Source organism: Carassius carassius, chromosome 5 (assembly GCF_963082965.1).
Source record: "Carassius carassius chromosome 5, fCarCar2.1, whole genome shotgun sequence".
Classification (NCBI taxonomy): Eukaryota; Metazoa; Chordata; class Actinopteri; order Cypriniformes; family Cyprinidae; genus Carassius; species Carassius carassius.
Genome location: NC_081759.1, coordinates 6198790 through 6318805, shown reverse-complemented (window position 1 = coordinate 6318805; position 120016 = coordinate 6198790). Strand labels below are relative to the sequence as shown.

Here is a 120016-nt window from a genome sequence, read left to right as displayed (position 1 = left end):
ACTTCAGCCTCTAGGCCCGGCCAGTGGAACCGGTCACGGAGGCGCTGGACGGTGTTCTGTACTCCTAGGTGTCCTGCCATGGGGTATGCGTGGGCTATCTCCATCCCCGTTCCTGTCTTGCTGCATGGGACAACCAGCAGCGTCTTTTCCTCCCCCCCTCCGCTGTGCAACACAGTACAGCAGGCCATTTTGCACTATAAACTGAGGATTGGGGTGGGGCGCCGGTTGGACTGGCCGCCTGAGCTCGGGCCGGCTGTCGTGGATCGAAGGCCCACTTGTTGAAGAGCTGAGCGGCGCTGATCGTTGAGAGCCCCATCCGGCTCAGGATTTCCAAGACTCGTTGAGCTCTGGGGGAAGTGTGAAATAAGCCCGTTGGGCCTCTCCCGTCAGCAGCGGGGCGATGATCCGAGCCCACTCCGCCTTGGGCCACACCTCCCGGGTGGCCACGGTCTCAAACATCTGGAGGTACGTGGTAACGTTATCGTGGGATGTCATCCTCGGCAGCAGCTGCGTGGCCTGGACACGAGGGTCAGGCAGCGGAGTACGTGCGCCGGCAGCCATACGGAGCGCAGTGAGCTCCCGTTCGGTTTCCCCTTGCCGGGAGGCCATGTGCTCCATAATTTGTTGCTGGCGGATGCTCACCTCGGTGAGGTGGGAGGAGCTCCACCTGGGGAAATCAGAGAAGACACGTGAGCCAACAGGGCGTGTGGCAAAAGAAAAACCCAAAAAAAAACAATCAAACCAGTCCAGCTGGGGAGACACCGCGTGGGAAAGGGTCTTCACTGTCCTGCCCGCATTCTCCACCAGTGTGGCGGGGTGAAGAAGGACACAACGATTGAGTACAGGTGAGTTCCCCAAAGGGTGGATTTTTATTAATAAATAAGGTGGCAGAAGGCGGTGAGGTGGTCCGGTGCGGGGTGCTCGGCTTCCTCTGTAATCTGTGTGCTGTGGCGGTGTGGGTCCGTTGTGCTCTCCCGTGTGGTGTGGCTGGCGGTCACACACTGTTCTCTGAAAGCAAGACAGATAGTTAGGATTAGCCGACTCTCGTGGAGACATCTCTCACCTCTGTGTTCGTTTGCTGTGCTTAAATAGGCAGCTTTTGATAATCCGCAGGTGTGGCCGCTCAGCCCGTGACGAGCAGTAGCAGGTGTGACTGCTCGGTTTCCAGGGCGACGCTGATGAGAGCTCGGGACACGTGTCACAATATATATATATATATATATATATATATATATACACACAGTCGTGGCCAAAAGTTTTCAGAATTACATAAATATTAGTTTTCAAAAAGTTTGCTGCTAAACTGCTTTTAGATCTTTGTTTCAGTTGTTTCTGTGATGTACTGAAATATAAATACAAGCACTTCATACGTTTCAAAGGCTTTTATCGACAATTACATGACATTTATGCAAAGAGTCAGTATTTGCAATGTTGGCCCTTCTTTTTCAGGAACTCTGCAATTCGACTGGGCATGCTCTCAATCAACTTCTGGGCCAAATCCTGACTGATAGCAACCCATTCTTTCATAATCACTTCTTGGAGTTTGTCAGAATTAGTGAGTTTTTGTTTGTCCACCTGCCTCTTGAGGATTGACCACAAGTTCTCAATGGGATTAAGATCTGGGGAGTTTCCAGGCCATGGACCCAAAATTTCAACATTCTGGTCCCCGAGCCACTTAGTTATTACTTTTGCCTTATGGCACGGTGCTCCATCGTGCTGGAAAATGCTTTGTTCTTCACCAAACTGTTGTTGGATTGTTGGAAGAAGTTGCTGTTGGAGGGTGTTTTGGTACCATTCTTTATTCATGGCTGTGTTTTTGGGCAGAATTGTGAGTGAGCCCACTCCCTTGGATGAGAAGCAACCCCACACATGAATGGTGTCAGGATGCTTTACTGTTGGCATGACACAGGACTGATGGTAGCGCTCACATTTTTTCTTTGTACAAGCCTTTTTCCAGATGCCCCAAACAATCGGAAAGGGGCTTCATCGAAGAATATGACTTTGCCCCAGTCCTCAGCAGTCCATTCACTATAATTTCTGCAGAAGATTAATCTGTCCCTGATGTTTTTTTTGGAGAGAAGTGGCTTCTTTGCTGCCCTTCTTGACACCAGGCCATCTTCCAAAAGTCTTCGCCTCACTGTGCGTACAGATGCGCTCACACCTGCCTGCTGCCATTCCTGAGCAAGCTCTGCACTGGTGGCACTCCGATCCCGCAGCTGAATCCTCTTTAGGAGACGATCCTGGTGCTTGCTGGACTTTCTTGGACGCCCTGAAGCCTTCTTAACAAGAATTGAACCTCTTTCCTTGAAGTCCTTGATGATCCTATAAATTGTTGATTTAGGTGCAATCTCAGTAGCCACAATATCCTTGCCTGTGAAGCCATTTTTATGCAACACAATGACGGCTGCATGTGTTTCTTTGCAGGTCACCATGGTTAACAATGGAAGAACAATGATTTCAAGCATCACCCTCCTTTTAACATGTCAAGTCTGCCATTCTAACCCAATCAGCCTGAGCCTGACATAATGATCTCCAGCCTTGTGCTCGTCAACATTCTCACCTGAGTTAACAAGACGATTACTGAAATGATCTCAGCAGGTCCTTTAATGACAGCAATGAAATGCAGTGGAAAGGTTTTTTTGGGATTAAGTTAATTTTCATGGCAAAGAAGGACTATGCAATTCATCTGATCACTCTTCATAACATTCTGGAGTATATGCAAATTGCTATTATAAAAACTTAAGCAGCAACTTTTCCAATTTCCAATATTTATGTAATTCTCAAAACGTTTGGCCACGACTGTATATATATATATATATATATATATATATATATATATATATATATATATATATATAAAATATATATATATATATGTAAGTAAAATGATCATAATAATAATTAATAATAATCATTATTACAATTACATTTGTTTATTCCTTCATTTTAATCGGTATTTTAAATGTATTAAAATATTTCGTACAACAGTCAGGGCTTTTATTTAAAAAAAAAAACACGAACAACCCGGAAGTTAACATCCAAGTGGCTGCATCACATACCGGTGTGTTTTCTCGATTGCTGGTTTAAAAAGTCTAATTTTAGTTTTAGTTATTAACTTTAAGATAAGATATATACTTTTGTTATTTCAGTGTCAGGTCCCGTTGATGTTTTTGAGACATAAATAAAGCCGGAAGCGATGAGGACTGTGTTTATGGTGGCTGAGAAGCCCTCTCTGGCTCAGTCAATCGCCAAAATCCTCTCTAAAGGTGAGTCTGTATGATTTTTATACAAATTAAATATACTGTATATAATTTCAGGTGCCCTAATTTATAATAACACCCTTGATGTCTTGTTTGGTCCTGTTTGGTCCTGTTTGACATTCATTCGTTAATATTCTGTTGATATATCCCTGCAGCAGATGGACAGTTGTCATCGTCAAATGAGATCCTAGAATAAAAATATGTCGAATAGCACGTTTCTAATTATTTTCTAATTGTTTTTCTTTTTTTGGCTACATACTAAATTATAGAGTATATTGAATATTTTTTAATAGTCCCACTGCAAGAAAAACGTTACTGGGTGTTTCATTTTGTTGAGTATTTTAAAAGAAATGAGTCTTACATTTTGAAACATTTGTTTCCAAAATGAGATCAAACGTTTTTGTTACAAAACTAGTTTATTTAATCACATTTACAAGCATTTGCTTTGCAACTCAAGGCATCTATATTGCAGCGTGTACATTGTGTTGTTGTTTGTTAAGGATGATAAGCAACATCTATTCAGTAGATTTCTTTGTGGTTGACATTAGATTTAATAATTAAAATTGAATCCAGTGCATTAATTTGTTAGACCCAGTGCTAATTCTGTCTGGATGTAGCACATATACAGGCGATGTTGACATCCTTGAATTCCAGTGCATAAGTTGGGCATCTTGGGTTTTTTCTAAGAAATGGCATTTTGATTGCAATGGGTATGCTCTCCAGACTGAAAGAGCTGTCGACCCCCTTACAGGAATGACTGTTCAGGCAGTTTGCTTCATAGACGATCTGTGGCACACGGTCCAGGTCGAAGTTCTGCCTGTTATTGGTGCAGAAAAAATATTTCTATATTCAGAAATTCTGAAATTAACAGAAGTGTCTTTCAGATTAGACTGTTTGCATTTTGATGCCAGTTAGGTCAGTTAATTACAGCTCGTCAAAAATTCTGAATTGTTACAAACTATTATAAGAAAAGGATTGCATGTATCCTGTATAACATGCACCTGCAGTATACTTGACCTTTAGCTTTAAAAAGGTTTACAAATCTGCTGTACTCACTCGTAGCTCCATGCAGCGACGCTGCGCTCGTTGATCCTGCTGGGCAGGTTGAGGAGCTGTGCGTGGTACTCTTTCAGCGTGGAGGAGCAGTCGGTGTGCTCCACACACTGTTCCATGATCGGACTGCACTGGCTAGGGTTCAAGACCAGCAGAAAAATGCTCAGGAGTCCTAGAATCTGAGCGGGAAAGTGAGAAGTAGGCAACAAACCATCAGCATTTATTAGTTGGCACCTGTCACCAGTGGACACCTTCATAGATTGTGATGAACAATAAATAAATATAGTTTACTAAAACAGATAAATACTAAAATAAATACTAAAAATGGATTTCATCCTAAACTATTGGATGCTCCGTTTTAGTTTAGTGATATATGATATGATGTATATCTGCCAGGGCACTTTTGGCACATTTTATTTTTATAATTTCAAAATCTTTGAGAGAGAATTTTTTTAATGTTAGGTAAATCTAAATAATAATTTGATTTCAGCAATTTTGTTTACCTATAATTTTCCATGTATTATACAGTATATATGTGTATATGTATATATGTGTGTGTGTATATGTAATTTTACATTGCGTACTACCTTTCAAAAGTTTTAGGTCATTTTATATAAATTAACACTTTTAGAAAGGTTTCTTAAGACTGATCAAATGTGACATTAAAGACATTAATCATTTTACAAAAATATACATTTCTATATTTTAGATAGATTCTGTACTTTTGAACATTGTATACATAAAACAAATCATGAGAAAAAAAATGTATGATGGTTTCCATAAAACTACTAGGCAGCACAACTGTTTTCAAAATTGATAAAAGAACGAAATGTTTCTTGAGCAGCAAATCATCATATTAGAATGATTTCTGAAGGATCATGTGACACTAAAAACTAGAGTAATGATGCTGAAAATTCAGCTTTTTAAATAATATATTCCAATATAAAATAATTTCACAATATTACTTTTAGCAATGCATTTTTGAGCAAATAAATGCTGCTAGGATGAGCAAAAGAGGCTTCTTTCCAAAAACATAACATTTATTACTAACCCCAAACTTTTTAATTGAAGTGTAACTAATTTAATATTAAAATGTAATAATTTAAATCTAGAAAGTCCAAGTAAGTGCAGTTTCCTAGTTCTGGGTCCTAGATGATCTTGTGAGGCAAGTCTTGTGAGAATGGCGTTGGACTCTTACCTGTAGCTGGTGCATGATGGAGAAACGGAGGTGAGGAGTGCAGCGAAACGCTGGAGGCTTGCCGTGTCTGTTGGAGGTAAAGCTTCTAGTGCAAGTGTGTCCCCCCTCTTCTTTTGGGCCTATATTTATGTACCACCATCTCAATGGAAACCTCCAAAAATCTGTAGCGGAAGAGTGGAGGTCATCATCAGGCTCAGTCACAATGGACTCCATCAGCCTTGGGATCAGCATCTCGTTACCTGATGGTGACCGTCGACGTCATTCAGGTTTAACTCTGGTAGGGCAAAATAGAAAAGAATGAATGAAAGGAATGATGCATAATCAGCTCATCTCTCTCTCATTTCACATGATGGATCGCTCAATGCCAGCACCAATTGGACTGCTTTTAGGCTGCTGATTCATCAGTGTACTCCACCATCAATGTTTCTTAAGGAACTCTTATGCAGTAGTCAAGCTTACATCATCATGTTAGTTACTTTTGCTGACATTGAAGTGGTTCTAGGCGGATGAATTATAAACGGTGCATTCGAAGCGAAAGACTTGTCTGATTGCAATTATTGTGTTGTCAGTGAAAGCTTATGTTTGCATGAATTTCATGTTAAAATACTTCCGTTTTTAATTTTGTTCTAGCTAATGGGATAGTTTACCCAAAAAATGAAAATTCTGTCACCCTCATGTCATTCCAAACCTGTATGATTTTCCTTCTTCTGTTGAACACAAATGAAGATTTTTTTTAACTAAAAAGATTTGGGGTCACAATGAATTCCATAGTATTTTTTGTTCATACTATGGAAGTCAATTTGACCCGAAACCAGAGAAAGAAATGTAAACAAGTTTTGAAGGACATGAAGTTATAAGAAATGAATGAGGTCTTTAAACATTTCTTTTCATTGCCTTTCACTTACAGGTAGCTGTTCATCCCGTAAAGGCCTGAATGGAGCATGTTCAGTCCATGAGTACACGGGAAGCTTCATGGGCCAGAATGTGAGGTTCAAGATGACGTCAGTGTGTGGACATGTCATGAGTCTGGACTTCATCGGCAAGTATTTTGTCTTCAGCAGGACTGCTTTTAAAATACAAGCAAAATCTCTAACTGTATGCTACCAGTCAAACGTTTCTGAAGCAGTGTTTTTTAAAGAATTCTCTATTGCTCACCAAGCCTGCGTTTATTTGATCCTAACTAAAAACTTGACCTTTTTTAGGAAAGTATAACAACTGGGATAAAGTTGATCCAGCTGAGTTGTTCAGTAAAGCTCCGACTGAGAAGAAAGAAGCCAACCCCAAACTAAATATGGTCAAATTCCTTCAGGTGACTTTATACTTCACTACCTGACTGATTGTGTTGTATCTGTTGTCTAAAATAATAAAACATTTAGACAAGCTGTATTTAAAGACAACATGTAAGCCTGTCAAAGATTTTATCATTTCTATTATATAATATAATTATATTAACAATAACAATATTTTAACAATTAAGTTTTAACATATTTAAAAACCCTTCCATAAACCTTTAAATAACAAAGTTGCTGTTTATTGACAGGTTGAAGCAAAAGGTTGTGACTATGTTGTCCTGTGGTTGGATTGTGATAAAGAAGGAGAGAACATTTGTTTTGAGGTGAGTCTGAATCTACTGAAAGTAAATACAGCGTAAGATTGTCCGAATAACTGGGCCTTTTTTTAATTTGTTTGTGTTGTACCATCTAAGGTGTTGGATGCCATTCAGCCGCTGATGAATAAGTCTTACGGTAATGATCGTACCGTGTATCGAGCAAAGTTCAGCTCCATCACAGACACGGATATCTATAACGCCATGAACCGACTCGGTGAACCCAACAAGAACGAGGCTCTGTCCGTAGATGCTCGTCAGGAGCTGGACCTCAGGATTGGCTGTGCTTTCACACGGTATGAAAGAGGTCTTCTGGGTCGAACAGACCTGCTTTGAGTTCTTTTAATACCATTAAAATGCAAGTGCAATATACATTACTGTTGAAATAACTGCGGTTGGTAAGATTTAAAAAAAATGTTTTTGACAAACATTTCTTATGCTTATCAAAGCTGCATATATTTGATAAAAATAAAAAATAAAAACAGCAATATTTTAAAATATTGTTACAAATTAAATATAACTGTTTTCTATTGTAATATATTGTAAAATTATTATTTTTTCCAGTGATTGCCAACTAAATTTTTCAGCGTCACATGATCTTTCAAAGCTCATTTTAATATGGTAATTTGCTGCTCAAGAGACATTTCTTATTAACATGTTATGTTGATTAATATTTATGTGGAAACTGGGATAATTTTTTTCAGGATGCTTTGTTGAATACAAAGATCAAAAGAACAGCATTCATTTGAAATATGAATATTTTGTAGCTTTATAAATGTATTCACTGTCACTTTTCCTTAAAATAATGCATCTTTACTGAATAAAAGTTTGAATTTCTTTTTTTTTTTACTGACTACAAACTTTTTTAACAGCAGTGCATTTGTCAAAGAATTGTTATTAAAGATAATAGTAAGTTGTTCATTCATCACACATAATCATTATTTTTAGTTTCCAGACTAAATACTTCCAAGGGAAATATGGGAATCTGGACTCCTCCTTGATCTCGTTTGGTCCCTGTCAGACTCCCACACTGGGATTCTGTGTGGAACGGCATGACAAGATCCAGTCCTTCAAACCTGAAGCATACTGGGTCATACAGGCAAAGGTCAGTTCTGGCCTTTTCTGCTCAAAATACAAAACCCAGTTTTCAAAATCAAATTATTTTACAGAACTGCTATATCATTTTGGTTCGCATTCTTTTCTATATTTTCCTTTTTTTTGTGTGTGTGTGCACACAGGTTTTTAAAGGCAAGGACAGTCCACTCACCTTGGACTGGGACCGTGTGCGAGTTTTTGACCGAGATGTTGGTCAAATGTTTGTTAACATGGCAAAGACTGCTAAGGAGGCTAAAGTATGTATTTGTGTCTCAGCTGTAATTTCATATTTTAGTGATGTGTAACTGCATGAGTTGCGATGTATCTTTTCTTGCAGGTTGAATCCGTGTCTAAGAAAGAAAAAGCCAAGCAGAGACCCCTGGCATTGAATACAGTGGAGATGTTAAGAGTGGGCAGCTCTGCTTTGGGTGGGCAGCTTTCCTTGTGATTATTAAATGTGAATTCACAAATCAAAAGCATAAGAAATAGGTTTTAATGAGGAAAGACAGAAAGAGAAATAAGGGAGACAATAAAACCAAGTACTTGTGAAATGTAATGCCATAGAACTTTTAGAACTTAATTTTCTCTAATAACATCACTTTTTTCCTATAATTTTGTAGTATTAAAGGATTATTTACTGAAAATAGTTAACTCACTCTACCATTAAAAAGAAGTCTCCTGTGCTTACTAAGGCTGCATTTATTTCATAAAAAATGTGGTAAAACTGTAATAATGTGAAATGTTATCGCAACTTAAAATAACTGTTTTCCGTTGTATTATATTGTCAAATGTAATTTATTCCTGTGATGCAAAGCTTAATTTTTAGCATCATTACTCCAATCTTCAATCTCATATGATCCTTCAGAAATCATTCTAATATGCTGACAGAGGAAAATCTTACTGACCTCAACCTTTTAAACTGCAGCGTATATGTAATTTTATCTGTGTATTTCTAAGGAATGGGTCCCCAGCATACTATGCAGATAGCAGAGCGTCTCTACACACAGGGTTATATCAGCTACCCTCGCACAGAGACCACACATTACCCTGAAAACTTTGACCTGAAGGGCACCCTCAAACAACAAGCCAACAGCTCCTTCTGGGGGGAAGCGGTAAGCAATAGCCCTTTCCTCCACCCCCCGAAGAGATCACTTAAGATGCTCAATATTGAATTAATATGCTCTTTAATGATAGGCCTGTCAAACCATTAATCGCATCCAAAATAAAAGTTTTTGTTTACATTATATGTCTGTGTATTATGTCTATTTAATATTTATATATAAATACACGCACATGCATGTATATATTTAAGAAAAATATGTTATGTTTATATATTAAATATGTTTAAAATATAAATTATATGAATATAAATATAAACCTGTAAATACATGCAAGTTTTCAAAATATATGCTGTATGTGCGAGTATTTATTTATTCATAATAAATATGCACAGTTCACACACATATTATGTAAACAAAAACTTTTAGGATTTTTGGATGCGATTAATCGTTTGACAGCTCTGATATTTTATAATATATTAAGTCAAATATTTTTTGTTGCCGTTATTATATTTTTGTAAGAAGGTTAATTGCATTTATTTTATTTTGTATAATATTTAGTATTATAATATAGATAGTCTATATATTTAATCTTGATATGCCACAAAAATAATGTAAAGTGTTTAATATTGTTTGTGTTTGTCTATACAGGTAAAAGCCCTGCTCTCTGAGGGCATTAACAGGCCAAGAAAGGGAGTGGACGCCGGAGACCATCCGCCAATCACACCCATGAGAGCCGCCTCTGAGAGCGAGCTGGGTACGACTCTCAGACTGCGTATTTACATGTTTGATACTGAAATGCTGTGTGCAGAGATATTCTAGAAAACACTCATGGATCATACTATGATCCAAATCTGACATTTCAGGACAAGATGCTTGAACCTGTTAATCATTTTAAATGTGAGCTTAAAGGGATAGTTTAAGCTCACCCAAAAAGGAAAATTCTGTCATTCATTACTCATCCTCATGTCGTTCCAAACCCGTAAGCCCTTTACGTTCATCTTCGGAACACAAATTAGGATATTTTTGATGAAATCCGAGAGCTCTCTGACTCTCTGATAATCCATGTGACATCAGGTGTTCAGCATTTATTTTACGAAACTACAAGAATACTTTTTTGTGCACAAAGAAAACATATTTATTCAACAATTTCTCTCCTCCACGTCAACCTATAGCACCATTTTCGAGAGTTACAAATGCAACATATGTACGTGGATATGCTGTGTACATTCAGATCAAAGTATAAACAGAGTATCTGCGTACATACGTTGCATAATTTGTTTACGTATGTGATATTCTCCAATATGGTGCTAGGGTAACGTGGAGGAGACAAATTGTTGAGTAAATTCGATAAATAAAGGAATGCATCAAAAATATCTTAATTTGTTTTCTAAAGATTCATTTTTTGGGTGAACCATTTTTTTTTATTAAATAGTGAAGCATGTAGCATGTATACACTTCCATTCAAACGTTTGGGTCTTCAGAAAGGTGAATAAAATAAATACTATTCAGCAAGGATGCATTCAATTGATCAAAAGTGATATTTGTAATGTTACAGAAGATTTCCCTTTTTAAAATAAATGCTGTTGTTTTGAATTAACTATTCATTATTAAGCATAAATAAACATTAAGCAGCACTATTTTAAACATTGGTAATAATTAGAAAAGTTTCTTTAGCAGCAAATCAGCATATTAGAATGTTTTCTAAACGATTATGTGACGCTGTAGACTGGAGAAATTATGCTGAAAATTCAGCTTTGCATCACAGGAATAAATTGCATTTTTAAAATATATTCAAATATAAAAAATTTTTTTTTTAAATGTAATAATAATCTTAGTGTTCTTACTATATATATATATATATATATATATATATATATATATATATATATATATATATATATGCAGGTGAGTTGAGTATAAAAGACATCAAAATAAATTTTGAACGGTACAGTCAACAAGGCTATATTGCAGGAACATCCTAACTCTAGAATCTAATCTTAACTGATCTGAAGTCAGATTTAAGACGACAGAGCTATAAAATGGCAAATATTCTTTTGTTTCTGCAGGCAGCGATGGTTGGCGTCTGTATGATTACATCACACGGCACTTCATCGCAACAGTCAGCCCCGACTGCAAATACCTGCAGACCACGATTTCCTTCAGCATCGCCACAGAGAGCTTCACATGCAGCGGGAAGACGCTCATCTCTGCTGGTACATGCATTCTACAGATCAGCTTTATTAATGTTTTTTGTTACTTTATCCATTTTTGAATTATATTCTAGTGGAGCGATGATGCTTATTAATATTGCTTGCAAATAGGTTACACTGATGTGATGCCCTGGCAGGGTATTGCACAGGAAGAGGCCTTGCCGGTGTGTGAGAGAGGAGACACATTTACAGTGGATGAGATCAAACTACTGGAGAAACAGACCAATCCACCAGACTACCTGACTGAGGCCGAGCTCATCACACTCATGGAGAAACACGGCGTCGGTATGATCAGTTTTATTAGTCCTGACAACCTTCACAGCAGTCCACAGAGGAGAGTAAATGTAAATATATCTCTGATGTGCACTCACAATGTTAGTGTTTGGTCACAGTGTTTGTTCACCATTGTTGTAACTTTTTGGATGCAGAGTGTTTAAAATACTAAGTCTCAAAATCATGCAGAATTCACAGCACAATGATTTATGAAAAGTAATTCATACGTCATTATTCATTATATGCTATTATTTATATGCTATTGTATATGAGGAGTATTTTAGCATTTGTGACTCTGGAGTACAAAACCAGTCTTAAGTTGCTGGGGAGTATTTTTAGCAATAGCCAAAAAACATTGTATGGGTCAAAATTATCGGATATCATTAGGATATTAAGTAAAGATCATGTTCAATGAAGATATTTTTAAAATGTCCTACCCTAAATATATAAAAACCTAATTTTTGATTAGTAATATGCATTGCAAAGAACTTTATTTGGACAACTTTGAAAGCGATTTTCTCAATATTTAGATTTTTTTAGCACCCTCAGATTCCAGATTTTCAAATAGTTGTATCTCGGCCAAATATTGTCTTATCATAGCAAACTATACAACAATGGGAAGATTATTTATACAGCTTTCAGATAATGTATAAATCTTAATATTTTGAGAAATTGACACTTATGACTGGTTTTGTGGTCTAGGGTCACATTTCATATTTTATTTGTATTAATATTTGAAATGTTTCTACAAGATTTAGTGCATTAACGTATTAATACATACGCCATTTACAGATTTTGAAATAAGTTTCTTATGCTCATCGAGGATGCATATATTTAATCAAAAATACAGTAAAACTAGTATATAGTGAAATATTCGTTTATTTAAAGTATACATTTTAAAACAGTCCCAGTGTCACATGATCCTTCAGAATTTGCTACTTTAAGAAATATTTCTTATTATCAGTGTTAAAATAAGTTTTCCTGCTAAATATTTTATTCATAATTAATTATTTTCAGGATTCAGGATAAGAACAGCTTTTATTTGATATATAAATATTTTATAATAAGCATTTACAGTTTTTTTATTTTATCAGTCTAATGCATCCTTGCCATTTTATACAAATTACAGTTTGAACGTTAAGTTACAATTTTTGCTCAAATTTAACTGGTAGGAATTGGGAGTAACTGGGAGTAAAGTGAAATTACTATGTGGGCTAAAATAAAAAATGATTGTGTCACTAGGTACGGATGCCAGCATCCCTGTCCACATTAACAACATCTGCCAGAGGAACTATGTGACGGTTGAAAGTGGCCGCAAACTCAAACCCACCAACCTGGGGATTGTTCTGGTTCATGGTTACTATAAGATTGGTAAGGAAACAATGTTAACATCAGGTATTTAGCTAGTGTGTGCATGACTCATTTTTTAAACTTACATTTTTCCTTGTACATCTGAATGTGTGTGTTAGATGCAGATTTGGTGCTGCCCACAATCCGCAGTGCTGTGGAAAAACAGCTAAATCTGATAGCTTTAGGAAAGGCAGACTTCCACCAGGTCTTACAGCACACTCTGGACATCTTCAAGAGGAAGTTTCACTACTTTGTGGACTCCATTGCAGGTAATGTCCCAAAATGAATCTATGCATAGAATTAGTTCATTGCTCTATTTCTGTACCAGACTAAAAATCAATTTCAGAATGTTCTCAGAGAAACCCCATGTTTTTATGATTGCTGACTATACGGAAGTATGCGGTTGTAATTGCTGTTTAAATACACTGAACATATCAGATGCGCTTCTATGCCACCTTTGCAGTGTAAATTTGGCATTAGAGATGTTGCTTTAACACTACTAATCACTTATCACTGTGTATTACTTTGTTATTGCTAATTATTGACTCCTAAATCATGCTGGGAATGTTTTTAACAGGAATGGATGAGCTGATGGAAGTGTCCTTTTCTCCCATCGCCGCTACTGGGAAACCTCTCTCACGCTGTGGCAAATGCCATCGCTTCATGAAGTACATCCAGGTCTGTAACGACTCGTATTGACTTCTTACTCATACTGCATTCTTGCTTTATTTTTATGATACTATTAACATTTCACAGTAATACTCTTTTTACTGTATTGTTGATCATATAATTGCTGCCTCAATGAATGTGTTTAGGACTAGGGTTGCAAAAAGATGGAAAAGTTCCAGGAAATTTTTGAAACATTCCAGGAATGTTAGAAAATTGACATATTTTTTCAAATCTTTTTGGAAACTTTCTGGAAATTTTCCACCCCTCTGCTAGTGCGTCTATGTGTAGGCTAGGGCGTAGGTCTGACGCAGAATCAGTCTTTAGTGTCACAATCCTTCAGAAATGTTTTAATAAACGAACAGTATTTATATGAAACCGTAAAATAATAAATGTCTTTCACTTTTGATCAATTGAATGTATTCTTTCTGAATAAAAGTATTAATTTCTTTAAAGAAATCTTACTGACCACAAACTTTTGAACAGTACTATATACAGTGTATATAGTGCGCATATACCCACAATGCTTTGTACATCAAAAACATGATGATGTTGATTATTCGCAGTGAGTAATGCAGCTGAAGTTTTTAATGGCTCATTTGATATGGATGGGATCCCAGAGCATCCACATATGGACACTAACTTTGATCCTAATTACCATCCGAATGGTCATGTTGCTGTAAATCACGTGGTTTATTTCTTTTCTGCTCTGATGCACTTTGGGCTTTTAGGCAGCCTCTCATCTCTCTAGCACCTGAAAGTGACCTTCAACAAGGAAGCATTTTACCTAAATGTTGTCTTGTGTCCATATTAATGTGGAATAACTCTCAAATGATTCATCAGTGTCCCTCATCATTCAAATGAGACTCTAGGCTGGTGGTCTTATGTCCCTGTTAAATGGGCTTCAGTATCCGCTTGTGTAAGGGAAATTAATACTGATTTTCTCAAGTGAAGTCCAGCCACAGTATAGAGGTCTTTACTGTTACTTCTTCATTTTGGATGGTAAAATATGTGGAAAGTTATAAACTGAAATACATTAGTAATTCAGTAAATGCTGGTATTTGACTTGTGTTTTCCCAGATGGCTTTCTACAGCTTTATCATGATGTCTTTTTGAATCCCCCCAGGCCAAACCCAGTCGCCTGCACTGCTCTCACTGTGACGAAACCTACAGTTTGCCTCAGAACGGAGCCATTAAGCTGTACAAGGAGCTCAAGTGTCCTCTGGATGAGTTTGAGCTGGTGCTGTGGACCTCGGGGTCTCGTGGCAAAAGCTACCCTGTGTGTCCATACTGCTTCAGCAACCCTCCCTTCAGAGACATGAAGAAAGGTAAGAGAAACCAGAAAGCTTTGATTCTCAAATCAACTGGTTTTAAAGGGATTCTTCAGTTAGGTTTCTTTCAACCTGTGTTTTATGTACTTAACATCAGAGATCTGATCATGCCCTTGATCAACCTTTGGATTTAATTTCTGTTGTTGTTGTTGAAATGGTTGGATAAACCATCTTTCTAATTTATGGAAATGAAAAGAAATGTTTAGTTTCCAAATAAAATCAAATGTATAAAATGTAGTCATTGAATATTATTAAATACTAAATAAATATTAAATAATTAAACATGAATTAATTATTATTAAATATTAAGTAAAAAATTATTTATTTTATATTAGGGCTAAACTTAAATTTATGAAAAAATAATGCAATTAAAATATTTTAACGCCGTTAACCCTCTGGCCCCGCCCCCTGACCTATAAGTCATAATATTGTTGACAAATATGATCCAGGGCAACAACTCCATAAATGCAGGTATGCCTTAAAATTCAAGATAGGAGTTTTTATGTCTTGTATCTAACTTATAGGACTATCATACCATAAGCACTATCACACGAGTGCTCATTTTGTCCCGAATATTACATGTTATTTTATACAGCAGTTCAGTAAATCAGATGTTGATATTGTGTTATATTTTAAACACAATATTATGTTTTTGCTCAATTTTGCTGAGAACATATTAACTTTAAAGCCACAGCAGAAATATTGTGTGTCTCTGAGCAACAATACTAGTAGTGTTTAGTTTCTGAATGAATCCATCTTGAAGGAATCGCGTGAATCAATGATTCAAAATTTCATTCATATAGTGAGCAGTTTACTTCATTCCTTAAAGGGATAGTTCACCAACAAAGCAGTTTGTGATATCCGGTTCGCGAACGAATCATTCGATGTAACTGGATCTTCTTGAACCAGTTCACCAAATCGAACCGAATCGTTTTAAATGGTTCGCGTCTCCAATAAGCATTAATCCACAAATGACTTAAGCTGTTAACTTTTTTAATGTGGCTGACACTCCCTCTGAGTTAAAACAAACTAATATCCCGGAGTAATTAATTTACTCAAACAGTACACTAACTCAACTGCTGTGAAGAGAGAACTGAAGATGAACACCGAGCCGAGCCAGATAATGAACGAAAAATTGACTCGTTCACGTTAACAGCTTAAATCATTTGTGGATTAATGCTTATTGGAGACGAGAACCATTTCAAACGATTCAGTTCGATTTGGTGAACTGGTTCAAGAAGATCCGGTTACATCGAATGATTCGTTCGCGAACCGGATATCACAAAGTGCTTTGTTTTGAACTCTCTCACAACAGACACGGAAGAGAAGACAATGCTGAATAGTCGTAATTTTTGCTATTTTTGTAGCAAAATGTAGTTTCGATGCTTCAAAAAATTCTAACTGACCCTCTGATGACACATGGACTACTTTGATTATGTTTTTCTTACCTTTCTGGACAGGGACAGTATGCCGTTCACACAGCTTCAATGGAGGGACTGAGAGCTCTCGGACTAAATCTAAATTACTTAAGCTGTGTTCCGAAGATAAACGGAGGTCTCACGGGTTTGGAACGACATGAGGGTGAATTATTAATGGCATAATTTAGATTTTTTGGTGAACTATCCCTTTAATCAATCAGCTGTTTGAGTCGAATCGAATGAAGACATTTACCGCCACCTGCTGGCAGATTTAGTTTTTTATTTAGAGAATCATTTCATAAAAATACTACTACTACTACTACTAATAATAACAATAAAGGGATAGGTATAGTTCACCCCCCCCCCCCCCCCCAAAAAAAAAATTTCTGTCATAATTGACTCACCTTCATGTCGTTTCAAACACTTCTTCAGCGGAACATAAAGAAGGTCATTTGAAGACTGTTGGTAACAAAGCTGTTTTGGTAAATTATTTTAATTGTATAGACAATAAAGAGTTGTTTCTCAAATGATCTTCTTTTATATTCCATAGTTAGGACATTATAGCTTAAATGTTTATTTGTAATATATTTAGTTGAATCAAATAACATTTTTCTTGCAAAAGCTAAAATTTGTAATGTCAACTTATCTTTTAATACAAAATAGCTTTAAATAATCTTTGTGGATATTTTCACATTTTAGATTTAATTAATCGTCACATCATGTAATTAATTCGATTAAAAATGTTAATCGACTGACAGCCCTATTTTATATTCCATAATACAAAATATATTGATTTTATATTGTTATTAAATTACACAGTTGTTTTTACAAGTCTGTATCTGATTGATGATATTAAAATGTATTCATTTATTTATTTATTTTAAATATTAAATGCATTTTATATAATTAAAAATATTATATATTTCATATAACAGTACCAGACGTTTGGAGTCAGTAAAATTTGTTTGCTAAAGAATAAATGATAAATTGATCAAAAGTGATAGTAAAGAATTCAACATGGATTATAATCAGAAATGTTTCTTGAGCAGCAAATCAGCATATTAGGATGATTTCTCAAGGATCATGTGACACTGAAGACTGGAGTAATGATGCTGAAAATTCAGCTTTGCATCACAGGAATAAATTATATTTTAAAATACATTCAAATAGAATATAAAACCCTTCTTTTAAAAAGTAGTATCTTGCAGTATTACAGTTTACTTTTTTTTTTTAAACTGTAAATGCAGTCTCGGTGAGCTTCTTTGAAAAACATTAAAACATCTTAATGTCCCCAAACTTTTGAACAGTAATCTGTTTAAAATAAATATATAAAATACAAAATATACCTAGAAAAATGTATACACTTATCATAGAGGTGCAGTTAAAAAGACTGGGTGGGGAATTGTGACATTCTAGTGTTCCTGTAAAAGTTTTCATACTTGAAGAATATCCCTTATTATGTCATTTCTCTTTCTATTTCGGTCAGGGATGGGCTGTAATGAGTGCACCCACCCTTCCTGTCAGCACTCCCTCAACTCTCTTGGCATCGGCCAGTGTGTTGAATGTGAGACGGGCGTCCTGGTCTTCGATCCCACCTCGGGTCCAAAGTGGCGCATGGCTTGCAACAAATGCAACGTTGTGGTGCATTTCTTCGAGCACGCCCATAAAGTGCAGGTGTCCCAGGACAGCTGTGATTCCTGCGAAGCCTCACTGGTCATAGTGGACTTCAACAAGACACGCTCGCCGTTGCCTGATGGTGAAACGCAGCACACTGGCTGTGTGTTTTGCGATCCCGTGTTCCAGGATCTGGTGGAGCTGAAACATGCGACCATGCGGCATCCCATGCACCGGGCCGGAGGAGCCCGCAGAGGGAGAGGGAAAGGAAGAGGAAGGAGGCCTATGGGGAGAGGGAATCCTAAAAAGCCTAAAGATAAAATGGCAGCCCTGGCAGCATATTTTGTATAGAATGCTAATTTTTCTTGCAGCGGAAGATCAAAGCCAGCTTAATAAGTCTTAAAGTGCAAACTCAAAATATGAAAATGGCAATAAACTGTTAGTTTAATACAGTCTTTGCTGTATCTTGTCTGTCTAGTTTATTTTTGGGGTGGGGTGGGGGGGGTTATGTCTATATATTCAATGCACCATTTGAAAAAAAACCAAATGTGTTTAGTGTTTTTGAAAAAAGTCTCTAATACTCACAATTATTTTTATACAAAAAAAAAACAGTAATGTTGTGAAATATAATTTAAAAGAACTGTTTTCCATTTGAATCATTTAATTGAAGACTCGAGTAACGGCTGCTACTAAATTACATCTTAAAATATCTTTAAATAGAAAAGTCACACATCTATATGAAACAGTATGCTAAAAAATAAATAAATGAAATGGTAAAATTATACAAAGTTAGTAACAAAGAAATGAAAATAAAACAAACAGGGTATGGTTATTAATATGGTACCACAACAATAGCACGTTCAAATTTTCAGTTGCACATTCTACCAAGTTGCTCTATATTTTAGATTTAAATTTCTGTATAGTCTTTATTTATATATTTGCTGGATTTACTTACCTTATGATTACATGTATTTTTAACAGAAATGCATATAATCATAAGAAACAACATTAAGAAAAATTTTCATTGAGAGTATATAATCAACAACATTTTACGATGTTTAACTGAAAAAATTATGCAAACAATATTGAGAAAAAAAACATAAAAATATAAAAATAAGAAGTTTCGGTTTAAAAAGAGAAAGAAAAATGCGCCATATCTATCAGTATCCTGTTGTTATATGTAATTATAAGAATAATATGTTTGAATAACGTTTTTGACTGAATCTTTGCATTTATAATGGAAAAAAAAATAATGAAAAATGTTTCCTTGTCACTATTACAAAAATCGCAACCTCATTTCTTTCCATATAAAGAAGTGGAACCTTGGCTTATGAATATTAATTACCTTACGTGAATCCCTGGGCGCTCTTTGGTTAGCACGTTTGAAGGAATGTATTAATATTCATAAGATTGGTCTGTCACCGCCCACACGATCTGACAACCAAACGGATAGTCTCCATCCCGTTCTAGCAAATCTATTCCGTGCATCACACGTTCATCCTTATCGCTTCTATTTCGCTGTGTTTGTACTTCCTGTCTGTCACAGCGACTTCCGCAGATGGATTGGCTTTTGTTGTGCAGTGACTGAAAGGGCGTGCGTTCATGCACGAGCACTTCAAACCGCACTCGTGAGGAAAAAAAGGGAGTGTCGGCGCATAAAGCAACGCCAACCATCCACAAAGGTATATACTGCACGTTTACGCACGACTATGTTCTCTTTTATGTTGTTAAATAAACTAATCAGTTGCTGCTTGTAGTTCAAGGCCCGGCTGTGCTCCTTTCAAATGGCGACAGTGTGTGCACTTTCTGATTTGGTGTCATGCATAAGTTACACCATGAATCCTTGTAACGTTAGACATGCATCAAACCAAAGTTTCCTTTATGCAATACACTGCGGTTAGACAGAAGGTCAGTTCTGCTGGGTTTTGCGAAATTTGCGAAGACGTCTGTTGGTTTAGTGTACTATGGTGTAGTTTGCCATCTGAAAATCGGAAGAGTATATGACTAAAATGTGGTATCACAATACATACGCTTACTTTTGTAACATGTAAATAATCATAAAGCGTAATCTTAACAAAAAAAAAAAAAAACTTCTTGTTTTTTATAGTTCGGATGAAGTTAGCCCCACCCCAAGCGCACGTCATTGGTTACTGTTGACAGCGGGCCTCCTACGTGTGTTCTGATTGGCCAACGCTTTAACATTCTATTTTGCGTGGATTATTAACCTAAACACAAAGCCTAGGAAAGTTTATCTATTTTTTATATATTTATGTCTAAATATTATAAATTCTACTCTGTTCCATACTGTTACTTTAGCAACATATTTGCTTTAAAATGATGAGGAATTTTTTTTTTTTTTGTAGATTCATACCTGAAGTTTGCATCAAAGGTTGCTTTGGACAAAAGGTTGCAAATCCACATTCAGAATGAGTTGCATGGAGCAAGGCGACGCTGGGAAGTTTCTGGAGAGGTTTCTTGAGGAGTTTGTAAACCCACTTGGCCCAGAGGACCCTCTTCCCGTCGCTCCACTCAGCCGCAAAGTCACCATGCAGGAGGTGAAGGGAGAGAGTCTGGAGCTGGGCCTGCGACTGCTCTCAGCCAGGTCTGTTGTGTTCACATCATGTAGTTCAGGGGTTTTCAATCGCTCAGGTGCCATGGACCCCCATATATGATCATCCTCGAGTAAACACTCATTCTATAATTTAAAAGACAGCTATGTGCTTTAATATATAAAGACGTAATTTATATTGAAAAAAATTAATATTATGTGTATAAAATATTATTTTTTGGAGAGAAATTCTATTCACTACTGTACTGTTATGTATTAAATTAACAATAAATTAAATTTATGCATTTAGCAGACGCTTTTATTCAAAGTAGTGCTCTACCAATTGAGCTACAGGAACACTATTATTAGATTATTATTATATTATATTAATATTATATTATTTATATTATATTATTATTGTATTATTTGTTATTATACTATTATATATTCTTATTATATTGGTATTATTATTTAATAATATATTGTTATTTTAACCATTTTTTATTTATTAAAAATATATTTTATGCATTTTTAGTTAGATCTTTTATTATTTATTTATTTTTACACTTTCTTTACCAATCTTTTCAACCGACCCTCTAACACTCTCTTCCTGGTCTCTGGGGGTTCTTTTATTATTATTCTTAAATTATTTTATTTATTTGAATTATTATAATTATTATTTAATTATTATAATTATTTATTGATTTATTTCCTTATGTTCTATTGTTTATTTATTTTAATATATAATATGTTTTTCTCTAAGCTTTTCCATGGATACCCCCTTGTAAATTCCTGGAGGTTTTTTATTTACATTTTTCTTTCTTTATTGAAATATTGATATATTAAATATATTTTTAAGTACTTTAATCCATTAATTTATTGAGTTAGTTTGGTCTTATGTTTTATTATTTATTTATTGTTGTACACTTTTTCTCGAAGCTTTTCCATTGAGTCCCTTATTGGGGTTCACTGGTTTCCAGTTTGGAAACCCCTGATCACTATTTTCATGGAAGAGAGGATGATTTGTGTTTGTTTCCTGTTGGATGACATTCTTAGCTCTTAGCTATAAATCAGCTTTATATTTGTGCTTGCATGCCCATTTACTTCGTATATTTTTAAAAAAGGCCCAGAAGTGGGCCTGAAATGTTGCGACACACCTGTCCTCTCCAACCAGAGGAGGAGCGTTCTCTCATTCCTGTCATTCCTGTCTCTCTCTCTCTCATTTGCTTTCTCTCGCTCTCTGTCTGCCAGGATCTGTTTTCCTGACAGTATTTGCATCAGGTCAGCACGTTTCACTATGCGTGAGCTGATTAAGAGATTTGGTGTTTTTTTCCCAGCGTACTATCAGTGGCAATCCAAGCGTTAAGTGAAAGCGATGGTGCAGAGGTTTTAAAGTTGAAATTTACAATGGAGTTTTTGTTTTATCTCTTTCTGCATCCTTTTCTCTCTCTCCTCTGACGCATTTCTCAGGGCAGACTTCCTGTCTGTGGAATCACTATTGTTATACCCACTTCCTGACATTTAGACTTCATTTCCTCTTTGTTGGAAGCTGTGGCGCATTCAGAGTCTGCACAGTGCAGATTTGTCAGGTTTAACCCTTTTCATGTCTTGATGTAGGTCAGATGTGCATGTCGTTACCGCAGCTCTTGACAAGTAGGACAAAAGGGAGTCATTTTATGATATGTTATGTCATTAGATAAGATCTCACGGAGCCAAATGGTTCTTTTAAATAGATGTGTTGTTATGAGTGGGTGCTCGGGCCATTTGCCACTTGTTGCTCCAGCAGGCAAAGTGCTAAATCTAATCTAAAAACAGAGCAAATCACTAGTGCAAGATTTTTTCTTTTTAAAGAAACACTTTCTTTTTTTTTTTTTTTTTTTTTTTTTTTAGCAAGGATGGATTAAATTGATAAAGTGACAGTAAATTATTTATAATATTACAAAAGAATTGTATTTTAAATAAGACATGTTTTGAGCAGTAAAACAGGATATCAGAAAGATTTCTGAAGGATCATGTGACACTGAAGACTGGAGTAATGATGCTGAAAATTCAGCTGCGCATCACAGGAATAAATGAATCCAATTAGAAAACAGTTATTTTAAATTATAATAATATTTCACCATATTATTACTGTTGTACTGTATCTTTGATCAAATAAATACAGCCTTGGTGAGCATACACATTTTCCTTCCACAACATTACAAAATCTAACGACCCCAAATTTTGGCTGATAGTGTAAGTTCACTTGAGCACACTGTTGATATATGTGAGATCATGTGTATTTATTTTAGAAATGCCCCGTCCTGGCTGGGTGCAGCGATGTGCAATGCTGCCGTCACTGAATTACTTAAAGATGACCTTTCACCTCACTACTGCCCCAAAGATCCTGAACAGCAACCAGAGGATGAAAAGGAAGTTGTTTGTGAGTGATTCACTTGATTTGGTTCTCGTTCTTTTCTGTTTGTGATATTTAGGGTTACTGTCACATTTAAATTGATCTCTTTTTAATACAGTAAGTTGGGAAAATAATTATAAGTCTGATTATAAAGAGAACAGCAATACAATATTGAGAAACTGATATATATATATATATATATATATATATATATAATGTAAAAAAAAAAATCTTAATGTCTGAAAACTGAATTACAAATTCTGCAGATGCCTTGCGTTATTTTTCCATCTTTTTTTCTCTTGTGGTCTTGATATAAAGTTGTTGTTGTTAGAAAATAAATAAAAAAAATCCACCAAAAATGACTATATTTAAATATGTGACTAACAGGCTGACAATACTCATCAAAGTTAATGAATAAATATAATCAATCGAACATGACAATGTAATGCTGAGCTGCTTCGCTGCCCTCTAGAGTTCGAATAAAAGTACTACATGAAGATTTTAAAGATTTGACATTACCTTTGACAACTTATCTCTTCTGAGAAAAAGTTTCCGTTCATGCTTGTTTTATTGATAGTTTACGTGATTTCAGTCTATATGTGTGATTTCAATTAACCTCTGTTTAAACACTGTAGCATCATGATGAGTGTGTGTGTGTGTGTGTGACTCTGCAGTGTTACAGTCTGAGCCATTGCAACGCCTCTTTATCAATAACTTGAGAGAGGTGTGTTTGGCCTGGCAGAAACAGCTGCCCAGTCCCGAGTCGTCCTCATCAGAGACGCACAGCTGCTCCGTTCACGCCATTCGTAACACTCGCAGGAAGATGGAGGACCGTCACATCATCCTGAGAGAGTTTAACCAGCTTCTAGGACTGCAGGTAAGACCACCACAGCTTGCATTGTAGTAGATATTTAACCAACCCCATTCCCGAATATGCATATTGCCCTATTATATAATATGCAAAAAATGTTGTATGTTAGATTTTTATTTGATTTGTTTGTTGACCTTTCTGCATGGAAAAATTGTCTCTGAGGAATGAATGTGATTTTCTGTCTGTTTTCCACAGGATGGTGTAGATCGAGAGTATTACGCTGTGTTTGATGGACACGGAGGGGTGGATGCTGCCACATATGCTGCCACTCACCTGCATATCATACTGAGCCAGCAGGAGGAGCTTAAAAGTGATGCTGCCACAGCCTTCAAAAGCACCTTCACACAAACAGATGACATGTTCAGAATCAAAGCTAAGAGAGAGGTAAGAACAACCAAAGTCTGAGACCACTAGTAAAAAAAAAATTCATCACAAACTGTACCATCATCACCATATAGGGTTGAATCCTGAAATTAATTGTAAAATTGTTTAGGTGGCATTAACATGCTCAATAGCACAGATTTGCTTAAATACCTTAAATATATCTTAGATATTTCCTCTCATTTCAAATCATAATGTTTTCATATTTTTAAGATTTTCTATAACCTTTTATTTCTTGTTTCAAATAATTTACAAAGAAAAAGCTGGTTTTCAGTGTGATCCCAGATTTTTGTATGTGCATCACATAAATGAAACAACAAATCTACTTTTAAACATGCACTAGCAAAAATAAGCATCAAATACAGCAAGCTGACATTTACGATGGCTTTCTTCAAAGCGAACACTTGTTTTCCCTTAAACAGGTTTTTTGTTTTATCAGTGCATCTGCTTCTGAAACACCGTGCACAATCAGTTTCAGGAGTTATATTATATTTCCCCTTATTTGTCAAGCTGGTGCATTTTGTGGAAATTCACGATGGAAAGAAATCTTTTCACACCTCTCCCACTTCTTAAAATGCAACCGTTATGTGGATTGAATGTTCCTACACTGTTATAAATACAGATAAATATAGTCCATGTTTCCCCCCTGTGGTTGAATACATGGTAAAAAAAAAAAACATTGCAGGTTTGCTGCAAGACTCGATCTGCCTCCACAGGTACGGATATGAGTAAGCACTTTCTGTTTCACTGGCACGTAAACAAGAATTCATTTTACTGACAATAATTGACATGCACCTGAGAGTTTGTATGGACCAGTTGATACCACCCAATAAAACAACTAATTATTTTTTTATTTTATTTTTTTTACTTTTCGAAAGACTTCAATTATACTGAACTAAGTTAGTTGAATAAAGTATTGTTTTTTGGTAAAATGAAATGGGGCAGTATTTTAAAAATAAATGGGTAAATACACATTTTAAACAAATTAGATTAGATTATTATTTTTTTGTATTGTGAAATTATTGACGTAACAGATAACAATTAAGCACCACTTATCAAAATATTTAGTTAAAATGTGAATTATTTATTATTTTTCTATTTTGTGATATAAAAATATTAAATTCTGTTAAAATTATTTTATTAAAATCTATTTTATCGATTGGTACCATTAATTTTAAACATAATAGCACAATAATTAAAAATTTATTATTTGACTATGTACTTGACATTTATTATTTTATGAATTAAGCTTTACTTAAACTTTAATGGAAATATATTATTTAATTATATTTTTATGGAGATATATTGTAATTTGTTTAGTGCAGTTAATCTGAACATATTAGTATAAAAGTTTTAAAATATTTAAATATAAACATGTAAATACATTTTTTACACCTTTATTTATTTATTTTTTAAATCATATTACTCGTTGCAAAAATATATTGATAGAATTTATTTTCAATATTTATTTTTATAATATTAAAATGTTTTAAATGATTAAATTAATTATTTAATTTAATGCATAATTGTGATTTGAATTATTTGACTAATTGTTATTAGATTTAAATGAATCCACTGACAGCCCTGGTTTTTGTAAATGGTGGTAGTATTGGTTTCACTGACTTTAGTTCATGCTGATTTGAAAATACAGTACTGTTTTAATATAAAATAGTATAATAATTGCTGTGTTACAGTAATGAGAATCATAATTATTAAACACTCATAGTGACCAGTGGATGGCAAACTAAAGACTCATTTGTTTTGGTCTTGTGCAGCGTCTGCGCAGCGGCAGCACTGGTGTGGCGGTCTTACTGACCTCTGATCACCTGACCGTCTCCTGGCTGGGCGACTCGCAAGCTGTGCTGGTTCGACAGGGAGAACCAGTGACCCTAATGGACCCACACAAACCTGAGAGAGAGGTACGACACTCTACAAACCACTGCTGACCAATAGAGACCGAACCACAAGAGCGTATCAGATGCTCGTCTGTTGTCTGTGAGCAGCTGAAATGTGAGACAGAGGAAGAGACTGCTGACCACATGCTGAATTAATATTAGCTGTGTTGCTACAGCCACTGAATGCCAAAAGTATCAGAACGGTCCTTATAGAGGCACCGACTGACTTAAGAGCAACGTTTCTGCACACAATTTGCGAAATCAATACTTAAGTAATAGAGTAATAACGATGCAATGCATGCAAACAAAGCATATTATTCTCATATTATTCTTTGAATTTAGCTAAATATAGGGGTTTGCTGTTGTGAAAGCTCCAGGTTGTATCTTGAATGTTTGTGCTTGTGTTTCTGTGCAGGATGAGAAGAAAAGAATCGAGGATCTGGGTGGATGCATTGCATTCATGGGTTGTTGGCGGGTAAATGGGACCTACGCTGTTTCCAGAGCAATAGGTGACTGTCTTTCAACCAAATCAAAAAACAACATTTTTGAGTATTTGTAATGTTGGTGGGTGATATACTGAATATTCAGCAACGTGAATATTTCACTGAATTGAATGCGCTTTTTGTTTGTTCATTGATAAGATTAATAATGGCACAAACTTCAGTAGCAAAGATTGTCAATTTAATTTTGGTTCATGAATCAGTTCAGTTTCATAGATAGATGGGTAGACTAAATTTATAATTTTGCAATTATAAGAGTGCAAGCTAGTAAAATACATTTTATATAATTTCGTATTCTTACCCTCAATAGGTGATTTTGACCAGAAGCCGTACGTCTCTAACGAAGCTGACTGCTCCTCGATCCAGCTGAACGGAAGTGAAGATTACATTCTGCTGGCTTGTGACGGCTTCTTTGACGTGGTTCGGCTGGGGGACGTCCCGGGGCTGGTCCTGGAGGCCCTGAGGGAGACCGGAGGCTCGGGGGACGATGTGGCCCAGACTCTGGTGGCCCATGCTAAAGCTGCCGGATCCAGTGATAACATCACGGTTCTCTTGGTGTTCCTCAAGGATCCTCTGCAGCTTCTGACCTACGAGACGAGTTCCAGAGCAGAGCCTGGAGGAGCTACGGCTGCAGCCACAGAGATCTGAAAGGGGTTAATAGGAAGAAATTGTCCATGATAGAAGCAAATCAGAGGACCAATAGCAACTGATGGTCTTTTTACCATCTGGAATGATGTTTTTAAAGTTGTTGCATTTGAAATGAATATGCGATTGTTGAGGTCATCCGAAACGAGTCGAGTCATGCATTCAGAAAGAAAGCATCGAATGCAGGTGAAAGGCATTTCCTCATTTTTTCAAGAATGTCTGATATCTGGTCATTTATTAACTCTGTTTGTTGCTACGTTTGAACTTGCCTTCACTTTTAAACATGTTTCCAACTATTTGCCTTGTTTTTACCAGCTTATATTTACATTTACTGGTGCTTAAAGAAATAGTTCACCTAAAAATAACAATTCTGTCATCAATCAATTAGTCATTCCAAACCTGTATTACTTTCTTTCTTTTTCTGTGGACCTTAAAAGAAGATATTTGGTTGGTAGAAGAGTGTACAATGCGTTTCCCATTGATGTCCATTGTATGCAGTAGAAGTCAATGGGAACCAAATCTGTTTAGTTAACAACAAACTTCAAAATATCTTCTGTTGTGTTCAATAGAAAACAAGAAATACATACAGCTTGGAAACAACATGAGGGTGAGGAATTAATGACAGGATGTACATTTTTTGGTGGACTATTTCTTTAATATCTCATAATATACCTTGCAGACATGCGTAAAGCGTTTCTTTTTTTCGGAGTGTATTTTGTTGGTCGCGCTTCCTATTTGATACGACTGTTACAGTGGAGTGAAAACCGATGTGAATAGTCTTAACACATACAGTATTGCGTCGCATTTCTGACCACACTGGCTTCGATAATGAAATAACCGACCATAAGGCCTTCAGCTCTGTCAGCAGATGTACTAATCCAGTGTTGTAGGTGGTTAGTATTTGTAAGACTTATTTATTTGACAAAAAAGTATTTATGGCTGTACTGTTCTGTGTAAACACGCTCTTTCATGTGCCAAAACTGTATTTACGAGTCTGACTTTGCCAAGATCGTCTCTCTATTGCTGCAGCTTTTCACAAAGCAGTTTTTCTAAATGTACAGTAAACCTTTATTTATGCATAATTCATATTCGTTTTGTTACAGTGCCTTTTCCCCCAAATATCAGTGTTAATGCTGGCGTGTGCGTGGTGGTGTTATATTATCATAGCCAGACTTTGCAAACAGCATGTCCTGCGTGCTGCAAGTCGTCTCACGTTACGGCCGCTCAATATTTTGAAAGCCTCGTGACGGGTAGCCGATATAGCAGCACAGTCACTATAATGTGATAAGGCCAAGAATATCGCCAACCTAATGGATACCGAATGAGGAAGGTGAAGACAAGAGCGATTTGGTGTTTTAATATGGGGAAAATGTCTCATTTGGTTCAGTATAATGCATTCTATATTTGAATAAAAGAGTGCAAATGTCCAGATTTGTATCTTTCCACAAATACAGTGGCATCTTAAAGTCTGAGGCTATTGAAAATCTGGGATTAAATTCAAAAAATCTTTCCAACTCCAAATGATGTTTTTAAAACAAGTCTCTTATGCTCACCACAGCTGCGTTTATTTGATCAAAATACAGTATAAACTGTTATATTGTTAACTATTACAATTTCAATATTTAATATAATTTAAAATGTAAATGTCTGTCTCAGACTTTTGGATCCCAATGTATAAAATAAATGCAATGTTATTTCCCCCAGATTGACAAATATTGCATATTCTCATCAATTTTGGATATGGGATATTAATTTTGCATTGAGTAATTTTTACAATTGCCAGTGACTCTAAAAGTCAAAAATCTATGCACATCATCAGCGATGATCTCACATAATTTATGATGAAATGGGATGTGCCAATGATGGGAATTTTGTTACATCACAGTTGTTAATTATAGTCTTTCCCCATTTTAAAAGTGCAATGCCTTATTTTTTTCTCATGGTGTGAATGCTGTTATCATTTACTCACCTTCATGTTACTCGAAACCAGTATGACTTTCTTCTATGAAACACAAAAGAAGATCATTTGAAAAATGTTTTTCGGACCCCACTGACTTTTATAGCATGGACAAAAAACTGAATTCTTCAGAATATCTATCAGTAATTGACAACAGAAATTTCATTTTTGGGTGAACTATTCGTTGATGTTCACATTTGTGCCAAAAGACATTGTTCATTCAGAATGTGTTTTTGTACTTAGTATTAAAATGATTTTCAAAGGGTTCCAGCACTGAACTACTTCTGTGTTTTTGTCCAGTAGAAAGGAAAGATCATGAACGTATGCATCACTAGATTTTATGCTGGTGTGCAGTTTTATACACTTTTTGCCTGCAGTATTTTTTATTAGTATTTTTTCTCACAGGACATTTTGTAATTGTTGCTGTTTGTACTAAAAAGTGAACATAAATCATGGGAACACATGAGTGTAACAGCTCTCAATAGTACATGATAAAGTGCCTTATCTTTATGTACTTTTCAGAATCATCTTTGTACAGGCAACTTAACTGATAAACCTAAGTGAGCTGACTCTTTTCAGACCTAATTTTGCATATCATTTACCTCTACTGCTGATCTTGTGTGCAAGTAAGGCTTTATACTGGATCATTTAAGACTTCTTCCACACTGTGTACAATACTACAGTGAATCTTCTTCCTAATGTTCTTGCATGTAGTAATGTTTATGTCAACATCTGATGGAACAGCTAAATGTGATTGCTGTCCTGTGGTATTTTCCTGCTATTTTAGAAAGCGTTTTTTTAATGCAACTTTTTGTGGATTTATAACACAAGCATTGGGCTTTTAATCTGATATAATGTGAATAAAGTACTTTTCACATCAGTTTGGTGTCTGGATTTGTTGCAGGACAGCTGACAGTGTCAGCACACAACTTTGCACTTTAGTTTACCATGGTCTCCTTTCACACTTACACTCTCCTACGAGAAGATCTGTCCGACTGATTTCCGACGTGTTTCACACACAAAGCAAATATATTCTGCACAAAGTATAAAATGGTACACACATGATTATACAGGTGCAACAGAATGGCTGCAGAGCAAATCTGAACTCTTACAGGCCAAAAATATACACATTTATTTGATTATAATGAATCATTTCTATAATTTGTGAACAATACCTATATCATGAAATTATCCATGAATTCAAATTATGTAAGTAGATACTTAAGAGTTTTATATCTTGATATTAAGAGAGTCGTACACCAAGCTGTCACTGAGGTGGTAGTCTAGGTTACAAAAGCTAATATACTGGCCCACATCTTTGTACTTTATTTACCCTTAAACGGTATATTATAGTACCTTAAAGCAAAGGGTCATATAAGAACTTAGTAGTACCTAAAGTGTACATTTGACTACCTTTTGAAAGACCCACTGACACCTATATGAGTCTAGCCATACTTGAATCTTTTAAAATGTAATTAAATGTGCATAACAGATATTAAATAGGTTTCGATAACCCAAACAACCCTTGGATACACAAATATCGATATTGTATATACAAATAATCAAAAGAACCTGCTGATTCACATGACTCCAGTTCTGCTACATTACACCCGTGTAGCTCATTTATAGGCCTAATTGTTTAAACTGTTACAAATAGTTTCCCAAACATGATAAATCTGTTTTAAAATGTCCTAGATTCACAATATCATCTGCAACCATTGTAAAACCGAGAGGACATACCCATCAAAATCCCGATTTATCAACAGTCTCTCCTCGCCTGACTTCGTAAATTAAAGCATCAAGTTAAACCTCTGGAGAAATTAAGTGTAACTTCTATCTCTATGGTAACCACTCTCCGCTCCCTGCCCACGTGATCTGCTCCGTCTTCCTGCGGCGACGCTGAACGCGCTCGCTCTCGCTCTCTCTGCCGCCTGCATTCAGTCAGTCTCACCACAGAACACGGCGCGCGCAGATAGCTATCACTATACATACATATGCCAGTCAACTCAACAACACTTCAGCCGCTCCTTTCCTTTCACTCCGACGCGAAGACTTCGGTTTAGTTTAACCACGTCGCTTATCCTGCCTCGTTTTTTTCTCTCTAAATAAGAGCTTCATAAGCTGCTTTGGGTAAGAAAAGTGCTTTTGTTGTGCGTGTGAAGGCAGCTCAGTTTCACAGCAATGGCGACAGCTGCGGTATCTGCTCCTGCTGGCGGCGGCCCGAACCCCGGCTCCGGTGCCGAGATGGTCCGCGGTCAGGCTTTCGACGTCGGGCCGCGCTACAGCAACCTCTCGTACATCGGAGAAGGCGCATACGGCATGGTTTGGTAAGATGCTTTTGCACTTCTAAACACGTTAAGCTTTGTTTTATTTTTTTTTATTTTTATTTTTTTATATATCATTTTAATTATGTTTCCTTTAGTCGCTTGCTTGGATTTGTTCATTCAATCACAGCGCAGTGCACCAGACCCCCACTTCTCTCGTTATCGTGCTCCTTCTGCTTGAAACCAGTTGCGTGCACTTTTTCTTTTTTTATGCTTCGTTTTAGATGTGCATTAACATATAGAGACAAGTTCACACTGAGTCTGACATCTGTCAAAGCTCTTCTTATCATGAGTTGGTGATTCATTAGTTATTCATTTTGCGGTGCAGATTTAGTTTACGATATTTATTTTTCTTTCTCTCAAGAATTGTTTGTTGTATTCGTTTTTTTATGTTGTATTATCTCGATGGCATTGCATAAATAGATTGAGTTCTATTTATTATATAACGGTGCTACTACTATAATGATTTTTAGATAATGTTAAATTGATTTAATACAGATTTGCAGAAATCTTTCTTTATGCACTTGTGCATAATCTGTGGGGCAGATCCAGTCTGTAAATCCTTAGATATCTTCGGACTGTTTTAGCTAAAGACTAGACATCAGGCATGGATCAAACTTAATAGAGATATAGATGTGAAATTACCACAGTGCTTTTCCAGGAATGTCAAGGTGGCAGGGCTCTCCAGGGCAGTGTGGGCGCGGGCTCCCCCAGGTTGTGCAAAACTAGTAGGAACAAGAGGCACTTGGATGAGCTTTGCTGTTTGGATCTGCCCACGAAAAAGTTGAAGTTGATAGTGCTTGAGTTGGACATACAGTCCTAACTTTAAACGTTGGTTAGATATACTAGTGGATGAGCATCATTTTCCAAATATAAATGTTTCACCAGCTTCCCAAGACTTGGCAGATGTTCTCCAATTTGTAAATCAGATCTGTTTACAGCCAGATTTATACACTGGTTTTAAAATTGCATGACAAATGAGAATTGTTGTGGTGAAGTTTCAAGCTTGCTTTGTTACCATTGAGAGACTGCTGGCTCAAATCTGCAGTCTGATGGCCCATCTGTTCTGGTATGAAGAGTCCATTGGCTAAATGAATGAGCTCATCGCTGGCAGGCCTAGTTTTGCTCCTCTCGCACGGATGAATGAATGGTTCACACCCACTCCAACAGCTACAGAGTAGAACAAGCAACCCTGGGTTGACCGTCATATGGATGTGTAGGCCTATAACACGTTGTACTGAACAGACTGTAACAGTACTGAAGCCTTTGTGCTGCTTTGCTCTTGACTGACAACAGCCCTTGCGAAAGAGTTGGAGTAAAGAAGAATCTTAATTGATAATTATCAACAGAGCAGAATACCAAAACACTGTTATTCTTTAGACAAGCGTAACCATAGGCATCTTAAATGAGGCACCCTTGCATTTAGTTATATTGTGTGTATGTGTTTGTGTGTGTGTATGTGTGTGTGTATTCTTTGATAAATAGAACATTCAAAGGAATCAAGTTAATGCATCCTTGGCTGAATAAAAGTATTAATTTCCCTCAAATTAATTTACGTTTTTATGATGGTTTGAAAATGTTTTATTGACAAATAATTTTGAATCAAAGATATTCAAAGAAAATACTAATAAATTACCATTATTCACATTCGTATTATATTTATTGTGTCTCTTGTAGCACTTTACTGTTGCTGGTCATATGTCTGCATAATATTACATAATATTTACATGACAAATATGTTGCTCAGTATTTGAGATCTATTTGCTTATGTGCAAATAAAATATAGCAGCAAGCCATTAGGTTTAGAAAGAAGTTACATTTGGGTATTATTAAAAAGCAAATCTTGGCATCAAATACATTTTATTGTTCATATTTTCATCCGTGTGCTCAATTAAATCACACGACCTGTCATTTGAGGTGTTGCACAAACTAGTTTTGCTGAAATCTATTTTGAAATATCCTTATGATCTGCTGATGTCATCAGCTACTCAAGTATCCTCTAATATGCTTTGAATCCCACTGAGAGTGAGTTTTGCCTAATAGTTCCTTTAATTCAGTTTCTTGATAGCGGTGATGCCATTTCTGGAGTATTATAGTGTAGAAAGATCCTAGAGGTGCTTCTGATATAAAAGCTGCACTGCCGATTGGGAGAACTTTCTGGATGTTCTAATGGATTTTGCATCCTGCTTTACACCCCTCTGTCCATGAGGAAGCATGTCGGGTGGCCGTCATCCTGTCCTGTATTATGCAAAAAGAAAGACGTGCTGTTACCATTGGCAGTGGTTTTCGGAAACCAGTAATGCAAGTCACGAACAATGGGCTGTTTGATCACAGTCAGATGCTGATTTCCTTGAATCCTAGAATACTTCTCTTGTACACCCGTTCAGCGTTGCGAGATCATCTACAGATAATCTAAACTGATGACGTCCATGATCCAGGATCTGTTTTCTGTATTTGTAAACACCAAAACCGTTCCAGTAACTGCAGCTGTGGGTCAGTTTCTTCCAATGGCATCCACGGGCCTGAGAGGCCCCCTGTGATGTAATAGCTGGGGAATGTGGAGTTTAGCTGTGTTACTAAGGGAGGTTGGGAACGGGCTGGGTTTCAGTTTTAAACCAGAGAGTGAGTGAATGAGCGAAGAAAGGGCAGGAAATGGAAGGGAAGGGGCGGGTAAGTGGATTTAGGAATGGAGAAGTGTAGAGAAAGGCTGCAGTCCATTTTGTTGTTCTGCTGCACTGAAGCAGTGATTCCCGTAACCGTATGTGTGCGCATACAAGCGCTTGCTCCCATTGTATAACAGTGTCTAATTACTGGAGGTGACGTCCGCTGTAGATTCACATGGCAAGTGTAATTATAAGCTGTATTCTAGAGGCTTAAATACAGCTTTTAGTGTTTTAGGAAAAAAATGAACGAGATGTTAAATATATTCTGGATATTAAACGCATGTTGTCACACATGCAGATTGAGAATATGGGTTCCAATTACAAAATGAAATCGGCATAATGTTTGCATGCATAAATAGTGTCCCGTAGATGCTGTGAGGTTTATAATGGAATATTACACGTCTCCGAGCATCACCAAAGCATTTGATCAAGCTTGTGCTAGACCATATATTCATAACTATTAGATATTTAAAGCAATTATTGTAAAATAAAAATAAAAGGTAACACTTGACAATCTCATTTGGTAACATTAGTTAATCCATTAGCTGACATGAACCTAACAATGAGTTATATATTTGTGACAGCATTTATCAATGTCTTAAACTTCTAGAGCTACAATATTAGTAACTGTGGAAATGTGTCTTTACAAGTCTGTTAAAAGGGTCCATGTTTTAATAAATGTTGGTATAACTTTAACTAAGATTAATAAATGCTTTAAAAGTGCTGTTTATTGTTAGTATATTTAACTATTAAGTAATATTTAAAAATGAAACCTAATGGTATCAGTAATCTCATGAACATTTCTGTTCAAAGTGCTCTTTAGGGGAAAAAAAAAATCAATCATGTATTTCATACACAGTTATTGCAGTTTGTTTTTGCCTTAGGCTCAAGTTTAGTAGGATTTGTTGAATGTCTAATAAACAAATATTTGCATTCATTGCCTACATCAATCTGAAATCAGTATGAATTGTAAAAGTGCCCCATTCAGATGGAAAAGGGATTTACTGATATATTTTATGTTTTATGCTCTTGTCTGCAGTTAGCAGAGAAATGAAAAGTCACTGTAATTTTACAAATGAATGTCTTTTTTATTGCTTTTCAGCTTGACCCAAATCAGATGCATTTATTAGTGGGTGTTCAGTTGATTCGTAATATTTGTCAGCAGTTTTTTTCTTTTTTGTGGATGTAACTTGATTTTTACATCAATGATTCTGAAATCTGCAGAGATTGTGTGTGTTCCTTTGACTACAACGAGTTAATTCTCCAAAGTTTCGCAACACTGATGTGGTGTGTTGTTGCAGAAGTGGCTCTGTGTGGGTAGTGTCTCTAAACCAAGAGGAGGAATGCTGCAGGACTGACTACCAGTCACTGTTCCTCTTAGTGTTCACTCTGGAGGGCACGACCCTGCCTCTGTACTTCAGAAAGTTTCTAGTTTCAATTTCAGTCTGGACTTTAAATTCACTGTGCTTTTTCTACAAACTGCTTTCACTAATGTCATAAAAGCATCCATCTGCTTATCGGGCGGCTTCTGCTTTAATTTAACTGGTAAAATTGCTCCATTTAGAATTTTGTGGTAAGCGCTGTAAGAATAAGAGCTTTGAATATTTTCTTTGAAATTCTTCTTCTTTAGTCTACCAAAAATGGAAAAACTGTTTTCCTTACACATCTGGTAATTAACACTTTACAGTAAGATTTCATTTGTTGACATTAGTTCATGCATCGTCTAACCAACATGAACTAACAATGAGCAATATATCATTGTACAGTATTTATTTGTCTTTGTTAATGGTAGTTAATAAAAAAATGTTTGTTAATGTTATGTCACACCACATTAAAGGAATAGTTCACCAAAAATATTTACTCACCCCTAGTAGGTTTGCGGTGATAGACGGTGTTGACAGTGATACCGGTTTTAAGACATGACACCGGTTGCATCACTTTCCCACCGTGACACTGTCCCCACCGTCGTTTTGTTTTTTTTAAGTATTTGTTTTTTCTTAAAATATTTATTTGAATTAAGTAAAAATAATAATTATAAATAATTTCGTTTTAAAGAAAGCATACAGTATAATTAAAAACTGAACACCGCTACAATGCTTCGTGCCAAGAGACTGTCACTTCACAGATCAGCATCACCGCGTCATCTCTTCTCCCAGTGAGTGCTGCGACTCATTAAAGACGACACGTTGGCCACATCGGATGAGGACGGACAACTGACAGCCAACCTGAAAGCCGGAATCGTATTTATTTTAAGGAAGTCGCACACCGGACGAGAAGTGCAGCACCACGTCTTTAAAATTCGAACACATTATTCTCTACGAGTGTATGCACACCAGCGGCGACATTCGGCATCTGTCATTTATTTAGGCCAATTTTATTTTCTTATTCGTTTTAAAAATGTTCTAATATTGGCTAAGCAGTAGGACCTTCTATGGTTCTTATTTGTTTGGGATTTTTTCAGCCTATACATGTTGGTATTTTTATTCGTTATTTTAATAAAAGGTCTGTATTTAATATCAGTGAGTTTTTAGTTTTTTTTGTCCATTCAAGCAATTGACGCTGGATTGCCAATTGCCGCTAATTCGAAAGTGAATGTTTAGCGCGCACGCATTTATAAGCTATTTAAAAGCGAGGAAAAGAGGACACACCCTCCCATCCCCCACCCCACGGTGATACCGGTATTACCGGCGTCGTCATACGTCGATTAACTGCTGGGAAATTTTCCTCACCGCAGCAAACCTAACCCCTAGGCCATTCAAGAGTTTGTTTCTTCATCAGAACAGATTTGGAGAAATGTAACATTACATCATTTGTTCACCAGTAGATCCTCTGCAGTGAATGGGTGCCGTCAGAATGAGTGCAAACAGCTGATAAAAACATCACAATAATCCACAAGTAATCCATGTCACTCCAGTGAAGTGAAAAGCTACATATTTTTAAGAAACAAATCCATCATTGAGGCATTTTAACTTTTTAAACATTGCCTCTGGTCCATAATAACACTTCCTTCAGTGAAAAAGTCCAATACATCTGTTTAGAAATGTTTTGAACTGATTTCACTTGTAAACAGTGATTGATCTCTGCATATTTCTCTCCTGATTCAGACGAGATGTCTTTTCCACTGCAGAAAGCAATATTATTAATAGAAGAATTTTTAGCTGGAAACAATTGTTTGGAGTGAAAACATCTTAATAATGGATTTGTTTCTTATAATCACACAACTTTTCACTTCAAAAGATGTTAATTGATGGACTGGATTCATGTGGATTACTATAATATTTTTATCAGCTGTTTGGACTCTAATTCTGACGGCACCCATTCACTGCAGAGGATCCCTTTAGTGAGCAAGTGATGTAATGCTATATGTCCCAGTGAAGAAACAAACTCATCAACATCTTGGCTGGTATTTTTGGGTGAACTATTCATTTAACATTTAAAATTTTCATCTTAAAGTTATTGCTGTTTTTTTAAAACTGCTGTCACATTCTGTAAAACAGTTGCGTTGCTTAAAGATCGGGTCTTTTAATGTGCTACATTAAATATGGAGCTCTTACTCAAGATTCCTTTCAAAAGTGATACAAAAGATGATCATAACTGATGCCCATCACATCTTAAAGTTTTTTTTCCCCTCTTCTTTTAAATAACATTCTGATCATAAAACGGCAACAATAAAAACAACTAGCTAGGTTAGCTGATTACCATGAAAGTCCATAGATATTGCCATTAACACTTTCTCAGACAAGCGGATGCGATGGGTTCTGTTTTTCAGTTTGGTCAGGTGATGTTCACCATAAACCCCATATGAATTGTAAAAGCAAGGAGTGCCCCATTCAGAGGTCCAGATTATTCACTGATATCTGTTTGATGTTATTCTCTGTGGTTACCAGAGAAATACTAATGCCACAATTTTAAAACCATGAATGTTGAACATGCGTAATTGAACTTTTATGCTGTTCCAAAATGTTACTGATAATTTTGCTTTTAGTAATATAACCCTAGTTCTTCTGCCTATTAGATAATTATACTAATTTTCCTACATTGTTTGAGTTTCCAGTAGTGCGACCATTAAATGCGTCACACGGGTCTGGTGTGAAGGCTTATCTCTCTATGGCTGTTTGCTTTAGCAGGTCGACTCACTCATTCAGACACATGTATCTATAACTGGAGTAAATTTGAGATCTTGTGTGCCCTCGTTGCAAATAGCACCTCTTCAATATTGTGCAAATTACATGAATAATTAAGATAATATCTGTTTGTCCACTTGAGCTTGAATTTAGTAAATGGAGTCAGTTTGGGCTAGTATGTTTCTGGTTTTCATAGCGAAGAAATTTATAGACTTTTTATTATTTTGTTTATAATAATGACTTTAAAAATATTGGATTTCTGAAGCACTTGATTCTTGATCTGACATCATTATATTATATTATATTATATTATATTATATTATATTATATTATATTATATTATATTATATTATATTATATTATATTATATTATATTATATACATGTGTATATATATATATATATATATATATATATATATATATATATATATATGTGTATGTATGTGTATATATGTTTATATATATGTATGTGTATATATGTTTATATATAATATAAATTTTATTTATTTTTATTTTTTTTCGTTACCATATTAACCCGGGCATATCAACAACATTATGGTAAAAACGATTATTTACTTTCATAACACCCGATTCTGTTCACTGGTAAATATGCCATTGGTTTATTGCATTTATCATAGATATTCATGAAATCAATACTAATTATTAATGTTCCCCCATTCAGATGTACAAAATATTTCCTGATATCTCCAGTGTTTCATATTATTGTCTGTGGTTACCAGAGAAATAAGTAATGAACATGTCAATACAAGGCATTTTTGTAGCATTGTGGAAAATCTTGAAGTCTACCCAGATTTGCACGAGTTTTGATAGACGTACATGCAGTGAGGGATCTAGTCAAATAAAATAACACTTTCTTTTATGCACCCTCAGGTTCTTGTGTGTGCACAAATCCACATACAAATATATTAGTCAGTGCGTGTACACGCTCACACATGCCTGCGCTTACACACACACACACACACACACACACACACACACACATGCTGTTTGAGCACAGACTGTGTGTGGCTATACTGCCTGGTCCATAGCTCCATGCCAAATTCTGCCACGGTACCAGTCTCCATAGTAACCCTTCTGCCAAGGACATCAATCCGCCGTCACGTGAACCAGCCTGACTGGGAGGAGTGTCAGAAGGAGCAGCAACTGAGGGAGAGAAGGAAAGCAGAGGAAAGCCAGAGTGCTTGATCATTTTTATTTGCATGGTTGGTAGTTTTTGCAAGGAACTGTTTTAAAGTCATTGCAATTCACAGTGGTTAATTTAATGTTTTCGTAACCCCTTAGCGATGGCTTATTAACACTTTGGCAACCTGTTGTGTTGATGACTTTTACACTCCTCACATTTCTGAACCGCTAGTTTTGTGAAGTAAGTCTTGTGTGTTTCACTTGTTCAGAATGGTGAAACAGTTCAACATCGTTAATGTTCTTAAGAATTTGAAAATCTTCTTACTGGCACAGCTGTAAATGTGCGGGCGTTCTGGGTTAGGAACAGAAAGGAAAGGATTATCCAACCTTGTGGTGTCCCGGCCCCATTTCCACGAGTCTTAGAAATGCCTTCACTCTCAGAAGGTGCATTGAAATAGAAACAGCTCTGTTTTCTTTAAGCATGAGAAGCCTGCTAAAAGGGATCTTGTGAATGCACAAATAGACATGTCAAACACAAATAATGCTATACTGCATAACAGATCTAAATGGGTACCTTACATATTCAAGAACATGCCTGGGTTATGATTCACTCCAAAGTCAAATTATTATTATTATTGTTTATTTTATTTATTTTTTTGCATTGCGATATCGTTCTTATGACAATTAAGTACAATCATATCATTTCTGTAGCATGACAAAAATGTGTTGTGCTGCTTGATGACCATGTTGCTGTGCAAGGAAAGAGGTGTAGGAGCTTAATGCAAGTTATCTCTTTCTCATTACTGTAACGTGTTATGAGGTTTTTACGCTTTTTAATATTTGCCTTTTTAATGCATGATGATTTTAATAAAATACGGTCAAAAATAACTTGTGGACCTGTTATTGGAAAGAGAAATTCAGGCGAAGAAATGTGCTTAGATCATTAAAATAATTTTCATTATGACAATTTCATGACTATTATGTATATATTTAATTATTAAATTTTTTTTTTATTGATGTTAATTATTTGATCGCTTTGTCTCAGTACTTTAATGCAAATAATCTCTATCATTACTCTTAAAAAAACAAACAAACATTACATTATGTAGTATTTATGTATTTGAATGTTTGTTGTTCTGCTTTTTAAATATGTGCTGATTTAATTTTGATAAAATATGGATAAAAAACTTCCGAACCTGTTGTTATAATAATGAGAATTTGGGGCGAAGACATATACTTAATAGTCATGAAATATCACAATGCAATTAATAATAATGGTGTGTATGTTATTTTAATTATTAGATTTATCATTAATGTTTTTAAGCATGTTCTGACCCAGCTCTAATTACTGTAATGCAAATAATCTCGCACATATTTCAATGTGAAAAAAATAGTGAAATATTTATGCATTATAAAACTTGTTGTATAACCTTTATTATTTGCACATTTTATTTCATAAGTAATGTTTTTTTTTTATGTTAATGAGAATTTGGAGTGAAGAATTTTCCTAATAATTAAGTCATGATGCCAAAACTTTTAATAGTCTAATGGTAAACTAAATGTTATTTAGTTTTTTTTATTTATTTTAATTTGAATTAGTTTTGGACCTAAATATGTTGATCTTGATAGGATTCATGGTCTTCATAAGTTTAAACAGCTGGGCTGAAGCCTTGTTTGAGTGGTTTCCTTTGCTCTCTTATCTGATTGTGTTTCAGCTACATGCTGATGCCACACTGAGGGTTTACACACAAGCAACAATAAAATAGGGAGTTTTTTTTGGTGTTTTATATCCATGCTTGTTACTGTGCTGATTTTCAGTCTTCAGGATGTCACATGCAGCATTCATTCACTTCAGTATTCATGCAGCCCCAGCTTTATTTATAGACATCTTTATTATTTGGTGACATGATGTTTTCTTCCTCCGTCTTCTGCACTGAGGGTATCTGGCATTGTCAGAGCATTGTGTAAATTCACTACCAACATTCAGCCTGTCTCCGCCCCCCCTCCTTCACATTACCATGGCAACAGCCTGTTGCATAACTCCTAACGCAAAGTCTCGCCTGTCCGTCTCCATGGAAACCATGTCTCTCTCTCTCCTTTTCCCTTTTTCCCTGCTGTTTTGCTGTGTCCCTCGATCTCTGCTTCTCTCTCTCCTTTCGATTTCATGGTCTTTCTTCACCTCTGCGTAATTTGAGTGTTTCGTGCAAGATGCCAGCCAGATGATTGGTCTGTGAAGTTTGTACTTGTCAAATTGCACAAATTGAAATTTGGCATCAACAAAAAAACTTGTCATAAATTGTGACCTGCTTGATGACCGCGTTTCTGCTGTGCAAGAGAAAATGATGCAGATGCTGCATTATTGGTGCACCTGACACAGATTTGGCATTATAAGTGTGTCAGCAGTGCAGAGAGTTCAGCTCATGGTTAAACTAGTGCTGTCAATCGTATATCGTAGATAGTATATTTTTAACATTTGTTTAATGCCATTTTTATTTTTTTTGTGACTGAAGGCGAGTATCACTGATACCAATACTACTGATGTCTCTATGAAATTGTTCTCCCCCCCCCTAATATTTAGCATTACCATAAAGATATCAAACACTAAATTCTAAATTGAATAGAGATAAATCCTTTAAGCTAAAAAAAATAATTGATTTCCTCTTGTTCTCTTTTCCTTTTTTTATTAACATGCATCACAGCAGCTGGTTATTTGGCTGCTATAACTTTAAGAGCTACCACTGTTGAATGTAACGCAGATCTGACATGCTTGAGTGTAATTTGCGCCTTAATATACAGGCTACAGCATGCACTGACATATTTGCGCATACAATTAAAGAGCATGCACCACGGATGGAAATTAGCACCTGCCACCAGCCAAATGCGGGTGATTTTGTGTTGTGGCGGGTAAACTCACTTCACCTACCGGCCACCGTGGCGGGTAAATAAAAATAGCATACTGTTTCACCCGGCCGGTGGACAAAAAAATTCATTTCCATCCCTGGTAAAATAAAGTGTAATATCATCCGAAGCAGCTCCGTGGAGAAAAGGCGGTGTAAACCGGGCTCGAAACCGCAGCGTTGTTCCCAGTACAGTGTTTGCAGCCGAAGTTGAAGTGAAGCTGCTGGTGGAGTGATATTTGTTGGTTATTTACAGTACGTTTTATAGCATGCGCTCATGATATACAAGATCGTGTGAAGAGTTGAATTTATCGCGCACAAATTTCCGCACTGTCGGGTCTCTTTCAAAACCCCGGGAAGTTCATTCTCCTGCAGCATTCTGCAACATTTTTGATTATATGGACCTTTTGTGTTTATCTTATTGTTTTTAACGGCATAATAACCAAACTAACAAACAGTGTTATCGGTCGCGTGTCTAATAACTGCTGTCCGGGGGCATTTTATTTCCAGTCTTCAAGTACTTTTTCAGAAGTTAGCTCTGTGACTGGTATGTTGTTATGCTGTTAATTTTTGTTTGTAGAAACAACATTGTATTGCTACACGTTTGACAGCTCTGGCTAACGTTATTAGAAAAAGCTGTGCGTTCGTTTGTCGACGGCGTAAAGGTTTGCGAGCTGAGATTTCTTTCAGTGATAGTGTTGAACAGGGGACTTTTCCCCACATGTTCCCTCAACCACCAAAAAAATTAATAAATAAATACACCCAAAAAAAAATGTTATACCAGTGAATCCTTTCTTTTGGAATTAAATACAACATTATTAAATGCGTACAAAAACTGTTTAGAATATCGCAAAAATGTTTCTGTGCATTAAAAAAGTTGAGTGCAGTGTATCATCCGGTTGGGCTACGGAGAGAGTGCTACTTCAGCAAGAGTCGGCTGTTTCAAACCTAGTAAGCTGCCTAGATAGGCTGCATTTTTGAGCATCACTGAAAGAGAAAATGTCAGTATTTCATTGAGACTTGAGATTAAATAAACTGCTTAAGTATTGTAGATCTTGTAGTATTAATTTTCACATGCAGTTACACATTGTTGGTTAAAAACAAGAAAGTGGCTGCTAAAAACATTGAGTGGCTGGTAGATTTTGAAATCCACCAGCCACAGTGGCCGTTGGAAAAAAAAGTGAATTTCTATCCCTGTCATGCACTACGAGAGCAGTATAATGCCTGACGGAACAGGAAATTTGTTTTTACTGACATCTCATCTGAGCGCACATCACGGTTGTTCTACTGAAGCTCCTTGTCACCTGTATGTTTCTGTGAGCTTTTGACTAGTGCTAGCGCTGAAGTGAAGTTTAACGCCGTTAAACTGGAAAAATGAATCGCATACGTTAATGCACTAATTTTGACAGCACTAATGTAAACACATTTGTATATGCTTACATAGGTGTATGTACCTATTCCCCTCATTCACAAGCATATATCTTGCTCTTCCCTCTGTTTTGACTTATACGCTTATAGACAGTCCATTTTCACCAGTGCCTTTCAAAAGATACTCCTTGTAATCTCATCTTGAATGTCAGTCTTTCCATATTGTATATTTCTATGTGAGAAGTGTCTTAAAGCCGCTTTTCTAAAGGTCCACAGAAAAGTGCCCATAATTGAAAGGCCCAACTGCATTTACATTGTATTAAACTTCTTATATTGTGTACTTTATATCTTTGTGTCACTTGGAATACATACACTATTGTTTGTGTGGGTTTCTTTTATATTTAGAATAATGAATATTAATGACTAAACTACATGACAGTGTTTTGTAACCCAGAAAAAAGATGCTTCATCTGATTGTTGTTGTGTTTTTTAATTTTTTTTTATTTTGCATCTCTTTGTTACAGCTCGGCATATAATCGTGATAATAAAGCACGTGTGGCGATAAAGAAAATCAGTCCGTTTGAGCATCAGACATACTGTCAGCGCACACTCCGTGAGATTAAAATCCTGCTACGCTTCAAGCATGAGAACATCATCAGCATCAACGACATCATCCGCACCCCCACCATCGACCAGATGAAAGACGTGTATCCTTTTTAGTTGAATTTTAGCCTGAAAATAAATATAGGATTTTGAGACAAAGGAAAGACATTTGTAATTTTGGTGACATTGATCATGTGGCTCCTTTGTAGGTTCTTCCACTGAAGTTAATGTTTTTTTTTTTTTTTTTTCATGCTGGAGAACATGGTCAGGTTTTATGTTCGTCATTTTGTGTCCTGCCATCATTAAAGCAAAAAGAGAGACAAACAGAAAATTACATTTTTAAATTGGAATTCATTACATTTTTCAGTTAAGCAACCTAAATGTTCATGTTCAGGCTGAAAACGCAGCCTCTGGTACAAACAATGCTCTTTTCCAACGGTGTAGGCTGAGACAATGCAAAAACCTCTAGTAAAGTTAATTTTAGGACCAAAATCAATAGTCAGTAGGCGTGTGGATAGAGAGAGTAGTTTTGTATGATCTAATCATTCTTTTGTCAGTTCTTACACTATTTCTGTTTTCTTAAAGAGAAACTCCACCCCAATATAAAAAAATTGTCATTAATCACTTACCCCTGTGTAGTTTCAAGCCTGTTAAAGCTTCAGTCTTCTTCGGAATATAGTTTAAGATAGTTTGTATGTAAAACCGAGAGGCTTGTGACTGTCAAGTAAAATACACTGTATTCAGAAAAGTATGAAAAGCATCATCGGAATAGTTCATCTGCCATCAGTGTTTTAACCGTAACCGTAAAGATAATGACTTAATTCAACAATTCCTCTCCTCTGTGTCTGTCCACATCATCGTAGTGTCATTTTGGAGAATATGAGCTGAGCACTGGCAGTTTACGCACTTATGTGTCAGCCGTGCCACAAGGATGGGCTGTTTTTTTTTTTCAAATCAAAGTGTAAATGCATGTAGAAAATGTATCCGTGTGGTGTGGCTGACACAGAAGAGCGTACGTAGTTTGCATTCAGCTCATATTCTCCAAAATGGCACTACGGTGATGTGGAGAAACACAGAGGAGACAAATTGTTGAACAAAGTCATTATTTTTGTTTTATTCGCATACAGAAACTATTCTCGTCGCTTCATAGCGTTACAGTTGAATCACTGATGGCAGATGAACTATTCTGATGATGCTTTTCATACTTTCCTGGATCTTGACAGTGTAATTTACTTTTTTACTTTTCTTTGGGACAGTCACAAGCCTCCTGGTTTTCATCCAAAATATCTTAAATTGTATTCTGAAGAGGAACAAAGTTTTTACAAGTTTGGAACGACATGGGGTAAGTGTATAAATGACAAAATTTTAATTTTAGGGTGAAGTATCCCTTTAACCACATGCTTTGTGTTTGACCTTGACGTTGACGAACTATAGCTACATTGTACAGGATCTGATGGAGACGGACTTGTACAAGCTGTTAAAGACACAGCACTTGAGCAATGACCACATCTGTTACTTCCTGTACCAGATCTTGCGCGGCCTGAAGTACATCCACTCGGCAAATGTTCTCCACAGAGACCTGAAGCCATCTAACCTGTTGCTCAACACTACTTGCGACCTCAAGGTGAAGTACACTGCGTCATGCCATTTTTAACACGTTTAAGGTAAAGTGTGTTCTTTCTGTGCCAAAGGAATTGAAAAACTGTTTTTCATAGCAAATAACTTAATAATAAGTTTAACAGAATACAGGTGCATCTCAATAAATTAGAATGTTGTGGAAAACTCAACTCAAATTGTGAAAAATTCTTTTAATTGTGATGATTTTGGCTTACATATAACAAAAACCCACCAATTCACTATCTAAAAAAAAATTAGAATACTTCATAAGACAAATAAATATATATAAAAAAATGTAGTGAATTGTAGCCCTCCTGGAAAGTATGTTTATTTACTGTACACGTATTCAATACTTGGTAAGGGCTCCTTTTGCTTTAATTACTGCCTCAATTCGGCGTGGCATGGAGGTGATCAGTTTGTGGCACTGCTGAGGGGGTATGGATTTTTTTGGTCTCTTGTTTCTCATTTTCCTCTTGACAATAGCCCATAGATTCTCTCTGGGGTTCAGGTCTGGTGAGTTTGCTGGCCAGTCAAGCACACCAACACCATGGTCATTTAACCAACTTTTGGTGCTTTTGGCAGTGTGGGCAGGTGCCAAATCATGCTGGAAAATGAAATCAGCATCTTCAAAAAGCTGGTCAGCAGAAGGAAGCATGAAGTGCTCCAAAATTTATTGGTAAAGAAAGTGACTTTGGTTTTCAAAAAACACATGACATTGCACCCCAAATCATCACAGACTGTGGAAACTTAACACTGGACTTCGAGCAACTTGGGCTATGAGCTTCTCCACCCTTCCTCCAGACTTGGACCTTGGTTTCCAAATGCAAAACTTGCTCTCATCTGAAAAGAGGACTTTGGACCACTGGGCAACCGTCCAGTTCTTCTCCTTAGCCTAGGTAAGATGCCTCTGACGTTGTCTGTAAAACAGGAGTGGCTTAACAAGAGGAATTCGAAAACTGTAGCCATATGTATTCCTTGACACGTCTGTGTGTGGTGGCTCTTGATGCCTTGACCCCAGCCTCAGTGCATTCCTTGTGAAGTTCACTCAAATTCTTGAATTGATTTTGCTTGACAAACCTCAAAAAGCTGCAGTTCTCTCGGTTGGTTGTGCCTCTTTTTCTTCCACACCTTTTCATTCCACTCAACTTTCTGTTAACATGCTTGGATACAGCACTCTGTGAACAGCCAGCTTCTTTGGCAATGAATGTTTGTGGCTTACCCTCCTTGTGAAGGGTGTTAATGATTGTCTTCTGGACAGCTGTCAGATCAGCAGTCTTCCCCATGATTGTGTAGCCTAGTGAACCAAACTGAGAGACCATTTTGAAGGCTCAGGAAACCTTTGCAGGTTTTTTGAGTTGATTAGCTGATTTTCATGTCACCATATTCTAATTTGTCGAGAGTGAATTGGTGGGTTTTTGTTAAATGTGAGCCAAAATAACAATTAAAATAACCAAAGACTTAAACTACTTCAGTCTGTGTGCACTGAATTTATTTAATACACAAGTTTCACAATTTGAGTTGAATTACTGAAATTAACTTATCCAGCTAATCATCCAAACAGAGTCCAGTGAATAAGAGTGCAATTATTTTTAAATAAATAGTTTTTTTCATTTTATTAATTTTGTTGTTTTTAAATGTATAGTTAATTTTATTTTAAATCTATTTTAGTTTTCTCAACACACACATAATGCCACAAAATAGCTACTATAAGGATAATGTATAGTAAATTTTATTAAATTGTATTTTCTTACTTTAGTACATCAACGTAAACTAAAGTTAAACTGGTGTACATAAAGTTTTAAATGAAATTAAAATTCAATATGTATTTTGTGTAAGAATTTATGTATTTGATTAAGGCTACATTTACACTACAATGTAGTCAAAACCGAAAAGTTTTTCCCCTGCATTTAAAAAGAAGTTTCACATACATTTCAAAACTATACGCATTTACACACATCTGCGAAAATAACAAAAACACTGTATTACGTATGCTAGGCCTGTAGTTGGAGCTGTCACCTTTTTAGTAAACAGTCCCTGTAGGGAAGTGACGATTATATGTTGTATAAGATATGTGTCTGCTGTTGGTTGTAATATTGATGAAGTAAATCCACACTTTGCTGAAGAAGCATTAGCAAACTCTTGAGCAGCGACAACAGTACCGTGTACTCCGCCATTGTTGTGTATGTTTGTTAGCACTTGCCTTTAAAATCGACACATACTGCGCATGTCTACATACCTAACACGTACTACGTTTGACGTCACCGTTTTCAAAGATTCCCGTATTAGGTGTTTACACAGAAACGAAAACGGTTCCATTTTCAAATACTTGCACTTTGAAACCAGTTTTCAAAAATATGCATTTTCAGTCCCCAAAACGCTGTTGTTGTATAAATGAACAGACAAAACGTGTAAAAAATTTCCCATTTTTGGCTGCAAATGTTGTTGTTTAAACAGACCCTAAGTATTTGATAAAATACGTTTATTTTTACTTTAAATTACTTTTTTTTTCTTGCAATTTTTTAAGTGTTGAATTGTTTTAAAACGGCTCTGCTGTTGCAGATATATATATATATATATATATTTTTTTATAACCATCACCTTTTAACTTCATTGCCACCACACCATGCCATGTTTTATTACAGTAAAGTAATGGCAGACTCATCTTGGACATTGCTGGATACTCCCAAATCTCTGTAACTTCTGTTTTTTTTGTTCCTACCACAGATCTGTGATTTTGGGCTCGCCCGGGTGGCCGATCCAGATCATGACCACACCGGCTTCCTGACGGAGTATGTAGCTACACGTTGGTACCGCGCACCAGAGATTATGCTCAATTCTAAGGTGAGGAAGATTTCAGAGTTTGTTGGCCTGATCATTCAAACACAGATTAAGTCTAATCCTGGAGTTATTTCATTATTGTCTCAAATGTGTGTTTGGTTGCTCTATGCAATCTTTATTTTGTACTTTTAAGATAACCATGGTATTACTATGATATGCACCACCCAGAAAATTCCAATTCCAAAAAAAAAACGTTTGTGCGTAAATGTTAATGCCTATATCAATGAACAATCTCTTCATGTATCTCTATCTCTCAGGGTTACACTAAATCCATTGATATATGGTCGGTTGGTTGTATTCTGGCTGAGATGCTTTCGAATAGACCCATCTTCCCTGGGAAACACTATCTGGACCAGCTTAACCACATCTTAGGTAAACAACCCTTAGGACTTTCTATATTTCCCCTGCCTGCAGCCTTTGACGTCACAGGTTACAGCCACTGGTGAAGGGTTTTAGTTTATGTTCTTGTGTTGCCAACAGACAGACATCCTTGTCATGATGTCATTGTCTGTAATTATAGTGTGATTAGTCATTTGACATTTACAGCCCAGGTAAAAAAGCTCAGTGGTTTAAAGAAAGACTGTAGATTTCAGGACGCATACTGAGTAATGAATTTAGATGATTGAGATTAACAGGCATACTAACAGATTACAGTATTTGGTATAGCTTTTTAGTATTTCACCAGATTTGTAATTTGAAGCATTTATAAACCTGTTGCTAACAAAGTAGATACTTTGTTGAGCTTCCTGGATTTTCAGCAAAATAAAAGCTTGAGGGTTTGAATATGAAGAAATATTCATTTTGTAATTTTACAGTTGTACTGTAAAATAGTTTTTTATTATTATTATTGTTGTTTTTTTTATTTAATTTAGTAATAAATAATTGTAAGTTTTTGCTTAAAAGGGACAACTTTTCTCTTTAAATTATGTGGATATTTCTGAGCCCATTGGCAGATATTTGTTATTGTTTTAATCGTAAAGTCACTGCATTTAAAAATAGAAAATACATTTTTTTCATATTTTTTTCCCCTTGTCAAGTAAATGTATCTTGATTTGAAAATCTTTTTAAAGAATTACTTAGAAATGGTTGCATTCATTCATTAAACATGATATACAACCCGAATTCCGGAAAAGTTGGGATGTTTTTTAAATTTGAATAAAATGAAAACTAAAGGAATTTCAAATCACATGAGCCAATATTTTATTCACAATAGAATATAGATAACGTAGCAAATGTTTAAACTGAGAAATTTTACACTTTTATCCACTTAATTAGCTCATTTAAAATTTAATGCCTGCTACAGGTCTCAAAAAAGTTGGCACGGGGGCAACAAATGGCTAAAAAAGCAAGCAGTTTTGAAAAGATTCAGCTGGGAGAACATCTAGTGATTAATTAAGTTAATTGATATCAGGTCTGTAACATGATTAGCTATAAAAGCTTTGTCTTAGAGAAGCAGAATCTCTCAGAAGTAAAGATGGGCAGAGGCTCTCCAATCTGTGAAAGACTGCATAAAAAAATTGTGGAAAACAATGTTCCTCAACGTCAAATTGCAAAGGCTTTGCAAATCTCATCATCTACAGTGCATGACATCATCAAAAGATTCAAAGAAACTGGAGAAATCTCTGTGCGTAAGGGACAAGGCCGGAGACCTTTATTGGATGCCCGTGGTCTTCGGGCTCTCAGACGACACTGCATCACTCATCGGCATGATTGTGTCAATGACATTACTAAATGGGCCCAGGAATACTTTCAGAAACCACTGTTGGTAAACACAATCCGCCGTGCCATCAGCAGATGCCAACTAAAGCTCTATCATGCAAAAAGGAAGCCATATGTGAACATGGTCCAGAAGCGCCGTCGTGTCCTGTGGGCCAAGGCTCATTTAAAATGAACTATTTCAAAGTGGAATAGTGTTTTATGGTCAGACGAGTCCAAATTTGACATTCTTGTTGGAAATCATGGACGCCGTGTCCTCCGGGCTAAAGAGGAGGGAGACCTTCCAGCATGTTATCAGCGTTCAGTTCAAAAGCCAGCATCTCTGATGGTATGGGGGTGCATAAGTGCATACGGTATGGGCAGCTTGCATGTTTTGGAAGGCTCTGTGAATGCTGAAAGGTATATAAAGGTTTTAGAGCAACATATGCTTCCCTCCAAACAACGTCTATTTCAGGGAAGGCCTTGTTTATTTCAGCAGGACAATGCAAAACCACATACTGCAGCTATAACAACAGCATGGCTTCGTCGTAGAAGAGTCCGGGTGCTAACCTGGCCTGCCTGCAGTCCAGATCTTTCACCTATAGAGAACATTTGGTGCATCATTAAACGAAAAATACGTCAAAGAGGACCACGAACTCTTCAGCAGCTGGAAATCTATATAAGGCAAGAATGGGACCAAATTCCAACAGCAAAACTCCAGCAACTCATAGCCTCAATGCCCAGACGTCTTCAAACTGTTTTGAAAAGAAAAGGAGATGCTACACCATGGTAAACATGCTCCGTCCCAACTATTTTGAGACCTGTAGCAGAAATCAAAATTGAAATGAGCTCATTTTGTGCATAAAATTGTAAACTTTCTCAGTTTAAACATTTGCTATGTTATCTATGTTCTATTGTGAATAAAATATTGGCTCATGTGATTTGAAAGTCTTTTAGTTTTCATTTTATTAAAAGTTAAAAAACGTCCCAACTTTTCCGGAATTCGGGTTGTACATAAGGGTCTTAAAGTCATAAACTTAACTTAAAACCTGCGGAAACCATGGCTAATTCTGATAGATCTGAACTTTTTCATGTTGATTATTGATGTTGGGGTGAATTTAAATCACATGGGACACCAGGAAGACTAACATCACATTGTCTACACTGACATCAAGCTCTTTTTTTTTATAATGAAACACGAGATTTTTTTTGTGCAATTTTCATAAAGCTGTGCATCTGTAATTAAAAACATGCTTACTCAGTCAGCTGAATAATTAATGTACACTGAACGCTCTTCTAAAGCTCTGTATAGGCCATCCATCTCTGGACTGAAACATGATACACTGTGGTCAGTTTTGCATTGTAAGACTGAGATAAGTGTTTGATGGTTATCGCCAAAAAGGCTGATTCATAATTTCCCTTGCAAGCCGAAGCACATCAGATGTCATCGCTTCCCTTCTTTATTTTTCCTTTCTCCATCTGTTGCATCAGTTAAAAACTCAGTGTTTCCTGTCAGAGATGCTGTTGATTTTGACCCTGCAATGAGCTGATAACGTTGTCCAAGCTTCTGCGTGTGTTTGAAGGTGTGTGTTTTCCCACCAAACCCATAGCGATGGCTCTTAGAGAGAAAGTTAAACTTTCTTCCATTAGCATGCATGTCTTTGAACCCATCTGGCCTGTGCGAGCAGATGTTTCCCTGTTGATAAGTTGACTTACTTCCTCAATTAGATTGTGTCTGCACATCATTAGCCTGGTGCCATCTCTCTCATTCTCTGAACAAGCACTTATTCAATTCTGTGTCCACAGAAAAAAAAAAATGCTATTGTCTAATTAGGTTATTAAATGTGCAGTTGTTGTTTTGTATTAAATATAATGTATTAAAATTATATAGGGTGTTTTTCCTACTATACTTCACGCTGGCATTTATCACAGTTACTGAATAATTGAATACTGAATGTAAACATGAGCGGAAAAGTATGGTAAAAAGACAGAAAAAGTTGTGAAATTTGGCACACATGTAGAGGAGAGTCTCAACATTATCCACAACAAAGTTGGAGTCTCTATTTAAAACCTTCTAGGAAAAAAGAAAAAAAAAAATCACTGTTTCCATAAAATATAAAGCCTCACAGCTGTTGTCAGCATTGATCATGAGAGATGTTTTCTGGTGCAGCAAATCAGCATATTAGAATGGAGTAATAATCCTGAAAATACAGCTTTGCATCACAGGAATAAATTACATTTAAAAATATATTCATATATTGGGTGACACTTTAGTATAGGGGCCAGTTATGTCCTATTATTAACATATGGTATGTTTATTAATGCTTATAAAGCACATCATTTTGGATGGACATATTCTACATCCCTAATTCCTAAACAACTATCTATTAATAAGCCACAAACTAGGAGTTTTTGGAGGTGAAAGTAATTGTTATTTGTTTGTTAATAGCGAGAATTGAACCTTGAAAAAAAGCATTACCATACATTGTAATAAATTGTTTTGATGAAATAAAGAGAGATATGTGACTTCTTTGTATATCGTTATACTATATTTAAAATTTTATAAAAAAAAGGAAATAATGATATTTGCTTTTCCTTTTTTTTCGTGTTCTCCTAGTAATTTTTTTCATAATTTAATATCGAATTCTTTTTATTTGTCTCCCTTCTTTGCCCTGTAGGTATTTTGGGCTCCCCCACTCAGGAGGATCTTAACTGCATTATCAACATTAAGGCGAGAAATTATCTGCTGTCACTTCCTCTCCGCTGCAAAGTGCCCTGGAACCGCCTGTTTCCTAACGCCGACCCTAAAGGTCAGAGGTCATCTCCACACCCACACACCGCACGCAAAGAAACTAGTCCTTGTACCTTGAGACCAAGCCACCTTAAAGGTCCCGTTCTTCGTGATCCCATGTTTTAAACTTTAGTTAGTGTGTAATGTTGTTGTTAGAGTAAAAATAATATCTGTAAAAGTTCTGAAGCTCGAAGTTCAATGCCAAGCGAGATATTTTATTTAACAGAATTCGCCTACAAAAAACGACCCGTTTGGACTACATCCCTCTAGTACCTGCAGTAATGACGTCACTAAAACAGTTTTTTGACTAACCTCCGCCCACATGAATACACAAAAAGGGGGCGTGGTCTTGTTGCACTCCGACGGAGAAGAGGAAGAGCTGCGTTTGTGTTTGTCGCCATGTCGTCGAAAAGCTGTTATTTTCATCTCTGAGTCCAATCATCTTTGTTTGGGCTTCCCAGGGACACTGTACTTGGAGATTAATAGTTACAATTTATGTTTAACTTGGTTCCCAAAAATTATAATCCACATGTAAAACTATGTGCAGCACATTTTTCTGAGGACAGGTTGCTGAGGACAGCTTCCTCAATCTCAATCAGTTTAATGCCGGATTTGCACAAAGATTATTCCTGAAAGATGGAGCAGTTCCCTCTTTTGTCTGGAGAAGGCGTTGTTTATGGACCACAACCGGTAAGTGTATTTTATTATTTAAGTTAGTGCGTTTAACAGTTTCTGTAACTTATTAGACAAAGGACAACGCTGTTTAGCTTTGTTAACTAGATGTTAGGGCTGTGCAAAAAAACGAATGCGATTTTCATGTGCATCTCGTCAGTAAAAACGCTCCTGTGATTGTAAGCACATCTCCAGCACATGCTCCTGCCCACTTGCTTCTCAAAACTAGTCCAATCGCGTTTCCAGGAGGGCAGCCTGCGCTCAGCTGCTGTCTAATCACAACACAGGAACCGCTGGCACAATCAGAACGCGTTACGTATTTCTGAAGGAGGGACTTTATAGAACAAGGAAGTCATCAGCCCTTTTTATGACAGTGAAAACAGCGGTATACAGATAGGTGAATTGTGTGAAAAATACTGTTTTTTTTACACGCGAAACATGAACACATGTTATATTGCACACTGTAAACACAATCAAAGCTTCAAAAAAGCACGAAAAACGGGACCTTTAAACACTCAGTCAGGACTCATTTGAACAACATATATTTAAATTTGGGGTTATAACAATTAAAAGCTGCATCCACTAGAGGTTTGTTTTTAATGAACTGGTGTGATTATTTGTATATATGTGTCTGTTCTCTTGTAGCGCTGGACCTGTTGGATAAGATGTTGACCTTTAACCCTCATAGGAGGATTGAGGTGGAGGAGGCGCTGGCTCACCCGTACTTGGAGCAGTACTATGACCCCACAGATGAGGTCAGTTCACTACTAGTTGTTTTTTTTTTTTTTTTAGTAAGGAATAGCCTTAATAAATCGTATAAGGGAAAAATATTCCCCTAAAATAACAATGCACTATTAAAAAATAACAAGACAAACATTGCTATTATTATTATTGTTGTTTTTGTTATTATTAATGGTTATCTTCCATTTACATGCTTAATAATTTAATAATTACTAATAATTATTAATATAACTATTTTTATACATTAAAAGCAACAAGACAAATAATAATAAAAATAATATAAAATGTACATGCTTAATAATAATAATAATAATCATTAAACATTTAATTAAGTAAAAGATAAATATTCTTATATTCTGTTGTCAAGAACATAAGCTTGGTCATATTCTCTGCTGTTGTCTATCTTAGAGTTTATGGTGGTCAAAGGTTGAGAGTGTTTCAAACATGAGCACTATGAAGTGCACTCTAATAGCCACATGGCCACAGTAACCTTTGACTGTCTGTGGAGTGTCTGGTAAAATGCAATGTGAGTTTAAAGATTTCTCATGCCGATTAGCACATTTTCCCTTTTTTGCCTTCTTTCACAACAGCAGTTTTGATGTTCATTGTGTCTATGACTGTTTTTTTTTTCCTAAAATTACAAATTGTATGAACACTGAAGACTGTACTCGATAAATGTAGGACTACTTCTACCAACACTGAAAAGCGGTTGTATTAAAAGCAAAGGTACTGTTGTTAAAGCATTTTATCTCACAGTAACTATGCTTTATTTGTCCTTTATAGCCCGTTGCTGAGGCTCCGTTTAAGTTCGATATGGAGCTCGATGACTTGCCCAAAGAGACTTTGAAAGAGCTGATCTTTGAAGAAACCGCACGCTTCCAGCCAGGCTACAGACCATAGCCTATCGCACAGGTAAACTGCAGACTGAAGCCAGATGCACGCATCAAATAAACAACAAAATCAATCACATAAGTCAAAGAAAGAAGAAAAACCACAGATGAGTCAATTTTCTTTGTAACTGTAAGCGAGTGGTGAAGAATCCAGTCATTTTGAGCTCTTTAAGAGGAATTTCCATTCTGTTCATTTCTTAAAATGATTCATAGTTTCTCAGTTCTCCAGTTTTGAGTGTCACATAATTCTTCAGAAATTATTCTAATGACATTTTCTGCTCAAGAAATGTTTATTACTGTCAATTTTGGTCAGGTTTAATGCATCATTCTACAACCCGAATTCCGGAAAAGTTGGGACGTTGTTTAAATTTTAATAAAATGAAAACTAAAGGAATTTCAAATCACATGAGCCAATATTTTATTCACAATAGAACATAGATAACGTAGCAAATGTTTAAACTGAGAAATTTTACACTTTTATCCACTTAATTAGCTCATTGAAAATTTAATGCCTGCTACAGGTCTCAAAAAAGTTGGCACGGGGGCAACAAATGGCTAAAAAAGCAAGCAGTTTTGAAAAGATTCAGCTGGGAGAACATCTAGTGATTAATTAAGTTAATTGATATCAGGTCTGTAACATGATTAGCTATAAAAGCTTTGTCCTAGAGAAGCAGAGTCTCTCAGAAGTAAAGATGGGCAGAGGCTCTCCAATCTGTGAAAGACTGCGTAAAAAAATTGTGGAAAACTTTAAAAACAATGTTCCTCAACGTCAAATTGCAAAGGCTTTGCAAATCTCATCATCTACATTGCATAACATCATCAAAAGATTCAGAGAAACTGGAGAAATCTCTGTGCGTAAGGGACAAGGCCGGAGACCTTTATTGGATGCCCGTGGTCTTCGGGCTCTAAGACGACACTGCATCACTCATCGGCATGATTGTGTCAATGACATTACTAAATGGGCCCAGGAATACTTTCAGAAACCACTGTCGGTAAACACAATCCGCCGTGCCATCAGCAGATGCCAACTAAAGCTCTATCATGCAAAAAGGAAGCCATATGTGAACATGGTCCAGAAGCGCCGTCGTGTCCTGTGGGCCAAGGCTCATTTAAAATGGACTATTTCAAAGTGGAATAGTGTTTTATGGTCAGACGAGTCCAAATTTGACATTCTTGTTGGAAATCACGGACGCCGTGTCCTCCGGGCTAAAGAGGAGGGAGACCTTCCAGCATGTTATCAGCGTTCAGTTCAAAAGTCAGCATCTCTGATGGTATGGGGGTGCATAAGTGCATACGGTATGGGCAGCTTGCATGTTTTGGAAGGCTCTGTGAATGCTGAAAGGTATATAAAGGTTTTAGAGCAACATATGCTTCCCTCCAAACAACGTCTATTTCAGGGAAGGCCTTGTTTATTTCAGCAGGACAATGCAAAACCACATACTGCAGCTATAACAACAGCATGGCTTCGTCGTAGAAGAGTCCGGGTGCTAACCTGGCCTGCCTGCAGTCCAGATCTTTCACCTATAGAGAACATTTGGCGCATCATTAAACGAAAAATACGTCAAAGACGACCACGAACTCTTCAGCAGCTGGAAATCTATATAAGGCAAGAATGGGACCAAATTCCAACAGCAAAACTCCAGCAACTCATAGCCTCAATGCCCAGACGTCTTCAAACTGTTTTGAAAAGAAAAGGAGATGCTACACCATGGTAAACATGCCCCGTCCCAACTATTTTGAGACCTGTAGCAGAAATCAAAATTGAAATGAGCTCATTTTGTGCATAAAATTGTAAACTTTCTCAGTTTAAACATTTGCTATGTTATCTATGTTCTATTGTGAATAAAATATTGGCTCATGTGATTTGAAAGTCTTTTAGTTTTCATTTTATTAAAATTTAAAAAACGTCCCAACTTTTCCGGAATTCGGGTTGTAGAATAAAAGCATTAATTTCTTTAAAAAATGTTTTACTAACCCCAAACTTTTGAACAGTGGTGTTAATGTGATGAACATACATAAATGAATGGGTTTGTCAGTAGTGTAAAGACGTGCAGTGTTTGGTGTGTGTAATCCGGCTGGTTTTCTTGAGGGAGCAGCTGTTCCGTGGTTGGTCCTTTTACACTTCCTGGATTACATAACAGTGCCAAGAACATGAATATTAATAAAAAGCTTAAATTACTGGGCCCGTATTCTTAAAGATTCTAAGGATCCTCTCAGAGAGCTCCTAATTTATCTTAAAAATGTCTAGGAGTCTTATCTTAAAAGCGACTCTGAGCGAGGAAAAGACAGAAACTTTTATCTTAGTGAGGAGGCAGGGCTGACCCCATTGCTAGCTATAACAACGTGTTTTGAAGACTGTGATTGGTTGGTCATCCAAGAAGGAAATAAAAGAGCGCTTTTAAGAGTATAGTCTATTATAAGCACTTTTATAATACTCACTCTCTCTCTCTCTTTCTCACTCACACACATTGTATATATATTCATTATTTTTTTTATTTACCATGCTGTCATACTTAACGTATTTTATAGGAAATAAATAGCGACACAATGAGGTTCTGAAAGTGCTGTAATTGTTTATCACTTTTCTTCTAGAAGGTTGTGACAGACCCAAATCATCACTGCTGCTTAGTTGCATTTTTCCAGTTGCCAAATATGTTAATGTAGTGATTACTATGGCACTATGGCATTTCTGCGCGCTGGTGTTGGAGATGTTAGCATGTCTCTAATAAGATCGGTCCCAAACCTAATCCCTGCAGCGTCTTATTAACTCACTGTCATGCATTGTGCCACACATTTAGGGCATTTTCTCCACTGCTAAGAAAAAACACTTAAGCCTCTTAGTCTCGTCCATACTCCTAACAATTTTAGACCTTAAGATGCTTTCTGAATTACATTTTTCTTAACTAGGATCTTTTCTTTAATTTTAAGAGGAATTTTTATAGAATTTTGTTACTGGGAGCAACTCTTAGCGCTAAGATTTTTCATGAATACGGGCCCTGGAGTCTTGGATGGTTATTTACACAATTTTATTAGCAGGACTGTTTCCTTCTACTTCCATAATAAATGGAAGTGTAGATAGATTGGAGTCAGCAACAACCATTGACTCAACAACTTTGTTCCATAAATGTGACCCTGGAGCACAAAACCAGTCTTAAGTCGCTGGGGTTTATTTGTAGCAATAGCCAAAATTATAGATTTTTCTTTTATGCCAAAAATAATTAGGTTATGAAGTAAAGATCATGTTCCATTAATGGAAAGCTTATTTATTCAGCTCATTTTTGAAAATGTATTACTGGTTTTGTGGTCCAGGGTCACAAAAATCTTTAAACAATCACTGGGTCATGATACTAAATTTAAACTTTTAGAAAGACAGCACAGATAATTGTCACATGCAGCATCTTATTCAACCTAGTGTTGAGAATATTTCATGTTTTTGAAGTCTCTTAGTGTCAGCAAGGATGCATTTGTTTAATTAAAAACAGTAATAATGAAAATATTGTGAAATGTTATTGCATTGTAAAAGACTTTTGTTGTTATTTATTCCTTTGATGCAAAGCTGGATTTTCAGCATCATTACAGTACTTCAGTCTTCAGTGTCACATGATCCTTCAGAAAGCATTCTTATATGTCAACATTTCATATGATTATCAATGTTGAAAGCAGCTGTGCAGCTTAATATTAAGTATTAATTTCTTACTGACTCCAAACATATGAATGCTAGTGTGTTTTAATTACTCACCCAAGCCAATTTTTACAATAATTTGGTGCTTTGCAATCCTCAAATTCACACTCTGCTTGGAATATAGTTGTATTTGAGTTGTTTCAACCATAACTATTCCTGTTTTTTGCTCTGTCTGTAGGTGTTTTAGTCTGGATTCGATCATCCTGATGCTTCTGTCTCCACTTCTTTGTGTGCTGTAGTCCTCTCTTCGTCCTCATCGTCATCATCACCATCGATATCTCCACCTCTTCCTAAACTACAGGCAGCCCTCACAGTTCATCTGACCCCAGCTGAGAACATGCACCTCTGCTCTCTTAATCTGCTTCACTCCATCCGTCTCATCACAATGAAAGCGCAGCGCCTCTCTCACACTCGCACTCTCTCTTCCTGCCCGTCTGTGTGAAAGCTTGTGTTTGTGGACAACACCTCGTCAAGGTTTCTGATTCCGATGAACCCTTTTTCTCTCAGTCTCCTGATACACTTCAGTAAAAACAGTCTATGATTGTGTTCTTGCTGTGCTTCTTTCTAGCCTCCAGTTAATATTTCCAACAAGCTGCTTTTTTTAAAGTGTCTGTAAGCCATTCTGAAGTCCCACAGAGGCCAAACTGGGAGCGAACTCTTCAGATCTCTTCTATTCTTAAATCTATATATATGCAGTAGACTCGCATTTATCCACATTGTGCATTGCCAATTTCCTCAAAGTGCACAGAGCGTGAAATTTGCCACGGTGCCATTTTTAGGCTTTTAATGTGTTTTCATAAATGCAAAAATGTATTTACTATTGACCCCAAAAAACTAATTAATTTATCTGATTATTTTATAACCCCCATATAGTGACTTGACTAATATACATGCATATACATATGTGTGTGATTTAAAAAACCTGTAATTATTTATATGCATTAAAACCTGTAGGTTATTACATTAATATATATAAAAATAATTATTTGTAAATCGATTCCCAATCACTTCTAGAAATCTTAGAAAAGAGACAAATCTATTACATTTACTTAAGCACCAAAGAAAAGACCACTCTAAAGATTTTAGGCCACCTTGGAAAATGTGTACTTGTGTACAAAATTTGACCTAAGCCCTCAAATGACCTGCCAAAAAAGGCAAGTGCCATGCAGGTTTACATATATCCTGAAATCCAGGTGTTTCTTTTTTAATCTAAAGAGGCACACTAGATTTGATCATTTAGATAGGTGTAGAGAAACTTCTGTCATGGGAAGAAGAACAATCCTGAGTTTTTCAGTCACAATGGGTACATTTTGAATCAATGTCTATTATAAACGTACAGTGCCTGCTCATTTGTATTCATTCTTTCCTTTTTGAATATTTCTTTGTCTTTTTTGCTTTCCATGCACCCCCCAGCCGCCTTGTATCAATAAGACTGTGCCCTTGCATGACTGTTAAAAAGCTTTCTATACAAAGAAAATGGAAGTGCCACCTTGCTGGGGATTCCAATTTTGGACTCTCAGGTTTTTGTTATATCCTACCTTTTGTGGTCTCATATTTCCTATATAGAGTGTAATCGGTGCAAAAAGAAGACAGCTCTTTATTTTGCTTGTTCATTTCAGTTGCACTTCTTTCAAAATCCTTTCGGTGTTTGGAGAAAAAAATATTAATAATCGAGATTAGCTTTTTAGATGAACTAGCTCAACCAGAACGCCAGGTTTAATTCCTCGTGGAAATTAGGAGCCTCCAGCCATGGAAATGCTCCTTTTATTAATCCATTTCAATCATAAGATACTGTCTGCTGGTGTATTAATAACGATCCAGGGGAACTGAAAGTCTACCTGGAACTGCATACTCTTTTAAAATTACACAGCACTTGAACATTTGCGAAAATGGACGTCTAAGACATTAAGTTATTACTGATACTGTTATGCTCATATTTGCATGGCTTCAGCAAGTGTTTCTTGCCCACACTGGCCCTCGTTGGTTTACTAATCCTACATTACTTTTGTCTATATGCATCTGGCAAGACGCCACCTAGTGGTGATCTCAGGTGCTGGTTGATCAAGAAGAGAATGGGTGATTCTCTTGAATGAATAATAATAAAAAAAATTTACTTTGTAAGATAGCTTCTGCCGAATCAGTGTGCAGCCTGTCTGTTTCTGTGTGCCTTTATGTGTCATGAATAACAATTATTGTGCAGCTTTGTTTTGTTGGGGATCAGTTGTGACTTTTTTTGCCGTATGCTCTGAAATATATAAAAAGTGAAAACCGAGAAGAAAAAAAAACTACTCTTTATGTAATTTTAAGCCCTATTTGTCAGAGCTTTTGTGATTAATTTGAGGAAGTAAAGAAAATTTAATACGCCTTTTTTCTACCCTACCTGGTTTGATCCTGTTGCATTTTGCCTTCAGTTCTTGAAAGTTTTGTGCAGAACTGCTTTTATTGTAAAAATGAATGTCTAGTGATTTATTATTATTAATCTTGTAAAAAGGTCTCTGTGTATTAATCTACTTTTTGCTAGCAGTGGCAAACTTTTTGTTGTGATTTTCACTTGATGAGCTTTGAAACACCCAAATTTTTGATTTTTGTGATTACAAATATTTCAAAATTATATTAAAATCTATTGAAAACAGTGGCATTATGTCTGAAAGGCTTGTTTTTAATGCTCAAAAAGACAGCCAATGTTTATCACCGATATTGATCTCTGCATCTGCCTAATCATGTAACCTAGAAACTGCAGAATAAAACCAATTGTATTATATTTCTGCCTTGATTTCGGTCTCCTTCTTTGATGAGTGCTAGTGTTACACGTGCCACCTCACTAATCAGAACAAATGAGTCTGTCTGTTTGAGATCAGCTGTACAGTAAGCTGGAGTTGAGTTGTGTTCAGTCTGGATGCACGGCAGTGAACGACGTGACATTATGAGTCCATTGTGTTGTCTTGGTTGGCACAGCAACAGAAGTGCTCCTCTTTGCACTATTGATTGAGAGAATAAGAAAAGGTGCAGTGCAGTGATGTCATAAACGAGCATGAGCCTGATTTGGTTCCTGTTAGAGCAACTGATGGCAGCATCTGCAGCTTGATGAGAACTATTTAGACCTTTAGTAAAAAAAAATTAATAAAAAAAATAGTTACATGAGAAACAGTTAATAATGCTGTGGCTGATTTTAGCTACAAGCACAATGCATTATAAATGTTCTCCTGTGAGAATGTGACATTCATTATTATAGCTATAATAATTCTGAATAAATGTCTGTATTCTTATTTAACATTAATGCATGATGACAACGATCTTAATGTAAACACCCAACTATCTGAAAGCATTTATTGCATTTAAGCATTTAAATGGTTGACTACAAAAAAAACAAACAAAAAAAAAAGTGTTAAATCTATTGCCCAGGGAAAATATTCACTGAAAATACTTTGTCACAGTGTTGTTATGTTACATGGGGTAAGTAGTCACAAGTTAAATTGTCTTATATTTTCATATTTTGTAGAAACAGAAATGCTTAAAATCATTTTCAGATTTACTTTTTGGCTTTAGTACAATCAAAAACTAAAAGCAAATAACATTCTGGATACAATCTAGGAAAGAATGTCATACTTTTTTTCTCACACATTTTAATTGAATTTTTTTTAGGGGAGAAAAAAATATATAAAATAAAAAATATAGATATTTATTCTTTTTAGTTGTTGTACTAAAGCGTAAGGGGCTTTATCATTAAAAATATATATTTGAAAATGTCTGAAAATCACTATTAAAAAGATCCCTACCTTTAATAATAATAATAATAATAATAATGTTGTTGTTATAACGCAATCTTTTTATTCGGCATGGACGTTTTTAATAGCAGTGATTATTGTTATTATTAGATAGTCTCTGAGCTGCAAGTTTACCGCAGACTCTGGACAGTTTCTGGATCTATATCATTATGAAAATGCCTGTTGCGTTTGGAGTGATTACAGTGTTGACACAGTAGATGGAGACAGAGTTTAACTACATTTATGACGAGCAAATACTTTCATTCTCCTAAAATTATACATATTATTGGCTGCGGTTTCTAAACAACTCCCGCTAATGGAGAATGTGAGTAATTTTGGTTAAGACCGTTTGCTTATTTTCACACATTGCCATCATTCGAGGCAGTTCTCAAGATATCTACTGGCATTTGGCAAAACAGGTTTATTTACTAATAATCAATATATCATATTTATCGCTTCAACTAATACTTGAAATATAACTGATGATATTGTTGTTGTCTGAGGTAAAAGATAAAAATAGCACCAACATCCGGGCCTTTGCGCTGTTTACCTGAACAACGTGTTATGCTTTAAGGACTGCTGCGCGCTGCCGTGCGATTTGGCACGTGTCGTTGCAGTGAACGCGCATTATCGAAAACAAGCGAGATGCTGTGTGCGCGGGCTCGTGTTTGTCTGGAGCGCGGAGCCTGCGGTGATTGGCTCTGTGAGCGATCTTTCTCGGCAGCTGATTGGTTTGAAACAAATTATCCTTAACCCAATTGGTTTTCATGTCTGCGGAGGAGAATGTCGTCATAATAAACCTATATTCTTATATATGTTCGATAGAAACAATATTATCGATTTCTACATATTGTAGTCTATATTCAATATATTTCAATACTATATGTTGGAAATTATTATTGACATTTTCACTGGCTGTAATATGACTGCCATTTTAATAATAAAAAAGGTTCGATAGAAACAAACCGATGGTATTAAAAGCAACCAGAATCATGAGGTATCTTTTAGACTATAAAATATATCCATCGAGGCAGTAGGAGTATAAATCTATATAATAGTAATTAAAGACATATATACATTTAATAATGAGAGCATTTAGTGTTCAAGACATATTTACTGCTGTGCCTTTAAAGGGTATCTTAATAAAAAATATTTTATTGAATTAATCGTATTATAGACTAATTGTGTCTTATTTCAAATGTAAATGTAATAGCGACTTGAACTTCAAAGTCTTACTGCTTGCAAGTAGATATAATTACTCTAGGAATAAAAAATCCATCAAGATAACAAATATTTGTGAACCTAAAGTATTCATTATTATTGGTGTTTTTGAAACCTTTTTTTTTTTCTCTCTTTTTCCTGGATTTTTTTTTAAGATGATTACCTAGGTTTTGTTGCCTTAAAAATCCTTAAAACTGTAACTGCATAATTGCAATCTGTAAAATTCCCCACTCAGCTTTCTCGCAGTATAATTAATTAACTCTTTTTTGTGGTTGCTTTTTAAAAAGTAAGAAATCGTGAAAGCGTGAGAAATATTTGTGAATGAAGACAGGACAGACGTGAATGTTGTTGAGCGTGGAGCGCAGACTAATAGCGATCTACGCCTCGTACGTGACCGCATCACAGTATCATTCAGAAAAGAAGGGAAAAAAAGAAAGAAAGAAATCCGCAGAGAAGAGAGTGTCACAGCAGAAGAACTATGAACAGTAGACTCTGAACAACAACAACAACAACAAAAAGAGCATCATCGTGGACCGTCGTGACACACGCGGACGCAGCAGCGCTCCTAGATGAGAAACCCTGCAGTGGGGAGAACAACTGATCCACTTCCACCAAAAAGGTATTGCATTCTGCATCGTGCAACATTTCTCATGTTTTATTTTCAGATTAGATGCTATTTTCCGATGCAGAACACCTAGTGTGTGAGTTGCTTTAAGAGCACTGCATCCTAAGCGAAGGTCACATTGGTGTGCTGTGTTTTTAAAAGATACGGCAAGCAGCAAGTTTAAACGCGACGCTGTCAAGCACAACGGTCTTTGGTTTTATTTAATTATGTGATCTGGGTAATAATCGCCTTGTGTCCGTGTGAAAAGCTTTACTGTGGATCACCATGGTGCGGAGTTATAAAACGGGACGCAGAATGAAAACATATGACATCATCAGGACAGTGGTGGCGACGCGACAGGCTTCCTGATTATGGAGAAGAAGACTTCACGAATTAACGCCCTCCTGTTCGCTTTTGAAACTATTGATCAATATTGATTATCGTCGGAACACTGCGTCTGTCTGTCTGTGTCAATAGGTAATTATTAGTTAGGCTGTTTATCTTTGAACTTTCAACGAATATGATGACATATGATGTACATAACAGGAAGTTTTAACGTTACGCATTGCATCTAGCGTTATAGTTGCACACAGATACTAAAAATCTGGGTTGTATTTTATTTTTATTTTTAACCATCATTTATTTTAGGCAGTCTCTTCACTTATTATTTATAAGGCGTAGCAGATGCTCTCTGACGCATAAAGATGGGGCCATTTCTTTAGTGCTGTCAGGCTGTGAAACCCATCCCTCCATGAACCCCTATTTTAGAGCAGTATTGCTCAAAAATGACTCTGTCTTGGTATGTTGGCATGATTTGCATGTGGTATTTCTTGATGTACAATAAATAAGGAATCAGTGACATTATATGGCTGAAAGTAGCTATAGGATTCTAATAACTACAGATCATAATGCAAGACATTCATCTATTTAACGAATACTAAATTGTATATTTTTACTACCAAATCATTGTTAAAATCTAAAAGAAAATTGTCCACTTCACCTCGTTGGTTTATTATTCCTTATGCAAGTAGCTCTTGTAAGGAACATAATGCAAAACACGGATCCGATTAAGTCATCATCTTAACCTATGTAATCGATAAATTGCATTGTATTTATTTACACATCCGGGATTATTTTCGCTTGGCTGGTAGCTCCGCCCCCCATGGCCATCTATTGGATGCTTCACACGCCTGTAATGCGACGCCCCGCCCACTCACAAAGCAGCAAGACTATCACAAACACAAAGAGTGCAACAAAGACTAGAGAAATGTACAGCCTAACCGACAAACAAAACTGTCAGATAGTCTCAGTTTGAGGTCTAAGACGGAATTTGCACCGAGACGAGACAACCGAAACCAAATAAATAAAAATATCACAAAGTATACTCTGGTGAAAAAAAATATATATATATATCAGCTTCCCTAAAGAAAATCTATGCCAAACTTCGCACTGAGATCCAGTTCAGGTGGTAAGTTGAGACTTTATGTTCATTTCTATCTTAGAGATAGTCTACGTGAAACATGATTATTGTTGTAGAACGCTTGTTAGTTCATACAACACAGGCTCAAAACCATTCATTTCTAAATATCTGGTCTGTCAGTGGAAAAATGTGGAGCTGGATTCATGCACGCGATTTATAAGTTAATTAAAACTCAAATATGGTATATTGATTGCATGAATCATACAATTTACCTTTGGCATTAGTGTTTGCAGATATCAAGTCTCAAATTCTGTCTCCGTGTCACTCAGCGCTTCCTGGTTTTGTCACAAAGCACGAGTCTTTGTTTTGTTTCCACGTTGGTCGCACAATACGCACAGTTTCTTTGTTGTTTTCTCTAAAGATCCCGCTGACAACAATCACTTTGCACCTTTTGTAACTGGTGGGCTATTGTTGGCTCGCTGAATTGCTTTTAGTTGTTTGTCACTTTGTAAGTAAAACAAATTAATGCTTACGCCGAATAAATGCTACGAAATAATCGACTCGCTTGTTATTCTAGAAGTGATTAGGATCTTAACGTGGCCACTCGAGCTCTTAAATGGCTAGGTTTGTTATAGATATTACTGTTTTTCTTAAGCCATAATGTTCATGACTACTGACTAGCCTTATCCTCTCAGGTTAACGCGCTCGTGAACCTCCTTTGTCTGCTGTTGATCTTTCTTCAGAATAACCGTCCTCGGGGCTTCTTTTAGGATATTAACGCTTCTTTTGTTCACATTAATTAAATTAGCTGTTTAACCGATTAAACAATTATAAACATTTTCATTATTTTCACATTGTTTGTGGTTACAAAATCAACTTCTCTTTGTGAAAGCACGCTTGACATGGCATTTGCGCGAGCGTCTAATGTGATTATTTTTGTGTACAATATAATTCTTCCTACAAACATTGAATGTGGGTAATAATCTCGACCTTTTATGTTTGGACGGTCTGCATAGATCTGCAAAAAAACAAAAAACATACATATTGAATATCCACAGATATGATGTTTACAGGTAAACAAGTTCTACTTTACACCGAGACGCGTGCCACATAGCGCGCGGCGCGAGCTCTAGTTGCCTTCGTGAACGCGCGACCGTGTTGCCATCTCCGCTTTTTACACGCGACGTGGAGCTTTGTGTTTACGTAAAGTCGCTTATAATTATGGTCAGTTTTGAGAGCTTATTAATAACAATTATATTAATACAGTCTTATATTTGATTGCCAAGACCTTGGTCTTTACAGCTCAATGAATTATGATCTACTAATAGCAGATGTCAAATATTCCCATCTGTTATGCGCACCGCAGTATTATGTAATTATTAAAATTAGTAGCCCAATTCAACTTTCATTTCCCGTTTCTGCTTTTCTCAGAATGCCATTTCACGTGTGTGGATGAGATATTAACTGGTCAGTTATAATATGTAAACCGTCTAAATTATTTGTGGAGGAGGATATACATACTTTTTTAGCATCAGGATTCATTTTACATCGTTTATGACTGTTTAACGCAAATGAAAAGCAACATGGGGTTGGTGCTTCATGCTTGATTTGATCAGGTAAGGTAAATCAGAGCATGTTTCTTGTTTTAGCAAGATCTGGCAACACTTGGCGCCACAGGAGCAGAGCTCGCGCGTTTTGTTGGTCTGCATGGCTGGAGCTTCCTGTGCTATTGCGGAAGTGTGTCTGTATTTTTCTATTGCATAAAGTGTTGTTGCCCCATTAGCGCATTATACATGGTTTCCTGTTATTTTCTGATTGTCTGTGTGAACGTTATGTGAACTATGAAAAAATACGAATGCCAAAAAGGGATGGCAGTTAGCATAGTACATATTGAAATCTACCAGTGCCTCAAGCAGCACTCATCTTTGTTAAAATAACTTATAATTATCTTCCTGAAAAAGAATTACGGACCAGTGGTATCACATCATAATATGTTACTGTGGGATAATCAAAGGCTGGCCAATTGCTAAAATCTAATGAAATAAGTTCAGCCGTAATTTACTGCATTAGTAATATTTTGACTCTGTAATGAATGGGCAGTCTGGCCTGGTTAAGCAAGTTGATTTGAATGTCATCCTCTAATAGACGCTGGATTTCCCACAGTGGCAATAAATCTTAGCTTGGTCCTCTTGGTGCACATGGAAACTAGCTGCAGCTTTTGACATGCTTAAACAATCCTTATTGGCTAAAAGTGAATCTTTAATATGTGGTATTCACTGGAGAAAAATCATTGTTATTCACACTTCATCAGACACACAATGCCTCCACTGACTGCTCAGGCTTAAGCTGTCATGGGTGAAGAGGAAATGATTGTTTTCATTCGCTTTTATCTGATTTCAGCTGCTCATTTGCTAAGTATTCTTGCAATTCTAGGACTAATTTTTCATGCTAAAGTATTGGTTAACACAAGTTGAGCATGGCGCTAGCAACACCAATGTCATAGGTTAGATTCCCAGAAAATACACTTGAGTTAAAAGTGTATAGACCTTGAATGCAGCGTAAGTCTCTTTAGATAAAAGTACCTGCTAAATTTATAAATGCAAATGCAGGTTCAACATAAAATATGAAAAATATTGTCAGCATTCAATGGTTAATTTTTCCATGCAATTTCTATGAGAAATTTTATCATACTTCTATGTCTTTTTTTTAAGTTTGAATGCTCTTGTCCGTGTTTATTGTATTTGCATGGAAAAGTGACCGGTGCAATTTCTTCTTTTGTGTTTCATGTAAAAAAAAAAAAAATTCCAAGAAAGAAGATTAAAGTTATGTAAGACTTTTAATTTTTGGGTGAACTTTTTTTTTTTAATCAGTTCTGCCTGTCTGTCTTTTATAGTTTGGTAGGATAGAGTATGTTTATTCCAAAAAGTAATGGCCTTCCCCATCTTCCTTTCCCTTTATTTCCAGGTCGTATTTTCTCCTGCGGTGTCTGTGTGGAGCGTGCCACACATCCACTCCACAACAACGACGGCTTTTGCTTGCATCTTCCAGTGCTTCTTATGTCAGCAAGTTCAGCAGAGCTGCAACTCATCTAGAGCCAGCCCAGAGGAACCTAGTGAGGAGCACCACGACTGTGAGATGGTAAAGATGACAAAGTCCAAGACCTTCCAGGCTTACCTGCCCAACTGTCACCGAACCTACAGCTGCATCCACTGCCGGGCACATCTCGCCAATCATGATGAGCTCATCTCAAAGGTTAGTGGAGACTCTAATGGACTCATAGACAGTGTTGGAGAGTAACTAATTAAAAGTAGCCATACTACCAAATTAACTACAGTATTCATTACTGTTACCATACTTTAGCTGCTTTCAAAGTTTTTATTTTATTTTTAATTTAAAATATATATTATATATGTAACTATTATTATTACTTTATTATTCTATTACATACATGTGTGTGTGTGTGTGTATGTGTATGTATGTGTGTGTGTGTATATATATATATATATATATATATATATATATATATATATATATATATATATATAAGATATAACACATTACTATATGTAAGTAAAACTACATATTTTTTTTTCTGTTACCTTGCAACATGCTATAAGTCATGTCTCTGCGATTTTTACTGTATATCCTGATGGCACCCATAATACTAGGTTTATCAGCTTAACTACAGTACCATTTTGTCTATGGTGTACTGTGATACCACAGTAGACACTTTGAATCTTGTTTGTTGGATATAACAGGATATGTTCGCACAGGAGGCACGTGCCGCTCTCCCAGATGGCTAAGCTGTTAACGCTACTGCAAGAGATGATCCATTTCCCAGTATGCACAGCACCTGTCAGGATCAGTCGAACCCTCTTGTAGTTCAGACAAGATGGTTTGGTTAACCTGTTTGAATGCTGGTTGTTAATTTCTTGTTTTCCAGGAAAATGTAATTTGAAAATTAGTCTTCAAGGGTCAGATTCACGAAACATTCTGAAGAAAAAAATTCTTGGTAATTTCATATTTCCAAAAACTTAGAATTGGTTTTATTTTATTTTTTAAGATTTACAAAACATTTCTTAAGAATGTTCTTATCTTAAGATTGTTCTTAAGAAAGGACTTTGAATTAGAATCTGAATACTTGAAAAGGAAATCCTTAAAAATCTCTTCAGGCTATCTCAGGGTTAGGGTTGACCCTAACCCTAATCCCAACCCTAACAACGGACGTTGACCTTTAACTACCATCACCAGATTGCAGTATGTTACTTCTCAGATATTCCAAAAAATTAAAAAATATTTAATTTCTAAAAGTTCAATGGCGTAAGCAATCAAGCAATGGCCAATGCCAACACAAGCCAACCATTGTAACACAATGATCCAATCCCCCTTCCCCCCAACGATCAGGCCTGTTAGCATTGTTCATTGTTTGCTGGAACCGTGTGTATTGACCTTTAAAATTTGGATAAACTTCAACCTGTCTTAAAAATTGGGGATAATCTCCCCAAAGGTAAGACGCTTAATGATTTTATTGGTCCCTTACATTTATTAGAACATGACACTAGTTACATATATATCAAAAGTATTCAAAAGTGACACCAGTGATCCATTATGTAAACAATGATGAGTTGTGATTGTGTGTGATGACTGTAGAATTCCAAATTCTGTCAAACAGGGACTTTATTTTTAATTTCTCAATTACAACAACAGTATTTTAATGATTATTACGGTAATCTGCAAGCCAGTACAAAAAGACAGGCTTTTTAGTTGATCAGCAAATCTTCAGCAAGAGCAGCCATGAAATCAAATTTAGTTTATGTTCCAAAGTGAAATTCTGGAAAAATTCTTAAGTTCTAAAATATTTTCTTTAGAAGATTTTTATGAATCCAGTCTCATTTTTATAGTGAAGGAACATGCATCTAATTAAAGTTCTTCTCACCTACAATAAGAAGCCACGTCACATGCTGCTTTATGGGTCATAAATTTGAAGCTGTTTAACATGTCCTCCTGGTGATCCAGAATCGTTTTATGGATTATGTTGACCTGAGAAATGGAATGTTGATCAACTTGTATTTCCATTACGTGTTTCGAGACTTTTGTTGTTCTTATTTTAAGGTCATAGATTAAGTATATAAGCAGTGGTGCAGTTCTTTATATTAGGGCTGAAACGATTCCTCGAGTAACTCAAGTAACTCGATTACAAAAAATTATCGAGGCCTCGAAGCCTCTTTTAATTTATTTAAAATCTCACGTCAGGTTCTTTCGCAATGATATTTTTTTAATGTGACACAACGCGTTTACGTCATCCACAAAGCGGAAGGAGACACAAGCCCTGCGTCCGAAATCGCATACTGCAAGGAGTCAGCAGTGTTTTGATTTGAGGACGCGGGCAAACGTAAAGAGAACGTCGTGGCGTGTGTCCATTGCAAGATAGAGCTGGCATACCACAACTAGGGCCCTATGATTTCCGCAATGCAGAAAACGCGGAGGGAATCGCGGAATCCAGTCATAAAAACGGAATTTACAGTTTAACGCGGAATGGCACGGAATTTGCCAAATTTTGAATGAATTAATAAAAAATAGGTCATTGCACTTACATCAAATCATGATATGGACTAATATCTGTAAATATTAAGCCAGAATAGTCTGTTTAAATATGAATCCTGCATGTTCTGCATGTCTCTGTTAATGAATGGAGCAGACGCGCGACTTCCTTTATTACAGACACTGAAGCGCGCGTCGTGACGTGCCGCCATCTGCTTTCTCACTAAATAAGACGTGAACACATGAATAACTTCTCCAGAACTGCTCTGACAGTCACTTCATGAACATTTGACCGTTTGATTTGAGTAAAACTAGCGTCACATCACATACACAGAACTGTAAAGGTAAGTCAACTCGTCAAAATAAAAGTCCGGTTAAAGACTATTGTTCAGCAGAATGTACTGTACATAGCCTACTACTAAAAAAAAAATCAAACTTTTTTTTTAAGGTTTAATCACACAACATTTGTTCCATGTTTTATTTTTTATAGTAAATCCCCTTTGTTTACCAAAAAGTAAATTTTCAATAATTAAAAGATAAATTAAATTATTGTTTAATGTGTTTAATGTTAAATGTGCATCTCAGAAAATGCTTTATTTAAAACCCCAACTGAATGGCACTTAAATGCACTTAATTCATCTGTCAACTTTATTGTCATTGTTCACAGTACAAGTACAGACAGATAAATGTTTATTTTTGATGTATGCATTGCATTCTATGCATTTAAAAAATACAAATATTTTTTTTCTAAAAAAGGAAACTTAGTTGTTCATTTTAAGAGACCCAGGAGTCTTATTTTCTCTTGCATAATTAACATTGCACTTTAATTAAGCAAAAACACATTTTATCCGATTACTCGATTAATCGATGGAATTTTTGGTAGAACACTCGATTAATAAAATATTCAATAGCTACAGCCCTACTTTATAGTGGTATTGTATAAAGATGACAGTGGCCTCAAACAGGTCAAGGCTAAATGTACTCCACCCAAACAAACAAATATGTATCTGTGTGTGTGTGCGCATGTATATACATTTATTATATATTACTGAAATTAATTATTGTTTAAACTTTTTTTTTTTTTTTTTTTACTTCTGAAAATACATTATATATTTATCTTTTATATCAAAATACAAATATAATGTTATCATATGTATATTGCTGTATATATTATTCACACTTTTTTAATTGTATATTTCATTTTTTTGTACTCAAAAATGACTTCAATTCTATTATAAACAGAAAACATATACTATACACTGACATGGCTATAGATTTTGAGGCTGAATAATGCACTGCTGTTCATTGAATACTCTGTCACTTGTATTAATTGATATATTTTCGTATCTCTAAAATCTGTAAAAATGTACAAATCTCATTACGGCCAAGTTATGGCTTGTTGACATGTAATGAGGATGCAGTGCCATTTGTATCTAAATACACATAGGATCTAAAATAAGATCTGTGGAGAGCAGCAGTAATATCATGCCCTCTTTAGACTCTATTAATTGCCTGTATGAATCCTTGCCAGTTAAACTTTCTGGACATGAAGGTAGACCAGGGACAAACTTCATGACAAAGAATGTAATTTCACAGGGAGTAAAACAAAATTTATTTGAATGGGCTTCAGCTCAGGCTCCAGCGCGTTTATCCTCCACAATCTTTCAGATAGTCTCTTTACATTCAGCCATGGCACACTCGGACAGGATTGTTTGTGTGTTCAAATAGAAGCATTAATGCTCTTAGCACTTATAAAAAACACCACATGCTCTAGGGAGGTGTGTCGCTCTTGAGTGAAAAGCGCTTTTGCTGTATGGGCTCTCCTGCAACTTCCTTTCTACATCTCATCTCTTCAGTGCCAAGAATTACCTCTAAGCTGATTATTTCATTGGGTCCAGTGCCTTTCCCCTGTAGCTACTGCAAATCTAAGGGCTCTTTTCATGGTGCGCATCTTCATTTCATTAACAAATGGCCCTGCTCGATGGCAGATCGTATATTATGAAGGGTACATTGTTTCTGCGATGTTATCTGCGAGGAGATTTTAAGGGCGAAAATAGACATTTAAACCATGAAAAGCTTAACAGATGTTCCTTACATATCCTGATATTTAGACGGTGCCTTAAAGATGACCCACTTTTTTTTCAGAATGGAGGCCTTTGTTAGCGGTCAAAAGTGGAAAATGTTTGTGGCTTTTTTGTTTTAACTGGTAAAGCAGGTTAATTTGATTATGACATACTTTCATTCTTCCAGCATGGCCACAGAAGCCAGGACTTGCCATGCCAGATATCATTCTTCTTGTTGATATCTTTCATAATGCGATCATTCTTGATACATATTAATTGTGGTGAAACCTTTATTGAAAGGAAGCATATATATATATATATATATATATATACAGTACAGACCAAAAGTTTGGACACACCTTCTCATTCAAAGAGTTTTCTTTATTTTCATGACTATGAAAATTGTAGATTCACACTGAAGGCTCAAAACTATGAATTAACACATGTGGAATTATATATGGAATTATATACATAAAAAAGTGTGAAACAACTGAAAATATGTCATATTGTAGGTTCTTCAAAGTAGCCACCTTTTGCTTTGATTACTGCTTTGCACACTCTTGGCATTCTCTTGATGAGCTTCAAGAGGTAGTCACCTGAAATGGTCTTCCAACAGTCTTGAAGGAGTTCCCCGAGAGATGCTTAGCACTTTTTGGCCCTTTTGCCTTCCGTCTGCGGTCCAGCTCACCCCTAAACCATCTCGATTGGGTTCAGGTCCGGTGACTGTGGAGGCCAGGTCATCTGGCGCAGCACCCCATCGATCTCCTTCTTGGTCAAATAGCCCTTGATACCTTCAGTGTGACTCTACAATTTTCATAGTCATGAAAATAAAGAAAACTCTCTGAATGAGAAGGTGTGTCCAAACTTTTGGTCTGTACTGTATATATATGTGTATATATATATATATATATATATATATATATTAGTGCTGGGCAATGATTAATGTGATTAATCACATCTCACATCCACAAAAAAAGGTCTTGTTTATATAATATATGTGTGTGTACTGCATATACAATGCACAGATACTATTTAACTGAACAGAGATGACATAACTGAATCCAATGATGAACTGCCTTTAACTATCATTTTGCATTATTGACACTGTTTTCCTAATGAATGTTGTTCAGTTGCTTTGACGCAATGTATTTTGTTTAAAGCGCTATATAAATAAAGGTGACATTGACATTGACACAGCACTAATATATATACGTATTTACGTATTGCATAATTTTGTCCAAATTTATTTATACTTTTACCTGTTTTTCTTTGCAAAATGTATTCTCTCATAATGCATAATAATCTCTCATAATACATGATACATAGCTGTAATAATGAATCAATAATGCATAAATATGTATTAATTAATTTATACATCTTACATTAATTGATGCATCTTGCATAAATATTTACTTATTGCTAATGTGTGAGTTTTTATTTAATAATATTTTTACACATTTTATAAATTTACTCAAAAAATTTTGAAAACAGAACACTTTATATATATATATATATATATATATATATATATATATATATATATATATATATATATAAATTTGTTTTTATTTTTTACAAAAAAAATGTATACTTACTACTTTTAGTATCTAATTTAAAGTTGACTATTTTAGTTTGCTGAGTATTTTCATGCTTATCCATGTTAGATTGGAGACATGCTAAGCTATCAGTACAACTGGTTGTGTAGGTTTATGAATTTTATGAAGTCTAGCCTTTATCTGCATCTGTTTGTTGATGGTCCCTTTTCTGTAAAACTCCCTATTACTCCTCCTCAGTAGTTAAAGTGGGTTACCAAGCCTCTTAACTGCTCCCCACAATCAGGTAATGATTGATAAGAATTAGAACAAGCCCGGCCTTTACTGCAGTTTGTCTCAGAGCCAGGTGCCGTTGATAGGAACAGTAACTGAGTCTGACCCACTTGTTCTGTTTTAACAACAGTAATCTCAGGTTACTTTAGCAGAAGTGTTAAGACCAGTGAGAGGGAGGAAAGTCAGCCAGTCAGTGCTGAGTATGTCTTTAGCCAATAGATAAATAAAGACAGGCGAAAGAGGCAGGGAAGAATGGATGGTTTTGTTTTTAAGCCAGGTGGAAAGTTTTAGGCTTGCGTTTAAAATCAGTCTGTGTTGGCTGCAGAAAGAATCTCAGACATTTTGCATAAAGACATGAGTGACGTCTGTTCTTTGATGTTTTTGTTATGGACTGAATATCCTTTGAAGTGTGTGGATGATACTGGTCAAAGTTTATGACATGATCATGAATCAGTGAATTGATGCCGTAAATCTTCTGACTGGCATATGAGATGATAAAGCAATGCAACAGGCCACCAACAACAGGCCAACAAGAATGCTATTCCAGGTTTGTAGGAAATAGTATTCACCCTTTAGTTTGCACGCAGCATTTACTGTATGCATTAGTCCACACAGTCCAAACTGCCAATTTAAATAATTGATCTACACTTCATTGCATCTTCAGGTTAACCTAAATAGCCTTGGCCCTTGTCATGCGGAAAACCGGTGTTCATTAATCTTTTTAAAAGAGAAACGTATCTTTTGGCAAATATGAGTGAGTTGCTGAATCCCAGGGATCCCTTCTGTGTGGCCTGCTGTTATGGTTACAGTAGTTGAAAACCAAGCAACACTTACCAAGATATGCTCAAGTCATGTCAAAAACCTTAAAGTAAGCAGTCACTTGGAACAATGTGAGGGAATTTCTGCTGCAAATAATTAACTTGTATTTAGTACCTTTATTATAAATGTCCAGTTGAATCTAAAGCCTGCATAAATTTTTTTTTTCTGTCACTAATGTATCTTTTTGCTTATTTGCACTGAATGTTTCCCAGGACTGTCATCCATGGCTTTTGTAATTATAACATAATAATGGAGGTAGATCTGTAATTAAATCTTATTGATCTGGCTTAAATGCATTCGCTTCCTCCTAAATGCACTGCTTTCACACCTTCTCTCATTCCTGTGTGCATTATACCTACATTGTAGCTAGAGCCAGATTTACATGTCCCACAATGTAAAACGACACAGTTGGGGGCCTTTCATTGTGTCAATGTCCCTATGAAATTACCCGTTTGCCTTTAGCTCTAGCTGGTTAGACACTCCTCTTAGAAGAGCGCAGACAGCCGCCGTGGGCTTTAACAGTCTTTATTAGGCTTGTTGCTATACTGGGGTCATCGGCAGTGGAAAAGTAAAGCCGATTCACCCCGTCCCAGCTCTTGCGACCGAGGATGACAGCTGGTTACCAGGAGCACACTGGCCTAAATCCAGCCACTTACACCAACAACAAGCAAGCATTGCATTTGTAAAAAAATACTAGATGTGCATAGTTGGAATATTAATTTATAATTAACTGCATTGATGAGATTGTGTTTAAGTTTTCACAGAAAGCTGTCCTAATCTGAAAAGCACTGCACATGTTCTTGGTAATCCATATTTTTAGCTGGTGATTCAGATCATTCAGTGCTCCATCCATGAATATGTTTGCCTAACCTTTCCACACATCCTACTACTATAATGTCCTTTACTAAAAACAGACCAACTTTGTATGACTAAGTTCTCTTGTGTACAGTCTCCTCAGAGTATTCTCACCATGACTGAGTGTCATTATTAGTGTTATTTGCTAAGGCAAGCGTCACTTTAACCATTGCTCATTCGCTAAAAACCATAAATGTTTTGAAGTGTTGTTAAAGGGACAGTTCACCCAAAAATGAAACGGTGATGTTTATCTGCTTACCCCCAGGTCATCCAAGATGTAGGTGACTTTGTTTCTTCAGTAGAACACAAACAAAGATTTTTAACACAAACCGTTGCAGTCTGTCAGACTTATAATGGAAGTGGATGGGAATCACGGCTAAAACATACAAAAAAAACAATATACACAAACAAAACCAAACGTCGTCGTCTTCTTCTTGCTTTATGGCAGATCGCAGACTTATAAGTGCATTATCGCCACCTATCTCTCAAATGGACCATTGACTATCTACAATCTCAATTAGGAGCATCAGTGGTCAATTTGAGAAATAGTTGGTGATAATGCACTTATAAGTCTGCGATCTGCCATAAAGCAAGAAGAAGAATTTATTTGTTTGTTTATTTTTGGTGAACTATCCCTTTAATGTTTTTTATTTTTATTATTATTATTATTTAATAAACAAAATGATACTCTAAAGAAGAAACTAAAACTAACAGCAGGTGGCGGAAAATGTCTCAAAAGACTGATTCATTCAGGAATTCAGTAAACGGCTCTCTCTGTGGGCTACTGAATCATCGGTTCATACGATTAGTTCAAAACGCTGATTCATTCAGAAACTAAACACCACTGCGTTGCTCAGAGATACACAACAGTTCTGCTGTGGCTTTATAGGTAATATTTTTGTTGGCAAAATTGAACAAAAACACAGAATATTGTGTTTAAAATATAGCATAATAACTTCTTATTTACTGAAATGTTGTATAAAATCACATTTACACTCATGTTCTTCGTGACAAAAACAGTACTCGTGTGATATTGCTCTCGCTATGTGTAATAGGGCTGGACGATTAATCGAAAAGTAATCAAAACCGAAATTCATAACCTCTAACCGACGTAATTTTCCCATGTCGGTTATTTCGGTTTTTTAATCCTGTTAACACTTCCCCCTTAAAAGCATACTAGCGCGTGTGTAGCCACATGACTCTGCCAGTCAGTGGCATAAAAGCAAAACACGGAGGTGAACGCCGGTTCAACACTGATGGCGCGTGAGCGGTGAGCCTTGCGTCTTCACTAAACTTTGTCAGTTGTATTTGTTTTATGGTTTGGAGATTCAAGCGATTAGATGATCGGATGTGTATTATAATATCGAGCTACCATGTTCGCACAGCTGCATTGTGGCACAAACACTCATATAAACAGTAGCTATGAAGATCGCGCGCACAGAGGAACACAGAAACTAGTTGTCAGTGCTGTCCTGTGATTTATCAATAAAGTAGCTTAGAATCTCAAAACTTATTATAGCATGTTTGTGTGCAGCGCACATGAAGCACAAGCGCGTGCACAGAGAGCAGCGGTCGGCGGTCGGGCTGCGGGTTCCCGGTTTGTGTCCGTTCTCGGACTGTTCTGTGCATTTTAACTGTAGAAAAGGTTGTTCAGAGTCGAAACTACGATACAGAAAACTACATCAGTATATCATCATAAACGCAGCCGTTTTTGTCTTACGTGAACATAAACCGATGAGAAAGAAAACACACATGTGCAGTATTTTTGCTTAAAGAGACAACAGCCTAATAAACGCACTGCCTGTCATTAATGTTAATTAAAGAACAAAAGAAAGCCATTCAGTGATCTTGACTGAATGTATTTAATAACTTTACTTGATTAATCTTTATTTTATTTATAAAAAGAAATCAATGCAGTGTTTTTAAACTTTTAATTACAGTTACTGTACCTGAATTTTGTTTTTTGTTTTATTTATGATATTGCTAATTGATTTGTTTGTTCCTATCTTATTATTGACTGTTTACTTGTCTTAAACACTTTAATATTAGAAATTTATGTTAATCTAGTTGTTTTTGCTAAGGTATTTTTTTTAATCACAGGCAAAATTCCTCTTGCAGTGTTTTGTAGGCTGCCGATTTTTGCTCATGTTATTCAACTGTAACAGAATGCTTTGTAAAAAAGTTTGACATCTAAATGTTTGACTTTTTATCTTATTGGAATCGAAACTAGGAATCGATAAGCAGAATCGGAATCGATAAAATTCAAACGATACCCAACCCTAGTAAGAAATGTTACGAACATAGATAAAATAACTGCTGATAGTCAATCATATTTACAGTACAAACCTTTTCAGTGAACTATGAGGGCAAAAAAACAAAACAGAAACAAAATAATCATTCATTAATCGTAATCGAGGTAAAATGTTCAATTAATCGAGGTTTTGATTTTAGGCCATAATCGTCCAGCCCTACTGTGTTGATATTGCTTATTATATGATACAAACATTATTATTATTAACTCATACAGGGACATTTTTTCATAACTATAATTAATTAACGTATTAAACTGACAGTCCTTACATATATACACACACACACATATATAGAAAGCAAACAGTACAGGTTTGGACCAACATGAGTAAATGATAACAGTTTTCATTTTGGGAAAACAATCCCGTTAAACACTGAATGGAAACCCTGCAGAAGTGCCTCCTGTCAGCATTCAGCTTTATCTCCATTTTTATGACGAGGAATAAAAGCACCTCTGTTCCTTCACTCTCCACTAGTCAGCTCAATGTGTGGAGCTTATTATGTATAGTCTCATAAACCCACATACACACATTTTCTAAAGAGAAACACTGTTTCATACTTGCACACACATACGCAGAGACTCATTTATGAAATCCACATGTTGGCCTGTGACCAGAGCTTGGCTGTTAGAACACAGTGTGTTTCAGACAGACCTTCTACATACTCACACGCACATAGACAAACATACAGAGAGAGGACCACAACACCCACACACACTCTTTCATGGAAAACCATGTGTGGGTCTGATGTATCTGTGTGTGTGTGTGTGGGAGAACTTTGATTGTAAAGTTATCATTCATATATAACATTATATTTCTATTTTTGTCTCTCTAGTCATTCCAAGGCAGCCAGGGACGAGCCTACCTCTTCAATTCAGTGTAAGTATATATCTCATCCACCTCAATAATTTATAGTTTAATAATTTATCATTTAATTTATGTATAATAAATGCACCCTTGGTGAGCAGAAGAGACTTAAAAATCTTACCGTCCAGAAAACTTTTGAATGGTATTTTTATAAAAAGGGTTATGTACCTGGTCGTTTATGCAAAATAAACCCAGACTGATTCCAAGGCTGATGGGTCATATATCACCCTGAAGGAGTTTATTTTGTCATAATGACCGGGCGACTGCACATTATCCCTAATATCTCTATCAGAGGCTCATAGAGGAAATGGAATAGCTGTTTTGCATATTATAAGAGCTGTAGGCCTAAACATAGCACTGCTATCTAATGATGCGAGTTGATGATTCATCATATTTAAGCATAGCGCTGCCAGTGTGTTTAAGCTAGCGCTCCAGTGTGTGCGAGATATTACGATGATGAAGTCTAGGTTAAATGTGTTAGCGAACTGTGATATTCCTCAGGCAATGCACAGTAGTGCATGAGCATTAAACATTGCCATTGTAAAGATATAAAAACATAAACACAAAAAGGATTCTTTAATTAAGAGTTAAGTTTCTCTTGAAATATTATACAGTTTTGACCTATACAGACTTTATGAAAGTATGTGTTAATGGAAAATTAGTTAAATTAGGTCACTTCACACTACCACTGGATAGCCTGCTGATGCACGTCACATCTTTAACAAATATCATATGCTAGCATTCGAAATTAATACTTTTATTCCACAAGGATGCATTTAATTTATCAAAAGTGACATATACTGTATAATCGTTATAATATAATGATTTTAATTTTAGAATAAATGCTGATATTTTGAACTTTACATTCATCAAAGAATCTAGAAAAATATCATTATTTGCACAAAAATATTAAGCGGCGCAACGGTTTTCAACTCTGAAAATAACTTGAGCACAAATCAGAATCTGAAGGATAATGTGACACTGAAGACTCTAGGAATAGATGCTAAAAATGCAGCTTTGCATCACAGGAATAAATTACATTTTAAAATATATTGCAATAGAAAACTTATTTTAATTGTTAATAATATATCAAATAACTGCAGCCTTTGTAAGCATATAAGAGTCAAAAATCTTACCAACCTCAAACTTCGGAATGATAGTGTGTGTAAATTGTGAGATAAAGATTTTTATTCAGTGTGTATTTCAGTCATTTTGACCATTATATCAAAGCCAGCTCATTATGCAGTGCATCTGGTCCCCATCAGCTAATTTAAATAACATTTTGCTTTGCTACTAATTTGTAGGATTACTACCATTTGAGCCTCATTAAAGATAAGCAGAACAAATTTGTGTAAATCATTTGTAAAACCATTCTTACGTAAATTGCACTGAACTGAATGCTGCAGTTTGTGTATATGATTTTGCCAACGGCATCTAAAATGGCTTATGCATAGTCTGTTTTTATGTCAGTTGATTTCTGTTGAAAATTTAATGTAATTTTAGAGCTATTCTAGTCGTAGCTGGGATGCTACCTGGTTTCCATTGATAGCAATCATATCTGCTGTAGTACTGCTTCTGACCACCTAAGTGGTCAACCAGTAAAGGTTACCCACAATGACTTTCAGAAAACCCATCGGTCACATGAATAATCATTTTGACCATTGATTAACCTCTTTCCCCTCAGTGTGAATGTGGGTTGTGGTCCAGCAGAGGAGAGGGTTCTCCTAACAGGGTTACACGCTGTGGCGGATATCTACTGTGAAAACTGTAAAACCACCCTGGGCTGGAAATACGTAAGTTAACTCTCCTTCCATTCCATGCAAATTATAGACTATTATTTGAAACACTTTTCCTTGCAACACAAGACAAGCTGCGTTTTGTTTCGAGGTGTCTCACTTTGCTGATACGTGCTTGTCAGAGTGCTTGTTCTGCAGTTGCAGTAACAGCAGTTGGCTAATCTGAGCTGTGTGGGTTTCTTTATTTTTGTCTACTGATATCCTGTTACTTTGCTGGTCTCTAGTGACCAGAATTAACATCCTCTGACCTCTCCCTGCAGTCCAGCACACATTTAGATCTATATATGTCTTTATTCACCGCTCAATTAGGACCCACTTCAATGCTGTAAGAGTTCATGCTGTTGTGTTTTCATACGCAGACACTGAATAATAGATCAGTTTTGACAGGATTTTATAATAACTTTCATTAATAAGTCATTAAAACAAGCGCACATCTCATAATATGATGCGTAACAGATCTGTTATGTGAATTTAACATTTGAAATTACATTTTATTAATATTTGAATACATTTCATCAAACATGAAAATATGGAAATAGACAATAAATAAATATTTTAAAAATAAATTAATACTTTTATTCAGCAAGCATGCATTGTATTAATTAAAAGTGACAGGAAAGACATTTATAATTTTGCAAAAGATTTGTGTATCAGTTATGTGAAACTGGTTTATAAGTATGGATTATGGGACACTGAAGCCTGGAATAATGTCTGCTGAAAATTCAGATCTGCCATCACAAAAATAAATTAGATTTTAAAATGTATTTTCTGTGTTTTTGTAGATGGCAGGTATTGAGGTATTGTGTGGTTGTTACTCTTCCTGATTAAACCGGAGCTCTTATGGTGTCTGAGGATTGGTTAAGAGGGATCTTACACTCATGACTCAATCTTGTTAGTCTTCAGGTCTCCGCATGCTTGATTACAAAGCCTTTAGATTCAAGCAACTCTGAAACACTGATCACAGACCAGTTTCTTGAAGCTCTTTTCACCATCATCTGATGAGAAACTCTCAGGAGCAGCTCTTATTTCAAGCCATCTGAGTCAAAGCTGGCAGCGTAGGGTTTAGAACCAGAGGCAGGATGACACACCACTGCTCTAGTGGGCAGATTTAAGTCAGATGAGTAATGGACAGGTGTGAGAGGAGATTCAGACAGACTAAAGCAGTCAAAAAGACTTTAGTTAAGCTGACCATACTAAAGCAATAGCTAGTTTTATATAATTTCAGCATGTTATATCATGTAACAGGGAGTCTTTTCTGTCCAGAATACATTAAAAGGCTCCTGTTCTGCATTTTATAGCATTTGATTTCCCCTTTCTTGGACCAAACCTGTTCTTCTCTCTTTCTGACCTTTTTAAACAGGCTGTTTTGGCTACTGTGCGATAAAGGCCTCTGTTATGATTGGCTAAGATCTCTGTATCAATGTAGATCCAGCAACAGTATTGCAGCAGTATTGTTTATTATTTTAAAGACACATTTTATAGTCATCAGTTCAGAAAAATTGCTATTCTGTTTTTCCCCCCAAAATTGTGCAGCCATCCTAGAAAAAGGAGATGGCTGCCAAGCAAAAGCCATATGTACTGTATATGTGGCATATGTCATTTGTATATTTTTGTAGTTTAACTTCAATACATGGTCTGGATGCACTGGAAAGCATATCAATATCATAATCTTTTAAGAGAAAGGCAAATCCTGTTTTTCATTATTGTTAAAGGGACTGTTCACCCAAACAAAATAAAAATGTAGTCATCATTTACTCACCTTCATGTCTTTCCAAGCCCATGAGACTTAGGTTAAGCTTTGAAACACAATTAAGATATTTTTTTTATTAAACCTGAGTGGTTTTGTCCCTTCATTGAAAGTCCAGGAAAGCAAAATTGAAAAGGTCATAAAGGCATCATTAAAAAATCCATATGAATTGAGAGTTTTAATCCAAATCTTGTGAAGAGATTCAATCACCTTATATAATCAACAGATTTAATTTATGCTTTTATGTGCATCTAAACAATTTTTATTGCCATTTTATGGCAATTTTGGATCTTCTGATCTTTTTTGGAGTTTTTGTTACCTGAACTTTCTGTGGAGGCGTAGAAAACTCTCTGCTTTCATTAAAAATGTAATCTGTATTTTGAAGATTAACCAACGTATTATGGGTTTGGGTGAGTAAATGATAACAGGATTTTCATTTCTGGGTGAACAATCCCTTCAAGTAGGCAGAAATATTGTTTGATTTATTTCAATAGTCAAAACTGCACATTTCTCGGTCCTGACGTTTCGTCGGTTTTTGTCTCTGTTACAGGAGCATGCGTTTGAGAGCAGTCAGAAATACAAAGAAGGCAAGTTCATCATCGAGCTGGCTCACATGATCAAAGATAATGGCTGGGAGTGACCTTCACCTACTTCCTCTCCGCTCAGTGACCTTTGGGCTGCTCTGCCGTGGACTTTGCCGAGTGACACCACCACACGCACACGTACACAAACAAAAAACGCACAGACACGCGCGCGCACACACGCCACCGTCGACCATGACACATCCCGACATCTCTACTGGGTCATCACAAAACTCAAAGGCAGAGTGACGGAAAGCGAACTGAAGACGGTCTATGGTCACTGAAAGACTCTCTAGGACCTTTTTCCGAGATGTACATGTCAACACTTTGGGATCTGAACCTTCTCCCTTCCTGTTTGACTGCCCCGTTAAATTGTTTCGGTGTCTTAGTGTGCGTTCTGTTTGGACAGGAATCTTAAGTCCTTCCTGGTGGACTGATGTTACTGGTTAGCATTTTTCTCCTTCTCTGCATCAAGCCCATTCTGATTGTTTTTCCTTTCACTCTGGGGTAGCGACAATTGACATACGTTATAAGAGTTGGGGTTGGTTTCAGGGTTAGGCTATGTAGCAGTATATTACAGATGGGGGTGGGTGTTCAGCATTGCAGTGGCATGGCAGTTCCCCTGCGTTTTACCCGTTTTATTTCCGAAATTGGATGACTTCACTGTGCAATTGGTGGGACTCTCTGCGTCTGAACCCTACAGGAGCTTTAGTTGTCTCTGGTGCTTTTGGTGAATTACACAAACACGCGTCTTTGAGTTGTCATTCGTGGCAGGTTCCATTTTTGCAACCGTATTATTGGTGAGAGAAAAAAAATTAAACTAAACAAGACAAGTGACAGCCGTTTGGATACACTGGACATTGGGGAAAACTGAAACTAGTGTCCTCGGAACATTGTTTGCGTTACATTTTCATCCCCCTTCACGCCAAATGATGAAAAGATTTTACTAAACTATTGTTGTTGATATTACAATCACATGTATGTTCATTGCTATGTGTAATTTATGTGTTAAACCACATGTTTGGACATGCACATGCATGTTAGCTCAGTGTGTTTTACACATTATGTTTATGGCATACTTGAATGCAGTTACTTTGTTTGCACTTTGCAGAGGCCTTGTTCATGGGTTTAGAGGCAAAAGTCTGTCCATTTTATGGCCTTTTTTTCATGGAAAATAATGGAATGATTGTATTAGATGCTTTGAATGATTTTCAGGGTTGGGTGGTTGCTGGCTTAATCATCTCCCTCTACTTTCAAACACACTGCTTTTGCTTTCTTCTGCAGACCTGTTCGCTATGCTCGTAATTCGTCCAATTGGATTCACCCATCAGAAGCAGGTCTCAAATTTTACAATTGGACACCATTCAATGTGGCGTTACGTGATTCTTTTGCTGCTAATAGAGATAAATGCAATCCGGAACTTTCACTTTAAACCTTCTGCACTTTACCCGGACTGTCTGAGAGCATGCGAGCGGATGTGTTCCTTTTTTAGCTTTCCTCCACATCTTTGCCTCTAAGCAGCATGAATCTTGTGCCTCTTCAAAAGATAAAATAGAAAATAAAATAAAAAAATCTCCCTCTCTTGTGTTGTGCGGCGCATGACTCCGAGAACCCAGCACGTCTATTAGAAGCTCTGCTGGAGCTTTGTATCAACTCGAAAATGACGCGAACTTGGAAACGAACCTCACAGAACCTCTATCCACTTGAAAGTTGAATATAATCCAGTATTTTTTTTATAGTTCTGTGTCAAAGTTAGAGATGTTATGAAACAGTGGTTGTATTTTGCAAAGTATATAAAAGGGGCGGGGCTGTTAGAATGGAAGGGGGCGGAGCTTGCTTCCTGTAGAGATAAAGAGGGGCATTTAATGTAGATTTTTATCAAATAGAATTAAATATATATCGAATCGTACAGATGAATATCGAGGTTTCGTCATGCTTAAGGGTGGGTGGGAAGGTGGGCAATAGTAGAAAGAGTGGCGAATCCTCTGTTACCGTTCGCCGCCGATAAGGTCAGTCCGGTCACGTGACCTTCGAATCAGTCAAATACAATGCAAACAAAATAGTTGTAGAAATATCTTACTTGAAAGATGATACAGAGTTACAGACAATACATTGTCCCTCTCACACAGTTTTGTACATAAAGTAACATATTTAAGGTTTTATACATATTTCTACTGGGTTAGTTTCTCTACTTCCCCGACTTGAAGCACTTTTGTTCACTGTACCTCTGGCTTTATATATGTGGGTGAATGACGAGAGAGACAGAGTGTGTGTGTGTGTGTGTTGTATGCGTGTATGCGTGTTCCCTTACTTCCCTTCCTTTATTTGTAGCCGTTTTTGCTGTTGTTCATTAGTTCTTCTGTGCTGTTTCCTTTATGACACTTCTTTTGCTGTCTCACAGCGTGTTCTGATGTGTGCTCTCTTAGCTTGATGATAATGAGCTTTTGTATTTTTTGTTTTTTCTTTAATATTAAAGTTGATTTTTGATAATTTCCTGTCAAGAGCATTATAGGAGAATGTCTGCTGGTCGTGTTTTAGCATCATGGTCAGCGGTGAGCTGGATTCACCTGCCAAAAGTCCACAATAGAAACACCGACCCAGACCATTTTACACACACACACACACACACACACACACACACACACACACACAAAACAGCTTTCCCTAAGATTTACAGAAACAGAACTCGATCCAGGCCAGTGTCACTGTCAGTGTGCACACAAAAAATAAGAAATCGCTCAATCAGACCATTTTTACTGTTAACCACTTGTTTAAACCAAAAATCGAGTTTGTGAATACCAAGTGGGAAATTACTTTGTTAGCTTTTTTGGACTGTGATTTGACTTTTACAGTGACATATTAAGGTGTTTCTGATATTGGCAGTAGAAAAGATTGTTTATTGCTGTTTCTTTTAGTGACATTGGTTTCAAACCTTTCTGGAGCTGTTAATCTTTGAGATTTGTCATTCAAACAACATCTAGTTTAAGGCAACAGTGGTATGCAAAGGAAACGATTGTATACGTTTGCGGAGTTATTTTCTTAGGACTGTTAAAATATAAGGTCTAAAGCATGTTGTATTTATATTGGCTATATTAAGTCGTGCCTGGTTTTCATTCTTTCTTATTTTTCTTCTTCAATGCAAAAAAGCATTTTTCTTCTTTTTACTTGATTACATTGCTTTGCATTCTGTCCTAGTAAAGAAAAAACTTATTTGTCTGTTTTCACTGTATTGTAAACTATTCAGATATCACAATAAAGTTTAAATGGTATTGCAGTTTTGTTGGACATTTCTTTAAAATAAAAAAATCAAGAACCACTCCTAGCTGTCCTTCATAAAACTGTATCCATATCTGTTGTGGGGCTTTATTCTCCTGTTGATCAAACATCTTTACACTACTGTTTTTGGTCTTTTGACACTCTCCCACTGTGCGCACTGGCTTAAAATTCAAAAGTCGCATCATAGCCATGTGTTGTCAGAAACGTTACTAAATGTTTTTAGCACTTCTGAATTTTTAGCACTTGCTGAACCCTTTTAATATTCCTTTCAAGTCAAGGTATCTATCAGATATTGAATATGTTCTAAAAATTGAATGTAAAAGAAGGAGAATAGAGTATTTGTAGTTTAGTCAGACCAGTAAATTGGAGTTTTATTCCTCTTCTTCAGCAAAGTTCACTGACCAGATTCATTGACCTGAAACAGCAGTCAGTCAGTGTAGACTATACAGTCTGTATATAAGTATGATTAAGTTTGAAATGTACAATCACTGAAGTGACATTTTATCCTGAATCACCCCCATCACTAAAACTCTTGTTCTAATGTATATGCAAACTTGAGTCCCTCGAGTCACTGTATCTTTGCATATACTTGCTTAAGTAATTTTTTTTCTTTTGCAACAGAAAAACATCAGCAGATCACCTCCTAAGCACGTGCATTCACAATGGAAAATTTTTAACAGATTCAGACCTGTGGCGAGAGCAAATCATGCAAAACCACCCAGCTATGGCCCAGTATCGGTATAAAACATGCACTTAACATTTCAAAGCCAATGTGTTTTGAAGCATGGTTAATATCAACATATATCTTATCATATGAGAACAGAACTTCTCTCTTACTGTATGCATGTTTTTTTAACCTCCTATCTTCAAGAAACGTTTGCTCTGAAAGTTCAAGGTTGACTAAACATCACATTTTAATGTTCAGCACAATGTCTGCTAACTTGTATGTCAAGACAAAACATGGCAAGAGTCCAGTCATTTGACAATGGATCTGTTATGTAATCATATAACTGATTCTATCAACTTAGGCTGTGTTAATAGCGTAAAAAATTGGCCCTGTCTGACATATTCAGTTAACAGCCGAACACAGCGTCTGTCAAGTGCGTATATATGGCTAAATGACACATTAATGAAGAGCACAGGCATAAGAGGTCTGGAGGTTGCCTTTGTCTTATCAACGGTTGACTTGACTCCAGATTGGGGAACAAAGAACAGCGATGGCCATTGGATAAGGTGTCTGGTTAAACCAGATAAGATGTGATTTTCTCTCTCTCTCAACACTGAGGACATTCACTCACTCCCTTTTTCGTGCTTAGAATATTCTGTGGTTTCCTAGCGACCGGTGCTTCATTGCCATGTGGCTTAGTGGCCGGTAAAGTGTTTTTAGTTACTGACTAACAGTTTTGCCATTCTTTAAATAAAGACAGGTGAAGAGTTGCGTGGTTAACTTGATCAAAACAATGGCTTAATGTAGTTTGTGCACCCGTTTTGCGAGTTAACGGTAAGTATTCGTATGTATTCTAAACCTCTCTTAATACATGAGTGTGCTGCATGTTCACATTGAAATTAAATTAGGCCCTGTTTTTTGTGCGTGTGAGAGACTTTTGTGTCATTATGTACCAGGTGTGACGTGATCTCCCTGTTTCCAATTTCAGCGTTGAATGATTTATTGTAAGGACCTTGTGGGAACACACACGCACGCATTAACATGCACTCTGATGCATAATTATTACGTGACTAAAAGATAGATGCTTTTCCTGCTACCAACAAACAGAGTAAACCGAGCTTAGTGCGGTGAGGGTGAGAAGGTGGATTTAAAATAATAATAATAATAAAAAAATGAATATAGCAGCTCTATATAACATCGTCAGAGATCATGATTTGATTAGTTCTAGTCTACCGGCTGCATTAGCTACACTGGCTTATCATCATGAAAAAGCAACCATTAGGTTGTGTTTCCTTGCTTCAAAGTGTGCTGTTTCCATGGTAACCTCCCAAAACCAAAACAATGCCCCAAAAATTTTAGGTAATCCAATAGGGACTGCAATTTTAGAGCTTCGGGGGGAAAAAAGTTCATAAATGTGAGGAACTTGGCTGTCTCCTTCACTTGTTTGAGAACAGTAATTGTAAGTTACAGCACCCGACTCCATCAATTACCAGAGAAATTTAGTCTCAGAAATGTTGTTTATTATAATGCACATCCTAATGCATTTAGATTATTTAAATTCGACGTGTGGAGCTTATATTTTGTAATGGCACTTGAAAAATGTTTATTATTTGACCGCAAACTTATCTAAAGAGAATAATTCGACATTTTGAATTGGGACTACTTCTAAGGAAAGGCAGGGCTAACATAATTCCAAGTCTTGAGCACATTAAAGTTCCATATCACTTAACCAAATGATTTCAGTTATTTCAATGGTCTTTACCTGGTGGCCCAGCAGGGCACAACACATAGGACTAACTTCATTGTGTTGCACTAATTCTCACGGTGTTGTGCTAATCTTGTTGTGCTGTTAATTTTGTTGTGTTGCAACTTGTTTCCATTGCATTGCAGCTTGTTTCTATTGTGTTGTGCACAACTGGGTCAACGTACCTTACAGCCTAAAACACCAAAAGATCCAAAACCCATAAATACACTGATCATAAAAAATACAACAATTGATAGGATAGAAATTACAAACTATTTCCACGTTTTCCCCAGTAAATTACGTTCTATGGATTGATGGAAAACAAGCTTTATTTTTCCCACTCTCTCTCCTATACAAATATGTGCAAACACACACACAGTACAGACGGACACCGTACACAGATGTTTATCAGCGCAGCCCCACAGCTATATCAAGATAGTTTTGCAGCTGAAAAGCTACATGACATTTCTTTGCAGCGAAGTGGTAATATTGCTGTTCTTAAAGCAGTTAAACTTACAGTTAACGTGAAGAAAACACTGCTGCCGCACACTGCTGAGAAACGTACAGACCCAGGTAATTCACACACACATCTCTCTCTCTCTCTGTACCAAGCCTCCCTTACTAGCTGTAAATTGACCTTGTGGAATTTGCAATGGAGGCTTGAGATAAAGTGTGTAGGAAATTTTTGTTCAGCACAGTGCCTTACCCAAGGGGTTAACAAACTATTTTGTCAGTAGAACCAATTAGTGTTCTATACACACACTATATAATATAAAAAATAAATAAAATAAATGTAAATGCTTGAATAAAATACAAACTTCACTTTATTGCAAACTGAGGGACAAGTTGAAACTACTTTCCCAGAAAACTGACAGAATGTCTCAAAACCTGTAGCTTAAGTGACGTTAAATCCAGAAAATAATAACAGCACCAGAAAGTCTACATGTGGTTTCTAAACAGCAATTGTGCGTATTTTGATGACACACTTGAGTTAAAATATCCTGTTGGACATGCTGTGATTAGACACCAGTGTCACATTATTTGTTGCTCTGACGTCATAACTGTTTTTCTGCTTTTCTCTCGCTTCCCTTTCTCACAGTGAACATATAATTGTAAAGCAGGCTCACTGAGAACAAAGAGAGTTTTGCTTTTAGTTTTGCTTTTATATCACTGCCTGTATTTGTTGGTTATGTTTTTAAGAGACAGAAGATAAAAATGTTATCATCACATGCTCTATTCTTCCTCATTTTCCCCCTTTGTCCTAGCGTCACTAAATTGGAGAGGAATTTTTTTTTTTGGCACAAGCTCAACCCATTGTGATTATTCTTCTTGTAGTGTGTTACATCACCAACCTTGTTGGGTAACAAGACAGAGAACATACGACTAGTTCCTTGTTGTTTGCGTTTCCATAGGAAAAAGTTACATGGAGATGAATTTTGTCCACATCTTCTGAAGTGATCTGATTGCGTTCTGTGACAAACAAACCAAAGGAAGCAAGTCATTCAGGTCTTGAACAACACAAGGGTGAGTAAATAATGACAGAATGGTTTGTATATAGTTATTGTATGCCATGTATGTTGGTTTTGTTCTACAAATAATAAACCAAGATTCAGATTTACCAAGGTACCAAAGTCTGCAATCAAAAGTAAATATGAACTCAATTATTTATCAACAAATTCTTCTAAGAACAATTGTTAGCAGACAGAGCTGAAGGTCACCGCAAAAACAATCAATGAAACATTGTCCGCCCATCAATACAGCATTGACATACTGAATACACTAATTCCACACAACGTCACATGAACACCACACCATTGTGTCAAATGTCAAGTTACTGTAAACCAGTACTTCCCAAACCTGTCCTGGAGGACCCCATGTCCTGTGCATTTTGTATGTCTCCTTAATCAGTCACACCCAATTTAATTCTTGCAGTCTCTGTTAACGAGCTGATGAGTGGAATCAGGTGTGTTAGATAAGGGAGACATACAAAAGGTGCAGGACAGGGGGTCCTCCAGGACAGGTTTGGGAAGCACTGCTGTAAACAATACAGCTGCTTCTTGAAAACTTATAGATTGTAGGTACTGCTGAAACATGAGCATGCTCTGTTCCATGTTTTGTGTGTGTTCCTGTCCAAATTGTGTTCTTTCCAGGTGTTCTCCATTTGCATTGATTTGATCCCAGATGTGTCTAGTCTGTTATCCCATTTGTCTGTGTATAAATAGTGTTTCCAGTGTTGAGTTCTTCATTGACTGTTAAATGTCTTCTTGAGGGTTCACATTGTGGTTATATTAAAATTCCATGTTGAAGAAAGGAAAATGAACGAGCAATGTTCCTCATAGTGGCTCAGGTGAGCCACTACCCGATCAGTTATTCAAGGGCATTTGTGCCACTCACCCTCGCCAGTTCCCACGAGGTGGAAACCCTGGTGATGCTGTTCTGGATTGGGATGACTTGCCATTGCCCTGGGGAGCTCCCAGACACCACCAACCTTGGCTGGATCGAGGAAGTCATCCAGAGTATGGAGAGTATCTGATCCTGATCCGGGATCCCTCAGCTGGCTGTCCTCAAGTCAAGTCCGTGGCTAACCCAAGCTTGCCGTCGGTTCATATGGCAAGCCAAAAGGATGTTAATGTGGCAAGTCCAATGGATATTAATATGGCAAGCCCAACGAACATGAATGCGGCAAGCCTGCCAGCCCCAAAGCTCACTCCAGTGCCTCCTCCTTGTAAGCTCCTTCCAGTGCCCAATTTCTCCGGTCAAGCCCAGGGAGGGCTGCTGATCCCACCGTCAAGCCCAGGGAGGGCTTCAGGCCCTGAGTACAGCCCCGTAAACTTGCCCAAGTATTTTCTGGGGTGGAGGTAGTAAGGCTCCAGCTGTAGAGGCTGAGGCTGTGGCCTCGGAGGCTCCAGTCATTAGTTGCGTTTCCACTGTCAGGCTTAAACCGGGCATGCTAGTGCGTCCTAGGGCCAGTCGCGTTTCCACTGTTACTTCTCGACCTCCTCGGGGCCAACGGCCAGGGTTTTTTGGCCCGACGAAAACCTTGGGCCAAAGCGGGCCAGCTGGGGCTAGAGGAGGGGTTATGAACAAAGGCGGAGTTTCTCCGTGTCTGGAGAGCTCAGCGCTGCGGATCATTTCAGAAAGATAACAGCTATAACACCAGCATTAAGACTTATTAAAATAAGTTGAGCTCAAAACTCACTCTTAGTCAGCAGGAGTCTTTGCAATAACTTGATCTGATGTTAATTATAATCACCATACAAGGCCGCAATATTTATAAACGATGCAAAAGACTGCGCACGTTAAACATTAACGTTACCATAGTAAACATGGTAAATATGACCGCTTGGAGAAATCAGAATCAGCTTTTTATTCTCTATCACAATCGTGTAATTATTTAGTAACTTATATTATCTGTCATAAGTCTCGTCTCGAGAGTTTAGCTCTACGTAGCCTATGATAAAAATATAATAATGTTTTATGTTCGGGAGCTTTTATAAAAATAGATATTATCATTCATTCTAAATGTGACTACAAATAAACAGAAACCGACTCGACTGAATAAGCAGACTATTTTCATAAGCGTTAAAAATAAATAAATAAAATATAAATACATTTATTTCTGTGTGATTAATTTTGCGTCCTGATAAATTAATTTATTATGATCAATGTATCTCATATTCTATAGTAAAACATCGATGCTTTTGAATTTAAATCTTTAACAAAGCATGCAAACAAACAGCCACTTTTATCATGTTCGTTTTGTGATCGCGCTTGTTCCAGTGACTTATTTTTTAGTTTTCTGATAACTTCTCTTTGTTGGTGAAATGATGGGGTTGCGTGATGTTGTTCTGAGAGGCGTGTAAAGGGCGTGTTTTAATGATGCGCAGCGGAGCTTCAGGCCATGACTGTGGAAATGCTGCGCTATTCTGGCCTCTGTGCTACTGGCCCGAGGCTATTAGCCCTGCCCGGCCCGCTTTAAGCCCTGACTCGCACTGGCCTGACAGTGGAAATGCGGCTATAGAGGTGGGGGCTGGGGCCACGGCCTCCCTGCTCCGTCATGACGCCTTGAACAGGTTCCGCTCTGGAGACCTCCACCCCTCCTCCCCTTTGGATATTATGTGGTGTGAGGTCACACCTTCTGGAGGGGGGTGTTATGTCAAACTCTGTTCCATGTTTTGTGTGTTCATGTCCCAATTGCAATTGTTTTTTGAAATGCCTGCAGGTAAAAAAAATAATACCTTGCTAACTCAATGTGGTATGGATTTGACATATGGCATCATAGTTTTCCTCTTTTTTTTTGTTTTTGTTTTGTTTTTGCTATTAAGACAAAACAATAACAAATTGCACTGTAAAAATTATGAGAGCAGCCTTTAAAGCAACCAACAATTTATTTATTTTTTTTTTCATTTTTTTTGTTCTCTCTGTGACTTTCTTCCTGGGGTCACTCTTTAGACACATTATCATGCTCCTCAGTTGTGATCTTAAACATTTAAAAAAAAATTCCCCTACATCTGGATTTCTGTGGCATCTTTTATAAGTTAAATAGATGTTTTTGTTTAGGGAAAAACTTAAGAAAAAAATAGGAATGCTGCCTTATTGCAATTCTGTACTTTTTTCCCAGACTGGGGCATCGATTAAAAGTTATTTATTTGAAAATGTGTATAGTAATATGATGTCATGTTGATATCATGTATTTATGAATTTATCATGATGGAGTGTTAAGAAGTATGATATAATATTGTACAATTTTGTTTTGTTTCAACAGGTACTGTAACTATGTAAATATACTGACATTAATATGGAGTTGGTTTCTGAGGAATGTTTATCCATTCATCCAGTAGAGCATTTTGTGAGGTCAGGCAATCCAGTTCATCTCAAAGGGGTTCAGTGGGGTTTAGGGTTCAGGTTCTTCCACACCAAACTCAACCAACCATTGGCCTTCCCCAAACTGTTTCCAAAAAGTTATAAGCAAAGCATTGTCCAATATATCTTGGTATGCTGAAGCATTAAGATTTATTGTAGTACAACAAAAAATGCCATTTGTTAAAAATATTCCATGGTTAGACCAATGTGTACCATAGAGGGTTAACAGCTCAACTAGTACATGCGTCACAGGCTGTAACTCATTTACCAAAGCCATGATCATCCTTTTTATAAAAGTGGATTTTTGACATCCATTGATAAATGACAATTTACCCAGAATCCCAGACAATGACATGAAGCCCATTTTCTCACCCGAAGACATTATGAATGACGAAAACGGCATATAGCCCACTCCAGAGTCACTGGTACTAAAATGCTTTTCTCTTAAATCATTAAATGTCACCTTCCATTAATGTAAAAGAAAATGGTTTCTTCTAGACCCAGGGGATGACATGCTTGCATATTTGCTTTTCTCCTATTTGAACGTTTTTTCCTTGCAGTAGCTTTGTGCACTTTCTCGAATGCCTTGTGTATGTGTGTTGTCCTCATGAAACTTGCCCTCCACATCCTCTCAGATTAAGATCTTAATTAGTGGCATGTATGCCTAAATCTGAGTGTGTGCCTCTATGGAAGGGACTGTCATTAAAGGACACGTACTGAGAGCTTGTGTGCGTGCAATGGTTTCAATAGATGTTAATGCACACAGTTGTTCCAAATGTGTTTGAAAGTCAAAAAAGATGAATGACTTAATATAAAGATATTAAAAGCTAGATTTTTTACATTATCTGAAGAAACTGTGAGTGGTGCTTTCCAATGAATAACTCATTTCAGTAATGCTACAATACTGCTTAAAACTTAAAACAAAACCCAACCCTGAGTAAGAGCTACAGTGTAAGAAATCAGCTTAAAAATGGCTTACTTGCATTTATCTTGTTATATTAAGCTGTAGTAGGAGAAAGTATTTGAACTCATCTACTCTGATTGAGGTCCATAATAACAGCGATGCATGCCACTTAAAACAACAGTTAAAGCTGTAGATTAAGGATGTGCATGAGCATTAGAGACAGAGATAAGGTTAGAGAGTGACAAGAAAGCACAGAGATTACCATTAGAAAGTTCTTCATTCACAGATCCAGTCAACCGTGCCACCCTGACCCACTTCTTTACTCTGCAACAGCAGCAGTGCATCTCCACAGGAATAAACAACAGTGGCATGTTGAATGGAAAAAAGACTCATTCCTAAATGAGTGAAATGCTCTGATCTGTTACAAGCATCTTAAAGGTGCGTTCATATTGACAGAAGTTTGCAGTGACAAAGCTTTAGAATTAAATTTGATTTCAATGAGACTTGATTTCCTGTGATGTCATTTTCATTGTGTGGGTTCACATAATGGGCCTTTCCTGCAATTTTGAAAAAGATCAGGAAAGTTTATGCAAATGATATGTGACAACTTAATGTTATTGTGAGCATTTTTCTGTTCTTTGTGATTTATAACACTTCAAAAGTTGGGGGTCATTAAGATTTTTTTTTCAAGAAAATATTTTTATTGCACAAGAATGGATCAGTAACAGTAAACACATTAATAATGTTACAAAAGATTTCTAATAAAAAACAGTTCATTTGAACTTTTAATTGATCAAAGAATCAAAAAAATAAAAATAAATGTATGACGGGTTGCAAAAAAAATCAAAAACTGTTGTCAACATTGATAATAATTATATCTTGAAGTCAAACCAGCGTATTAGAATGATTTCAAAATTATCATGTGACACTGAAGAGTGAAGTAATAATGATGAAAGTTTAAGCTTTGCATCACATGAATAAATTACATTTTAAACTATATTATAATGGAAAACAGTTTGACAATATTACTGTTTTCATTGTATTTTTGATTAAATAAATCCAGCCCTGGTGAGCATTACAAAATCTCTGCCTGCATACGTACAATGATAAAAAAAGAAGAAAAAAAAAAAAGTAATGTGTAGAAAAAGAGAAGTTGATTTATGCACTTAATTCATGTTACGATGCATAATGCACCACTGTTGTTTGTATCCAAACATCTTCCCCTCTAGGACAGTCATTTGTAGTCATCATCATTTTATTTATTTATTTATTTTTATTTTCGCCAAAAATAAATGGCATTTTCATAAGATTTCCAAAAGTTAATGCCAGTTCTGTTACATTAGTGCAACCTGAGTAGTTTTAGTACAGCAACCTCTCTGTAAGTGTGAACGAGGTCAGACAGACATGCACAGACTAGTACATACTGAGCACAGAAGATGATGCCCTCACCTAGATTGGATGGGTCCTGATGACATAATGACTTCCTCCACCATAGCAATAGTCTGGACGTTCTGTCCCTGCAGAACAACTGTGCCAGAGCATCAGGAAACCAATTATGCTAAACAGAGGGCTTTTAGTTTACTATAACAAAAAACAAGAATTGCAATACAGTTTTGAGAACAATCTTTTGTTTAATTGGGATTTGTTGATTAATAGAAATACAAAACAAAATGTTTGCCATTTAACTAGTCTTAGTCTTACAATGCACACACATGGACTGACTGACGCATACATTATTGAACAAAAAAATGACAAAATGACCAGCTCTAATCTGATTAGCTGGCATTACGCAGTTTCCTGGAGTCAGTGAGTGCAGGTTTTTATCTTCTGGGAAACAAGTTTGTGTTTACAAGCTCCCAGTCTGCTGTGCAGTTTCCAAAAAGACCTAGTTGATGGATTTGGATGTAAAGTTTTACTTTAGGTCTTTCTGATTTAGTTTCAGGCACTCAATAGTATGGAAGCATATTTTTGCTTCAAAGTAGGTGTTTTTTTTTGTGAATAATTATGGCTTTATATCTCACAATTTGACTTTACATTTTATACATCTCCTAATTGTGACTTCATACTTCAATGTGAATTTATGTCACAATATATTAACCTATATATCTTATAAACTTACTATTAGCTCCCGCTTCAATACAAGCAAGTACAGGTTTAGGAAAATCTAAAAAGTGTGACATCATATAATTTAACAACTTCTGAATTTGAATCATGTCATGGTATGTATTACCTTTATGGCTGATAAAATCATCACGATTCCATATGTTTAATAGAAAGAGTCTTTGCAGTGTGATCATTAAGTTTACTATATATTAGAGAAACAGATAGCCGAACAGAGGATGGTGTGATCCAAACCCATATAGGATGAGAGGAAATGGCCTTGAGAGCAGAGCTTAGCTAAAAAAGTCAAAATATGATGATGCTGGTAAGCAAAACTTAGTTCTTAATTCTTGAAGCGAGCAGAGTCTTTGGTTATCATACAAGTCACCGCAAGTGTTTATGCCCAATGTAGACCAAGTGTAGTGTTACAAAATTTGAAAGGTGATCCCATTAGACGTTCCACCCTTTTCCAGATCCTAATAGAATTGGCCACAACTTGGCCAAATTTATATTTATTACTTTTATTTCCTGTGCCAGCAAATAAAATATCTTGGAGCCTATGTGGTTTAGCCTTGTCAGCTTCAGATTACTCTCCATGAAACTTTAGATTGAGGATCAACTCAAATATGAAGAGCCTTAAGTTGAAATGACAAATAATATAATAAAAATTTGGAACAGGCAATCCTCCTGAAGGTATAGGACGCTGCAATGTGACAAGTTTTATTCTGGGTCGTTTACCATTCCAGATAAACTGGGAAAGTATGGAATTGATCTCCTTAAGGTAAAAATATAAATACATTTTGATACATTTTTTACAGGAATCTTTCATAAATATGAAGTTCAAAAGAACAGCATTCATTTGAAATTGAAATTGAAATTCCATGTCACCTTCAATCAACTTAATGAATCCTTGCGGTCCAAAAAAAGTCCTGATCTCAAACTTTTGAATGGCAGTATACACCTAAATCTCCCATAAAAATGGGTTGGTCATTTGGCGATCAAACAATCTAAATGTACGGTTCTTGGCTACAGTGAGCTGTATCTTGAGCAGATTTTATGATGGAAATCTAGATCTTATCTCATTCATTCTTCCAATAAGAGGGATTTTCCAAATGCTGTTCCTGTTTTCTCTGAGTCTCTTGAGTTTTTATTGGATGTTGTTCTACTGTTTAACTGTGTATAGCTCTACCCTGCTCTCTCACTCTCTCTGTGATTTCATTCTCACTCTTCCTCTCTGGAGTGTTTGAACAGATGAAGTGTCCAGAGTGCTTGGCTCCCACTAGCTTTTAGTACCATGGCTATTCTGGGCTGTTGATGACATCATAGGGAGGCCCCAGCAACAAGCTTCACGATGCCATGACTCATAACCTGACACACAGATACACTCACACTTTAAAACAATTAACATGACTTCATTGCCCAAACCACTGCCCTGGCAACTCAACGGAATACAGACAGAAATTATTCTTTAAAGAGCACCTATAATTCAAAATTCACTTTTACATGTTGTTTCAACATAAACATGTGTTGGCAGTGTGTGTACACAACCACACTATAATGATAAAAAAAACCACCCATTCTTTTTTTATCCCCATAAATCATAAGAAGTGTCTCAGAACAAGCCGTTAACAGAATCCGTAAAATGTGATGTCACATTTTACAAGCCCCGCCCATGACTCTTTACGGACACGGCCCTGATTGATCCGCCATGTTTATCTTCACGCTAGAGCATTTAAAAGCCACATTCAAGTGAGGAATGTCTTTTTAGAGCTACATAAATTCAAAAACAGTGAGTGATTTTCCGTTTCTATTTTATTGTTTGAGTCATATTATCAGCATAGACCACAGAATAGGTACTATATATTAGACTGCTGTCACTTAATACGTAGATCTAATATAAAAATCTGGTTCCCTCTCGAGGCGGGAACTCAACATTACGTCAGCTAAGACGTATATGGGAACTCCTCCCTTCTCCCACTTTTGCTGAAATCTTATTGGCTAACGCCAGCTGGGGGCAGCTGGCCAATTGACGCGAAGCATGCAAATACTGACAGGTTCGCGGGCAGTATAAATTGCATGGGCGCGAAAATTACGTCAGAATCTCTTTCTTCACGCTAGAAGTCACGCACCCACTCTGCTACGCAGGCCATGTTCACGCACGTGGACGGGGCGGAAACCCTCCCCCCGTCGAGGAGACTGTGCACCTGTGCCCGTCTCCCTCTGCATTTGGTTTGGACCACAGCCTGCCTTCCAAGCCGTGCGGTTCACGGCCCTTGTCTCTCGCCCTGTCTCATAGCAGCGCTGAGCCACAACCCATGATTATAATGGCCTCGCGAGGGAGCGAGAGTGCCAACACCACAAAAAACACGGTGTCACCCGCCATGTTCAGATGCATTATGTCCCCCATGTTCCTTCGGGCGACGATTGCTATGTCTGTTTAAATGCTGTTTGTGTGACTTCCACGATAAAAGCATGTATACAATCAACAAAAGAGCTTTACTTCCTCTTACACTCATAACTGTGTCACTCGCCCTGTCTCAGAACAGTGCAGAGCCACAACCTATGATTATAATGGCCTCGCGAGCGAGCGAGAGTGCTAACACCACAAAAACACATGCATCGTGTCCCCCATGTCACTATGGGTGACGATTGCCATATACGTTATATGATGTTTGTGTGAGTAAAGATTTTACTTTAGAAGCATGTATCCAAATTCTTGCACCCAACATTGTGTCACTCGCCCTGTCTCTAACAGCGCAGAGCCACAAACCCATGATTATAATGGCCTCTCGATGGCGCAAGAGTGTCACACCATTACGCGACGCAACCCGCCCTCCCGCCAGTGCTTCCAGCCTCACGGGGGCGGGGCCCTGGTCATAATAAGCCACCCGTGGCTGTAGAGGTAACACGTCCGCGGTGTCATTTCATGGGACGGTAGAAAGGCTATCCCGGGCGTTTCACCGTGGATACTGGGAATATTCACGATGGATATTCTCTCTAATTCAAACGCAGACCTCCCTGCTTCAATGGCGTGGTCCCGTCACTGACTTTGCCCCAGAACCGTCCTGTTCTGCGACAGGAAGTTCTCAGTCTGCTCGATAGGGAGCGATAGAGCAAAATTTTCCCTCAGATCGAGCGGAATGCGCATGTTGAATTATTTGGACGATTGGCTGATTTTAGCCCACTCAAGAGATGTGCTATCAGTCACGTGAAAACAATGCTTCGCCGTTTGGATACGCTGGGACTGCGTGTGAATAAGCAGAAGAGCGTGCTTTTACGAGTCAGACTGTAACATATCTCGGAATATGTTTGGACTCGATGGCGATGCGAGCCCATCTCTCTCTAGAGCATTTCATCGACTCTGCGCTGTTTCAGACCGGGCAGGTCGTTTACACTGAGGGAATTTCAGAGGCTTCTGGGACTGAATGGCGGCGGCTTCTTCAGTGCGCCATCTGGGTCTGCTACATTGCGGCCGCTACTGTTTTGGTTGTAACTCGAGTTCCGCCGAGGGCGTGGTCTTCGGTCCACAAACACATACGGTCATTCACAGTTGCGTCAGCACTCTGAGACCGTGGAACAGCCCGGATATGTTCAGCCCAGGAGCTCTTTTCTCTACGAACGCGTCTACTTCAGGCTGGGGAGCAGTGCGTCTGGGCGTACCTGCCTCAGGCCTGTGGTCGGAGTCACAGAGAAGGTGGCACATACACTGTTTGGAATTGAAAGCGGTGTCCTTAGCCCTGCAATCCGTTCGGTCGAAATTGGAGCGGCAACTTGTACTGATACAAACCGACAACACGTCTGTGGTCTCGTACATAAATCGCCAGGGCGGCGTGCGCTCCAGAGCTCTATTCAAACAGGCAGCGAGGCTGCTGTTGTGGGCGGACCGACACTTAATCTCCATAAGAGCGTCGCACATCCCCGGTACTTTGAACCGTGGAGTGAGCATGCTTTCGAGGAACGGGATTCCTCAAGGAGATGGAGGCTTCACCCAGGATCAGATCTAATGATTTGGGAGGGAGGAAGTGGATTTGTTTGCCACGAGCGAGAACACACACTGTAAGACGTTTTTTCTCGCTATCTCACTCCCCCCTGCCGGGAGATGCTCTGACATCGCGTTGGCCGGAAGCCAGGCCTACACGTTCCCTCCGGTGAAGATTCTGCCTGTGTTGTGCAAAATCAGGGAGGAGAGAGCGTCAGTTATACTCGTGGCCCCGAACTGGCCGAATCAGCCCTAGTTCGGGGACCTGAGAGAGTTAGTGATGGCTCCCCCATGGCGAATCCCCCTCAGGCAGGACCTGCTGTCTCAGGCGAACGGCACAATATGGCACCCCAGCCCCGAACTGTTGAACCTTCATGTGTGGCCGCTGCGTGGACCATAATAAGCGGGACGCTCTGCACTCACGAGTGCTAAACACACTTACGGAGACGCGAGCACCATCAAACATTCGCTGCTACGCGCAGAAGTGGGGAGTTTTCACAAAATGGTGCAAGGACATTTATGTTGACCCGGGGACCTGTTCCGTGTCGGATGTTTTGCGCTTTCTACAGCACAGTATGGATAGCGGGAGTTTGAAACCATCCACGCTGAAGGTGTATGTGACCGCTAGTGCCGCTTTTCGTTCCCCGGTTGACGGGCAAGCGATCGGTAAGCACGCTCTGGTAATCAGTTTTCTCAGGGGAGCAAAGGGGATTGTGTAATTCATGGTTGCCCTCCGTGCCGCCGTGGGATTTAGCTCTAGTTTTGAGGGCTCTATCTCTTACTACCGTTCGAGCCCTTAGCTTCTATTGCGGTTAAGGAGCTTCCCTGAAGTCTGCTTTGCGTTTGGTGAACGATATTGCATCGGTTTCGGACCTGGCGACTGTAACGTCACTCTCCGGCCGAGACCGGGTTTCGTTCCGAAGTCACTCAATACACCGTTTTGTTTCCCTGCCCACTGCCCCCCTGAAATAAAGGACGTGCTGTTTCTAAACAGAGACTTTCTCACTGGATCGTGGACGCTATCGAATGCCAGGGGAAGGGTTATCCCCTCAACTTCAGAGCTCATTCTGCGAGGACAATATAAATGCTTCCTGATGGGCCTGGTCTAGAGGTATGTCTATCCAGTATTTATGTTTTGCTGCTGGCTGGTCTTCCCAGAACACAATCGCCAGGTTTTACAAGCTGGATGTACCCTCTGTTGCATCACATGTACTTTCGGTGAGTTAAGTTTTATTCTTTCTGTTATAACCAGCTATACAGTAGTTACCATGGCTGCTAACTCTGTGTTATGGTTTAAATGGTTTATGCAGTTGTCACCACTAAGCTGTCGACTCTGTGTTTACTCTCAAGCTTGAGTGCTTTTGTGTTGTGTCTGCCCTGTTTAGTGCGGGCTTCACATTTATTGCATGAAGATATGCTAATCTTGTTAGTGTCGGAGCTATGTCTCATTGGTCTAGTTCCGCCTATCAGATGCAAGCACTCTTAGCGACACGGCCATTGGCTAGAACTGTCCTGCTTATGTGTGGGGGTGATTGACTCCGTTCAGGGTTTATCTTCAATGCTCTCACAGCGGGATTTTATACAGTTCCCATATACGTCTTAGCTGACGTAATGTTGAGTTCCCGCCTCGAGAGGGAATGTCTCTGGTTACTATCGTAACCTCGGTTCCCTGAGAGGCGGGAACGAGACATTACGTTAGCCGCCGTGGTCGCTGTTTGATCAGCTGTGCTAGTGTTCAGTTGTGATTCTGACGTAATTTTCGCGCCCATGCAACTTATACTGCCCGCGAACCTGTCAGTATTTGCATGCTTCGCGTCAATTGGCCAGCTGCCCCCAGCTGGCGTTAGCCAATAAGATTTCAGCAAAAGTGGGAGAAGGGAGGAGTTCCCATATACGTCTTAGCTGACGTAATGTCTCGTTCCCGCCTCTCAGGGAACCGAGGTTACGATAGTAACCGGAGACGTTTTCCTCTACAGACTCATGTGTTTTAAACGTGTACGTGTGTATTTGACAGTTCAAGGGCAATAAGACATGAAATAGAACTTAGTTTAGTACTCACACACTGTGTGACAGCCGCTTTCTGTGTGTGTGCTTCAGGAAGTGTGGGTTCAGAGAACCTTATATCAGAAGTTTAAACTGATGTGGCTTTAAAACACATGATTTCAGTGTGATAAACATGATAATCAAAACCAAACAGATGTTTTTTAGCAGTTACTAGCTGTAAAGACACAGCCCTACCTATTCTGGAAAAGGGGGCGGGGATAAGCAGCTCATCTGCATGTAAACTCTTTCCCCGCTAGTGATGAGTTATCTTGTCTTTCAGAAGGTTCTTCTAAAACCTTCCCTGCCAAAGATGAGTTTTAACAGTTTTTCGCGTTTTCACTGTTATACACTCGGCGGCGCTATAACACTGAATCTTTTGAACGAGTACAAAACCCCCCAAACAAAAACATGTGAACAGGAATGAGAAACGAGCAATCGCTTATGTAAACAGATGCATATAAAAAATAATGCCATCATCATCAATAGACACCATATAAATAAAAACGGCATAACATTATGGAGTAAAATGTGTAATCTTTGAATGTGTTGATGGAAACGATTTACTGGATTTATGCTTTGATAATCGTACTGATTATTATCCAGATGTATATTTTGATAAAATCAAATTTTTGCTTAAAATTATGCATTTTTATGAAACCTACCTATATTTAAGTTGATAAAAAAGAATGCTTTAAGCTAGAATAAAAAATTTCTAATAGAGGCTCTGATCTTTATTTTGGTGTATTGCATATTCAAATATTCATACAGCAAAGTATACTGGAGGCCAGCAAATTTGAGAGAAAATCATCAAAATCGCTGGCGGTGGCTGGCAACTTTTTTCAAAAATGCTGGGGGGGGGGGAAGAGTTAAAGAGACATGCACTAAAACAGCATCTTTCTGCTTCCACTCAAAACAGGCATTTTCAAAATAATATAATAATTGATTTTAAGCTGAAACTTAACATACACATTCTGGGGACACAATCTTGTAAAAAAGGGACATAATAGGTGACCTTTCAAAGAATACTGAAGCTTTTGTATGTGTGTGTGTGTGTGTATTTACTGCCTTGCAGCTAACTGAAATGAATTAAGCCACTATTAATGACTGGAAATAAAAAATAGATTGAGGCTGAAACTTCACTTTCACATTCTACAAGATTTCGTTTTTTTTATATAAATGACAGAAGCACATAATACGTCAACAAGACCTTATGGTGTTTGCTGGTACTTGCTCATTTGCATATTTTCAGTCTGCCAAAAATAGATAACATTTATTGAAGATCAATGCCTTCTGGTTGCTTTATCAATCCTAATTGCTGTGAATGTCCCTTCACACATACACAGTACAATAAACATTTTGTAAAGAAAGAAAAACAGTAAGAAGCACACATTCCCTAAATATTGGGAACAAACAGTTACCATTGAATACTGTAACTCATTAATGTTCATATCATCTGTGTGAATATTACTTTATATAACCCATAAGAGATACATAATGGTGATTACCCCTGTGTGTCATTGATTCGATCTGTGTTTGGACAGGAAGTTGTCTTCCTCTATGATGTCATCACACTTTAGCATCCTACGCACTTCAGTGGTTCCAGGACTCAACATCTATTGTTACCATGGTGACAGCGCTGACACATGCACTTGTTCTGTCTCGCGCAAGATACTTTGTGTATCATTTAATACTTTATTCCAGCTTACGCCCTCAAGCACAGGACTGTGGTTATTGCGCAGTGAAAAAAGAGGGCCAGAAAAACCTTGCATAACTTTAATGTGGGGTAGTTTTGTTGTTATTGAATGAGAGGGGAACAGAGGAAAGGCGGGTGTTATAACTGTGCAGGGAAAGTAAAGAGCTCTTTCACTCTGAGAGCAGCGGGTGGCATCTCTCCTCCCATCCACCCACCTAGACAAACACACACACATACACACACACTCAGAGATATGAAGGACATGAACAAAACCTTCCACCGTGTCTTTCTATTAAAGGATTAGTTTACCCAAGAATAAATGTTCTGTCATTATTTACTTACCCTCATGTTCTTCCAAACCTGAAACTGACTTTCTTCAGATTGAAACCTGAAGACCTCAAATGAGCACCACGACTCAATATGTCTACAATCACAAAACATTGTCATGTCATGGGCCAAATTAATGCTTGTTTTAAACACCGTGACTGAGTCATTCTCTTTTATGGTTCACAAAAAAGGTACCCGAAATGTACATTGCACTATGTGTTTTTGGACTTTTGTTTTTGGAAGTACCTTAACATAAAAACATAAAAATAATCTTGCCAACCTGAAATTTAGGAATGGTGGTGTTTATCAAATTACTATGATAATATCATTTGATATCATTACCGTGCCATGGTACCAGCGCATTACTTGTTTTTCCTCAGCTATGTTCTCTCATCACCCCCTCAGATTCAGAAAGAAAACACTCGTACACTCACACACTCCTCCCACGTTTGCATCAGTGTCAGGACAGAGGCCCGTGATCCAGTCAAGCCAAGCTACTGGCGTCAGTCCAACACACACACACACACACACACACCGCCTGAACCCTCACTGCATTAACTGAGAGAGCAAGAGTGAGAGAGAGAGAGAGAGAGAGAGAGAGAGAGAGAGAGAGAGAGAGAGAGAAAAAAATGAAAGGGAGGAATAAAAAACGAGCAGCTAAGCATCAACACCAACTCCCTCTGCAGATCTGCATCATATGAAGTCAGGCTGGTGTCTCAATGCTGCATTATTACTGATCCATTAGAAGTCGCTGCCTCTGGGGTCACCGCTAATGCTAAATTTAGCTATGTGTTTATTTCAGGAGAGGCATGTGGTCTGCACACATAAGAGTCTTACTGTCAGGAGACTGGTCTGCGCTGTAGCAGTAAAGAAAACATATGGTTTGGCTGTCTGACTGAGAGCCTTCCACTGATTGTGGAGATATACTGTCCCACAGAGGAAACACAGTCCCAGAGGGCCTCAGGGGAAAACTCAAATCCAGCTGCAGGTCTTTTGGGCCCTCAATCATGTCCACACTGTTTTTGTTTATAATAAAACTGAACCTATTAATAAAAAACACTGACTAAAATAGTTAATTTAATGACTAAATGTAATATTTAATCTAAATATTTAAATGTAATATTTAATATACAAATAAATGTAAATGTATATATATATATATATATATATATATATATATATATATGTGCACATTTATTTTAGTAACTTACTTAAATTTAATATAAATACCCTATAATTGTTTTTTTTTTACATTTTTGAAAGATGTCTTTTATGCACACCAAGACAGTATTAACATAATCAAAAATATTATGAAATATTATAACAAGTTAAAATAACTGTTTTAAATTTTCATACATTTTCCACTTTTTTATTTTAAAGGACAAGCTACATTTTAAGTCTTCACTGTTACATGATACTTCAGAAATCATTCTGGTTGCAATTATTTGATCAAAAATACAGTAAAAACTGTGATTTAAAAAAAAATCATATAATATTATAACATGGAAAATTAAATCATATTAAATATTATTACAGTAATAATGATAAATAATATTATTATGCTGATTTACTGCTCAAGGGACATTTCTTAGTGAAAACAGTTGTTCTGCAAAATATATTTGTGAAAAAAAGTGTTACAATTTTCATTTCATTTATTACAATTAAAAATATTTAAATTCTTTTAAAAAACATCTTACTGACCCTAAACTGTTAAAAAAAAAGTTTTCAAAAAACACTCACTAAAATAGTTCAGATAATGACTAAAATGTATATTTTACCCAGTATTTGTGCATTAGTTAGTATATATCTTCAGTAATTGCTGTAGTGATTAGTCACAAGAAGGAATTCTTACTTCTGGTTGCCTTAGTGATGTTTATGAACATCCCTACCACTAAGATGTTGTTGTCATTTCATGTTAACATCAAAATGTCTCTAAAAAAGAAATCTGGAGGTAAAAAGATAAAGAGGATATGAGGAATCTATCGCTGCCAGTTTATTGCTACAAGGCAACATATTTGCTTCTGTTTTGCTATATTTTCATCTCTGGATAGGCTTTTTGAGAGACCTAAAACCAGAACGATGACGCAGAACAAACCCACCTCTGCTGGTAATACGCAAAACTCAAGTGCATTGAATGCACTGACCCCAGATCCTCTCCTGGGTCTCTGTACAAAGCAAAAGCTGTGTGTGATTTATATGGAGGGAGAGACACGTAAACAGGCAGGAAAGCAGGCAGACAGATAGTGACAGCACCAGGGGTGACTCATCTCTTCAGAAGGATAATAACAGCTGAAGGAGGGGACACAAGACCAGCGGCCAATACTCTCAGTTCTTTGGTACAGGATGTTCTATGGCTTTCCATTATTCCAAAGTCCTGTATTCGACTCATTTAACTTCATTAAAACGTCTCACATGCGTGCTGGTGAATATGCGCCTGTGACAGAGCTAAACGCATTGGAAATGGTGACTCTGGATTAACAGATAGGACCATGAGAAGGGGCTAAGAAGTGAGCCACGAGTCACAGCGAGCACTAAAACAGCACAGCTGTTATTCCTTTTGCAGACGATATTAAAGAGACAACATTGATTTTATGAGATTTGGTGCACTAGGCCAGAAAAAGATAATTTGATTTGGTGAGCAAAAAAACTTTTCAAATCCAACCTAGCGTATATCCTTAATAAACCAATCAGCATTGAACTTGGCAGGAAGTGATCATGCATTGTCACTGTATGAAGCAGAGCAGACCTTGACTTTGGTTTTATGTTGTGAGTTTATAGATATATAAAGGAATAGGTGAATTAGGACTCAATTTTCAGTTTTAGATAAATGCACTGACTTAATTAGACTGAGCACATTTTTATACACGCTACCTTTCAAAGGTCTGGTGTCAATACGATTTTTTTTTCCAGCAAGGATGCATTAAATTAATTAAACAGTATCAGAAAAGACATTAATAATGTTAAAAAAATATTTTTTTATTACTAGTAAATGCTTTTATTTTGACCTTTCTATTCATCAAAAAACCCTGAAAACAAAATCACTTAACAGTGATTTATGTACACAAATCATGCAACTAAATTATTAAAGATACAAAGATTTTTTGGGCGAAGGGGGAATCCACTTGAAATGGAAAACTCAAAATGGAAAATATATTTGACCAATTATGATTTTATTTTTATTTGTATTTTTTTTTTCTTCAAAAAATAAAAAAACATGCACTGAGCAAAAGGAGCCTCATACAGAGCAAGAGGGCTTTTTAAAGTTGCTAATAAAAGTTACAATTTTAGAATGCTGACTGTTTTCCCAAACACTCCTTCTATCTAGCATTGTTCAGCAGAGAGACTGTTTCACCCAAAACTCAGGCCTCCAAGTTTTAAGATCAACTGACACATGCAGAGTGCAGTCAGTCTGGATGGGTGAGATTTCTCAAGACAGCTATTTCAGTCATGTCTGTTAAGTAAGAAAGATATTTATGCTGAAAGAAAATGCTTACAGCAGCTACTGTATAAGAAATTGAAGTATTAAAGTATTACCACCGTATACAGCATTTTCAGTGTTAGTCTGGAGATGTTATGATTGTTCAATGACTAAGGATTATATCAGTATATATACACACTATATACACACATTTTGTGCCTCAGGCATTTTTTACAGCTGACACCAAAACTGCCAGCTGAGGCTCGCCTCACCCCTCTGTATTTAATAATGTGTTCATGAGCACAATCAGCCCCTCCCACCTCTGAATCATATTCACCCTCTCAGACACAGTGTGTGTTATGCTACATTTGGTTTGACGATGACAGCCCACAGTCGATTTACTGGCATGGCATTTGTATGGACAAAGCAGTGCAAAAACAAGTAATATGTAGCATAAAATAAAATAAAACTAGTGCAAATTCACTAAAAAACATTAACAAATAAAAGTAACTGTATTTATTTTAGAATTCATTCATAAAGTACAAATATAAAATACAAAACAAAAAATAAATGAAAAATTTCCAAAATAAAAAAACACTACAATACATTAAAATGCTACTACGATAAAATGAAGTTATTACAAAATGAGAAATAAACATTCATAAAATAAAAAGTACTAAATTCTACAATAAATTCAAACAAGTAAATTCGTGAAATAAAATAAAACAATAATATTAAAATAATAATAAAAAAATTAAAAGTACAAAATAAAATCTTACAATGACTCGAAAGGCTAAAATAAATGAACTAAAATACAAAAATAGAATGAAATAATATAAAAATGAAATATGTAAATAAAAATATTATTTTAATCAAACGAAATACCATAAGCAAATATTGATAATAAAACGAAATTATATTAAAATAATCCTAAAATAATCAAATAAAAATGATGAAACCAAAAGATAACAAAAAACTTATAAAGTCTACAAAAAATCTACAAAAAAATACAAAAATAAAAGTATTAATTATGAAAATTATTAAAATAAAATTAATTAGATTTACATTACATTACATTTAGTCATTTAACAGATGCTTTTATCCAAAGCGACTTACAAATGAGGACAATGGAAGCAATCAAAAACAACAAAAGAGCAATGATATACAAGTGCTATAAGAAGTCTCAGTTAGCTTAACACAGTACACGTTGCAAGGGCTTTTAAATAATATAATAAATAAAAAGAAAACAGATAGAATAGAAAAATAATAGAGCAAGCTAGCTCGCAAGCTAGCAACCTTTTTTATAATTGTATAATAACTGAAAAGAAAAATAAATAGAATACAAAAAGATTAGAAAGGTAATTAGATTTTTTTTTTTTTTTAAGAATAGGATTATAATAGTGAGTGCTAAAGTTAGAGGGTCAAATAAAGATGGAAGAGATGGGTTTTAAGCCGATTCTTGAAGATGCGAGCAGCTATTAGTAGCCAGTGCAAATTGATAAACAGAGGTGTGATGTGTATTATTTTCGGCTCATTAAAAAATAATCTTGCTGCCGCGTTCTGGATTAATTGTAAAGGTTTGATAGAACTGGTTAGAAGACCTGCTAAGAGAGCATTGCAATAGTCCAGCCTGGAAAGAAAAAGAGCTTGAACAAGGAGTTGTGCAGCATATTCCGTAAGAATGTGCCTGATCTTCTTGATGTTGAATAAAGCAAATCTGCAGGACCGGACAGTTTTAGCAATGTGGTCTGAGAAAGTTAGCTAATAATCAATCATAATTCCAAGGTTTCTGGCTGTTTTTTTATGGTTTTTATGGAACCATAAGCAGTTCTGTCTTGGCAAGGTTGAGTTGAAGTTGAGGGTCCTTCATCCAGAAAGAAATGTCTGTTAGACAAGCTGAGATGCGAATAGCAACCGTCGGATCATCAGGATGGAATGAGAGGTAGAGTTGAGTGTCATCAGCATAGCAGTGGTATGAAAAGCCATCTTTCTGAATGACAGAACCTAATGATGCCATGTAGACAGAGAAGAGAAGTGGACCAAGAACTGAGCCCTGAGGCACCCCAGTAGTTAAATGTTGCGACTTGGACTCCTCACCTCTACAAGATACTTTGAAGGACCTATCTGATAGGTAAGACTCAAACCACTGAAGTGTGGTTCCTGAGATGACCTTTGTCAGTAGGGTTGACAGGTGGATCTGGTGGTTAACCATGTCAAAAGCAGCGGACAGATCAAGCAAGATAAATATTGAAGATTTGGATTACGCTCTTGTCAGTCTTAGGGCTTCAACAACTGAGAGCAAGGCCGTCTCAGTTGAATGTCCACTTCTGAAGCCAGATTGGTTGCTGTCAAGGAGGTTGATCTGTGTGAGAAAGGCAGAGACTTGAACACAGTTGAACACAGCTCGTTCAAGTGTTTTTGCAATGAAAGGAAGAATGGTATCTGGTCTGTAGTTCTCTAAAAGAGATGGTTTGAGGGTGGGTTTTTTAAGTAGTGGAGTGATACGAGCCTATCTAAATGTTGAGGGAAAAACACCAGTGTGGAGGGATGTGTTGATGATGTGAGTGAGTGCAGGTACAACTGCAGGAGAAATGGCTTGAAGGAGATGAGAGCGGACAAGTAGTAGGATAATTAGAAAGGATGAGTTTAGAGACTTCTGCCTCAGAGAGTGAAGAGAAGGATGTGAATGAGTGTACTTTTGCTAGTAAGATGTGCTTTACAAATTGTGTGGAAAATTGTGCACTGATGTTTTTAATTTTATTAATGAAAAGTCGTCAGCTATTAGAGTTGATGCAGGAGGGGGAGGAGGAGGACAAAGGAGCGAGGAAAATGTTTTAAAAAGCATGCGAGAGTTAGAAGAATTGTTAATTTTGTTATGGTAGTATGTACTTTTAGCAGTTGAGACATTAGCAGAGAAAGAAGATAGGAGTGACAGATACACATTAAGGTCAGTAGTAATTTTGGATTTGTGCCACATCCTTTCAGCAGCTCTAAGCTTAGAACGGTGTTCGCGTAGAACATCAGATAACCAAGGGGCAGAAGGGGTGTTACGGGCTGGCCTGGAAGATAAGGGGAAAACAGTGACTAAACAAGATGTAAGAGTGGAGCAGAAAGTATCAGTACCACTGTTAGCATCAAAAGATGCAAACAGTTTAGGGGAAGGAAGCGAAGATGAATCAATGCAGATAGCCGGGAAGGTGAGAGTGAGTGTAGGTTATGTTGAAAGATGACATGTGGAGGGGTAAGTGATGTGTCAGGGACCATGTTGAGGTTAAGAGTGAGAAGGAAGTGATCCGACGTGTGCAGTGGAGTAACCAGTACATGATCAGTAGACCAGTGTCGTGTATAAATACGGTCCAGTTGGTTGCCTGATTTGTGAGTAGCAGTAGTTGACACTCGATTGAGATCAAAAGAGGCAAGCAGAGTGTGGAAGTCTGCAGATAGAGGTTTATCTAGATGGATGTTGAAATCTCCAAGCATAACTAGGGGAGTACCATCCTCAGGAAAGGTTGAGCGCAACAAATCTAATTCATCCAAAAAGTTACCCAGTGGTCCTGGGGGTCGATAGACAACTACAAACTGTATTTTAATAGGGTAGGTAATACCCTATTAGAGATTCAAATGAGCTGTTGATACCCAAAGATGGTAAAGGATTCAATTTCCAATCATTAGAGATGAGCAGACCAGTACCTCCACCTCTTCCAGTCAAACGGGGGGAGTGGGAAAATGAGAAATTATTGGAGAGTGCTCCAGGTGTAGCAGTGTCCTTTGGTTTGATCCAGGTCTCTGTTAGGGCCATGAGATTAAGCTTTGAATGACTAATAACAGAAGAATTAGATAAATAAAAAATACTACTTAAATAAACAGGTAAATTTTAATTAAATTAGAAATAGATTAAATAAAGTTTGTTCACTCTGCACATCTCTCTCACTGTTGTCATTATGATACCAGCTTCCCAAACGAGAAATCTGAGCTCAAATACATGATGTCCTATCAGCTCTCTTTCAGACTTGTGCGCAGTTCCTAACACATGTAATCTGGTGCAGTGCTGATGGTGGGCACTGGTGGGGTGGCACGCGTCCAGACGGGGCTGGAAAGTTCCCAACTGTCAGCAAAACAGCCTGAGAGAGGTGTACACAAACACAAACACGTTTACTATCTAAATGGGGACATTACATAGACTTCTATTTTTTTTATATACAGATAGTCATACACTTTTTTAACCTAAAGTAAGTACAAATTTGTCCCCAAAATATGGTTAAAAGGGTACACACACAGAACCTCTTTCTGAGACACACATTATTAACAGCTGATCATTTTTCATTGATCCAATGAGTGCATCTGCTATAATGATTCAGACCCACTGATCTAATGAAGTGATGACACTCTCTGCAACATGATGCAGGAGCAGAAAAGCTTATGTCATCATTTACTCAGCCTTGTGTCTTTTAAAAAGAGATTGTGCTGGCTGTTCTTCTCCAAACAATGAAAATGAACTCCAAAATGACCAAAAAGCAATATAAAATGATAAAAATTTTGATAAATGTTTTGACAGAAGTCTCATTAGACCAGAAGTACAGTAAAAAAAAAAAAAAAAAAAAAAAAAAACAGTAATATTGTGAAATATTATTACAATTTAAAATAACTATTTTAAAATGTGATTTATTGCTGTGATCAAGGCTGAATTTTCAGCATCATTACTCCAGTCTTCAGCGTCACACAATCCTTAAGAAATCATTCTAATATGCTGATATCCTGCTTAAGAAACATTTTTTTATTATTATCAATGTTAGTAACTGTTTTGCTGCTTAATATAATTTTTTTTTTGTTGGAGACTATGATAGATAGTTTGCATATGCTATACAAAAGTTTAGTGTAAAATAAAGAAATTATTACCTTTATTTAGCAAGAACATGTTGATTGATCAAAAGTGACAGTAAAGGTATTTATACGTTTACAAAAACTTTCTATTTTGAATAAATGCTGTTCATTTGAACGTTCAATTCATCCTGAAAAAACAACAACAGCAAACCAGAATAGAATGATTTCTGAAGGGTCATGTGACACTAAAGACTGGAGTAATGATAATTAAAATATATTCAAATAGTTATTATTTAATTTAAGTTATATATTTGATTTGATTTTACAATAGTCACATTTGAAGTGGACCAAAACCTTTCATCAAAGTTCACCAAAATGTGTTCTTGTCTTACGATAACTTCGATTTACTTTTTTTGGTCCACTTCAAATGTTGACTACTGTTTTTCATAATATTAACATTTAACTGTATTTTTGATCAAATGGGTTGTAGCGTGGGAAAAGGCTAGTTAGGTACGCAGGAGCTAAACCATGTTGAGCCTTATAGGTAAGTAATAATAATTTGTATAATGATTTGGACTAGTATATCAAGTCATCTGAAGTATTCGTACTAACACACAACACTTGTCATACTGTTGGACAGTGTTTTCTCTACTTCCTGTTGGCCTTCTGTAGCAAATTGTAGCTCCGTGTAGCTGTTTTTATTTTATTTTTTTCTCTAGAATCTTTATCTTACTATCACTCTCTGTTTTTTTTTTAAAGTGGTAAAATATAACTTAATTCACACCATATTTCTGATATTATCGATCAATCTTATCAGATTAACTTTGATCGTTCACTTTTATTTTATTTCCGTGAGTGCAGTACACCTGCAAAGCGTTAGCACTCGTTAGCTTGTCATTAGCGTCTTCATTCGAACCTATCGCTGTTTTCTTTTCTCCTCTCCCTCGCTCCAGTTTTTCACAAGTTCATCAAACAACCGCAGTAAGAATTTTCATCAAGCACGGTGAGTAATGGCTTCTCCTATCATTGTTTCTTGCACCTCTTGCCACATGTACAGTTTATCTATCTCTGTCGCTGATGAGGGATTCACATGTGATAAATGCAGGGAAATAGTTAGGCTGACAGAGAAGATTTCAGAATTAGAGACACGCATCCAAACTTTAATTGAGGACAGTAAAAATGTTAGGGCTCTAGATACGGCTTTGGATGCGTCTAGCTCAGGGATTCCTGTACATTGTTCGGTTCCGGCAACAGAGCCCCTGCAGCAGGCCAACTGGGTGACAGTGAGGCAGCGTAGTCGTGGGTCAAAACACCGCTCTTCTGTTCCGATCAAAACATTAAACAGGTTCTCCCCACTCAGTGATGCACCCACTGAGAAACCTGATGAAAGTGCTCTAGTTATTGGTGATTCTATTGTACGGAACGTGAATATAGAGACACCAGCCACCATAGTCAAATGTTTACCGGGAGCCAGAGCGCCTGACATCTTGGCAAATTTAAAAGTGCTGGCTAATGCTAAACGTAAATACAGTAAGATTGTTATTCATGCCGGCGCTAATGATGTTCGACTTCGCCAGTCGGAGATCACTAAAAATAACATTAAAGAGGTGTGTGAACTTGCAAGCACGATGTCAGACACTGTAATATGCTCTGGTCCCCTCCCTGCTTACCGTGGTGATGAGATGCATAGCAGATTGTCATCACTCAATGGCTGGATGTCTAAGTGGTGCCCACAGAATAACATAGGTTTCATAGACAATTGGACGAGCTTTTGGGGCAGACCTGACCTGTTTAAAAGAGATGGTCTTCATCCCTCCTGGGGTGGCGCCACTCTTCTCTCTAGAAATATGGCAAATAGTCTTAGTGTTTATACTTGACTAACTGGGGCCCAGGTCAGGAAGTAGACAGACTGGCTAAACCGACCGTCTGCTAGCAGCCTCCCGTCACAGAGGTCAGTTAATTCTCAGCACATAGAGACTTTTTCACCTAGATATCAAACTATAGAGACTGTGTCTGTTCCCCGAACTAGAAAATACAAAAAACGTCCAAACCAAGTTAAGATTAACAATTTAATTGAGGTTCAACAAATAAAAAACAGAAGCAATATGGATAAACAAATGATAAAGCTTGGCTTATTGAATATCAGATCCCTTTCTACGAAAACACTTTTTGTAAATAATATGATCACTGATCATAATATAGATGTACTCTGTTTGACAGAAACCTGGCTAAAACCTGATGATTACATTATTTTAAATGAGTCCACCCCCCAAGATTACTGTTATAAACATGAGCCACGTCTAAAAGGCAAAGGTGGAGGTGTTGCTTCAATTTATAACAACGTTTTCAGGATTTCTCAGAGGGCAGGCTACAAGTATAACTCGTTTGAAGTAATGGTACTTCATATAACATTATCCAAAGAAACAAATGTTAATGATAAATCCCCTGTTATGTTTGTACTGGCTACTGTATACAGGCCACCAGGGCACCATACAGACTTTATTAAAGAGTTTGGTGATTTTACATCCGAGTTAGTTCTGGCTGCAGATAAAGTTTTAATAGTTGGTGATTTTAATATCCATGTTGATAATGAAAACGATGCATTGGGATCAGCATTTATAGACATTCTGAACTCTATTGGTGTTAGACAACATGTTTCAGGACCTACTCATTGTCGAAATCATACTCTAGATTTAATACTGTCACATGGAATTGATGTTGATGGTGTTGAAATTATTCAGCCAAGTGATGATATCTCAGATCATTATTTAGTTCTTTGCAAAATTCATATAGCCAAAATTGTAAATTCTACTTCTTGTTACAAGTATGGAAGAACCATCACTTCTAACACAAAAGACTGCTTTTTAAGTTATCTTCCTGATGTATCCAAATTCCTTAGCATATCCAAAACCTCAGAACAACTTGATGATGTAACAGAAACTATGGACTCTCTCTTTTCTAGCACTTTAAATAAAGTTGCTCCTTTACGCTTAAGGAAGGTTAAGGAAAACAGTTTGACACCATGGTATAATGAGCATACTCGCACCCTAAAGAGAGCAGCCCGAAAAATGGAGCGCAGCTGGAGGAAAACAAAACTAGAGGTATTTCGTATTGCTTGGCGGGAAAGTAACATATCCTACAGAAAAGCATTAAAAACTGCTAGATCCGATTACTTTTCTTCTCTTTTAGAAGAAAACAAACATAACCCCAGGTATTTATTAAATACAGTGGCTAAATTAACGAAAAATAAAGCCTCAACAAGTGTTGACATTTCCCAACACCACAGCAGTAATGAGTTTATGAACTACTTTGCTTCTAAAATATTAGAGATAAAATTGCAACCATTCAGCCGTCAGCTACAGTATCACATCAGACAGTGCACTATAGACCCCCTGAGGAACAGTTCCACTCATTCTCTACCATAGGAGAGGAAGAATTGTATAAACTTGTTAAATCATCTAAACCAACAACATGTATGTTAGACCCTATACCATCTAAGCTCCTGAAAGAGGTGCTTCCAGAAGTCATAGATCCTCTTCTGACTATTATTAATTCCTCATTGTCATTAGGACATGTCCCCAAAACCTTCAAACTGGCTGTTATTAAGCCTCTCATCAAAAAAACACAACTTGACCCCAAAGAACTAGTTAATTATAGACCAATCTCGAATCTCCCTTTTCTGTCCAAGATACTAGAAAAGGTGGTGTCCACACAATTATATTCCTTCTTAGAGAAAAATGGTATATGTGAGGATTTCCAGTCAGGATTTAGACCGTATCATAGTACTGAGACTGCTCTTCTTAGAGTTACAAATGATCTGCTCTTATCATCTGATCGTGGGTGTATCTCTCTATTAGTTTTATTGGATCTTAGTGCTGCGTTTGACACAATTGACCACAACATTCTTTTGCATAGACTTGAATACTTTGTTGGCATCAGTGGAAGTGCATTAGCATGGTTTAAATCGTACTTATATGACCGCCATCAGTTCGTAGCAGTGAATGAAGATGTATCCTATCGATCACAAGTGCAGTATGGAGTACCTCAAGGCTCAGTACTAGGGCCGCTACTCTTCACGCTTTATATGTTACCCTTGGGAGATATCATCAGGAAACATGGTGTTAGCTTTCACTGTTATGCTGATGATACTCAGCTCTATATTTCTTCGCAGCCCGGTGAAACACACCAATTTGAAAAACTAATGGATTGCATAGTCGATATAAAAAACTGGATGACGAGTAATTTCTTACTGCTAAATTCTGAAAAAACAGAGGTGTTAATTATAGGACCTAAAAACTCTGCTTGTAATAACCTAGAACACTGTCTAAGACTTGATGGTTGCTCTGTCAATTCTTCGTCATCAGTTAGGAACCTAGGTGTGCTACTTGATCGCAATCTTTCCTTAGAAAGCCACGTTTCTAGCATTTGTAAAACTGCATTTTTCCATCTCAAAAATATATCTAAATTACGGCCTATGCTCTCAATGTCAAATGCAGAAATGTTAATCCATGCATTTATGACCTCAAGGTTAGATTATTGTAATGCTTTATTGGGTGGTTGTTCTGCACGCTTAGTAAACAAACTACAGCTAGTCCAAAATGCAGCAGCAAGAGTTCTTACTAGAACCAGGAAGTATGACCATATTAGCCCGGTCCTGTCAACACTGCACTGGCTCCCTATCAAGCATCGCATAGATTTTAAAATATTGCTTATTACTTATAAAGCCCTGAATGGTTTAGCACCTCAGTATTTGAATGAGCTCCTTTTACATTATAATCCTCTACGTCCGCTACGTTCTCAAAACTCAGGCAATTTGATAATACCTAGAATATCAAAATCAACTGCACGCGGCAGATCCTTTTCCTATTTGGCGCCCAAACTCTGGAATAACCTACCTAACATTGTTCGGGAGGCAGACACACTCTTGCAGTTTAAATCTAGATTAAAGACCCATCTCTTTAACCTGGCATACACATAACATACTAATATGCTTTTATTATCCAAATCCGTTAAAGGATTTTTAGGCTGCATTAATTAGGTAAACCGGAACCGGAAACACTTCCCATAACAACCTATGTACTTGCTACATCATTAGAAGAATGGCATCTACGCTAATATTTGTCGGTTACTCTCTTGTTCCGAGGTCACCGTGGCCACCAGATCCAGTCTGTTTCCAGATCAGAGGGTCACTGCAGTCACCCGGATCCAGTACGTATCCAGACCAGATGCTGGATCAGCACCTAGAAAGGACCTCTACATCCCTGAAAGACAGCGGAGACCAGGACAACTAGAGCCCCAGATACAGATCCCCTGTAAAGACCTTGTCTCAGAGGAGCACCAGGACAAGACCACAGGAAACAGATGATTCTTCTGCACAATCTGACTTTGCTGC

At 37.0% G+C, this 120016-nt stretch overlaps 5 protein-coding genes across 11 annotated transcripts; 4 read left to right on the top strand and 1 right to left on the bottom strand.

The window, feature by feature from the left end:
- The first annotated feature begins 3016 nt into the window (after positions 1 to 3016).
- On the top strand, positions 3017 to 18587 carry top3b (DNA topoisomerase III beta). The gene is made up of 18 exons (XM_059549602.1): positions 3017 to 3063; positions 3153 to 3266; positions 6419 to 6550; positions 6714 to 6820; positions 7052 to 7126; positions 7217 to 7413; positions 8066 to 8222; positions 8356 to 8469; positions 8550 to 8640; positions 9170 to 9324; positions 9922 to 10027; positions 11340 to 11486; positions 11595 to 11768; positions 12999 to 13127; positions 13226 to 13375; positions 13684 to 13784; positions 14899 to 15100; positions 18008 to 18587. The coding sequence occupies exons 2-18, from the start codon at positions 3197 to 3199 to the stop codon at positions 18484 to 18486; spliced, it is 2586 nt and encodes an 861-aa protein (XP_059405585.1). The 5' UTR covers positions 3017 to 3063; positions 3153 to 3196; the 3' UTR covers positions 18487 to 18587.
- On the bottom strand, positions 3658 to 5757 carry LOC132140703 (uncharacterized). Its single transcript, XM_059549603.1, has 3 exons — positions 5512 to 5757; positions 4317 to 4492; positions 3658 to 4077 (listed from the first exon to the last, which is right to left on the bottom strand). The coding sequence occupies exons 1-3, from the start codon at positions 5740 to 5742 to the stop codon at positions 3858 to 3860; spliced, it is 627 nt and encodes a 208-aa protein (XP_059405586.1). The 5' UTR covers positions 5743 to 5757; the 3' UTR covers positions 3658 to 3857.
- A 1072-nt stretch (positions 18588 to 19659) lies between the features above and the next one.
- On the top strand, positions 19660 to 28797 carry ppm1f (protein phosphatase, Mg2+/Mn2+ dependent, 1F). 3 transcript variants are annotated; one of them, XM_059549600.1, is made up of 8 exons: positions 19660 to 19817; positions 20525 to 20737; positions 22975 to 23105; positions 23753 to 23955; positions 24145 to 24333; positions 26106 to 26249; positions 26641 to 26734; positions 27036 to 28797. In XM_059549600.1, the coding sequence occupies exons 2-8, from the start codon at positions 20562 to 20564 to the stop codon at positions 27371 to 27373; spliced, it is 1275 nt and encodes a 424-aa protein (XP_059405583.1). In that variant the 5' UTR covers positions 19660 to 19817; positions 20525 to 20561; the 3' UTR covers positions 27374 to 28797. The 3 variants fall into 3 exon arrangements, with proteins under 3 accessions (XP_059405583.1, XP_059405582.1, XP_059405584.1); XM_059549599.1 differs by having other exon boundaries at positions 20499 to 20737; XM_059549601.1 differs by lacking the exon at positions 19660 to 19817 and adding an exon at positions 20026 to 20043.
- A 2432-nt stretch (positions 28798 to 31229) lies between these two features.
- Positions 31230 to 62137, top strand: LOC132140699 (mitogen-activated protein kinase 1-like). 2 transcript variants are annotated; one of them, XM_059549592.1, is made up of 9 exons: positions 31238 to 31654; positions 44372 to 44554; positions 45885 to 46074; positions 48792 to 48908; positions 49163 to 49277; positions 53279 to 53410; positions 54709 to 54818; positions 55588 to 55716; positions 59555 to 62137. In XM_059549592.1, the coding sequence occupies exons 1-8, from the start codon at positions 31509 to 31511 to the stop codon at positions 55702 to 55704; spliced, it is 1110 nt and encodes a 369-aa protein (XP_059405575.1). In that variant the 5' UTR covers positions 31238 to 31508; the 3' UTR covers positions 55705 to 55716; positions 59555 to 62137. The 2 variants fall into 2 exon arrangements, with proteins under 2 accessions (XP_059405576.1, XP_059405575.1); XM_059549593.1 differs by lacking the exons at positions 54709 to 54818; positions 55588 to 55716; positions 59555 to 62137 and adding an exon at positions 54587 to 54688 and having other exon boundaries at positions 31230 to 31654; positions 53279 to 53500.
- Positions 62138 to 64802: 2665 nt separating this feature from the next.
- On the top strand, positions 64803 to 92420 carry ypel1 (yippee-like 1). 4 transcript variants are annotated; one of them, XM_059549595.1, is made up of 5 exons: positions 64803 to 64980; positions 69350 to 69637; positions 80634 to 80677; positions 82350 to 82458; positions 84759 to 88058. In XM_059549595.1, exons 2-5 carry the CDS (start codon positions 69521 to 69523, stop codon positions 84846 to 84848), a joined length of 360 nt encoding a protein of 119 aa, XP_059405578.1. In that variant the 5' UTR covers positions 64803 to 64980; positions 69350 to 69520; the 3' UTR covers positions 84849 to 88058. The 4 variants fall into 4 exon arrangements, with proteins under 4 accessions (XP_059405578.1, XP_059405580.1, XP_059405581.1 ...); XM_059549597.1 differs by lacking the exon at positions 64803 to 64980 and adding an exon at positions 65224 to 65442; XM_059549598.1 differs by lacking the exons at positions 64803 to 64980; positions 84759 to 88058 and adding exons at positions 66181 to 66433; positions 91889 to 92420.
- The last annotated feature ends 27596 nt before the right edge of the window (positions 92421 to 120016 follow it).

Bases quoted from the DNA above. Each gene is read 5' to 3' on its own strand.
- LOC132140699 (XM_059549592.1), top strand. From the start codon at position 31,509: ATGGCGACAGCTGCGGTATCTGCTCCTGCTGGCGGCGGCCCGAACCCC. The intron at 44,555-45,884 runs GTATCCTTTTTA...GACGAACTATAG, and splicing joins ATCGACCAGATGAAAGACGT to CTACATTGTACAGGATCTGA. The intron at 53,411-54,708 runs GTCAGAGGTCAT...GTTCTCTTGTAG, and splicing joins TCCTAACGCCGACCCTAAAG to CGCTGGACCTGTTGGATAAG.
- ypel1 (XM_059549595.1), top strand. From the start codon at position 69,521: ATGGTAAAGATGACAAAGTCCAAGACCTTCCAGGCTTACCTGCCCAAC. The intron at 69,638-80,633 runs GTTAGTGGAGAC...TTGTCTCTCTAG, and splicing joins ATGATGAGCTCATCTCAAAG to TCATTCCAAGGCAGCCAGGG. The intron at 80,678-82,349 runs GTAAGTATATAT...CTTTCCCCTCAG, and splicing joins GCCTACCTCTTCAATTCAGT to TGTGAATGTGGGTTGTGGTC.
- top3b (XM_059549602.1), top strand. From the start codon at position 3,197: ATGAGGACTGTGTTTATGGTGGCTGAGAAGCCCTCTCTGGCTCAGTCA. The intron at 3,267-6,418 runs GTGAGTCTGTAT...TTTCACTTACAG, and splicing joins CGCCAAAATCCTCTCTAAAG to GTAGCTGTTCATCCCGTAAA. The intron at 6,821-7,051 runs GTGACTTTATAC...GTTTATTGACAG, and splicing joins ATATGGTCAAATTCCTTCAG to GTTGAAGCAAAAGGTTGTGA.
- ppm1f (XM_059549600.1), top strand. From the start codon at position 20,562: ATGAGTTGCATGGAGCAAGGCGACGCTGGGAAGTTTCTGGAGAGGTTT. The intron at 20,738-22,974 runs GTCTGTTGTGTT...TATTTATTTTAG, and splicing joins CTGCGACTGCTCTCAGCCAG to AAATGCCCCGTCCTGGCTGG. The intron at 26,735-27,035 runs GTGACTGTCTTT...TACCCTCAATAG, and splicing joins CGCTGTTTCCAGAGCAATAG to GTGATTTTGACCAGAAGCCG.
- LOC132140703 (XM_059549603.1), bottom strand. From the start codon at position 5,742: ATGCTGATCCCAAGGCTGATGGAGTCCATTGTGACTGAGCCTGATGAT. The intron at 4,493-5,511 runs GTAAGAGTCCAA...TTTCCCGCTCAG, and splicing joins CCATCATGCACCAGCTACAG to ATTCTAGGACTCCTGAGCAT. The intron at 4,078-4,316 runs GTGAGTACAGCA...CACCAATAACAG, and splicing joins GTCGCTGCATGGAGCTACGA to GCAGAACTTCGACCTGGACC.